Below are 121,896 nucleotides of genomic sequence, written 5' to 3' on the forward strand. Positions count from 1 at the left end.
TTTAAGTGCAATTGGTGCTTTAATGTATTTTACAAATTGTACAAGATCTGATATTGTGTTTTCAGTCAACTTACTAGCAAAATATAGTTTTGCACCAATTCAAAGGAATTGGAATGAGATCAAACATGTTATACGTTACTTTCGTGGTTCGATTGATATGTGATTATTTTATCCAAAAAAATAAAGGTCACAATTAATTGGATATGCAGATACAGGTTATCTATCTGATCCTCATAAATGAAAGTTCTCAAATAGGATATCTATTTACATATGAAGGTACAACTATTGCATAGAAGTCTGTCAAGCAAACAATAGTTGTTACTTTTTCCAATCACCTAGAAATTATTGTAATTCATGAAGCAAGCCGTGAATGCATTTGGTTAAGATCAGTAATTCAACATGTTCAAGAAAAGTGTAGTTTACCTACAATTAAAGGTAACCCAACAATATTATACGAAGATAATGTGGCATGTATTATGCAAATTAGAGGACGCTACATTAAAGGTGATAGAACCAACTATATTTCACCAAAATTGTTTTATACACATGAGTTTCAAAAGGGCGGAAACATTGATTTCAAGAAAATACAAATAAGTGATAATTTGACAAATTTATTCACTAAAATTTTACCAACTGCAATATTCAAAAAACTGGTACACAATATTGGAATGCGATGGCTCAAGGATCTTTCATCATGAACAATTGAACCTTTTCATACCCATGAAGGAGAATCAATTATTATCCAGATTGTACTCTTTTTCCTTCGTCAAGATTTTTTTCATAGAATTTTCCTTTGCAAGGATTTAATGAGGCAATCCTAAGGCATTCAAAAACACATTAGAATGTTATACTATTTTTCCTTTGCCACAAATTTTTTCCACTGGATTTTCCTTAGCAATGTTTTAACGAAACATATTCTTTGTGTATGGTCATCCAATGTGGAGAGTTGTAAATAAATGAATGTAGTAAAATACATTCAATGTATTTGATGGATGACCATTAGAATTTTTACACATTCATGTATACCTATTTCTTATGTTCATGTATCATTTTTATTCATGTATTGTTATTCCTTAAGTTCATATATTCATTTAATACTATGTATCCTCTCAAACTTATAAAATGATGTCTTAAGGAGCATTTGTTGTAGACACACAACGAGGAAGTTGAGAGAAATAATATTTAGTTCCCGAAAAACTAGTTTCAGATATTGTGATCTTTCAATTCTCTTATTACTTTCTTCTTTAATTTTACAACAATAAGTGAAATTAGAATAAGTTCCCAAATCTGCTATTTTACATTTAAGTCCCAAGATTATAAAGCTAAAGGAAAAAGAACGTCCACCGCCATATGGCGTGCAACATCGCTCTCTCCTCTTTCCCTCACAGAGGATAGGATTCCTTAGCACTTGGTAGATTAAGCAAACGGGTAAGTTTTGACCTTTAGATCTAATTCGTTGCCGACCCAATCGTGTTCTTATCTAACATCCAATTGGGCCACTGTCGGGTTTAATTGAAGCAAGAAAAAATATACCCAAATAGATTAAACATCATGTGTTGTGGAAGGTACCTATTACTATACATTTGAGAATTATTTTTCTTTTTTTTTTTAAGTCCTTGTTAACTTTCACAAAACTTTTTATCTCATCTCATCTAATTATTATAACTTTTCTTAATTCTGACACAAAATAAAAATAAATTCAACTTTTTCAAATTTTAAAATAAAAATAATATTAAAAAAATATATTTTAACAATATTTTATTCAATTTTCAACTTTTATCTCATCTCATCTCATCTCATCTGTGAAAACAAACGAGGTTTAATATTGTCATTATGTTCTCTTATTTTTCAATTTTCTAACTTTGAACACATCAATTTCGTGTTCTCTATTTTTGTTAATTTTCCTCTAAATGTTTTTTTTTCAAGTTTTTTCTTCAGAAACTACCAAACTTGTTATAATGTTGGAGAAAACGGGTAATCAAGAAAAATAAATGAGCTTTCGAACTCAACTCTTGTTAGTTGTCACTGCTGAGTTCAAATGCAACACTCATTATTGCCTTTACGAAGATTTCCCTTCTAGAGTCCAGACGTTTGTGATCTTGTAAATACCATGTTTCATGATAGTGAACTTCGATAGGAGCTCCACTTAAAACAACAACACAATTATCTAGTTGTCACCTTATTTACTAAGAAGTTTGGAATGAAAAGTCTTTGTATATAGGTCGTCATATTCCTCATTCTCAAGAAATTGAAGAAGCTACACAAAGGTTTTGTCGGACCTACTCATTGCAAATTTCTAAATTTGAATTTATTAGTATTCATTTTTTTTAGTTTCACATGCATTTTAAGTTAGGTTTGAATAGTGAGTTAAGATGAGATGAATTGAGATAAAAACTTGAAAGTTGAATAAAATATTGTTAGAATATTATTTTTGTAATATTATTATTATTTTGAGATTTGAAAAAGTTGAATTATTTGTTATATTTTGTGTGAAAATTTGTAAAAGTTGTAATGATAAAATGAGATGAGATGAGATAGGTTGAGCGCCCCTATCAATCCAAACTAAGCCGTTTTCTGTTCTTGTTCTCGAGTTTTGTTAAATTATTTTCAGAAAAAGAGCGGTGAAATTTGTTTTAAGTTTTGTTTCAACTCTCTCCCTCTCTTACTTATAAAAATAAAAAATAAAAAAATTCTCTCCCTCTCTTATTTCTTTTTTTTTTTCGTGATGAGGCTGTTTTAACAAGAGTATATAATGTGCGCGAGAACAAAGTCTTCTTTTTTTGAGAGAAATAATTTTGTTCTTATAAGTAAAGAAAAAAAAGTTTCGTTTCCCTCAAGCAAAGAAGATAGTAATGATTAAAAATGACTTATATGTCACCGATCCCATAGAAACAATAGATGTCATCAACCTAATTAGGATCCTAACCTCCTAATGAGGAAGGAATCGCCAAATGTCATAACATAATATAGGCCTCCGCAAAGAACAATATATTATACAAATTTTGAATGGACATCTTAATAATTGCAAGGACTTGTTCTGCATGGACCACATTCCATGCATTATGCGCATTGTTATGTACGACTCACTTGTTGCGTGATTTTAGAAGATCAGTGACGGTGAAGGAATCTCTGGCTATGTATTGCGTACTTGTGGGCCACGCACATACCCAACACATTGTTGGGGATAAGTTTCAACATTCGACAAAAATAATTAATAAAAATGTGAGAAGGGTGATAAATGCACAATGTGAGCATAAGATATATTTGATTCTGCCAACACACAGAGACGATGTACACCCCTATATCTCCAGCAACCACCAAAATTTTCCTTGGTTTTAGATAGGAAATCAAATTCAAACTTCCTTTCCGAAATAAATTTGGAGTTAACTTCATTTAGTAAGATCGATACCATAATAAACATATCTAAGGTAGTTGTTTATTAATGATTTTATTTTTGACTTGATAGGGATACATTGGTGCGATTGACGACACCATGATGGAGGCGATCATACCAACGAAGTTACGTGAGGCATATTGAAACTGGATGGGGCGAATTACCCAAAATTTACTGTGTATAGTTAATTTGAATATGAAATTTACATTTGTATACACTAGATGAGAGGGATCAGCACATGACACTCGTGTCTTCCACCATGCGTGCAGTGATTCATCTGCCCTTTTTCCATGGCCGCCCGAGGTTAAACATATGTTTTTCCCTCTCAAATATTTACCCTTGGAAGTGATTTCTTCCCTTTATAATATTGAATTGTGCGCTTTAGATTTAAATGGATCTCTTAAGTCAATATTATCTTGTCGATTCTACTTTCCCATCCTCTAAGGGATTTCTGCCCCTATCCAAGAGAAATGTACCACATGAGTAATCGTCACAACCAGCATCAATTTCGAGGGTATAAAAATTATTTTAAGTACTGTCATTCATCAATTCGTAATATCATGTAACACATATTTTGTGTGTTAAAAGAATGCTTTAAAAATTTGAAATTAATGCCTGCATATTTGGTTCGGAGGCAATGACTCATTATTATAGCATGTGTTGCGCTACATAACTTTATTAGAACGGTAACTCCCGATGACTAGATATTTCAGAACTGGAGCAGGGTGCAGCTCCCTATTATAGAGCGTGAGGTTGGTGACGGGGCATCCTCATCTCGTAATGTGGACATGACGACTGAAGCAAACCAAGCTATAGATGCAATAAGAGATGAGATTGTCATTCCGTTGTGGGCAACTAAGGGTGGCCATTGATGGTGTAATTAAAAACTCAGCATATATGTAATATAATATTTTTTTTATGATGTTGTACTCTGTTATTTTTTCTATAGGTATTTCATACATTTCAAAAATTAATATTGGTACGATTAGTGCTTTCAATATTAATATTTCATGACACTACTTGATTTTGAAATGACAAATATATAAAATTGCAGGTTATAACATAAATAAATTGTGTAATATGAATTTATTATATAGAATATTGAAGTGTCAAACAATGATGAATTCTCGAATTATCAAATCAGGAAGTAGACATGAGTTTTCCAAATTTTCACATGTGAAAAAGTAGTGTTCTACCCAACACAACTGTTTATCAACTTTGAATGCGGAATGGAGTTTCTCTCAAGTGCTCTTGGAAAGGGCTCTCTTTTAGCTCAGTTTCTCCACACATAGAACTGGGCATAAGTTTCCTTTTATAGCCACAAATGAAAAAGGTGCTCAAACCCTAGTCAAAGTCATATTTCTGAACATTTGCTTGAGTGGCTTATCAAGCGAGTGTCGAGCACACATTATACTCCAGAAGTCGCTTGAGCAATGAGTCAAATGGGTGTTAAGCGAATTCTCTGTCAGGGCGCCACTCGAGCTCCATGTCGAGTGCCTGTGGAATGAACTCTCCGCATGAGTTCTGCTCGAGCACAATGTCGTGCGCCTGTCGATCGAACTCTCTGTATGAGTTGCATTCGAGCGCCATGTCGAGCACCTGTCGAGCGAACTCTCTGTATGAGTTACGCTTGAGCACAATGTCGTGTGCCTGTCAACCGAACTCTTTGTATGAGTTAAGCTCGAGCGCCATGTCAAGCACCTGTTGAGTGAACTCTCTGTATGAGTAACGTTCGAGCACCATGTCGAGCATCTGTCGAGTGAACAGGAGTATATAAATTTTTTTTCAAGTAACAGTATTGTATAATATTTAATAATAAGAAAAAAACGTTGCTTTTTGGTGCATTTGCACATTTTTCCTGAATGCCTATATAAAAATAAATTTTCTTTAACCCCATAGATAAAGTTATATTTCTAGAAACTTTACCTATTTCTTGATTGGATCATAGTAGACGTTTGTCAGCTTTTTTTTATTAATTTTTTTATAGGATGTTGGGATGTTTTTGTAGTGACATCTCCACGCCGAATTGATGTATATTACAAAAATATATATAAAATAATTTGAAATATAATTTATTGATAGTGATTTAATACAAAATGATTATTAAATTATCAGTTACTCTTTGCAACGGAAATTCTTAAGTTGTGGGTTTAACAGCATCCAATAACAATTAAATATTCTAAATAAATTCTAAAAGTACTAGTTTGGAACATTACAAAATCTAATTACAAACGGCCATCAATAATAACCATAGCCGACATCATGATTCTTTTTCGGATACAACATAATTACAACACAAACCATTACAAAACAGAATCATGTCAATAGTAAAACTTTTAAGGTTCCCTTGTACTTCATTTCCATAGCTTTAAATGTTGCTTCTTGGGCCATTACACGTTGTTGATTGATCCTGTCGTTCATTCTTTGAGCTAACTCCAAAGTCATTTTACAACAACTGTTTTGTTCCATTTCAATATAAATCCATTGAAAAAAATCGCATTGTTTGTTGATCTTATAGTTTGATCAATTGTAAAATTATCTGCCAAAACTAGTATCTTTGTTAAAAATCCTTAGCTTGAATGGAATCTCACAGTAGCAAAGTAGTCTCTCCAAATAAGCTTAGTCTTTTGCAACAACTGTGCAAGAATTTGAACTTGCAACGCTATCAGTGTGTTTCATATTGCTTGAATCTGGATCACGTTAATGCAACTACATTAGCAAACTTGGAAGCTAATGTAACTGTATAAATTCAGCGTCCAATACAAAAAGTTGCACTTACCCGATGTGTATGTTTGTAGAAAGATATGCAGAGCAGAATACACATGTCCAGAATGGTTTACTAAAGACCAAAAGAAACTACTCTTCATAATACTTGATACAAATCCTGAAATGGTAAATAACCTTCAAACTTTCTAATATGATAACCATGTTTTGAAACTACTCCTTATTTTTTTTTTTTTTTTTTTTGTGTTTAGAGTAAATATAAGTAGACAAAAATATTTTCTAGCACATTTAATGACTACTCTACACCAAATCAAATAAAGATGCATCCAAATAAAACCCGATTGCATATTCTTTTATCCTCTTTAAAATCTCACAAGGCCAAAGATGGGCTTAATCATGCAAAACTTAGAGTAGTAACAAAATTTTGGCTTGGGTTTGTATTACAAATTTAAACATCCACATATTACATATTTAATGTGAAGTACATTTAAACGTGTAAGTAAAAAGAGCGACTTTTGATCAGTAGATGAAAAGAAGGATGGAATTCCAAACATATCATAAACGGAGATTGCGAACCACCATTATGGCCAAACCCACAAATCATTGAATGCTAAACAACCAGATTCCTCTGAGGCAGAAAAATATTTACTGGATCCTATAACGGTGATTGACCATGTCTTATTCTTGCAAAAAACTTGTAAGGAGCTCTTATTAGTATCAATAAAAAAATCAAAGAAGATTTGTTGTTGGAAACCTCCTCTAATTGGCTATCTTAAACTGAATGGACTGAGCAATATTTTTTTATATGGATAAAGCTAGTGTAGGTGTGATACTCAGAGACGACAAATGAGACTTGGTGATGGCTGCAAGCAAAGTGGAGAATGAAGTGAATGATCCTGAAACTATTGAACTATTGGCTATGTTTCAGGGTTTACAGTTGTGTGCTCATTTGGGGTTTTCAACAGTTATTCTAGAAAGTGATTGTTTGTTGATAGTTAAGGAACTACAAGATGATAAAGATTCTTATTAAGCTATTGGAAATCTAATTAAGGAAACAAAGAGTATGCTATAACATTTTTCGAAGTTTGAAATTTAGCATGTAGATCGTATGGGAAATGAGGTTGCTCATAGGCTTGCTCGTTATGCTTAGAAATGTTGAAAATCTTGACATGTGGTGGATTGATATTCCATTCTTTCTTTCCCAAGCTATTTGGGTTGACAAGAACAGCTTGTAATGTTGATTCTTTATGAATTAATGATTTTGTTATAAAAAAATAAAAAATAAAGATTCATCTCAGGCATACATTCAAGCACTTTCAATGCTTCCCGAACCAACCCACATTTTCTATACATTGCAATCAATGCATTTCACATTCGACACATCAAACATCAACCCCGTCTTCATTACAATCCCATGAATCACATTGCAATCAATGCATGGAACACAAACACATTAGGCTTACCCAATGAACTCTATAACCAAAATGCACTCAATGAACATGCTCATTGCACCATCATAAAACTCATTTCTAGCGTACCCACTACAATTGCATTCGACAAGAAAAGATTCTTCCTATGTAACCCTCCAATCAATCATAAACCATAGAGTAATTCACATATATAATTTGAAGCAAAGTGCAGCATCACAAATAAAATCAATTAAATGAACAAAGCAATATAACTTGCATCACAGCTCAACTACGCATCATAGATAAATCATAGATATAATTTGCACCACGGTTCAAATTTGCAGATGAAATTAATTTGAATTTTATCCTACTAGTCAGGAACGGAGGTGACCATTGCTTGTAATCCCGTCATTCGATTGAGAGGGTAATGGATGTTTCGTTAAAAAAGAGATTCAGTCAAGGGGGTTTCCTGAAGGAGGGAGGGAGGGATGATTTCAATGGAGGAGTCAAGGGCTTTTCCTAGCTGAGAAAGGAGACCAAGATAGGGAGGGAGGGAGGGAGGGAGGGTTTCAATCAAGGGGGTTTCATGGAGGATTTTGCTCCTTACGGTGGAGATTGTGTATATATTTTCTTGGCAGAGAGAGAGAGAGAGAGAGGGAGGATGGAAGTGAGAGACACAATAGTGAGATCAATTTTTTTTTTCTTCCTCTGCATCTCATCTTTTTTAATTTTTTTTTCATAAAATATTACCCAAAAATGCATACAATAATTGGTGGGACCCACTCAACTTTATCAAATCCTAAAAAAAATAAAAATTATCTCATCTCATCTTTATAAACAAACACACATTTTTAAAAACCATATAATCTCATCTCAACTAACATATCTCAATATTATTCACACATATATAAAAAAATTTCATTTCATCTCATCTCATTTGCAAAAACAAACGAGGCCTTAGAGTCAATAAAATAGTTGTGATAGACATATATCACTAAAATAAATAATGACACATTTATCTTTGATGGGAGCTTCCTCGATGATAAATCGGCTATGAGGAAATATTTGTTCCAACCCAGGAATGATGTAATTCGTCAAGAAAATATCGAGCTTGTTTGTATTGACCATCCAAGTAGTATTCATTATTTTTTATTATCAGAATTTGACCTGCATTGCTTTGGAGTGTTTTAGCTCCAATTTGAGTGATTTCATCCAAATTCTAAAAGATAGAGGAGCAATTAGCGATGCTAATGCTTGTATAGACTTGCTAGATCTTAATTTGTGGGTATATGATCATATTTGTTGGAGGAGCCATTTGAAGCTTACTATTATGTCTATTTATTTTAATTTGATTTATCTTATATTCTTATTTTCATGATCTTGTTCTTAGGTTAGCGAATTTGTACTGAACAATACGAAATACGCAACACAGGCTCAAAGGTTTTCTTGGAGCTCTTTTGCTGTAAAATTGTAACGCACCTGATAGTTGGTGTTTGGGTGAATAGAAAATGCGAGAGAAAGTGCAAGAAAATTGGTCAGATTCGAGGTTGACTTAGCCTCCAAGTGAAGAAGAGAGAAGAATAGAAAATATTTGTATTAAGCTTCTGGATGTTTTTCAAGTGAGTCCAACACAACTACAAATATTGACCGCTCCTATTAACTAATGGGCCCGAAGCCAACTTAACCAAATAGGAAAATAAAAAAAGCTCATATAATCCTAACAACTATAAATGAGCCATGGCCCAAATCAACACAAACATCAACACTAACATGTAAATAAAATAAATGGCCACAAGCCAACACGCCCCACAGAACTGAGCCCACCAAGCCCTAATGACTTCAGTCTATCACTGTGCATGTACAAAATTGTGAAAAACTCTCCCACTTCAAAGCACCTTGCCCACAAGGTGCAGTTATGCTTTAACCCTTCCTTTGTAGCAGAGGTCGGCTTCTTGCTTTCATTTTTTTTGAGTTGTTCAGCAGTATATTCATTGTTGGTGTCTACCACATCGAGAATCTCATAACCCTTTTTCTTCCACTTGAGCAAGGATAACTTCTCCTGAAACTCCAATTCTGCCGACCTGACAGAATCTCAAACATTGCTCTGATATTCCTCTTGTTCTTTGTCCAAGTGCTTTATAAAAGCCTTACTAGTTGTGCTCTTCTGCAACATGTACCTATTTATATTCCGATTTTTCCAAGCAATAAGCCACTCGGCAGCAATTGAAAAGATAAGAACAATGACAGATTTGTAGCCTAATGTTCCAATGATATGGGCTTGGCTTCCAAACACTGCAACAAGTATGCTTATTACTAGAACAAGCCATCTTAAATTCTTAGGTCTAGACACAAACTTGGAGAAATCACTAAGAAGAAAAAATTCACCAGGTTTGTTTAGTGCTTCTTTCAACGTCTTAAAGTTCAACACCTAGCGCTTCACCTGTGTGACAATACCACCTATTACATAGGTTCCATAATTTGTAATATCATCCTCAAGAGTGAATGAATAAGCCTTTTCATTTCTAATCTTCCTTCAGTTCCCATCATTTAGTTCTGTCATTCCATGAACTTTAGAGAACACAACACACGATACTAGGACAGGATTGTCATTGCCAATCAATGCAATTGTACCAGTATGCGGTTCCTCTCCATCAATGTCAATAATAGTAAACTTAGGTCCAAAGTCACAATACACAACCCAAAAGGCCTCTCACTTTGATTTTGATGAATGCAATAGAAGGCTGAAGATTATGACAGTAGTCGTTAAACTCGCTAGCTTTCTCAAACCTGATATCAGGAAAGACAACAACCTGTTAATTAGAAAGTGGTTCTTTTGTTAAGTTTTCTATTAAGGTATGAACAATCACAACATTGTTGAGCTCTTGCTTCTTTTGAACAGAAGCTAGTACCCTGTTCTGACCAATATCATTTTCTGTAAAAAAGAAATTACTGGACAATTCCCACAACTCCATTGCACATCCCCAATTCTTTTTTAGCACATCTTTCTTTTGCATCATCCAAAAAAGGTGTATGGCTTCCCCAAATATCCCAGTCCTATAGAAATTTGTAATATCTTGTATCTGGTTGTATGCATTGCTAGTATAATATTATGTTACAAACCCAACACTAAGTCCATCCCTAAATACAACATTCTCAATTAACTAATTCTTAGATAGAGATGATGTATGCCCTATATAAGCAAGAGTCAAAGTTAGGTAACCCATTGAAAGGAATTTGCAATATATACCAATGCCGCCAATACACGAAAGACAGGTCAAAGCTAGAGGAGCAAAGAAGCCTATCACTGTGATGTATGCAACAAGAGCTTCAACATATACATCATAAGCACTCACTCTACTAACTCGGACATGCCACATGAATTGATTCATCTACCACGATGTAATCTCTCCTAATGCAAGTAATACCCCACCCGGATTGGCATTTTCTTTGCTCATGACAACTGTTTCTAATACATCCACAAGCTCTCTAGCTTTCGCAAGCTTAAGCCATGTTTCCAGGTTACTTGTCATTGATACAGGGAATAATAGAGTTTGGTGAATTTTTTACAAACACTGAAAGACAACCCTAAACTCCTATTCGAACCTAACTTCCATGACTCTAACCGCTTTATCCAAAATTAGGAACCTTGTCTTGGAGAATACAAGAGGAATGTCAAGATTCTCTTCAAGCATTTCATCAAACAATTCTGGGGCGAAGTTTCCTCTAGCACCAAAAAGGTAATCAACACTTGCAACGAGTTAGAGGATTGACAAGGTTGGGTTGTAACTCTCTGACAAAGAGAAGAGAGGAAACACAGAGACCTTTGTGGATGAAAACATGTGGAAAATGAGCATCACGCTGCACATCTTGAGAGAGACAAAGAATCCCCCAGGGTTTTCGTTGTTGGGTCTTCATCCTTATGAGCCATGATTACAGAAGAGCAAGAGCAGAGCATGATGAGTGGTAAACGAGGAGGGAATCTTAGGGCCATTGTTTTTTCCCTTCCCATATCAAAGGGCCAAAAAGGTGGCAATGCATCGAGCAATTTAAGAGCAAAATTTTCATATACCAAAACTTACAAATCCATGAAACTTATACAATATTGTTCTACACCAGAGATTACATGAACCTTTCGAAGAGTGGCTTCAACAGCAAACTGAGCTGCCATGGAAGCTTTCTTCTCATTGTTGATTTTCCTTATTTCTTGATTTTCGCTTTCAAGAAGAGATTCAGTTAACTTCAACTTTTCCTCAACCTTTGACAGCTCTTCCATGAATGCTTCTTCAACTGCCTTTTCTCTAAGTCGTTCGGAGAACCTCAAGGCCATTACCGTCGCCTGGGCCTCTTCCAACTCACAGTTGTTATCTCTGATTTCGTTCTCGAGCCGATTGAGCTCAAGCTTGACCAGATCTGACCTGTGAAGCATGTTATGGAACTCATCAACATTGAGGTTGGGCCTTATCGACACTCACTGCGACGAGCTCCCCCCTTCCTTAAACGATCCTGACCCCTTCAGTGGCCTCAGTGATGCGTGAGTGTACGTCGACTCAATACTGTGATTCCTAGTGAACGACATCGTCTCCACCATCTCAGGAGCCAACACTCCTACTTCGGACACCTCCGCCATACTAGTCGATCTGACCAACTCTACGTTTCTGGCGGTTTCAACCATAGAGATTTCAATCATAGAAATTTTAACCATAAGTGCATGTTCTTCTTTTTCCTGTATTGCACATTTTTGGTGCTCCAGATAGTTCAAGTTTTCATTCAAACTGCTCCTAAATTTTCCTATTTTCTGCAAGATTCAATCTTGAGTTTGTAGTGACTGTTCTACCGTCTCCTTGATTTTGAGCAGAGACACAATAATTTCTTCCATATTGATAGCACAGAGATCGGTGTCTCTCTGATACTATTTTGTAACACACCTGATGGTTGGTATTTGAGTGAATAGAAAATGCGAAAGAAAGTGCAAAAAAATTGATTAGATTTGAGGTTGACCTAACCTCCAAGAAAAGAATAGAGAATAATAGAAAATATGTGTATTAAGCTTCTGGATGTTTTTCAAGTAAGTCCAACACAACTGCAAATACTGACTTGCTCCTACTAACTAATGGGCCCGAGGCCAACTTAACCAAATAGGAAGATAAAAAACAGTTCATATAATTCTAACAACTATAAATGAGCCATGGTCCAAATCAACACTAACATCATGTCATCAACACTCACATGTAAATAAATAAAATAAGCGACCACAAGCCAACAAGCCCAACAGAACGGAGCCCACAAGCCCACTTCGGTCTATCACTGTGCATGTTCAGAACTGTGATAAAAACCATCAGAAATTCGCAAATCAATTTGTAAATAGCTTCGAGCTTAGCCAGAAAAATGGGTATCAGAATTGGGGGTAACATAGAGAAGGTGAATGCGAAAGAACTGAGTTATAGTGAGTTTGTGCTGAAATACATGGAAAAGAACCAGCCAGTGGTGATGATGGGTCTTATGGATGATTGGAAAGCTTGTAAAGATTGGGTCTTCGATAATGGAAAGCCCAATCTCCAATTCTTCTCAACTCATTTTGGCAATTCCAGGGTTCAGGTACCACTTATTGTTCATAGCTGATTACTTGTACAAGTTTTTTTCCGCCCCCCGCCTGGCGGGGGTGGGGGGGTGGGGGGATTGGTACTCATTGGTATTTAATGTTATGCCACTGTAAGAATTCAGTGTCTGGTTCCTGCGTAATTGGGCTCCGCCTATTCATTTGATTCAATTAAATTTTAGTTCACCTATCCACAAAAAGGGAATGGAGTCAGCAGCATGATGGATGTATTTGTCACTTTTGATTTGCCTTAAGGGTCTGTTTGGAGTTCAATCTTCCACTTCTATTCCTTTTGTTTATACCATACATACTGTTAAGTTGGAAAATATCATGGGGGTTTGATTTTTTTTTTGGTCCTGCTAATGCGACATGAATACATTTGAACTTCTGGCATGACCATAATACATAAGAAACCTTCAATTGAGGAAGCGTAAGAGATGCTTGTCTGTGTGCTGGGACACCATTAATAAGAGACAATGCTAAACATATGTTATTTTGATTACAGCCATCTGTGAAAATATATACAATTTGAGCAATAAGAATATGGATAAGATGGAGGAAAGTAATCTCTGATTTGGTTCTTAGGAAGAATTAAGGAAAGGATTTAACTTTGTCCAATATTAGCTCTTTTTAAATTGTATAGGAAGTTTATGAAATTGTATCTTCAAGTCTGAAATGTGATCTGTCTAAAAATTTGCGCATTCATCGACAATTAATTCAGTGATTAAATATTATGCTACTAACTTGTTTGATATCACATATAAATAGAATATCTACCACATATTAAGTTTCTTCTTTGATGAATTAAATCATTCTGAATTAAACTTGTTTGGCACTTAAAGGTTGCAGACTGTGGTACAAAAGAATTCACAGATCAGAAGAGAGTGGAGATGTCTGTTTCCGAGTTTGTTGACCGCTGGCTGGAGAATTCTATGGAAGAGCAGAGTAGTGCTTCAACAAATCTCAGTTATGGTGATCATGTGCTTTATTTAAAGGATTGGCATTTTGTGAAGGTGTGAGAGAAGTTTGTTTCAGTCAAATTTTCTCCTACTTTACAATTATGTGAAAGATTTCTTTTTACAAGTTGTAAGAATCAGTCCATTGTGACTTGGTTTCATAAAACTTCAATTCACATGGTAAATTAGCTGCATTAGTATTTAATCAATACGTGACTTGGTTGCGAAGTGGCCCTGCATTAATTTCCTAGAGACAGCTATATAATTCTAGCTTGTGACACACTTCTTTCTTTTTTCACTATTATAAAGAAAGCATTCAATCATTTGTATGCCTAGAAAAGGTATTAAAGTATTAGTACAATTTTTTTTTATCGGCACTTGGTGTCCGAGAACAAAGTCCCGACTAATCCCGGCGGTGCATACGCCCTTGGCAAGGATTAAAGTATTAGTGCAAATAATATGAAAACTTTCTAAACCTCCTTTGCATAGACTTTATGCACTAGTTTTCTTTATTGTTGGGTCTTTTTAAACCCTTGTGACATACTTCTTACTTTTCACTATTATAAAGAAAGCGTGTGATCATTTGTTTGTATTCCTAGAAGCTCACAAAAATTTGCATTCCTAGAAAATGTCTTAAAGTATCGAATACATATAATAACAAGGAAAAACTTTATATGCCTCTTTTAGATAGGGTTTATGAACTAGTTTTCATAAATTACTGTCTTTTTATCCGATAATAGAAGTGGCTAGCATTATATGGCTACGCTCCTATGTATTAAATCTCCAGCAAATTTGCTGGAGATTAATGCTCTGAATCATATTTTTCTCTGATAACAGTCATCTGTGAAGTATAGAATTTAAACAATAGGATTATGTAAAAGATTCAAAGTATTCTTCATCTTGCTTCTCAGGGAGAGTTAAGGAAATGTTTTATCTTTCTCTTGTAATTTAGTTTCTATAAATTGTGTATTTATCGATGCTTAATGGAACTAGTGTTCATGATTTTCTGTTTTTGTTTTCAGGTTCCTAGAGTGCATTTAGGTGTTTCTTTTGTATACTCCCTGCGTACATGGGCTTCACCTATTTCATTCATAATAATAAATTTCTTTTCTTACTTATCAAATAAGAAAAGATTTAATACTCCTAACCTTTTTGGTATCATATATTAATAAAATAACTCATTTTTTTTTCTTTGTTGATAAATCAAATTATACTGAATCGAACTTGTTACTTTGGCACGTAACAAATTTCAGTAAGGACCATTCTGTGCTATATTTAAAGGATTGGCATTTTGTGAATGTGTGATAAAAATTTATTTCAGTCAATTCTTCTGCTTACTTTATACTCACATAGAAGATTTTCTCCCTAATAGTAATAAGATATCAGTGACTTATCTAAAAAAAGTAGTGAGATATCAGACCATCACAATTTTGTTTGATAAAACTTCTATTCACATGATAAATTAGTTGCATCAGTGTTTAATCACTACATGACTTGGTTGCCAAGTGGCCACTCATAAGCTAGCATTAAATTATTAGTCAAACCCTTTAGGCATGCTTTTGTTCCTTAGTAGTCATTTTTAATTTCACCAGTGTGGTTTGGCGGGGCAGTGTCAATTTGACTGTGGTAGTTTGTTGCATCTAAGGAATTATATTTCATTATTATTAGCTCAGTAGTCTGATTTGTTGTTACCTTTATCCTCTTTAATATGATGCTCAGGAGTACCCAGAATATTTAGCGTACACAACTCCATTGTTTTTCTGTGATGATTGGCTCAACCTGTATCTCGACAATTATCGTATGCATAAGGATCCTGACACTTATCAAGCGAATAATGAAATAGGTTGCTCTGACTATCGTTTTGTTTACATGGGAGCAAAAGGTTCGAGCACTAATGAAACAAATTTCTCATCCTTGATAGACACCCATATTATGTAATTTATATTTTACTATTTTTAAGGGGGAGGGAAGGAAGCTTTAGGTTCCTTTCAACAAAGAGATTTTTGTGTCCTCTCAATTGGTTAAAAGTGTATCCCAAGAGCAGTTGCGTTATTTTTAATTTTTCATGCAGGGTCTTGGACTCCTCTTCATGCTGATGTTTTCAGGTCATATAGTTGGTCAGCAAATGTATGTGGGAGGAAACAATGGCTTTTTCTCTCTCCTTCTCAGTGCAATCGTGTGTTTGACAGGTGTGAATACAATTTCTAGTGCTTTATGTAGATCAAATCAGATATACTCAAGATGAAAGGAGGCAACTGGAGATATTCATCTACACTATTTGGATTTTCAATCATACAGACGTTGGAAGTTATCCATTTTAATGTAGTAATTAACTGTGATAGCAAGCTTAGATGCTTATGCACTTTCTTGTGGTATCAGTCTCAATTGATAACCTCATTGTTAGCTTTGTCTATTCTTTTACAATAATGTGCCTTTACAACATTTTCTTTGGGCAACTGTCTGATTTTTGGACCTTGCATCTAGTCTGGTTGATAATTAAAGCACCGAAAACATAATACAGAGTGATAGAACTACTGAAGTTTCTTCATTCATGTCTCAGAATCTTTGGACTTCCTTTTATGGGTGGCTATTCCAAGCATACATTCTATTTTATTTAGTGTCCGCAATTGATCTGAGCATGCTTACTATCCCTAGGGAGAAAAATAAAGAACAAAAAGAAGCAATTGTTTCTCTTTTGCAATGCATAAGGTTGATAACCTTCTGTATTTTACTTATATAAAAAAAAAACTTCTGTATATCAAAACTTGGAATTTTGTTACTACGGTTTTCCTCCGCCATAAGTGAGGGCTTTTAATAAAATTGGGGTACCGTCCTCTTCTGAAAAAAAAAAAAAGAAATCAAAACTTGGAATCATATACGAGTCCTACCCAACAGTTTATGATGGGATATTGAGTAAGCCTTTTCAAAGTTTTATGTTTTCTTGAAGAATGTATCGAGTTATACTGGACTGCTCCTGTTGACAAATCACACTTACGATGGATTGTGTAAAATGATTTGGGAAGAGGAAAGAATCAGGTCATTTGAATGTGGGTCCATCTAATATTCTTGCTAATGTTATGTCAACTTCAATAGGATAGTTGATTTGCCATTTATTATGTGTAGTTATACATTATGATAACAAAAGCAGTATTTACTTGTTTGTGACAAACAGTTTCTACTGATACGTCTTTTGGCCTTGTTAACTTTAAATACCTTTTCAACTTCTATTCAGGAACATGAAAGGGTCTGTTTATAACATCTTTGATGATGTCAGCGAAAAAGAATTTCCTGGTTTTAAGGAGGTAACTTGCTAGTTCTTCTATTAACTTTAAGTTCTCTTAGGGCTAGTTTGGGTAACCAGATATTCTTAGATATTTCCTTCCCAAATATTACTCAAACACTGAACACTTTTCAATTTCAAATCTTCTACTTTTTCATCTAATCATTACCTAATCATTACAAATTTTCCAAACTTCCAAACAACACAAAAAAAATACAATTTTTTCAAATTTCAAAACAAAAATAATATTCAAACAATTTTTTAACTTTATAATATTTTTATTCAACTTTTTTCTCTCTTTTCCAAAACCCAATAAAACATCTTAACCCAAACCATTTAACTACTATTCACAGATAATCTAATTTATTCCATGTTTCCAAACGAGCCCTTAGTCTTTTGCTTGTGGTTATGGGTTGTATGTTCCTTGTGCAGGCTATCTGGTTGGAGTGCACTCAAGAACAAAATGAAATCATCTTTGTACCCAGTGGATGGTACCATCAAGTCCATAATCTGGTATCTTAGTCTTTTTTCCCTTTTCTTGGTCATAAAAATTTTCGATAATTTTCTTTGTGCTTTTCTAGTTTATCATCTCGATCTTTCGCGAACATGCAATTAGTTTTAAAGGGTTGTCCAAGTTAACTATTTTCCATATTCGTGGTATTTGTTTCCCCACTCCCAATGAAAGAACAAGTTGTTACCTTTCTTCCTTTCATATTTACGAGTTAAATAAGCTGTATTATTTAAGTCGCTAGTTCATGCTGATTCTCAAGAAACTTCATATCATAATTGATGAATGACTGCAATTTTCTGCAAGTTGTGTTTTCATTTTTTTTTATCTCAGTATCTGGATCCTGTTTTGGAAATTATGGTAAGACATTAAGTATGATATGAAGTTCTGAAGTTACCCGTAGTTCTGGTCATGGAAACTGAATGCATTCACTCCTATAGGCTATAATTCTAGAAATGGGACTTTTTTCTTTACTGATTGATGTGATGAGAGAGAGAAAAAGATATGGGGCTATACTTATAAAGAATCGTACGGGTTTGGGGTTGTTTTCAGGAAGATACAATATCAATAAACCACAACTGGTTCAACGCCTATAACCTGTCTTGGGTGGTAAGTATGTACTAAATTCATGTAATAAACTCTACATTAGGGCCTATTCTAATTGGATTCAAGTTTGTGTTGATAAATTAATCATCCTTTCAGTGGAATTTACTTTTGAGGGACTACGATGAGGCTAAGGAGTATATAGAAGACATCCGGGACATATGTGATGATTTTGAAGGTCTCTGCCAGCGCAATCTTGCGGCCAACACAGGTGCCATTTGAATACTGGATATTTTTTTTAATTCAGTACAGATAGATGGATTAACATTGGGTGCATTTGTTTAACTGTACACATACAATATGCTAGTCAACGCTATCAGATAATGTTTTGAAGGGAAGCCTGACTTGTACTCAAAATCAAAACTTCCTTGAACTAAAGTTGTAACATACAGGAAGATCTTGAACTAATGATGCAGCAATTGGTGCTTCTTTTATATTTTTTTTTATGGTACATAAGAAACCATGATAACTAAGTTATTATAATTTTTCTGGTTTCAAAAGGATCGGTAAGTTATGATCAAAATATTGTTGAGATATAGAGTTGTAACATACTCTATACAGTTTACCATGTTAAAACAAGATACCTTTGGTGGAAAATTCATGAGAAAGAAAATGTAGTCAAATCATGCCAAACCACCGGAAAGCCTTTACATATTATTCCATGGTCATCTGGTGTTGACTGCTGGAGAAAAACCTAAGGGCTTGAATCTGAATCTCCATATTGATTTTACAAACAGGGCAGTCCAGCAAGCTCCTTGAATCTGGTTATAGTTTTTTTTTTTTTTTTTTTAATTTTATTTGGTGTAATTTAAGATTTCTCTTGGTTTCCTGATAAGGTTCTTAAGGTGGTCTTCTTTACGAGTGTCCCTAGACCGGCTCCAATAGGACTGTTGACAATATGAGGTTGCATTGAGTAACTGAGGATGCTATATATGGGCTGGGTTAGAGCAACTTGGGCCCATTCTACCTGAAATAGTGAGCTCCATTCGAATTGAAATGCTAGTTAAATAAACTGAAGTAAGAACCAGAGTAGGTCATACTCAACCCAGCCCTATCTACCAATTAGAGTGGGTTTATTGATAAAGAGGCTATTAAATTTTCAACCACGATATACTTGCATCAAGCATGCCATTGAGCCCCTATTTATTTGCATCATTATTACAAGAAATGGCAGCATATAGAGAAGAGTGCTCAAGATATTATGTGGAGTGAGAATCAGATATCTCTTTCTAAACTTTTTCTCTCCGTACATTTGAGAAAAAATGTTGTTTCTTTTTGCCATTGGTAATTTTCTGTGTATGGTGGAATTACTCCGTGGTGTTTAGTTCTCTTTTCTCTGCGTTTTTTGAATTGTTGTGCCATGATGGGGTTGACTAGGAATGTTATCATTGATAAAAAATGCTTTGAGTTCAAGAAGGTTAATGATAGATGGTGGAAAATTACGGAGAGTAGTTGTCGCATTGTGAAATACATTATCATTGATCAAGAAGCATTGGGATGGCTGGCTGTCTGTCATGGTGAAGGAAGGTATAGCCTTTGGGGGCTCCTTTGTTTTTCTTAGAACGAGAAGAGTTGGGTCTCAGGTCTTGGTAGTGCAGAGATAGCGCAACGCGTATGAGAATTTTTTCTCCTTATTGGAGTTTAGTCAAGAGAAGAGGCGTGGTTTAGTAGTGATACCGGAAGGGAGAATGGGGGTGGGTTGGAGGAATTTTGGTGGTATGTTGAAGGAACTTGCTGGTACATCCTCTGTTTTGGGGGGAATAATAGAGGAAGTTGTCCATGGCCGTTTTCTTCTCCGTTGCTGGGGCAAGGACAGGGGCACCTTGTTTTCTCTTCGTACAGGGAGGCATTGTCACAAGAGCCAAATTGTGCAGAAAGGACAGTAGTGGTGAAGGCGCAGCAAGGCAATGGGATGGCACTGGTAGGTGCATGTCGGGGCTGGCTTTGGAAAATCTGCTGCATACAGTGTCTGATATGGAGAAACAAGTAGGTACTTTGCAACTTAATTTGGCTTGTGAAACGGTGCGTGGAGGAGGGGCTGAAGTGGGGTCTGGAGTTGGGTCAGGAAATAGGCCCTTGCAGTGGATTGAGTGTTGTGGGTTATAAGGGGAAGGATTTGGAGTTAGACGGGCCTCAATCAAGGCCATTTCATGTGGCCCAGTGGGTTGGTTCACAGGCCCATTCGCTTGGCTTTATGGGGCAACAGGCCCATTTGAATTCACTGGCCCAGGCTCAGCCTCTGGCTCAGATACAACCTCTGGCCCAGGCCCAGCCTTTGACCCAGGCCCAGCCTCTTGCCCAAGCCCAGAATCTGAATCTCGTTTGGAGACGTGGGGAGTCCAACAAGGTCACTCCATCGTCGTCCAGTGGGCCGCAACCTCCACTGCCGGTGGTGGCCCAGAGGTCGACGCCGTTGGTAGCGGACTCACCGGCGAGGTCTGTGATGCAGGTGATCATGCCGACAGAGTTCAGGGATTCTGTCTTTACTAATCCCGTGAGACCCATCTCCTCATCGGAAGGTGCACAGAAGCTGGCGTCTGAGCAAGGGTTGTCGCCGATGGTAGTAGCCTCGTCGGCGAGGTCTGGGGGTTTGGAGAGTGAATCGGTAGCTTCCAGAGCTTTAGTTTTGAGCTGTCAGTGCTCTGAGAAATGGTTGTGTAGTGCCGAGAAGGACCCGCTGTCGCCGGAATCTACACAGAAGCAGTCGAGTGTGGTGGTCGGAGGCCCCACTAACTTTTTGGTGCCGTCTGTCACGTCGGAATGTGTGCTTTCGAATCCTTTGAAGGATTTGGGCTCTCCGAGAAGGCTTTCTCCTCTGAAGATGGGTTTTTTTTATGGGAACAAGTTGGGGGATTGTGTGGGAGGTGATTTTGAAGCTGGGATGGGACTTTCTGAAACCTTTGTGGTAACTAGTGAATCTGTTGCAACTAGTGTCTCAAGTTCAGAGTCAAACTTGCAATTGGCTTTGTTTGACAATAATGGTGCTGGTGGAGAGGGGGCTGTTTTAACCCCTTTGCGTACACTTCCTCACAGTTCTAAACACGGGAGTAGTCCGTCAAATTGGGTGTTTAAGAAGGTAGAGAAGTTACAAGCTGTTATTGGGATCTCTTTTGGAGGTTACGAAGAACAATTCAAGGCCCTTCTGGTGGCACTTGAAGATAGCCACTCAAAGTCATCCTCAAAGCGGGATAGGGAACTTAAAAGGCTAACTTGTTCCATCAATTATGATGTAAAGGAAGGGAGTGGCGGAAGGGATAGATCGAAAGGGAGGGGCAATCTATGTCCAAAGGAAGCCTAAGATTTTATCTTGGAATGTACGGGGGCTCAATGATCGCAATAAACGCTTTCGTATCAAATCTTTATTGCGAATGTGGAAGGGTGATGTGGTGTGTTTTCAAGAAACAAAGTTGCGTTTTATTGATAGAAGAATTGTGCAGAGTTTATGGGGGTGCTCGTATGTGGGTTGGTCTTATTTAGCCTCTTGGGGAGCCTCAGGCGGAGTATTATTAATGTGGGATAAAAGAGTGGTTGAGGCGATTGAGGAGTGTATTGGAGATTTCTCGGTTGCGACTTTATTTAAAAATGTTGCTGATAGATGGGAATGGGCATTTGTAGGCTCTTATGGTCCTAATGTGGATAGGGAGAGGAGAAGGTTGTGGGAGGAGTTGGCGGGCTTATACTCACTATGGGATGTGCCGTGGTGCATAGGGGGTGATTTTAACATTACTCGCTTTCCAAGCGAGCGATCAGGGCATGATTGGAACACTATGGCTATGGAGGAGTTCTCTGAGTTCATTTTTTATCTGGATCTCATGGATCTCCCCCTGGTAGGGGAGAATACACTTGGTCAAATGGTCGAGTGTGGTCAAAATTGGACAGATTCCTCGTCTCTCCTTCGTGGGAAGCCTACAATCTGGAAGTCAGTCAGAAACGGTTAGCCCGAATAAACTCAGATCATTTTCCTATATTACTAGATTGTGGGGGCATTCACAGGAGTCGCCGGTACTTCAAGTTTGAAAACATGTGGTTAACATCGGATGGATTTGTAGAGAAGGTGTGTTCTTGGTGGTCATCATATCATTTTTTTGGTACTCCTAGTTTTATTCTTGCAGGCAAGTTGAAGGCATTGAAACAAGACCTAAAGAAGTGGAACTTGGAAGTTTTTGGCCACATCGATGATTAGAAGTCAACATTGTTGGAGGAATTGCAGGAGTTAGAGGGCAAAGAAATATTGTGAGATAATTCGGAGGATGTGTTATTGAGAAAGGGCACGGTTGTGGCAAATTTAGAGCAGGTTTTGTTGTCGAAAGAGATTTCATGGCGCCAAAAATCCAGAGCCCTTTGGTTGAAAGAAGGTGATAAGTGTACAAAATTTTTTCATAAAGTGGCCAATTCATATCGGCGCAAGAACGCTATTGAGTCGCTACTTTTTGGCTCTCAGGTGCTTTCTTCTCCCCCTGAGCTAGAAAACTATATTGTGCGATATTATGAGACCCTTCTCTCAGAAACGGTTTCTTGGAGGCCGAAGCTTGATGCCTTGTCTTTTGAAGCAATTGACTCTCTGAGTGTGAGTGTTTTGGAGAGACCTTTTGATGAAGAAGAGATCTTCAAGGTTATCTTTGGGATGGCTAAAGATAAAGCACCAGGTCTGGATGGGTTTTCTATGGGTTTCTTTCAAACTTGTTGGAACATAGTAAAAGGTGATGTTTTGCAGGTCTTTAGTGAATTTCACTCTTTTCAAAAGTTTGAAAAATTCCTTAATGCGACGTTCATTGCTCTCATTCCTAAGAAACATGGGTTTCCGATTATTGAGGATTTCTGCCCTATAAGCCTGGTTAGTGGTGTTTATAAGATTATTTCAAATGTTCTAGCCAACAGATTAAGCCCTGTGCTGGAACATATTATCTCCAAGCCTCAGAACGCTTTTATCCGTGAGAGACAAATTCTTGATTCAGTGCTTATTGCAAATGAATGCTTGGACCATATAAACTGGGAATTTCTCTTATACCTGCTTGAGAGGTGTGGCTTTGGGGTTAGGTGGATTTCCTGGATGCGTCACTGTATTTCAACTGCCAGGTTCTCAGTTCTAGTTAATGGTACACCGGCTGGTTTTTTTTATAGTTCCCAGGGTTTAAGGCAGGGAGATCCTCTTTCTCCTCTTTTGTTTGTCATAGTTATGGAGGCTTTAAGTCGGATGGTGCAGGCCGCTGTTGGTGGAGGTTTCTTATCTGGTTTTCAGGTGGGCAGTGGGTTTGATGGCCCTATCACCATTTCACACCTTCTTTTTGCAGATGACACCTTAATCTTTTGTGAAGCGGATAATAGCCAGATCCAAACCTTACGAGCATTGCTACTTTGCTTTGAAGCAGTGTCAGGGCTTAAAGTGAATCTTGGTAAGTCCGAGATGGTTCCGGTGGGTGCGGTCTCAAATATCCTTAGTTTAGCAAGATTATTGGATTGTAAGGTGTCTTCTTTACCAATGAAATATTTGGGTCTTCCGTTGGGTGCAACTTTCAAGGCTAGAGCTATATGGGAAGGTGTGGTGGAAAAGATAGAGAAAAGATTGGCTGGCTGGAAGCGGGTGTATTTATCGAAAGGGGGTTGTCTCACTCTTATCAAGAGTACCCTTACTAACCTCCCCACATATTTCTTATCTCTGTTTCCTATGCCTGCAGGGGTGGTGAAAAGAATCGAGAAACTTTTTAGGGCATTCTTATGGGGGGTTTGGGGGTGGAGAAGAAGTTTCATTTGGTTAGTTGGAAGACAGTATGTGCCCCAGTTGTATATGGGGGGTTGGAAGTGTGTAATTTGAAAACTTTTAACAAAGCTTTATTGGGAAAATGGCTATGGAGATATCACTCAGAGGGAGGATCATTGTGGAAGGAGATTATAGACGCTAGATATGGTGCTGCTTGGGGTGGCTGGTGTTCCAATGAAATGAGAGGGGGGTATGGTGTGGATTTATGGAAGTTTATAAGGAAGGATTGGCCTTGTTTTGAAAAACAGATTCGTTTTGTAGCCGGTGAGGGCAATCGTATCAGTTTTTGGCGAGACGTGTGGTGTGGTGATCATGCATTAGAAAGGGCTTTTCCGGCCCTCTATCGTATTGCAGCTTATAGGGAGGCTTCAGTGGCGGATATGCGGTTATTTGTTCATGGTTCTCATCAGTAGAATATTCTCTTTATTAGGGATTTTCATGATTGGGAACTATCTATTGTCCCAGATTTTTTCAGTCTATTATATTCCATAGGGACTTCTCTGGCACAGTGTGATAGTTTGAAGTGGAGGTCTAATAACCACAAAAAATGTACTGTTAAGGCGTATTATAATATTTTGGTTACACAGGACCATAATCCGTTCCCCTGGAAGAATATTTGGAGGTCTCGTGTGCCCTCTAAAGTAGCCTTTTTGTATGGAACACCGCTCTTGGGAAGATCTTGACCACGGACAATCTGCGGAAGAGATGATGTGTGGAAAGGAATGCATGCTGTTTTCAAGATAAGGAACGCTCAATAATTGAGCTGAAGAATTTCTTTCTCGACACCTTAATGCTTTGGTTTTCAGCTATTGTATTAAACTGGGACAATGTTCATGATTTCTTGTCTTTAAATTTATCGTACTTAAAATGTTTTTAGGTGTTCTTCTGTATACTTCCTGTGTATATGGCCTATGCCTATTTCATTCATATCAATAATATTATTTCTTACTTATAAAAAAAAAAAAAGATATTCTGTGGAGTGTACACATTAAGTTTAGAACTAGTACCATGCCCATTATGCATGCATTGTTGGATCCGGAGGAATCCATAGAAAAAATTGCATCTGGAGAAGGTTGCTCTATTGGGGTTATGTCAATCTTGTATTTTGTACTGATCACTTCTTTTTCAACAGGCATGAACTTCAATGATTTCTATTTTGTCTTAGCACACTTCTGCTTGGCGAATGTGGTTGAACTCTGCTGTTTACGAAGAAACTGCGAAAACTCCATTCATAGTTCATCCCTAGTAGCTCAGCATTTAGCTATGAACCTTAGATCTGTGCGGAAGACCGTATTGGAGATCGAATCTGTGGGTGGTCTGGATGGAAATTGTGGTATCTTCTTGGATATAAGGGAAACACTAGATGATCCCAGTTTTCTTAATCTGTGCACGGGCTTGGAAAGAGTATATGGGATGATACACAAGCTAAAGAGTGGCGATATTGATACAAGGAAAGATTTGGTGGATGATTTGATGGACTTGGATAGTATAAGAACTAATGGTTCTCAGGTCTTTAAAGCTGAAGAACTGGTTATATTTATTGACAAAGCTATTGCAAAACTTGGTGGGACTAATGGTGATGAAATTGATTTGCTTTCTGAACGGGATGGTGCCTAGATGTTCAATGAGAAATGATTTTTGGCCGCAATGTTTCCCCTTCAAGGTGGCCCTGTGCCCATACAGTTTCTCAAAACTTTATTAATGTGCACTTTTCAGTGTGGTGCTCATTCATCCTGATTATGAACTGCAGGAAAAGTTGATTATGAGGTTAATGAAGTATTGAAATACTAAGATGACATTCTTACAGCAAGAATACTGACTGCAGAGCTCTGGGCGTGGACCTATACATTTATTCCTTTGTTTTTATCTCATGATTATATGTAACTGTGAAACTATTATTTTATTCTCAAATAACAGCGAGGCTAAAAGCTTGTACACTTCTTTCCATTATTTTCTGCATAATCTTTGTTCTTAATAATATAGGAAATGTTGTGGTATTGCATTAATGAATATTCTAACAATATTAGTTGAGAAATGCTAGACTTACACAAAAAAAAAAAAAAAAAAAATGTTTAGGTTTTTGCAATTCTGTTGGTAGATCCATCACTCAGATCTCCAAAAATAAATAAAAAGAAAACACAATCTTAAACGAAAAATTGTTCTCATCAGTTACTATTCACCATCCCACACTTTCACACCTTATGAGAAACACCTATACACCCTATGAAAAGTTATAGGTGTGGGGTGTGTAATGTGAACAGTTGCTAATTTGTAGTAAAACTTATTTTTAATAGTCAGCAAAAATTGGAACCTTCCAAGACTTGTGGATGATAAAATAAAAATAAATTATTATAGAGAGACACTTTTCAACCAATAACATCGTCCTGACGAACCATTCGGTAGCAAAAGCTTGGAATGAAATGCTGAAGAATATGTCCAGGAAGAATCATTACAGAATATATGACGAGAAGAAGTGTGGGCTTCACAATAATACAACCGCCTTAAAAGGCAATGTTTCCCAAGACTTTTCAAACCAATAATCGTCGACCTTATAACTCAATTCGACCTAATAAGATCTTTTAACGCCTCTGTTTTGTTTGCTTAGTCACCAATATTGTCGTCCTACAAAACCTGTTGCCGTAATAAATATTATTGGTGGTGATTTTGGTTGTCCGCTTAAATCACAGTCTCTCAAAAACTCCAGTTGGCCTTACCACATAGGTGAAGCAAAGACAAGAAAAAGACACGGTTTTTTGTCTGGTGTTTCAAATTGGAACCTACCTCCCCCTTCCCCACCCACACCACACAAAAGAAAACAGCCTTCTTTTTTATACCTTTTGCTTTTTCCTGGTTGCCCTACAATGTCTGGGTGCAGGTGTCAGTATTGGTATCTTTAAAGCTGACTGCCAACTTAAATAGCCTTTACCAAACATTCCCTGCGTCAGCATAATGGACTCTTCTGCAATAACCCTTCTGGACTAGGTTACTGCTCCCTTAAGTCTTCATCTTCTGGGTCTTGGCTCTCATCATGGTGGTGCAGTGGTGGTTGGGAATTGGAGTCGAGGTCGCTTTTGCCTTCATTTTATACTTCCTAGAATTTTAAGTATAGAGATCAGGACCACTGGTCTTCCATCAATGACCATGGTGAAAATGCCCCATGATTCTTCTTTATTATATTATGCTACTCTTATGCTAAATCTGCATTTGTTTTTTTAAAGAACTTTTGTCAGCTGGAGATGATGATCCAAGGATAAGCTGAGATGGGTTTAAGTGGTTTAGAACATGAGCTGGCTCAAAGGGGGATGGCCTAGGTTTTTTTTTCTTTTATTTTTTTGAGAAGATGTAAAGGACAAATAATATTGTAAATTATGTTTCCCATTAGTATTCAATGAATTCTCATCTCCAAGTCAATGCTGGAAAGCACAAGCTTGGTCCCGGGGAAAACACTTGATTAGTTAATTAGGACTGGTTTGATTGTATTTCAGTATCCAAGTTCCTTTTTTAATGCTTTTGTTTGGTCACTCAGATACATACATTACTGTTCTTGATTACTATTTTTTGAAAGCTGGGGTGCAAGTTGGGATACTCTTAAGGAATAAATATTAAATATATATATATCAGTCAGACACGTTCAGAATTGGCTTCATCTTTGAAGGGCGTGTTACCAATAAGAATACAGATTTGTGAAGCTGTATGAGTTATTTTTCTTTTGAATGGAAAGATCCAGTGTAGTTTAACATAATAGTGGAGTGCGTAAATTTCGCATATTTTCTTTGAAAAGAAGTGAAAAATGCCATTAAAAAGTGAGGTTTTTTATATGAATCTCTAATTTACTTAGTTTTTTCAAAGATAGTGCGTAATACTTACACACCTAGACTCTATAAATCATTTCCCTTTTTTCAAGACCGATGCACATTTCAGGAGTTCGCAACCCAACAGTTTTAAACCATGATTTTCTACTTTTAATATTGATTTCTTTTTCCCTTTACTAATGTAAAGAGTTGGAAGAAAAGGATCAAATGAACACAGAACACAACTCAATGTTGTTGACAGTACAGTTTGTATTTCCACAAATTTACATAATCCCAAACGTGGGACGAATAATCGGTGATCCGTCAGTAAAAATGAAATTTTGTGAGAATTTTTATCACTCCCAAACCATGTTAATTAAGGCCTAAAACGCAAATTGAAACCCCAAACCAACACGAAAAAAATAAAACAGAAATGCAGAAAAATATAAGGCTACTCTCTCTATCCTGTGCCAATTTCTTCATGGGCATCTTACATTTCTTCCAGGACCCCCATAATAAAAGTGCGTTCCCCATGCAATATTTCTCCCTTTCCTTATATTATAACAGCTTGGATGATCAGCCAAGAGATGAAGGTTTGATAGAGGAAGCAAGTTATTATCCCAGTCAACCACTTGCAAGTTTCTGAAATATGATGCTTTTCCAAATCCTTCTTCTGCAAAATGGCCGCTACCCATTTGAGTAGATGTGTGAAAACCTGATGATCGAGAATTTACAATCTCTCCTCCAAATTGTACCATGCTGGCATGATTTCTCAAGTGACTGAACAGGAATGCTGGCCAATATCCTACAAGTAGACCGGATCCAAATTCCAGCCACCAATGCCCATGCTTGGGATCCTAGAAGAAATCAAACAACTTTGTTTTAGCAACTTTTTGATAGATTGTAGGTCATATGCATTGATTGCACTGGTATTCTTAGGTCATTTAATGTCTTTGACTTCTAGTGGAAAACATGATGAGTTCTTCCCTGTAGATCTAATTAACTTATTATCTAGTACTAATTACATAGGAAGGAAAAGGAACCACAATCATTAATGCGAGTAAAAGTTAGAGAAAAATGCAAAATGAAAACTGTGCTTTTGACTTGTCAATCCCAAAAGCTGGAGGAATTGTAACCTACATAATATATCTATAGATAGATAGATAGATAGGACCTCACTAAAGAGAAAGAAGAAAAGTTCAAGCAACAGGAAGCATTTTTTAAAGGAAAAAGAAGAGAATCTTAGGTTTCTAATAATAAAAATAGTGGCAAAAATCAGACAGAATGATGTCAATAAAGACACTTTGCTTCTCAGTTAATTAATCATAAGTGACTAGCAAGATGTGTCGGTTATGAAATATTGGATCAAAATATTCTTCCCCAGGGTTTTATCAAAAAAAAAAAAAAAACCATGAGGTTTACCAAGTAGAAATAACAGAGCCAAAAATAAGCAATAGATTTTTCATTATTTTGAATTAATTCTATTCTTTATTAACTAATTTAGTGTGAACTAAGAACTTTACCTTCCAAACCATTAGGCCAATATCGAATTGTCTACCCTTGTAGGAGGACCTTGGAGAGATTGCTGCTCCTATAGCAACCCTGTTGTTGGTTTGGATGAAGCCTGAGCACAGTAAGTTGTAACATCCAGTTGTTCTGTATGCATCGGTCTGTGGTTTGATTTAAATGTCAATTAGCACAAATATTCTTTGTTCTTAAAAGAAAAAGTAGCACTAGTATTCTGTTGTTGGAGTACTTACTGTCCAATAAGTGAAGAACCTTGGATTGTTGTCTCCATATAGCTCAGGGCTAACCTGAAGAGTATAGGGTTGCAATATCCTATTAGATGTAGGAAAGTTTAGGGACTTGTTGACCTTAGATGGGTACGTGTATTGGGTCCAATCTCATCAGTTTAATGTTTGAACACACCACTTACTATTAAACCCATTACGGTTATAATTCAAAACATTAATAATTTCTTATGTTAATTGACGTGGCAGGTTTTCTCATCAAAACATTAACATCATGTGCATATAATGTATGCAAGAGCTTGGCAGTTAGTAAATACATTCATACACAGAGAGAGAGAGAGACTTGCCTGCCAACCAGCTTCAATGGTATTTAGATCATGGCCAAACGAACCAGAAATGACCCAAATTTGTGACAAGCTGAATTCATATTGATCAGTCACCCGGGGCGCCCACACGTTCATGCTGGCCTTTGCTCCATAAAAGCGATCTCCATTTGCAAATAGAACTGCATGCTGCAATAACATACGTATCAGTCGAATACTGAAGCATACAGACATGCAACATAGAGATATTTGTGCACAATATGGACTGCATGAGTGAATAAATTTATATTCATCTTGCTTTGAACGGAATGTCCTGTACTAGCACTGAGGAATCAGAAAGCCTGGATAGGATCTCAGTTGCATTCCTATAATATATGGATCTAATATTATATAATTCAGAGTACTCTGTAACTCAAAGTCGATTTTTAGAAATTAAGGTGCCTTTAATCCTTCTCCTTACTCTTATTTTCCATAATGAGATTTTGATTGGGACAAAAGTGTAGAAAAGAAAATTGGCCCTTTTGCTGGAAATTAGCTCTTTTGGTGCCGTGATTCTAGGAATCAGAGAGAGAACGGAAATGACAGAACAGATTTACCTTTCAAATGATGACAACGAAAAATGAAATTTAGAAGAATTTTGCTGAAGTGGTAATGAAAACTACTTCCCAGGACAGATTTTCGGAATCCAGTTTCCATTTTCATTCACCCTTTTGGTGTTCTTTTCTCTATGCTTGTGTGTAAACTAATTTTCTTTAGGATTCTAACCTCATGACCACTGCCTGTAGAGTCTCTTCTCACATGTCTTGCTGGTTTTCTTCCATATCTCCTAAGAGAACTTGCTCTCAAAATATCTTTTTCTGCGTTTCTTCTAATTGGAATAGTTCCCTCTGGGCATGATTCACCAGATTCTGTCCATAGCTGCAGGCTCTCTGCCACTGTATCTGTAGTGTCATTGCCCTTTGGCCTTTCAGGTGGATCCTGTAGAGCTGAAGCCTTTTATCATCTCAATTATCTTTAATAATCAAAAGAAGAAACCTCTCTGCTTAGTCGAAAATGTAAAAATGAAAGTTTACAATTTTAAAATAACAAAGCATGTTCTTTTTCTTTCTTGTCTAAGTTTAAAAAATCTTGATAAAAGAGGGAAAGAAAGAGTGAAATTACCAATGGTTTATGTCCTTTGAGCTTAGGATGGTCAAAAGCAGGCTGGAGATGAGATAGCACGCAGTCTATTATATCACCATCAGGGCTCTGCAGCAAAAGAACAAGAACCCAGATTAATAAGCCACGACCACAATAAATATATATATATATATATACACACACACACACACACATAATTCATGAAGAGAGCACTGAGAAACACAAAGGTATATGCCTGAATTGTCTTCACAGCAGGTTTGTTGATCTTCCTCAGATAAGCTCTGATCCTCTTCAGCTTGTTCAACTCTGAACCCGGGTGAAAAGTTTGGTTGGCCGGCAGCAAGTGGCCAGAATCTGATACAATGGGGAGTGACTGGACAGGACTAAGTAAGGAGGCTACAAGAAGGAAAGCAACAAGAAGCATGGGAATGATTGAGGGAGTGTTGTGGGAAACAGGTGAAGCTAGTCTTGAGGAATGAGCGGGTGCTGTTGTTTGTAATGGTGCAACAATTTGTGCTTGTATGCATTGTTGTTGTCCTGTTATGTGCTGAATTGTAGAACACGGTTCATTCCTCTGTTTTGTCCACAGAATCGAATCTCTCTTCCTCATGTCCATACAAAACAGATGAACCATTCAAAGAAAAACCCAACTTTGTGCTCACTTGCTCATTTACAAGATATAAATTATAAACAAGCAGTCTCTCTCTCTCTCTCAGAGAGAAAGACACTGGTGTCTTGGTTTTGTGTTCTGACACCCGAGAAATTTCAAGCACGACCATATTTAAAAAAAAAAAAAAAACCAACTTGGTGGGGTTGTACTTTTCGAAGTCTAACCCATAACAGAATGTGGTCAAGAGAGTTTTTTAACTTTCCAAACCTAGAGACAGAGAGAGAGAGAGAGAGAGAGCGAGAACGACCTGTGGTCAAAAGAGTTTTTTAACTTTCCAAACCTGAGAGAGAGAGAGAGACAGGGGGGGTGTCCTTGTCCTTCAGTCTTGGTGATACAAAGCCCGAGAGGAGAAAAAGGAAAGAATAGGAAGACTGGGGTATGAACTGTATTGCTAGAATTAATCAGGCCAATGAGTGCAATATCACACTTCATTCTGGGTTACCATTTTGTCCTTTTTCTTATATTTCCTTCACTGTTCTTTTTTATTTTTTATTTTTTATTTTTTATTTTTTAATTTCACATAAGTTATTAATAACAAATATTTCCTATTTTGCTATTAACTTCATTGCAGGTTTCCAGATACGTCTAGTTTACCAATTTGTTCTGTTACAGGATCCTTTCTGGTGTCACACTGAAGTACTTCCTTTTTTGGGGGGTGGGGGTAGAGGAGGGGTTGGGGGCACTTGGGTTAAGGTGCTTCTTTTTTTCTATGTTTGTTCTGTAAAATTGCACTCAAGATGAATGGTATCATGGTCCTGTGACAGCGTATTGAGTATGGAGTATGGAGTAAAAGTAGAGCATACTTTGAACAATTGGTGGGCCATTCTAATCATATCAGATAAACCTAAACCATGATGATGAATAAGTTCCTCTGTTTTTAAATTGGTGTAATTTCTTTTCATTATCAGTAAGAAATAGTTCAACTCCTCTTATTTCATATCATTTAATCATTATAATTTTTTTAAATTTTTATATAAAATAATATAAATAATTTAATTTTTTTAAATTTTAAAATAAAAATAATATTAAAAAAATATATTTTAATAATATTTTATTTAACTTTTAATTTTAATTTATCTCATAAAACAAACCGACCGGCGTCTTCCATTTCGGTAGCCTCAATAGTATGCAGAACATCAATGAACTGAAAATAACATGTTCTTTTTTACTTTCTTTCAGCAAGCACACAGAACGAATTTGTTTTTGGCAAAATGATGATATCCCTTCATTTACCATCATTTGAAAACCTGGCTGGCACAACTGATTTCTCCTCATTTTTCTCACCAGTTTAATCATAGTTTTACTCGAAACAAGTGACAAATAATTATAGGAGGTGTAGCAAATTTACACAGGAAATTAATAATGCTGTGGGGACCTAGTTCCACCAGTCGACTTAGTACTGGATGTTATTGTTGTCAGCATCATTAATACGATGTGAGTTTATTCATTTGTATTTCAAATATATATATATATAAAAGATAATCTAAAATATCATAAAAATAAATAAAAAGAAAAAGAAAGGAACAAATACAGAAAAAATGGTAGCATTTTCATTTTGATTGCTTATTTACCGCATTGTAACCAGATTTGATGAGAGCCTCATGTTTCCAAACTATCAGTATTGTCGTGCATTACTTTTTGAAAAGTGAGGGTTTTGAGAAGGCAAACCCACGTACTCAAGAGGTGACTGAACAAGGCATTTATTTCTAACAGGCAAACGGGGGACCCTTCTGACATCTCCACTAAGGAAATTCAACATCTGTAGTCCCTACTTCCTTAGAAGGTGGAAGTTACAATCTACCCAAATTATTCATCGCATGGAAGAAATAAATTACCAAAACCAAGGGAGAGAGCATGAAGAAAGTTGTAGCTAGATTACCAAATCTCCACCGACCATTTTATCTACCAACAGTTTTATGTTATTTTCAGAGAGACATGTCCTCTTTTGCTGGAAACTTCTGGTTTCGTTATCTCCATGATCTAGAGGACTGGTATTTAGATCTCTTTGGTGGCTGCCTCCAGCACAGTCAGTTTTAGTTCAGTCTTTTCTACTGTGCTCAAGCCACAGCAGGTGGATCATAACAATCCGTTTGCTGTATGAAATTCTTGAAAAAATACCCAGTTAGGGACAATCTCCTTTTTCTTTTTCCTTTTTTTCGTTTTTTTTTTCTTCTAATCAAGCTTGCATTAGAGAGAAATATAGTAATAAAACAAACAAGTCTAGGAATGGTCCTTCCCACTTTCAATTAACAGAAAATTAGAAGGAATAATAACTAGAGGAATGCTACCAAACATGAAGTTTGTAACGGCCTATTGCACCACCGAATGCGCAAATTAATTTTAGATTGATTATTTGCACTGTAATTACAGTTAGGATTGATTATTTTCTTTGTCATTAATGCAAACTAAAAATCCAGGTAAGATTGTTCCCAATGGTTTTTAAAGTCACAATATGTTCATATGTGGAAGACTATTAATTATTCTGCTGGGTATTAGTTGATGGTATAATAGAAAAGGTATGGGCCCAAAACCTGGTCAGCTTTCTGTGTTCTGGGCAATGGTGCTTGCCACTTCCAAATGCTCCTAATCTATGTCTACCATTCTTTAATTCTCCCTTCTTTTCACAAAGTCCCACTTACACTCTCAACCACCTCTGCTAGCTGCAAATGAAAGGAATACTGTTGGGAATATTGATTTGGGTCCACAGTCTGTCACTCTCTCCATTAACAACTGGCAATGAGAGTATTAATTAAGTTTCTTTCAGTACTGGAATCGTGCCCCTTTCTAAAGTGGTTCTGCAAGAACAAATATATTATCCATATAATTTGAATCTAACCTAGATCTATGTCAATATTTACTGTTGGAAGTAATGAAGTTTTGAAAAACATGTATAATATGTAGAGAAATAATGAAGTTTTAATATATAAAGGAGTCGCAGACCTTATAACAGCTGATTTGATAATTTATTGGTGGCACAGATCAATCATCCTAAATGAATGAAGAACAATAATCAAAGGCTCCGGATACTTTTCAGTTTTAGTTTATTAGACGTATTTGAAATGATAAATATTGTTTTTCTATCTTAAGTTTTACTTGTTAATCGCAAGTACAGCAGATGCGACTCTTCAGTATCTTAAGACAAATATAAATTATTAAATCTATCTTTTCTCATCGGCTAAAGTTTTTTGGATTAGTGATAATTTCACATAATATATATAGAAGTTTAGCCCACACGTGAAGAGAGTGTTAAAACAAATATAAATTATTAAAATCTACTTCTTCCCGTCATGAAGTGATAATTTCAAACAGTTTGAGAATTAAGAAGCTGTACTTGTTTAGGTTGCAAAGGAAAACAACCCAAACAGAAGCATGACATAAAGCTGGAAGTACTGCAATATGAATCCAGTTCCATTCGATGAGCAGGTTAGTCATCGTTTGGACTGGAAAAACAAAGAGAGAAAAGAAACATAAGTTGAAATACAAAAAGATTCTAAAACTGAGAGTGATCATGAGACAGCCCATGCCATTATAGTCCAACATGGCAATGACGTTAATTAGGTACAACTACAAGCTGCATGCAACACTAGATCAACCAATTAAGATGATATTGCTTGTTATTTTAGCCAATTAAGCATATATATTAAGTGCCCATTTTTAAACTTTAAAGATGGTGATGGATCATGATCTCATACATATGGATGTGGATTCCATGTGAAGCTATCTATCTTTCTTTCTGATTTAAAAATAATGTGACCCTTTTGAAGATGGTGATGGATCATGATCTCATACATATGAAAGAAAAGCTGAAAACCCTTTTGCCTTTGAAAAAACCATCTCTTCGACACCCTCCAAGACTCTCAAGCTAGCTAGCTAGAATCAACTTGCATTTGGTACACTTCCACATCACATGAGCACCAACATTAATTGCCACAAAAGTTTGATATCCTTCTATTTAGTTTGTTTAATTCCCACGAGATCAAGATTTTTTAGGATTTTTTTACTCAAATACTTTCTACAATTCGAAAAAATATCAATACAGCATTTAATATTGTTAGTTCCACAGCTTTGTGTTTATCTTTATTCAAATTGTAGACAATGTTTGGGTAATCCAAAGGCATCTGATGGCAATTAATAATGCTGGAGAAAATTCCTAAATTCTGGGTTCTGGGTCTGTTCGTATTTTTGTACTTTTATCTTTGAGGGAAGCTTCGAACATGGTCATACTCAGATGTGTGCCATTCTGCTCTAAAGAAATGGCAAAGAAACTTCCTCTACAGTCTGCCAAAAGGCCCAGTACTGTGCTTGCGGGTTGAAGGAATATAAACCAGGACTACTTTCCCTGCTCCACACACACGAAAAGTCGGAGTTGCATCCTCTGGCACTGCATGCCAAAACGGTAATTCGTTTAGTGATGACTCCATTATTTAAGTGGAATAGGAGTAAAGATGCAACTTGGCAAAAATTAATATTGGTAGGTCGTTTAGATTTCTTAGGCTGATTAATTCATAGTAATGATAATATTAATGAAAAAATATATTTGCACCTGTGAATTGTATAATCGTCGCGTAGTCGTTTTGAAATAATTAAATAAAACATGATACTAACATGAAAAAAATAATAATTTTTTAATAGTGCATTCTTTTTCAAAATAATTACACGACATTTACGTATTTTACGATCATATATAGAATTACTCAATATTAATTAATTAAATTTGTTATTTTCGAAATGCTTAAGATTTTGTCAGCTAAACAACTAAACAAGCACAATGTTATTGTCAAAGATATCACAACGGGAAAAAGATTTTCGGCCCACGATGAAACGGGACCGTTTCGCAGGTGGTACGGCACTTGTATGTACATCAATAACAGTTAATAAAAAATATATACAAAAAATAGAAATAAAGAAGAAGACAAGCAAATTTACGTGATTTTATGTCCACAAATTATTTAGTGGGCAAGTCTACTATAATCGAAATATTTTACAGTCTCTTGTATAATGAGGACGGTGAACCCTTTTGCCTAGAGAAGATCACAACGTAGGAGTTTTCCATCTCTCATGGAGTCTCTTCTCCCCAGGTTGAAGATGATTATCTCCCTCTTTTGATTCGATTATGTCCCTTTTCTTGATGACCTTTGGAGTAGTGAGAAATGACAGGTTTATGTCTCCTCAGTCCTCACCCCTTGCCTGGCCCTTCCTCAGCTTTCGCTTTCTTTCCTATCACTGTCTTGCTTTTTCGGTTTTCCCTGTTATTTGCTATGGAGTTTTGTTGTAGACTGGGCCTGGTACATCTTGGGTCTGTTACATTTGCCCCCCAGCGCACACCACCATTTTTCTACGAGCCACAAACAATATTTCCTACGAAATACAAAGATCATCCTATAAAAAAATTAGAATAAATATATATAAAAGAAAATCTATTTATAAGTTTAATTTTTTACATGTCCAACGCATTACTGATATAGAAGTTTTTCCTATCAACTATGTTAAAATATGATTGGCGTTTTGATTTTTCTTTTTTTAAGTTACTAGTTTGGTTAAACTATCTCATTTCATATAATTATCACAATTTTTTCAATCTCTTATACAAAATATAATAAACAATTCAATTTTTTCAAATAATAGAATAAAATATTATTATTTTATTCAATTTTTAATAAAACATCTCATCTCATCAACTGTGTAATCAGACGAGGCCATAATGTATAAATAATGTGTTAGCACATCAATTTGTATGTAGTTGAACTCTTATATGGACAATGCTAGAGCTCCCGCTAGGGCTCCTGCTAAAGCTCTTGTATGTATTTTCATGTATTTTTTTTTTTAACTTATTTCTTTAACACTTTTAAATATTTTTAAAAATAAAATAAATTTAGAACATCAATAAAAATACTTTCTTAATTAGAAAGTAAAAAAAAATGATTAAAAAATATTTCTTTAATCATAATTTTTTATTTTACTTCGTGATTAAGAAAATATTTTTTAATAATATTATATTTTTTTATTTTTTTTAAATATTTAAAATTATTAAAAAAATCTATATAAAAAATAATTAAAAATACACGTAATAAAACACATGTTAGAGCCCAACAGAGACCAGCTCAAGCATTATTCCTCTTATATAATAAAAAACAGAAACGTCTAATCACTGCGAGATAAAGGTGGCATGCATGCATGTCATGATTTGCGAAAACGGATCTTGATTAATTTATTGTGCTCATGGAGGCCACATATATTAACTAGTCATGTACGTACGTGCACCATTAGCCATGCCTTCAATCTAAGTAATAAATAAATTAGAAATATAGCTATTCGATGGCACGAATCTTTAAGATCATGATAAGTATATTAATGAATATCACACGTACGTATGTATAGTACTCATGATCATGCACATATCAATTACAATATTTATAATTTTGGAAGCATGTGTTTTTCCTCTTGTGAAACTACTACATGATCAGTCATGTCTTAATTGCCATGCATTCAGGTTTATATATTATTCTTCCACTTAAAAAATAATAATTTAATTTAACTTTAGTTTATACAATTTATAAAAAAAAAATTTAAAAAAAAAACCTTATAAAAATAATAGCTGATTCAAATTCTCTAAATAGAACATAATTTAAAACAATTTTGTATATTATTATTTCTCACTAATTAAATATATTTAACTATATATTCTGATCATCTAGAAATATCGTATTAATGCAGGTCTAGCTAGGATTAATCAGACTATATATCTAGTGCAAGAAGATCACCATTTTTGTTTTTGGAGAAATTAAGGACATATACTTTTCAGTCCACATGACTTGACTCTTGAGCTTATAAATTGTAACTGATGACTGATCCTCTTGCGCGCTTTTAATTGCATGTAGCTTAATTCTTTTTATTAATTTGAGATTGCAGTTTTATCATAATTTATATCTGAAAATAGGAATTTTCCCCAATCATTTACTCTTGATCATCTCAAGCCATTAGCTTGCCATATTGCATGCATGTTGTTAAACACATATATGCATAGAGGTATTCTATATATCAGCCTACAACCACAACACACTCACATGATATTTTTTTTTTTTTAAGCCGCAGCACACCGTGTGCCTGATGTTAATATTTTTACATATGCATATATGGTAGCTAAGCATAAAACCAAGAACACCATCACACTACTTGTAAACACATGGTAGCTAGCTAGCTAGCTAGGCTTCTACACTTTTCTTGCTAATTCCCATGATGTTTTTGAAGTTCTTTTGCACACACGGTTAGACTTGCAGCTTTAGTTTTCCTTGCAATTAGTATAGTTTTCTTTTTCTATACTTCTTGGTTTTTTAAGCTTGGTTTTAGGGCCAGTTTGGATTGAGAGTGATTCATTTCATTATTATTTATAAAATATTTTAATTTATCTTATTTTATCTCTAAATTCAAACAGGTAAGCTTTTTTTTTGTAGGGTAGTGATAGGGGGTAGTGATAGGATAGGGGTTACTACCCTATTACTACCCATCTACTATCCAAGTGTATTTTAAAGTTTTTTTTTTATCATTTTTTTAAGTATTTTTTTAATATTCTTAATCATTAAGAAAAAAAATTAAAAAAATATATAACTTTACTAATACTCACTTCTTTAATCATTAAGTAAAATTAAAAATTAAAAAAAAATCAAATACAAATTGAATAGTAAATGAGTAGTAGTAGGATAGTAATCCTATCATTATTCTTTTTCATAATCCCAAACTTTTTCTTAAAAGTATTTTTCAAAGTGAGGGTTGATAAATGTTAAAAAAACATCCAGAGACCGAGTTATGCTCTCACTTAACTTCTTTTCCAAGCTAGCTAGTTGATTAATGTACGTTGATACCTTTGAAATAAGTCGCTAAAGATGATTAGGGAAAAAAAAAAAAGTCGCTAAAGATGAAGATCAATACGTATAATGGGTCTCCCATCCTTCCTAGCCTGTGATTCCATCTTTTTCTTCACCTTACTGTATATATTAAGAACAGAATCTTCTTCTTTTTTGATGAGCAGAATCTTGTTTGTTTTGAAGGTTTCCCTAAATTCTTCATTTCACGATCCAACATCCATACAATCACAAGTCACAGCGCATTATGAAAGAATATCTCAGGCTTGATCATGACTGCTGCTAGCTAGCTAGGTACCTGTAGTATATAGGTCATAAAAGGGTAAGAGGTTGCAGTCCGGACCCCGAGATGTGCCGTTTTGAGAGATTTTCATGCCAGATATATATGTGATTGGCAGGAATCTTTCGAGCTGTTTGGAACTTGGATTCGATATTGAAAATGCATTCCCGTTTCTTGTACCAAACCTCTGTAATTAAAGCACTATAGTCTTGTTTAATTTGCTGAATAACTAATTATTTCTACATGGACAAGCCTCTAACTTGTTTAACAAAGAATGAGAATCTAAGGCAACAGTCCCATCTGTTGTCCATGTGTGATCGTCTGCCACGGTTCCTGGTATTATTGTCATCTTTCTTCGCTTGAGTCTGTTCTTATATTCATGAAATCTACTCCCAGCATTGAGCGTTAGCAAGTCAAAATGTCTTTGAACAATATTTTTAAGAAGCACAGAAATCTTTGGCTGTCATATCCTAGATAATCTAAACACGCATGCATTGATGGCCAACCACTACATGAGTCTCTTCCAGAATTAAGGGGTGGATTGCATCATAAGCAAAGCATCCTCTTTGAGCTCTGTAGAAGCCAAAAAGAAGAGGCATCTTCTCGCTCTTTTTTAATGCTCCTGTCCCTCTTTAACAACTAAAAGTAATAAAAAGAAAAAGAAAGTTATGAAGTTGATGGCCATGTCGAATCTTTTTCGATAACCCTATATTACTTGAAGATGCTGTACTGTGTCACAGCATCATCTCAGACCGCTCTTGAAAGCAAATAGCAAGAATAGGCATTCACTCTATAACTTATTTTGTTTTTCAGTTTTTGGCTGTCTTTGTGGGAGTGTGTAGGGAACAATGTCATCCTCTGTGAGGGAAAACAGGAGAGCAGCAGAGGCTTTTTGCAATGAGATTGTACGCTGGATGGTAAGCCTTCCCAGGAACATTATAGGGGGTCTTTCAAGAGCAATGGTAGGTAGAAGAAATCAACATCTACCATTGAACCATCCAGCACAACATCCAGAGGAGCCCATCGTCGGTGCAGAAGAGTGGGAATTCCTAGCCAGTTTCGAGCAGCAATATGGATCCTACCATCCCTTTTTCTACGCTTGTCGGTTAATGGCAGCTCTGAAGTTAGCAGAAGATGATCACAAGTTCATGTTTATGTATCTCCACTCACCAGAACATCCTTTCACGCCCCCTTTCTGTAGAGAAACTCTGTCTTCAGAATTGGTGGTACAGTTTCTCGATGCTAATTTTATTTGCTGGGGAGCATTGGCAAATAGAGGAGAGGGCCTGCAAATGGCTACAATGTTGATGCCTACCAGCTTCCCATTCTGTGCTGTAATAGCTCCTGCTCCTGGTGATAGCATAGCAGTGCTGCAACAGGTTAGTTGGAATTCTGGGTTACTTCCCTTTTTCATTTCTGTACAGAATCTAAGACTTTTGATTGTGCGTGCTCATTTTACCTTCCAGGAGAAGCAGTAGTAATGGAAATATATATAAAAATAGAATAGCTGGAATCCTTAATTAGTGATAACTGGTAGTAGTTATAGCAATAGATAAAAACTGAAAAGTTGCAGTCATCAATTATTGATCACTTTTTGGTTCTGTGCTCTAGTAGTAGCATATAGTGGGGATGAACTCTTATCTCTCAGCTTAGTCAACTATAGAATGTGTGCCATGGCTTCCGTAGCACACACATTTTACATTTTTATGTGCCTGTCTGCCGCTTCTAATTACAATATTTCCAATGATCGGTATGATACTTGAGCTTCCTGACTGTTCTGTACAAGTTTAGATGGAAGGGCCCATTTCACCAGCTGAACTGGTGGAGATTCTGCAGAGGACTGTGGAGGAGCAAGGTTTGGCTTTTGTCAGTGCAAGGGCCAAGCTGGAAGAAAAGATAATAGCAGATCGTCGCCTCAGAGAAGAACAGGACGCAGCGTATATGGCATCTCTACAGATAGACAAGGTGTGTATCTATTTAATATCCAGTTAGGTCCAACTCACAATTCAAAGGCAGCAAACTGACAGTGAACCAACCTTGTTGCCCATCTTAGGAAAAGGAAAAACTCAAGAACTTACCTCCAGGAGAAAGAGTTCAGAAACCAGCAGAAGCTCCGACTAGAGCAAGTTATGACAACCTCAGGAACAGTAAAAAACAGAATGGTAAAGTCAAGGAGGGTGCCATTACTAAAGAAACCCACCATAAAGAAGTTGCAAATAGGGGAAATGATCCTCAAGCTACCCAGGTATATACTTGTTCTGGAAAAATATTTATTCATTTGAATAGAGCGTTAATTAGGTATAACCATGCCTGTCATATTCAGATTTTGATAAGGTTTCCGAGTGGAGAAAGAAGAGAGCAGAGCTTTGCAAGCACAGACAAGGTCCAATCAATATACAGATACATAGACTCCTTAGGCCTTGCTGGTATTGGAAACTACAGATTGATATCAAGCTTCCCTAGAAAAGTTTATGGTGTTGATCAGATGGGCATGACTCTCAAAGACTGTGGCCTCCATCCTAGAGCAAGCCTGTTCTTGGAACCTCTGTAAACATCAGTCAAGCTCAGTGCATGTACTGACCAAGAACTTATCCAGTATATCTTTTCTAGACAATATGCTTTTCTTCACTTTTGTCACCTCATTGGTGCACTTTGTAATATGGGCATTGCACATCATATTCATGGTGAAACAAAGATTAGGAAAGTCGAATAAAGTCCCAAATTGCTGATCACAGCTACAATGAAAAAGTTCGCCTTTAAAACAAAGGTCCTAGCCGACAATGAGGTCTAGGTGACATCATATATGCAGTCTATGAGGGGATGATAATCCCCCCATGTGTTTAGTTTTATAAAAGAAGTACTTTCTTATATAGTTTTGAAGCTTCTAATGATTTGTGCAACATCCCACCTGCTCATTAGTAATCTGCAATTTCAAAGGCCTTTTTAACTGAGGAAAGGAACTGAAACATCACCACTAATAGAAGTTCTCTATGGTTTATTGAGGTTAGTCTTGACGTGAGATTTCTAATGATTCGTCCAACATGCCTTCTAATTGAGGAAAACAACCGAAACATCAGAACTAAAAGAAGTTTTTTATTGTTTAGAAAGAAAATGGTGTAGTTTTTCTTCTTCTTTTTTGTTTGTTTGTTTTAAAGGAGGACGGAACCTCCATAAACTTTATTACCCGGCAGAGGAAAACCCTCAAACGTAACAAACAAAACCAAACAAAAGAAGCTACCCCCCTAACAGTATAAGCTATACAATTCACCAACTACGTCGAACATACGCCGTGCCCATTTTATCCAATCTATACAGCCCTTTAATCGACTGAGGAAAATGAAAACAATCTGTGAACAACTTATTCTCCCCCAACGCACCACCTTTAGCCAAAGAATCCACTACTCGGTTCCCTTCTCAAAATAAATGCTTAATAGAGAAATCAAAGCCCGCCAACAATGACATCAACTCATCCCAATAGTCCCAAAAATACCACACTGTACATTCTCTAGCCAAAATCCGTGAAACAACCAGCAAAGAATCGCACTCTTATGTCAATGAACACATGCCCCAACTGTTAACATATTTTTATTCCTTCTATAACCGCCCGAAGCTCAGCTTTGTTATTAGAACAAGTACCAAAGAATTTTGAAAAACCAAAAACCAAATTACCTCCAGAATCTCGAAGCAAACCACCCGCCCAGCTGGACCTAGGTTACCAAAGCTACTCCCATCCAGGTTTAGTTTTCGACCGGTACACAGTCTTAACCTTCGCACCACTTTCACCTTCAACAAATTCTTTTCCACTATCGGCACATTTAAACTCCTCAGTATACGCTCATCAAAAACTAAGTTTTTTAACCAGGTGTAGTTTTTCTTCCTAATTTGGCCTCAAGGGAATGAAAGAGATTCAAACCAATTCTTCAGTATTATGAGATGAAGTCCCAAGCATTTTACTAATTGAGAAGATTTCTTTACTAGCTTAGAAATATTCAATCTAAGCTCAAGAAAATTTCTTCTTTTTTTCAAAAAGTTCTTGTTAGATACAATCAGCGTGACTTTTTCTCTAAAAGCACATGTTCTCTTTCATCAGCTCTCTCTCATCAGCTCTCCCTATCTCTTGCTCCTTGGGTTGTCTCTCTCTCATTAACTCTCTCTCATCAGCTCAAGCCTCGTTTATTTTTAGGAAACATCTCATCTCACTTCATCATTAAAATTTTTCTAAATTCCTACACAAAATAAAATAAACAATTCAACTTTTTCAAATTCCAAAAAAATATGTATAAATACATATATATATAAATTATAAATAGTCTAGTCTGAATTGAGGGTTAAAAAATAAGTTTGTAATTTGAAAAAACGAAAAAAAAAAAACACACAGGCCGAAATATCGACCAGTATTTTGACCAAAATATATACATACAAAAAAAAAAAGAGCCGTGTCTACTGCACAAATGTTTATTGACGCATACAGACAGATATTTCAAAACACAGTAAATTTATGTGTCATTAGCTCCAAGCACATGGTGGGGGAACTGGAGCAGCCATGCCTGCCAATGCCACAGTTCAGTATGTAGCTAATCCACTGGATTTACAGCCATCTAATCCAGATGCATCAATATCCACCCAAACCTCATTTACACGCCCGATAATGCGGAATGGGGAATTGTACTGTGCAATCGAGTAGGCATTACTTTTCTCAGAAGAAGTTGAATTTGCCCATGGAGATCTGTTCAAGCTAATGCCAAGTTTCTCTGCCTCTTTAACAATGTTATTATCCCTAGCAAATCCAGAGAACTTCCTAACAGCAATACAACGACTGTCCCATGAATATGGTTTCAGGTTCAGCTCTGGTAGTGGGAGTGGAGGGCTAGCTTGGAACTTTACGGGCAAGTAAAATCGTACTAAATAGGCTGATGAATGTAGGGGGCCAGCTTCTCGGACTATGCTTGTCAAAACTGGAGCTGTCATTGCAATCCGGGAAAAATTCAGATTGGCACCTTGGATGTACTGGAACAGCCTGTAAGATGAACAACAAGTAAATATCTAGTAAAATGAAAATATCCAAAACTAGTATAAACAATACACAAAGGATTTTAGAACATAATAATGAAATGGGGACCCAAAATGACCATCTACACTAAAACTGTAAACAGTGAAGTTCTTGCACTCTCATTATATCTGCAGGACATCTTTGATACTATGTTAGAAACAAACCACATGTTCCCTATTGATACAGTCTATGTTCATTCCGATGTGAAACAAAATCTGCACAAGAAAGGTATCAATTCGGCTGAAGTAGGTTGTATATCGTTGTTATGACTAGGGAAGAGGCTGCTCTATACAGCTCCAGTCCTGGTCATGGATAGACGCACCGTGAGAATTAAAATGCCCATAGTCACCATTTAAGTAGGACGTCGTCACCGTCATTTTGCATGTCCTTAGGACAACACTTAAAACCATCTCCAATTAGCTTACCATGTGTTTCAGATTTCTAAACCAAACAAGTACATATAGAATGCTTGTTCTTTCCCCAAGTTACTGCACCATAAACTTGGCTGTTTTTAGGGTTGACTTGGTTCTGGCCAAAAAACAAAAGGTTGGACTAGCAATTTGAATTTAGTTAAGTTTGAACACAGTGATAAAATGACAAACTAACCTAAATAACCTAATCAAGAAAGCTGAAACTCTATGGCTAACATAGTTCTCAGTAGTTACAACCTTCCACAATTTTTGATGTAGTTAAATAGTAATAATTTTTGAATTTGTTACCATCCCTTTTCAAGTTTCAAGAGCCAAGAGCACATCACTGGGAATACAAACAATTATAAAACATCACAGGCTAAAAGACTGAGATTCCCTAAATATAGACACACTATATGGCGCAATCAAATATACAAAATGAAATTGGCGAGAGGAACATACAAAATGATACATAAAAGATGAAACTGATATTAGTGCTGTGAGAGGCAAGCTTTAACAGTTTTCTTTTGCTAGTAAATAATTTACAACTACTTCTTTGGTTTCCGAGAAAACCGACTCAGAGCAAATGAAAGTAATTCTTGAATTACATGACTTATCATTGATTGGGTCCCTGAAAATTCAAACCTTATCTAGACGAGAATTAAGATTCAATTGAGAAACCAAAACTCAAGTCAACTGCTATCCCTTATCCTACAGAACGACAAGGAAAACTATAGAAACAGACGGAATTTCCTCCCAATAGTTCTATATTCCTTAATCTCCATCAGCAACCAAAGAAAGGGAATTAAAGTAATCACCTATGGAAACCCAGTTTGGTGGCCTTCTGGAAGGAGATGTCTTTAACGGGAGCAGACATCCAAGTGGAGTCTCTGTAGAGTCTGATCTCGAAGTCCGATTCCGTGTGAACCACCGTGTACTGCGGCGAATCGATTGCGTTGCACAGACCCAGAGACACTGAACAGAGCACCAGTACCATCCACCTCGGGATCTCCATCTGCCTTTGATTCTCCAACACAAGACAAAGTTGAACAGAAGCAGAAATACGTGTGTAAAGCTTAGTAAATCCGATATATTGATCAAAACGATCTAGAACAAGTAGAATAGATGATTAATCATTCTATTACACATATTGATACAAAATATTTTTAAATGTTTCAATCACAGAAAATAAATTAATAATTTATGTAAACAATATTACAGACCACAATCGTAACTGTTGACTTGTATCTTTATTATAAGTAATTGATATGAAAATTCATTTATCACTTTTAGGCATACGAATCTCGCGTAATTGTTTAAAAACTTAATTTTTTAATAGTAAATTTTATTATTTAAAAAAAACAAAATACACTGACTTACCCTCTAAATTTAAATCTAACAACTCTACTATGAATGATTAAAAAAACAAAAAAAAACTCTACTACGAATGATTAAAATTTCTCAATGATACGATAGTTTTGCGAGTAAAAATGACTCAGTACTTTGAAACCTTAAAAAAGAGTAATATTGTTCAAAATTTAAATAATAGTTTATTATACTCATGAATCAGGGGACACTGGATAAATCGTTGTTGGGTAATCACTAAGTACTTGCCTTTCCTTATTAGATGGGAAATGATATTTATAATCGTAAAAGTATAAGTGTTACGTAATTTTTTTTAAAAAGTGAGTAAATATAAAATTCACATAAAAAAATCTATTTTTTTAGCTCTATTTTTTTTTTAAAACGACTAAACAGTATTTGCACAAACTACAACTGTATCTAGTATTACTTCCCACAGGTAGCTATGAAAAGTCATCAGTTGTCCAATCTTAAAGCATTGGCAATGATCTAATCATTGTCAAGTCCAAATTTTGACTAAAACTTAAAGTTTTAGCTATATTTGAATAAATTAATCCACATTAAATTAGTCATTCTAAAGTTAAGATAATAATATAATATTATATATTTTAATAATTTTTTACATTTTATAAATACACTCTATATATTAATTAATAATTTAATTTTTACTGTCTAAACTAGGGGTGTAACCGATCCGGTCCAGTCCGGTTTTAGATAAAATCTAGGACCGAACCGGTATGTACCAGTTTTGCATTTTTCAAAACCGATTACGCACCGGTTACCTTCCTAAACCGGTATTTTCGGTTTTATCGGTTTCAAATCCGATCCGGTCCGATTTTTCGATTTTTTTTAAATGTAAGTTTGACAGTTTGTCATTAAAAGTTTGTTTATAAAAAAAATAAAAAATAAAAAATAAAAAAACTGATTTAAAAAATTTGTTTTATACTTTTATTAAAAAAATCTGCTTTAACTTTTACTAAAAAAACCTGCTTTACTATAAATTACTTAAATAAAAAAATTTGTTTTACTACAAAAAATCTGATTAATTAAAATCTGCTTTTGAAAAAACTATTTTACTAAAAAACATCTGCTACAAACTTATAAATATAACTAGTACAAAAACTGGAAAAAGCTCATAAATATAACTACTACAAGCTTATAAATATAACTACTACAAACTTATTAATTACACATCTTTTAAAGCAATCACAAGAAACTCAAGAATGGACATCAACAAGCCTATGAGCCTATGGAATAAAATAAGTTCAAAAATCTAAATTAAAAATCCAAAAGTCCAACAAATTACAAGTCCAAACACTTAAATCCTCAACCCCAATTGATAAACATTAAACAGGACACACTACACATATGTTATTCAAGTAGAAAAATTATAAAACCCTATCAATGTAATTTCAGTTACCCAATCACAAAATCCAATCAAAGTAAAATTCAGATTCAAAAAGCCCTAATATCACAAATATCATCTATCATAATTTCAAAATAATTTCACAAACCCAATTACAAAACCCTAATATCACAAACTAAATAATAAACACAATCACAAAAAATCCTAAATTTCGGATTCAAAAACCCTAATATTATAAAACTGAAAACCCAATCACAAAAACCCTATCAATGTAATTTCAATTACCCAATCAAAAAACACAATTTTACAAACCCAATCAAAGTAAAATTCGGATTCAAAAAATCCTAATATCACAAATATTATCTATCATAATTTCAAATTAATTTCACAAACTCAGTCACAAAACCCAAATATCACAAACACAATAATAAACACAATCACAAAAATCTTAAATTCCGAATTCAAAAACCCTAATATTACAAAACTAAAAACCCAATCACAAAAATCTCAATATCACAAAACTCAATCACAAAAATCCTAATATCACAAAACCCAATCATAAAAATCTTAGTATAGTAGTATGTAATTTCAAAAAAAAAAAAAAAAAAAACTTACCGTTCGGGGTAGACTCGGCAGACAGACAGGGCCCGAGAGAGTTGAGAGAAGAGAGAGTGAGATACAAGAGAGTGAGAGACGGGAGACGCCGAGGCAGAGTCAAATACGAGAGAGTTGAGAGACGAGAGACGCCGAGGCAGAGTCAGAAACGAGAGAGTGAGCGGACGAGAGAGTGAGAGGCGAGCCGTGAGACCAAATATTGAGAGTCTAAGACTGAGAGACGAGACTAAGTGAGAGACAAGAGAGCGAGCGAACGAGAGAGTGAGAGGCGCGAGACCAAATATTGAGTCTGAAATTGAGAGTTTGAGAAGTGAAAGGTAGAGGCTATCCACTTCGAGAAAGATGATTTTAGGCTTTAGTTGTGGGGAAAACAGCGCCGTTTGGTATATTTCTAAAATATTTGATTATTTTCATTTTTCAATGTGTTTTTTTTTAAATGATAATTAAAATTTATATATATTTGTAATACATTTAATATATTATAGTCTAATATATTATATATTAGACTATATAATATATATATATATATATATATATATTTGTGATACATTTAATACACTACAATCTAATAGTATTAATATTAGCCTATTACTATTAGTATAGTTATGTTAATATATTAGTATTAGTTATAGTGATTTAGTATAACTATATTAGTATAAGTATAACTATAGTCCATATTAGATTATTAGTATTAGTTAGACTATATAATAGTATTAATATTATACTATTACTATAGCTATATATTATTAGAGCTATATAATATAAGTATAACTATAGTCTATATTAGACTATAAGTATAACTATAGCTATAGTGAGTTTGTTAATTGTTATATTAGTATTTGTTAATTGTTATAGTGAGTTTAATTTATTATAACTACATTATTGATAGTATTATAGTGATAGTATTAATATAGTAATTTAGTATTAGTATTTAGCTATATATAATATATCAGTATAATTAATTATATATTAGTATAGCTATAAATAAAACGTTATTAATAATTTAAATATATATTTTATACTTAAAGCATATGATAAATTAAATTTTCATATTTAAGATTTACATTTTATGTTATAATTTATAAATTATAATATGAAATTATTTCATATATAATTATATATTATATATAAAATTATATATAAAAAATATTTTGTTTAATATTTTGTATAAAACTTATCTGTATATAAAATTTTTAATTTTTTATTTTTTTCCAACCGGTCTGGTCTGGTCTTGGAAATCATGGAACCGGAACCGGACCAGAACTGGCCGGTTTTACAGTTGCAAGAACCGGTCCCAAACCGGACCGGTTCAAAACCGATCCAACCGGTCCGGTCCGGTTTGCCGGTTCAAATTTACACCTCTAGTCTAAACAAATTATTTAACACAATAACTACCTCACTCTCTCATGTCCTGTTTTCTTTCTTTCGATGACAAAATTTTGTTTGTTCTATTCTACTGGTGACGGGCCATGGAAGAATTGAGATTTTTTGTATTCTTTTCAAACAGTTTTCATACTGCCATTATTACCAGAAGAAAGGATGAGAAATGAAACAAAGGGAAAGAGGAGATACAGGAATGAGTGAGAAAAGTCGGAATATTTTTTAACAAAATATTCTTTTAGTTGGTGAATGCTAACTCATTAAATATGATTTTAATTTTTCATTTACTGTAGTTCATAACTTGACTTGAAATGATTTAATTAGTCCAATATAATTAATTTTAAAAAAATTTAATTAAAATTTGGATTTAACAGTCATTTGACTAATCAATGGCCTGCCACACACGGGTGTCCCCAAAAATGAACGTACGTCCACCTTGGGCTGTATACATATCTCTTCCATGGCCCAAGTTGGCCATCCAGGGGACATTGTGCGGTGGCCCCTCTTGAATGGCTAGTACTATTTTAAAAAAATTAAAATGTTTTAATAAAATATTAAAAAAAACTTTCTCTAAAAGACATTTCTCGCAAAGCTTTTAGATATGCAAAATTCATTTTTAATAGTACTCACAACTTTCATAAAATTCAATAAAATATTATCTTCAAACACTTTTCCATCCAAATAAAAACTTCTGATATTCAACGCATGCCTATGTTTCGCTTAGCTAAGGCAATTAAATCATGAGTGCTCTACGCGTACTTAAAAGAAAACAGTGGAATACTTGAAAGAAAACAGTGGAATTGACAAAGTGAATAAAAAAGTAAACGGTAAAGTATGAAATTAGAATGCAAACGAAAATTTAAAGTTAACAAAAAATAAAAAAGTAAAAGAAACGAAAACAATGTCATAACCCATCATTGCACCAAGCAACACCTCTTTTGATAAAGAAAATGAAGAAAAAAATTTAGCAAAATAAAATTTCAGATTTTATTCGAAACGTGACGAAAATGAAAAAAAAAAATTCAGCAAATTTCAAATTTTCTTAATTTTTTTAAATGATGCTAAAATAGAATTGTTAAATTTGGTTCTATTCTTATTAGAAAAAATGATATGTAGGAAATTGAGACAATTTTAATAATCTATTATATTCAATAACAATAAAAATAAATTACAGTTGAACCAAATTTGAGTTTATACTCTAAAAAAAGTAGTCAACAGTATAATTGGAGCCCTTTAAAATCAATACATAATGCACTAATAATAGCAGCAAACTTAATTCTCAACACACAAAATCACTTAAAAAATTAGTTCAATTATTGAATACATGACACCCTAATAATAACAGAACCTGAATCCTCAACACACAAACTTACTAAAAAATATGTGCAATTGTTGAGTACATGACACACTAATAATTGCAGTAACCTCCACTCATAATACATGACATGGCAATTACATATCCAATATTTTTCACTGCATAACAGGGGCATCATTATGTATCCAAGTTTCCACCACCTTGACTTCTGAAATCATGAGGCCAACCTGCAAATATTACAAAACACATAAGATAAAATAAGTACCAAAATAAGTAGTCTAACTTGAAAATAAGGTATTTAACAATATTAATATCAATCTTGTGTTATGAACCAAAAAAATCAACGTCTTCACATTTGACTAAAGTGTTTACCAATATTAAGATTTACATCTTCACTACAGCTATGTTGCTCATCATCTTGTATGGCAAAAGGTGCACCAAGATGTGTACTTGCAGCTTGACTCCAAATATATCCTAAAATAAAAAAATAGTGATCTTAAAACATATTCTGAAAAAACTTAACTGATGTTGTGTTTGATACATTGTATGTTGCATTGAAGGTGTGTAAAGGTTTGCTTCCTTAGCAGGCTTCGGTTTAGACTATATAGGCACACAAAGTTATAGACAAAATCAGTGCTGAGATGTTGGAAAGACTGTAACAATTACAATTTGCATCATTTTATCTTGATCCGTAATTATTGCTTTCGGAGCTTGTCACCGGTACAATCCAACAATGATTGAAATAACCAAGTGAAAGTCCTTGCGTCTTCACTCGATATTAACCCACATCCAAGAAAAATGAATTGTCCATAATGATTGACTCCTACAAAAGGAGCAAAAGGCATTTTATAAAAATTTGTCAAATAAGTTGTGTTAAATGTAATTACGTCTCCAAAATATTCGTATATAACCCTACTTCGTGCATATGCTAAAAAACACATTTCTGATACGACAATCATCATCTACATCTATTACATAATAAAAAATAATCATTCTTCTTTTGCATTCTCACAAAGTACTTTTGAACTGCTTCGACACCTCCTTCACAAAGTCGAAACTGCCTTGCTTTATCAATGTAATTATGATAATTTTTTTCTCCAAATGTAAGGTTCTCATACCCACCAGTTTCAATTACCAAAAACTTAAAATTTTTACTAACGCCTGTACCAGCCTTGTCTAAATTTTTTAGCCTTCTTTTTGTAGTTGTATCGATTTTCTTGTTGCATCTAAATAAAAAATCTAGATTTTGTTGGACTCAATACATGTGCATGTTTAAGCACAACGGTAAAAAATACAAATTTTCTATCAAGACATAGAGTTGCAATAATCTTTGCCTTACATCTCACTCTCTCAATTGGTCTTGGCTTGAGGGGATTAGAACTTTTAGATTTTGTCTAACCTTGTCGAATGCAAGCTAGCGTGAAGTATTTTAATCTCCCATCATCTCCAGGTCTAAAGCTTCGTTTTGACACCTCAAAACCCATCGATCTAGCATATTTTATATAATATGATCTGACTTCACTTTCTAATGAAAAGTTCATTCCAACCATTGGTTCTTTCACATTTTCATTTTGTTCTGTGTTAGTATTTACATCACCACAATTACCATCTATGTTTATCATTTGGTCAATGTTCAAATTTTCTACATGATCAAAGATTCAATATAAATATACAATGTCAGACATCCCAAATAGAGCAACAAATTACAAATTTTCAAGTGATTACAAATAACCTTTCATACTATCAATAGCATAAAAAAAAAATGCAATAATCTACCCATAGGTAATTAGTGTTTGATAAAAGTAAAATGCACAAAGGTTCATAGCACTAATAATGTATAAAAATCCATAAAATACAATACTAAATACATCATATAAAAGTTGGGACAAAGGAAAAATCTCACACACAAAAACTCCTTTCAGATTTGTTCTTAAAAATTAACAATCACAACACCAACAAGAACAATAATAGCATTGTCTAAATCAATTCAGATAAACCCCACAAACAAAAATCATCTTCCAGACTTGCTCAATTTAACAAATTAATATAATAAATGTCTAAATCATGAGAGAAAAAAATTTATTACCATCGGTATATATGTTTATGAGTGGAGAGATTGAAACTCAAAATGAGAAAAATAGATTATTCGTGGATAATAGTTTGAAGAGGCACACTGGTGGTTGGAGGTGATTGAAATAGGGGTGCTACCGGGACCATGCGGGTGGGAGGGTTTCCTACCCCACCCCCCACTCTCTGGAGGAGGTGACAGGGCCCCCCGCTCAACCCAATGATAGATCGGGTCTAAAATTTTGTTGGGTCTAAAATGTTTTTAAGACCAAAATTATAATATAATTTAAATTTCAAATTGAAAATTATACATTAAAAAAAATCTAAACACATTAGAGTTGTATTTAGGATTGTCTTTGCCTCATTGGTCAACCATTATATAGGTTGCCAATGCAATACAATAGCCATACTTAAACAATATGAAACTTACGGTTAAATCTCACATTGTTTAAGTATGACTATTGTATTACCATGACCTCCTATATAATGGTTGACCTAGGAGGCCAAGGCAATCCATTAACTTGAATTCAATTTTAAGTTTTTAACAAATTGTATATATCTATATACAATATATTTATATAAATATTAAAAATATAATTTTTTATATTAAAATGAGGAGGGGTGTGGAGCGGGGGGTGGGCCCCCGCTGCCCACCCATAGATTGAAGAGGCACATTGGTTGGAGGCGATGGGTCCTCTTCGTTTCTTTTTAACTTTTTTCCATTTGCTTCATTTCTCACTTTTCCGTTTCTTTTAATAAAACATGTGAGGTTTTAAGGCAGCTATCACTTTTCCGTTTGCTATCACACGTGAGGTTTTAAGTTAATGTTTTTTGTACGTTTTCTTTAAGTACAAAAAACATTTCTCTTAAATCATTTAGCTCCCAAACAAAGAAACATTTTTTATTTGAGAAAAAAAATAAGAAAATGAGAGATGATAAAATGTTGTGCTTGAGTAGATAAAAGCCATACGAGAGAAGATAGGTGTTGTCCAACTACCATGGAAATGGTGATGTGATTACACTTGTATTTGGGTAGTGACGTATTTTTAGGTATTTTGTGAATAGTAGTAAAAAAATAATGATAGAATATTGAACAATAGTGAATAATAGTGAAAAGTAGGTAAAAGTTAATAATAAAATAATTAATAACAATAAGGTATTATGAGAATAAGATATTCTCAGTATCCAAACTAGACCTTAGCCGTACTAGCTCTTTCTAAGTATATCAAAGGCATGTGTAGACCGCATGGGAGTTATGCTACATTTCAATGGCCAAAAAATAATTGGGTAAACTAAGATTAATAGCAAACTCTTTTTCAGGCCAACCAATAAATAAAGTAAGAATTGTTGAATTGTTTCCGGTTATGGAAATGTTATCCACATATAAAATGAGACAAATGATGGCTATTGGTTTGTGGTTTAGAAAAAAATGGAGGAATTGTCACGGCTACTAGAGGACCAAACAAAGTAGAAATTGGTTGAAGGAATGAAACTAAGCTTGAGGAGCTTGTTTTGAGCTATACATGGCTTTGTGGAGTCTACATACATGGTCTCAACCATGCAGATCATTATAAAATTCATAGTGGAACAATCAAGTTAGAGAGGAGGCCAACCATTAATGGTGGCTGTTGACAATATCAGATGAATTGTGACTGTCTTTTCCATGGGACTGAATGAAACATCTTATTGTATCAAGTTCATCCATGGACCTTTCATCATCTGAAGATCATCCCTCAACAAGATTTTATGTAGTTTCTATTTATGCGAGGAGACGTTAGTGTGGCAAGGCATCATAGAATGAAGATAAATTTGAGAGAAAAGATATTTACAATCGTAAATTGTGTAACTGCCGCATAACCACTTTAATAAAAGTGAATAAAATATGAGACTTATATAAAAAAATGACTTACATGAAAAAATTAATTTTTTAATAATAGACTCCACTCTTTTTCAAAGCGATTACGCGACGTTTACGTACATTATGATTGTATATAAAATTACTCTAAATCTAATACTTCACTCATGGCTTCCAACCTTCCTCTAATAAGGGGAAAAAAGTTTGAGACCAACTTGGTCCATTTGATGCCACTAGATGTATCGATGATTTATAATTTCTTTTATAGGGAAAAATTGACATAGTCACAAAAGTCTTGACCAATATATAAAAAGAGGAAAGAGTTAGCTCAACCATTGCAGATGATTGATGGAATTGTGTTTGATAATGCTCATGTGCATCACCATTGTGTCGAATGTTAGATATGTAGTGGTACTGAAAGTTCTGGGACAAGTATTGTGGATATTAGTCTAGTATAGCTTTGATAATATATAATGATATAGTTTTAGAGTATGCAAGTTCTGTGTACTTTTTTTTAAAAAAAGTAAGGTCTACCATTAAAAAAATAATTTTTCATATTGGTCTAAGATTTATCTATTTTTTTTAAAGAGATTGTACAGGACTTGCACAACATAGAAATTTCTCTTGATAATATTGCTTCACAAAAAAAAAAAAAAATACTTTTTTATTTTATTTTATTTGAGTTTTAAATTTTACACAAATATCCTTCATTTAAAATAAGAACATTAAAAGAAGTGTATATATATAATTACTCATAGCAACAAAATTGTATATTTTTGGCATAAAGTTATAAATACACATACGCGGATTGTAAGGAGAAACAATACAAACTCATTCATAATTCTCAGAATAAAAATTACATTTTTTCATTAATTAACGAAAAATAATTTATTTATCAGCTTAGCTATTCATATACCTAATACCACAAAAGCGTTCAACATCAACTAATATAAAAAGTATTGATTTTATTTATTTATTATTTAATTATAACGCATCTCACAATAAAGCATTATTTTTATACCTTAGATCATAAATAATACAATTCTACTGACAGAATAATAGTAAATAAAAAATTTAAGATATGCAAACAATCTATTAAAAAAATGAGGTCGATCAATTAAAATAAAAAGTGGACTTTGGACTCGCATGCTTCCCAAGCCAAAGCTCGGCAGCAACAACACGGCTGCCGAATCGATTCGTAAAAATTAAAGAGATAATATTTATAATTGTAGAGTTGGTAAATATTACATAATTATTTAAAAAAAAAGAATAAATATGAAACTTACATAAAATAATAATAATTTTTTAATAATAGATCTCACTATTTTTCAAAATAATTGTGAGGTGTTTGCACATTTTACGTGTTAACATCGTGTTTCGTATGCCTTTTGACCAAGTTCCAGCAATTCAGATTTTCAGAATTGGGCCTGCAAAAATAGAAAAGAAGGCAACTCAGAGAGGGTGGCCTTGGGGCTTGAAAGTTTTCGATGTCGAAATCAGTAAAGTCTTTTGAAAGTTTATAAATAAGTAAGAAAATTTGGGGATCATAAATATTTTTCGTACTTGAGAGTTACTATTTATACTGAGAGTTTTAGGGGAATAAATTGTGCCTGCCCCCACGGGGTCTGTGTTCTTTGTACTGTTCATTTTGTCAAATTCTTTTAATGCGGTGTGGCTCTGCAACAACGTCATTAATGTGATATGTAGTTTGGGTAGTAGTGTCATTAATGTGATGTGATTCCTTGACTTATTTTATCTTTTGTTGTTTGTCGATGTCTCGTGTTAGAGGATCAAGAGCTCTCTGCCTTTTCTATTCTGTCTCATACAAGTCCTCATGAACAGAGTGTGGTTGGGCGATGTCAGGCCTATCCGTCCTATCAGCCGTTATCGTTTACTTTCCATTGTGGATACCTTGCTTCATGGATAAGCTTGGATTCTAGGATCGGGTAATGGGTCGAGGCTCAATGAGGTTGAGAAGTGGGAGAAAATCTTTTTACACTACGATTATATATTGTATTCTTTAAAATTAAATTATATCACATAAATGATGTGTGATATAATAATCTCTGTATGAAATTATTCGGATAAGATTTTTTGAATCTTTTCTTTATTTCATATTCCTTTAATTAAAAAAGAAATTAGGTTTGATCTAATTTAATTTCGTCAGAGTCCGATTTTAATGTCACGGGCAGAGCGTGATAAAATTAAAATCCTCGAACTCTTCCTCCTTCAGCTCTGTTCCTCCCCCTCTCCCCTTCCCCCTCTTTTTTTCTTCCATCTGAAGCTTCTGTCACTTTCAACTCTCTCAGATCTCTCTCTCTCTCTCTCTCTCTCTCTCTCTCTGTAAACCTCTCTTGCGATCTTCACCAACGAGCGAGGCTCCGATCGTGTTTTCGTTTCTTTCTCCTCGAAGAACTCAAAATCTTTTCTCGGATTTCCTTTCTGTCTAGGGTTTCTTCGAATCACCTGGAACCTATCTTCGTCTCAGGCTAGTCGAATTCTCTCCCAGTATCGTTTTTTTAGTTTCTCTTTATCGATGCTATTTTATGTCCGTGTTCTTTTTGATTCCCGACAAATCGTATGAGAGGAAAATTGCACGCTCTGGCATAGGAATGGAATAGAGAACTCACTGACTTTATAATACTATCATTCTGCGAAATGTGTTACGAGATATTCTCGTGTTCTTATTTGGGTTTTTCGTGTCTCATCTGTACCCTCTGCTTCCTCGGTAGCTGAACGGAGCATTCCGGGTTATGCTACATGTTACTTTGGGATTTTTTTTCTTTTCCAAATCAGGATTATCAATTAATTTTTGGTTTAAATTTGTATATTGTGTTAAACATGATATGTATTTGCGTGCGAAATGAAGGATTTTGTATGCATGGTCGGTAGGTTTTTCTTTTGGAGGATTGATTTCGTAGCTGAGTAAGAATCACGACTAGTTTAAACATGCTTTTTTTTTTTTGTATGTGAGTGGCGGTGTGTGGATCAATTTATATCATTTTATTAGTCTTTTTATAATTGGAAGGATTGGGATAGTGATCAATATTGTAAAGGCGTTTGAATAAATGTTTCTTTTAATTATCTTATGGAGCTTAGAAGCAATGCCTTTTCTCCTACGTTTATTTTGGCGCTTTCAAATTTCATGCAGTATGAATGTGAGTTTCAAACTGGGAGTCTATCAATCACACTTCTAGTAAGTATCTCTTGGCCATAAGAAGAAATAAAATTTAAAAAATGCTAGCATAAAGGATTACTTTTATATAGGTTCAAATTTTTTGAAGGTGTGGGGGAAGACCATTGTACGGGCAGTGAGCAAGGACTTGGGGCAGAGTTTAAAAGAAAGGTTAGTCCTGTATGAAGCGGAATTACTATACACAGGGTTTGAGATGAACCTTGTATGATGGAGACTATTGTTAAGTTGAGCTGAGTCTAGCTAAAAGGATGTTGGAATGAGATATTAAATAGGAGTCTGGAGCATAGTTGTTTATGCATGACTGGGGAGGCCGAGATTGTACTTGTGTGCCTGCCAAACTGGATTGAAAAGAAAGTTGTTGCTCCTTCAGTTGATCAGTTGAAGAGAATGTGGGGAATGATTTTGAAAGAAATTGGGAATTGAGCTGAACTTAGAACATCATATTCTTGAATCATGTTTAACATTTGAAATGGTATTGAATTCTACTGCAGCTGGTTAAATTGAATCCTATTGCGGCTGGTACTTTTGAATATTAGAATAGAATTTGCTGTTTCAATGATATGCAATATGATAAATAAAACTATGTATATCTTTTGGCACAATAGGGCATCTAAATGGTATGAAATCTTTTAGAAAGTGGGGCAGTTTCTGGAAGAACTGAATGCCAATGAAGAATTGAATGAATATTTAGCTCTTGGCTGACTTGGAGGAAGTCTAGCTTAACTAGTTTTCAAGACTATGGATATGTCCCGTATACTTGGGCTTTTTGCCTCCTTTTGATCAATAAAATTTTGTTTACGATAAAAAAAAAAAGTTTTCAAGACTATGGATACAAACTTTTCTCACCACAATGGTTTCTGCTTTAGTTGGAATTTGCTCATATAATAGGAACAGTCGTAATTTATGGATGATGATGTCTATAAATATCCATGTAGTTGCTTTAATGAGGTTTATATGTATCCCTGTAAATGCTTTGTATGTTCTTAACTTCATATTCATAATTGCACCATCTTATATTGATCAATCTGCTTTTCTCCTATCCTCAGGCTGAATCAAATTGTTTGAATGATTGTGCAACAGCAGTTTGACCATGACGTCAAGTATGTTGAGTGGAGAGAGAAGGTATCATTTCATCTCTGCATCCTGACCGCTTTTGCTATGGGACCAGTGGGATCTTTTCCTCTCAACTTCCTCTTAATAGCTTCAGCCTTCTGTTTTGAGGATCCATATTGCTCCAAGAATCCCAGACATTTTAGCACTTCTTTAATTTCATTAATGGGTGAAAGTGCAACATCAACTGTTTAGGGGTGAAATTTTAGCTATTAACTGTTGATAAGAAACAATATACAGTTAATGGATTATATATCTTTAATGCCTTCTTGTAAAAAAAAAAAAAAGAGAGAGCTCTTATGCTTTTATTTTACATATATACGATGGATGGGAAATAGGGGTTTTCAGTGTAAAAAGGATTGGGAATATCCACTAAATACTCATTAACCAGGGCTGTGCTTATAGGAGTGATAGATGGTAATAGGTTTTAAGGTCATAGCAAAAAAGCTTTTCCACTTGTTTGAGATTAATAGTCTCAAACCTCTGCTAAATTTGTATCATCAATTTAAGTTACTATTCGTTTATTCATTTTTGAGAGTTGTGTTTCTTTCTCCAAGACATGGATGTCAATGGGTTTCATATTTTGTTTTATTTTTTTAAATAAATCTCCACGCTAATTTTTTTTTTTGTGCATATATAATATCTTGTTAGACCTGTCAGGATGCAACTTAGTAGTCAAATAGTGGGCATGGGATGAGTTGTAGACCCTTACATCTTGGGTTTGGTTCTGCACAAGGAGTTTTATTGGATTACTTGATGCACAGTTTTGACAGGTGGAATTATGTATCTGGGGTTTTCTACCCGAGGATGGGTCTGAAAAGGCCCTACCTTGGTGATGTTCCACCTCATCAATAGGTCTTGTTAGAACAAGGCACTGGGTAATTTAGTTAAGTTTTTTAGGCATGATGTTTTCAAGGCCTCTTCATTTTAGCATTGCTTGCTTTAAAGATGAGCCCGTTTTCCTTTTTTTTCATGGATTTTGTTGTTTCCGTTGTTGTTTTGGTAATTTTTTTTTATTTGTGTGTTTAATCATCCTGGTTGGTTGTTGAAAAGAAGAAAGTGTGTTACAATTGTATCTATTGTATTTATTTTATTTGTATGGGATATTTATCTCTCTCTTTCTCTCCCACAATTTTGCTGCCCGATTTCAGTATAATGTGTCCTTTGTATCCCATTCAGTGTAATTGATTAGTCTGACTAATAGTTTGGTCTGCTTTTGTATTTAAAATCAAATTATGCAAATTGTATATGCCGTACATGCTTGAGAATACTTTAGACAAATTTGGTTCTCCATTTTTTTGACGCTGTAACTGACGTGTATCCTCAAGTTGTCATCTAAAGATCCCAATGCTCTTGCAGATGGGCTACTTCTACAAGAAGAGGTGGCAAGACAGTTTTGGGGAAAGTTGCAGTTCCAAAACCCATAAACTTACCGAGTCAAAAGTATTTGTTTGCCGCCGCCTTCTTTATCGCTCTCTTTATATGGATGCATGGTTTTTTGCCCTAAATTAATTGTTTTCTCTCTGTTGATTTAAGGTTAGAAAATCATGGTCTGGACCCAAGTGTGGAAATTGTTCCCAAGTAAGTTGTATATCCATCAGTCTGGACAACCTGACCCTATGTGTTTGAGTTATGATTTCTACCGCATAAAATTATGATGCTGTTACTTCAAGTCTTGATTATGAATTCCTGTGTTACTTGACTTCATTTTATGTTTAATAGGGGCACCCATAGCTGGGGAAGTAGACCATCTTCTTCGGCATCAAATGCCTGGGGGACAGTGTCTCCCAGAACTGAAGGTGGTACTGGTTCACCAAGCCATCTTAGTGGCCGTCCTTCATCTGGTGGAAGCAACACAAGGCCATCAACTTCCAGTAGTGATAGAGCTCATGAACCTAATGCTAATGCATGGGGCCCAAACTCTAGACCATCATCAGCTTCTGGTGCATTGACTTCTAATCAGACCGTGCTGACATCATTGCGCCCTCGCAGTGCAGAAACTAGACCGGGTAGCTCACAGTTATCCCGATTTGCTGAACCATTGCCTGAAAATACAGGGGCATGGGGTGCTGCTGGGACTCCAGAGAAATTGGTATATCTTTTCATAAGCTCATTGTTTGAATCTGTTTATTACAAATAATTAAAGATAAGTACGTTTACTTGTCAGTTCTCCTACTATAGGATATGCTGTAGCAGCAATATATCATTTCCTCATTAATTTATGTACTAAAGTTTGGACGTTAATTTATTGAGCATGTTATGTTGGCAGGTTGTGTATACAAATCCTTTTCAACACCCTTCACTGAGGTTGTAGATCCCCAAAAGAATTTCTAAAGCAACTCATATTTAGGAATTCAATGTGAAATTTGTTTGTTTTGGGTGGATTTTCAAATAGGTTTTGGATGAGAATTCTGTGATAGATGGCTAGTGCTTTTCACCTTCTTTTTTTTAATTCTTTTTATTTTCAAGTGTGATGTATTAATTTCTTTGTAGTGTATTGTAGGTATCATATCGAATAATTTGTTGTCTTAATTCTTAAGCCTGCCACAAAATAAACATGAAGGAAAGGAATACATATGAAAACATAGTGTATTTAGTCAACTCATCATCATTTGAAGCTTCATATAGTAAATTCCGAAAGGGGGAAAATGATAGAGGTCAAAAGATAGAAAAAATAGGTTCACATAGCTAATGGTCTTTGGGCCAAATTGCATCTCCTCCCTCAATAAATATGCCATGGTGGGTAAAGTCTTGGGTTTAGTCCCATACAGGTACACAAGTTGTATTTGAAAAAACAAAAGATCTAGAATGCCTTTTGTGCAATGCCTATATAGGGAATATTCTATAGGAATTTACATTCAACTGGATAGTGTCAAAATTATCATTGTGATTTTTTTTTTTTGATAAGTAAACAATTGTATTAATAAGAATAGGCATAGCCCAAATACACAAGATGGTATACAAGAGGTAACACCTATTGTAACATACGGGTCTAAATTTAGGGTTTAAAACTAGTATTTTACTTATTCAATTATCGGTATTTTAATTTCTTTATATTTATTTATTTATTTTAGATTTTATTTTCTTTGTGGTAACAGATAGATCGATTGGGTGTTTCCTTTCCTTTTAAAAAAAAAAAGAAAAAAAAAAAAAAAAAAATATGCTATCCACTTAGTCCCCATGCCAGTTTCGGTTTCCAGAGTTTGAGCAACTCCAATCAAACCTTTCAAAACTCAACCAATCTCTCCACGTCGCTTCCTCCCATCGCCTATAAAAAGACCCTCAAGCCTCTGTGATTCACACAGTGTGAAATCAAGAGAAACAACCCTCCCGCTAAAACCTTACCTCTGCCCAACCATCGTCGTCCACCCCGGGACGTCAGAGCCCTACCCACGGCGCCAGAAAACGCCGGCCAACTCAACCCCGTCGAACCCACCCCTCAGGTAAGCTCCTGCCGCCGCGCGCCACCTCCCTCCCTTTCGGTTGTTTGAGTTTCAAACCCATATCTCTCTAAACTCTCGCTGTTTCTCTCTCTCTCCCTCGCTCGGTGTCGCACCACCATAGGGACCCCCCAGTCTCGTCGCCGGTCGCTTTCAGCCACCTAGAGCCGCCGACGCCCTCTGCTCTCCCTCGTGAGCATCGCGCAGCCTCTTTCTCCCGTAAGCCTCTGTTTCACGTCTGCTCCTTTTGTTTTATTTTCCTTTCTTTCTCGTTCTTTTTTTCTTTTTTCTTTCTTTTCTTTCTTTTCTTTCTTTTCTTTCCTTCTTCTTGTTTTATCCCGTGTGCTTCAGTTCCCAAAAAGAGCCTCTTTAATTCGGTAATTCCATGCATGCCTTGTGACCGTGAGGATGTAATTCCCTGAGCCTCGATTTCTTGGAGCCTTAAGTCAGTCAGATAGTATAATTCTCAGAAATACATTACCTTTACATGGGCTTTATCTAATTGAATAAATTCAGCATTTAGACACAAGTTTTATTAAAGATTTTTTTTAAAGATTTCAAAGCATTTGTTGGAGTCTATTAGTAGTTAAATTCCTTATACGTATTTAATTACGTAGAGTATTACGACACGTTTTGCTAGGAAGTTATTAACGTCTAGAACCTCGTTTAGGTAACGCGCTACAAATTGGAAATCAGGAAGCAGCGCTAAGAGGTAAATAGTATGATCGTACAAATGCACGCGTACTGTGAATATGATTGTTCTTATTGTTAGGTATACATATTATTGTTATGTATAAATAAATGTGATGTGCTTATGATTGCTAACTACGCTACACTAAGAGGCAAGTCAAGGTTAGTTACTTTACAATCTTGATGAAATATGAGATTATACTTGAGTGAATGAATTTATTGTTGATTGATTTAATGTTACTAAATTCACATGAAAGACATGAAATGTTGAAGTTGTAGTTCAAAGTCAAGTATGCCATGTAATAGTCAGATTATGCAAGCCATGTTCATGAAATGCTTAGATTGTACCTATACCATGTTTGTGTAATACTTAAACCATGTATGCCATGTTCAAGTAATACTTGGATCATGTATGCCTTGGATCGTCTTAGAACCTTCATAGCATGTTATGTAATATCACGTTATACTATGCCATGCTAAAGTATACAAGAATATGCCATGCCATGTCATGTTACGCCATACCATGTACAAGATTATGCCATGTTAAAGATGTTCATGAAGCAAATCCCATGCATTAAGAAAGATAAGAAACGTAACGGTACCACGGACTCAAGCGTGGTTAACCACAAGTTTAGTGAAACACGGACTCAAGCGTGTTTCACTTCATGATATGCAAGTTTAGTGAAACACGGACTCAAGCGTGTTTCCCTTCATGATATGCAAGTTTAGTGAAACACGGACTCAAGCGTGTTTCACTTCATGATATGCAAGTTTAGTGAAACACGGACTCAAGCGTGTTTCCCTTCATGATATGCAAGTTTAGTGAAACACGGACTCAAGCGTGTTTCACTCCATGTTATGCAAGTTAAGTGAAACACGGACTCAAGCGTGTTTCACTCCATGTTATGCAAGTTAAGTGAAACACGGACTCAAGCGTGTTTCACTCCATGTTATGCAAGTTAAGTGAAACACGGACTCAAGCGTGTTTCACTCTATGTTATGCAAGTTAAGTGAAACACGGACTCAAGCGTGTTTCACTCCATGTTAATACAAGATAACTTGGACGTTATGCATTCACAATGACATGTTTGGATTATATATGCTCCCGCTTATATTAATAATGAAAATGGGTGCCATGTAAATCTGTGACGATATATGTATGTAAAGTCTTCCAGAAAATCATGTTACGTATTTGATTGAAATCCATGAAGTTGTGTGCACGTTCGTAAGGGTATCCTAGAGATGAATTGTATGTTAGGCAAGGACCATATTTTTACGATATGACGTACTACTTACTGAGTATTCAACTCATTATTTTTGTGTGTTTCTTGTTTCTTCCATGTCTGATTCTCGCAGATGATGCCTATGATGATGAAGAGCGGAATGGCCAGGAGTAGATCTAGTATCAAGACTTAGGGCTGAATAAGTGATTTTATCACCAGAATTAGATTTCTTTTATGTCATGCATAGGATTAGTTATGTTTCGTTATATTTCGTTCAGTTTCCAAAACAATCATGTTCAGTTCAGTTTTAATGTTTTGATGAATTTCAATAAATGAGGTAATTCAGGATATGAATCTCTCTACCGGGCATTATGTTTTAAATGTTGGTAATATCTCTATCCTAAGGGAATGGGGTGTTACAAATGGTATCAGAGACAGGTTTAGAGATTCTGTAGACTTTAGGAGATATGATTCTAGTATAGAAAATACCTAGGATGACTCTTGGCCAGCTCGAAGTTCAAAAGAAGTTATCTACTATCATGATTGATGTTGTTGGTTTGTTTTGCTTGATTGAATGATTGAATTATTACTTGCTTATTGAATGATTGAATTATTACTTGCTTATTGAATGATTGGTGTTGTTAGATAATGGCACCGGCTAGGCGTAACGTGCAACCTGAAGGTTCCTCGGAACCTCCACCTAATGAACCTGAGGTGATAGCTGCTGCTGCTACCAGACTTCTCCGGTATTTTGTTGACGAAGAAGGCTTGGTAGCCAAGAATCCTAGGGGCGGTTGTACCCTAAACCAGTTTACACAGCAGCATCCTCCGACCTTTGACGGTAGAGCAGAAGCACTTGATGCAGAAAGCTGGATCAAAAGAATTGAGAAGATTTTCAGGGCTCTGTTTTGTACGGATGAACAGAAAGTGGAGTTTGCCACTTATATGCTGGCAGATGAAGCTGATGAATGGTGGACCTCCACAAGGGAACTTCTACTGCTCGAACTTAATGATGGGGTATCCATTACTTGGGACCGTTTCAAACGGGCATTCCTAGATCGATATTTTTCCCCCGCACTCCGTGAAGCAAAAGCTAGGCAGTTTCTCGACCTAGTGCAGGGAACCATGACGGTGGAACGTTATACCGCGACTTTTGTGGCATTATCACGGTTTGCTAGTTATCTAGTTCCAGACGAGGAAAAGAAATGTGAAAAATTTGAAAGGGGCTTGCAACCGAGAATTCGTAGTCGCCTGATACCCTTGAGGATTCGTAATTTCACCGACTTAGTCACACGAGCTACCCTGGTTGAAGAAGACATGAGGGCAAATGCAGAACTTTTCAACCAGAGAAAGCGCCAACAATCCCTACCTGAGCCCAATAGAAACAAGAAGCCTACTCCCAGCTACCAGCCACGTTTACCTCAGAGCCTTGCGACGAATCCAGTCTGCCAGACCTGCGGGAAGAGGCATCAAGGAAATTGCCTAGTAGGCCAGAATGCCTGCTTCAAATGTGGGCAACCAAACCATATGGCCCGAGACTGCCCAAGGAACGCGCCGCCTCCAGCTGCAAAGAATGGTCAGCGGTCTACCGCACCAGCTAGAGTGTTTGCCCTTACCCCAGGGGACGCAGAGACGGCTAGTGATGTGGTTACAGGTACTATTCTATTATTCTCCCGTTATGCTACCATTCTTTTCGACTCGGGTGCCACACACTCTTTTATAGCACGTACCTTTGTTTGTTGGAATGAAAGAGTACCAGAGAGTCTTGAGTGTGCACTGTCTGTTGCAACACCTACTGGTGAACATATAGTCTGTGATACCATGCTTAGGAACTGTCCCATAAAAATTAATGGGAGACTTCTCCCAGCAGACTTAGTGATTTTTGAGATGCTGGGATTTGACATAATCTTGGGAATGGATTGGTTGTCTCGAAACCACGCTTGTGTTGATTGTTTTAAAAAGGAAGTGGTTTTCAAACCCCCGGGCGAGGAGGAATTCAGATTTTGTGCAGGGAGAGGAGTTGCCCCACCTCTATTAATATCAGCCTTGCAAGCAACGAAGTTACTAAGACAAGGAGGGTCAGGATTCCTGGTTAGTCTAGTAGCACCACCTGCTGAGGGACCGAAGCTTGAAGATATCCCTATAGTCAAGGAATTTCCGGATGTGTTCCCAGAGGACCTTCCAGGGATGCCTCCGGATCGAGAGGTTAACTTTTCAATCGATATCCTACCAGGAACGGCACCTATATCAAAGGCACCATATCGGATGGCTCCGGTCGAGTTGAAGGAGCTTAAAGGACAATTACAGGAGTTGTTGGAGAAGGGTTATATTCGCCCTAGCGTATCACCATGGGGCGCACCGGTCCTGTTTGTGAAAAAGAAAGATGGTTCTATGCGACTCTGTATTGACTACCGAGAATTAAACCGGGTGACTATTAAAAACAAGTACCCACTACCCAGGATTGACGATCTTTTTGACCAGTTGCAGGGGGCCCAAGTTTTCTCCAAGATTGATCTGCGATCGGGCTATCACCAACTTAAGATTAAACCGGAAGATATTTCGAAGACGGCGTTTAGAACGCGCTATGGGCACTATGAGTTTTTAGTCATGCCATTCGGTTTGACGAACGCTCCCGCCGCCTTCATGGGCATGATGAACAAAGTGTTCCGGGAGTATGTCGATCAGTTTGTTGTAGTCTTCATCGACGACATTCTTATATACTCCAAAAGCCAAGCAGACCATGAGTACCACTTAAAAGTTGTGTTACAGATCTTAAGAAAGGAGCAGTTGTTTGCGAAATTCAAGAAGTGTGATTTCTGGTTGCAAGAGATTACCTTCTTGGGTCATGTTGTGTCAAAAGAAGGAATTGCAGTAGATCCGTCGAAAGTTGAAGCGGTTGTGAAATGGGCCAAGCCAACCAATGTGAGTGAAGTCAGAAGCTTCTTAGGACTGGCAGGATATTATAGGAGGTTTGTTGAGGGGTTCTCCAGTATTGCAGCACCGATGACTAAGCTGACTAGGAAAAATGAGAAGTTTTTGTGGACAGAAGACTGTGAAAGAAGCTTTCAAGAGTTAAAGAAAAGATTAGTGACAGCTCCTGTACTCACGGTTCCCTCAGGCAATACAGGATTTGTTATTTACAGTGATGCCTCCCTCCAGGGATTGGGTTGTGTCTTGATGCAGCATGGGAAGGTTATCGCTTATGCCTCAAGACAACTCAAAAGTTACGAAGAGAATTATCCGACACATGATTTGGAACTTGCAGCAGTTGTGTTCGCCTTAAAGTTATGGAGACACTACCTCTATGGGGAGAAGTGCGAGATTTATACAGACCATAAGAGCCTAAAGTATTTCTTTACTCAAAGGGACTTGAATATGAGACAACGCAGATGGTTAGAACTTTTGAAAGATTACGACTGCAACATCAACTACCATCCAGGTAAAGCTAATGTAGTGGCAGATGCTCTAAGCCGGAAGTCCTCCTCCGGTACCCTTGCTACTATGTATACCCCACAGAAGCATATTTTATTAGATATGGAACGGGCAGGGATAGAGATGGTTATGGATTCACAAGCACGGTTGAGTAGTTTGACCTTGGGATCAACGCTGATGGACCAAATAAAGGCTGCCCAATCTACTGATTCAGACTTAGCGAAGATCAGAGGAGAAGTCCAAGAAGGAAGAAGGCCCGAATTTACTATATCCGGGGATGGCACCTTAAGGCTCAAGGGAAGAGTATGCGTTCCAAAAGTTAAGGAAATCAGAGATGTAATCTTGAGAGAGGCTCACCGCTCACTCTACACTGTTCACCCAGGTAGTACTAAGATGTATAGAGATTTGAAGCAACAGTTCTGGTGGAGCGGTATGAAGCGCGAGATAACCAGCTATGTGGCTCAGTGTTTAACTTGCCAGCAAGTCAAGGCAGAACATCAGAGGCCTTCCGGACTTTTACACCCGCTCCCTATACCGGTTTGGACATGGGACGAAATTGGTATGGATTTTGTGTCGGGTTTTCCTAAGGCACCAGGTGGACAGGATGCAGCTTGGGTAATTGTCGATAGGTTGTCAAAGACAGCTCACTTCATTCCGATTCAGATGACGTACTCTACAGACAGATTAGCGGAACTGTATGTACGCGAAATCGTTAGATTGCACGGAATTCCCTCTAAGATTGTGTCAGACAGGGACACTCGTTTCACTTCGACTTTTTGGAGGAGTGTACAGAAAGAGTTAGGGACAGAGTTGACTTATAGTACAGCCTTCCACCCTCAAACCGATGGACAATCAGAAAGGACAATACAGATATTGGAGGATATGCTTAGAGCCTGCATGTTAGACTTCAAGAGTAGCTGGATTAAATACTTACCCTTGATAGAATTTGCGTACAATAATAGTTACCAGGAGAGCATTCAGGCTGCACCATATGAAGTTCTTTACGGCCGCAAGTGCCGGTCACCTCTCTATTGGGACGAAGTGGGAGAACGTAGAACCTTGGGTCAGGAGATTATCCAAGATATGCATGAGAAAATAGCAGTTATCCGGAAGAAACTTGCCATTGCACAAGAGCGACAGAAAAAGTATGCGAATCAGAGACGGCGAGACTTGCAATTTGAGGAAGGAAGCAAAGTATTCTTGAAAGTGGCACCAATGAAGGGAATCATGCGATTCGGTAAGAAAGGCAAGCTAAGTCCAAGATATTTAGGTCCTTTCGAGATACTAGAAAGGATCGGAGCTGCGGCTTACAGGTTAGCCCTTCCACCTCAGTTATCGGCTATTCACGATGTTTTCCATGTCTCTTTGCTTCGAGAGTATGTTCCAGACCCCACACATGTACTTGAGTACGAGCCTCTTCAAGTTCGCGAGGATCTGACTTATGAGGAATTTCCAATCGGGGTTCTTGCACAAAAAGCTCAAGCACTCCGCAAGAAGACCATTCCGATGGTCAAAGTGCTTTGGAGCAACCATACGGAAAAAGAGGCCACCTGGGAGCTAGAAGAGGACATGAGGATCAAATATCCTTATTTATTCGACTAAGGTACGTTATCTCGAGGACGAGATTTCTTTTAAGGAGGGGAGATTGTAACATACGGGTCTAAATTTAGGGTTTAAAACTAGTATTTTACTTATTCAATTATCGGTATTTTAATTTCTTTATATTTATTTATTTATTTTAGATTTTATTTTCTTTGTGGTAACAGATAGATCGATTGGGTGTTTCCTTTCCTTTTAAAAAAAAAAAGAAAAAAAAAAAAAAAAATATGCTATCCACTTAGTCCCCATGCCAGTTTCGGTTTCCAGAGTTTGAGCAACTCCAATCAAACCTTTCAAAACTCAACCAATCTCTCCACGTCGCTTCCTCCCATCGCCTATAAAAAGACCCTCAAGCCTCTGTGATTCACACAGTGTGAAATCAAGAGAAACAACCCTCCCGCTAAAACCTTACCTCTGCCCAACCATCGTCGTCCACCCCGGGACGTCAGAGCCCTACCCACGGCGCCAGAAAACGCCGGCCAACTCAACCCCGTCGAACCCACCCCCTCAGGTAAGCTCCTGCCGCCGCGCGCCACCTCCCTCCCTTTCGGTTGTTTGAGTTTCAAACCCATATCTCTCTAAACTCTCGCTGTTTCTCTCTCTCTCCCTCGCTCGGTGTCGCACCACCATAGGGACCCCCAGTCTCGTCGCCGGTCGCTTTCAGCCACCTAGAGCCGCCGACGCCCTCTGCTCTCCCTCGTGAGCATCGCGCAGCCTCTTTCTCCCGTAAGCCTCTGTTTCACGTCTGCTCCTTTTGTTTTATTTTCCTTTCTTTCTCGTTCTTTTTTTCTTTTTTCTTTCTTTTCTTTCTTTTCTTTCTTTTCTTTCCTTCTTCTTGTTTTATCCCGTGTGCTTCAGTTCCCAAAAAGAGCCTCTTTAATTCGGTAATTCCATGCATGCCTTGTGACCGTGAGGATGTAATTCCCTGAGCCTCGATTTCTTGGAGCCTTAAGTCAGTCAGATAGTATAATTCTCAGAAATACATTACCTTTACATGGGCTTTATCTAATTGAATAAATTCAGCATTTAGACACAAGTTTTATTAAAGATTTTTTTTAAAGATTTCAAAGCATTTGTTGGAGTCTATTAGTAGTTAAATTCCTTATACGTATTTAATTACGTAGAGTATTACGACACGTTTTGCTAGGAAGTTATTAACGTCTAGAACCTCGTTTAGGTAACGCGCTACAAATTGGAAATCAGGAAGCAGCGCTAAGAGGTAAATAGTATGATCGTACAAATGCACGCGTACTGTGAATATGATTGTTCTTATTGTTAGGTATACATATTATTGTTATGTATAAATAAATGTGATGTGCTTATGATTGCTAACTACGCTACACTAAGAGGCAAGTCAAGGTTAGTTACTTTACAATCTTGATGAAATATGAGATTATACTTGAGTGAATGAATTTATTGTTGATTGATTTAATGTTACTAAATTCACATGAAAGACATGAAATGTTGAAGTTGTAGTTCAAAGTCAAGTATGCCATGTAATAGTCAGATTATGCAAGCCATGTTCATGAAATGCTTAGATTGTACCTATACCATGTTTGTGTAATACTTAAACCATGTATGCCATGTTCAAGTAATACTTGGATCATGTATGCCTTGGATCGTCTTAGAACCTTCATAGCATGTTATGTAATATCACGTTATACTATGCCATGCTAAAGTATACAAGAATATGCCATGCCATGTCATGTTACGCCATACCATGTACAAGATTATGCCATGTTAAAGATGTTCATGAAGCAAATCCCATGCATTAAGAAAGATAAGAAACGTAACGGTACCACGGACTCAAGCGTGGTTAACCACAAGTTTAGTGAAACACGGACTCAAGCGTGTTTCACTTCATGATATGCAAGTTTAGTGAAACACGGACTCAAGCGTGTTTCCCTTCATGATATGCAAGTTTAGTGAAACACGGACTCAAGCGTGTTTCACTTCATGATATGCAAGTTTAGTGAAACACGGACTCAAGCGTGTTTCCCTTCATGATATGCAAGTTTAGTGAAACACGGACTCAAGCGTGTTTCACTCCATGTTATGCAAGTTAAGTGAAACACGGACTCAAGCGTGTTTCACTCCATGTTATGCAAGTTAAGTGAAACACGGACTCAAGCGTGTTTCACTCCATGTTATGCAAGTTAAGTGAAACACGGACTCAAGCGTGTTTCACTCTATGTTATGCAAGTTAAGTGAAACACGGACTCAAGCGTGTTTCACTCCATGTTAATACAAGATAACTTGGACGTTATGCATTCACAATGACATGTTTGGATTATATATGCTCCCGCTTATATTAATAATGAAAATGGGTGCCATGTAAATCTGTGACGATATATGTATGTAAAGTCTTCCAGAAAATCATGTTACGTATTTGATTGAAATCCATGAAGTTGTGTGCACGTTCGTAAGGGTATCCTAGAGATGAATTGTATGTTAGGCAAGGACCATATTTTTACGATATGACGTACTACTTACTGAGTATTCAACTCATTATTTTTGTGTGTTTCTTGTTTCTTCCATGTCTGATTCTCGCAGATGATGCCTATGATGATGAAGAGCGGAATGGCCAGGAGTAGATCTAGTATCAAGACTTAGGGCTGAATAAGTGATTTTATCACCAGAATTAGATTTCTTTTATGTCATGCATAGGATTAGTTATGTTTCGTTATATTTCGTTCAGTTTCCAAAACAATCATGTTCAGTTCAGTTTTAATGTTTTGATGAATTTCAATAAATGAGGTAATTCAGGATATGAATCTCTCTACCGGGCATTATGTTTTAAATGTTGGTAATATCTCTATCCTAAGGGAATGGGGTGTTACACCTATCTAGGAAGAAGAAATGGAAACAAGAAAGTTATGAAAACCAAGACCATTAAAATCTACAGCTATGGCTCAAAGAAATAAAGTTCTAACAAGTGATCTAAGTTCCTCTAATGAGATCTCCTTGTCTTCGAACATCCGATCATTACTCTGTTGCCAAAGGCACCATAGAATGCAAATAAAAAACATCTTCCACATAGTTGTGATTTGTGGAATACCTCCTAGATTTGTCCAACTGGACAAAAGTGCAACCACGGTAGCTAGCATAACCTAGGCTAGCTCTAATCTACAAAAGACATCATCCCATAATACTCTAGCAATCTCACAACGCAGTAGAAAATGATCTACAATCTTGCCACTTTTCTTGTACATGCAGCACCAATCTACTATGATCACCCTACGTTTCCATAAATTATCCATCGTCAAAATCTTACCTAGAGAAGCTGTCCATAAAAAAAATGCCGTTTTGGGAGGCGCCTTAGTTCGCCAAATCCTTCTCCATGGAAATTGATTGTTCTGCGATTGTGTGAAAGATTTGTAGAAAGAGCAAATCGAGAATTTTTGCTTACTTACGGGTGCCAACCACAACGTGTCAACTCCTTGATCGGTCTGTCTCAAGGAGTACAGAAGGCTAAAAAATTCCTCAAAGTTGCCAACTTCCCAATCTTGGGCTGCCCTAGTGACGTTGATGTTCCGTTGGACTTGATCACCAGATATCACCATAAGATTAGCCACTGAAGCTTCTTTCTCGCAAGCAATCCTTAAAACTACGGGGAATAAATCCATAAGGGTGTTATTTCCACACCATAAGTCACTCCAAAGGAAATCTCGATGAAGTTTCTCAATCCTGGACGCTACACTTGTTGGAATTGGGAATAACGATAGGAAATACGTTGGTAAATTAGACAGTGCTTTTGATTAAGGTGATCCTACCACCTTTCAACAAGTATAATCTTTTCCAACCTGCCAATCTATGTTCAATCTTCTCAATCACTCTATCTCATATTGATTTAGCCCTTGAGATTGCCCCTAACGGAAGACCAAGGTAATTCATGGGAAGAGAGGAAACCTTATATCTAAGGGTATTAGCCAACCACTGGATGTTGTGAACATTGCCGACTGACACCAACTTTGATTTGTCAAAGTTCACATTCAAACCTGATGCCGCTTCAAAACAAAGTAAAAGCAAAGAGAATATGAAGACCAATTTAAAGCACTAGTCATTGCAATCAAGGTGAGCCACACGCTTGAAACCAAATCTAAGTTTAAAAAAAGTAGGGAGTTAAAGAATCTTTCTTGGGCAATCAACTACGATACTAAGGGAGCTAGCTCAAGTTGAGGGAGAGTTAAAGGGAGGGCTTTGTGAAGACGTTCTCGTAGTGGGATGTAGGGGATGGAGTCGGGGAGGTGTATCGATAGTTTTCCAATTCGGGCTTGGTGTATTTTGGGTAGGTTTTCATGGGCTTTTGGGTCATTAGGGGCTTTCTTGTATGGGCTAGGTGTTTTTCTTGTATATGTCTAGTGTACTTGGTTACTCCTATTGATATATATATATATAATATTATTACTTATAAAAAAAAAAAAAAGTGCCCTCAGAGCCCAAATATGGTGTTCTACTTTACAAAATATTAGTGTATCATCTGCAAACAACAAGTGAGAAATGTTAAGACACCCCTAGTGGGGTCACCAACCTGGAATCCATCCACAAAGCCACTGTTAACCAAGGTCAAAGTCATTTTTCTAAGTGCCTCCATAACAAGGACAAAAAGAAGTGGGGACAAAGGATCCCCTTGTCTTAGGCCTCGGGAGTTGTTGAAGAAGCCAACAAGACTGCCATTTACTAGAATTGAAAACTTCACCGTTGAGATGCACCATTTGATCCACGAGCATCATCTCTCCCCGAATCTACACCTCCCAAGCCAATAAAGTAGAAACTCCCAGTTGACATGATCATAGGCCTTCTCCATATCTAGCTTGCATAGGATCCCCGGTTGGCTAGATTTTAAACTACTATCTAGGCATTCATTGGCGGTGAGAACTGCGTCCAGAATTTGCCTACCCCTTACAAAAGCATTTTGGGATTTTGTAATGATCTTCTCCAAATCCTCCCCTAGGCGGTTTGCAAGTACCGTGGAGATGATCTTATACACACCATTCACAAGGCTAATGGGTCAATAATCCTTCACTTCCGATGCCCCAATTTTCTTCGGAATAAGTGCAATAAAAGTGGCATTGAAGATTTTTTCAAATTTTCCTACCTAAAAAATTCGTGGAACACCTTCATTAGATCCTCCTTCACCACATCCCAACAAGCTTGGAAGAATCCCATAGAGAATCTGTCAAGGCTAGGTGCTTTGTCCTTGACCATTCTCCTCACCACACCATGAACCTCCATCTTGTCAAATGGCCTCTCCAACCAAGAGACATTTTACTGCTTGATGGACTCAAAGACAAGTCCATCAAGCTTTGGCCGCCACCCCACTTGTTCGATAAGCAAGTGTTCGACAAATCAGCAACATGCTCTCGAATCACAGGGGCCTCCACATAAACCACACCATCGATATTTAGCATCTCAATAGTATTGGTTCTCCTATGAGAGTTGGCGACTGTGGAAGAATTTCGTGCTTCGATCCCTTTCTTTCAACCATAATGCCTTTGATTTTTGGTGCCAAGACCTCCAATAGGATAACCCTCTGTAATTCTCAAACTACCTCTGACTTTCAAGATAATTCTTCCAAGGAAAGAATTCGACCCTCTTGTATCCGCCCTAACTCCTATAGCTCCTCCAACATGGACTTTTTTGTAGTCACCTATAGTGCCTAAGGATTGAGCATTCTAAAGCTTTAAATTTCTTTTTAATGTTTTTAGTTTACCTGCAAGGACAAAACTAGGTTTGTCATGAATCTGATAAGAAGATCACCATTGTCTAACCTTATTTACAAAACCTTTGGTTTTCAGCCACATATTTTCAAACTTAAGTACCGACACCCTCCTTGAATACCACCACAATCCAAAAAAAAAAGGGAAATGATTCGAACATAGGCAAGGCAACCTCTTTTGACAAACATCCGGATAGTGAGTTTCCCATTCCGTTGAAACTAAAAATCTGTCCAATCTAAACCGCGTATGATTGTTGGACCATGTGAATGCTTCACCTATGAAGCGAATATCCACCAAACTCTGCTCGAAAAGAAACTTTGAGAATTACATCATTGCTGGTCACATCGTACTTTTTCCTGAACGTTTACTTGGGAATCTTATAGCATTAAAGTCACTACCTATATACCAAGATAGTTCCCACCAGCTATGAACTCCCACTATTTCTTCCCATAATAGTCCTCTGTTGTTGTCCAGGTTTGACCCATAAACACTAGCAAAAGCCTACACAAGTTGTCTTCCACATTCTTAAAGGAACATGACACTGTGTATTCCCCTATGAATTCTTCCATTTTCTCCACCACCCTTCTATCTCACTTAACTAGAACACCTTCTGAAGCCCCATTAGATGCAAGATAAGCCCAATCCACATATGTATAGCTCCATAAGGTTTGAACAATTCTTCTTGGAATAACTTTCAGCTTTGATTCTTGGAAGCACACAATATTTGCCTTCCACTCATGAAGTAAATTTTTTATCTAAAGACGTTTATTGGCCTCGTTGAGCCCTTGAATATTCCAAGAAAAAATTTTAGGCTTCATAAAGAAGGTGCTAGCTCATTCCCTCTTGACTTGAGCTGCCCTCATAGTTAAGAGACCAAGTTAGTCTCTTTAGTTCCCTCTGTTTTTTAGATCTTGATTTCTTGATTTGAGCAAGACCAACTACAATGGCAGTAAGCAAAAGCGATGAATTGTTCCTCAAAACTCACATTCCATCCTTATATATTGTTGAATTTCCTTCACCTTATGTATAATCTAATCAGAAGCTCTAAACTAACCTGGTAACATTTAGTTTAGAGGTATGGGCTCCTCGACCATGTCAATCCCATCCCTAGTTGCCTACTACGAATCCAATGGCGTCCCGATCTCCTTTTCGACAAATATATTACTACAATCTCATTCAAGGAAGGCCTACATCGAAATTAACATTTGTGAGGGCCCAACATCAGCACTGTAGGCAGATCTCACACTGGGCAACATCACCATTGTAGGCAGATCTCGCACTGGGCAGGTCTCTAACCACGTTCACCTGTTGTACAACCTTTGCTAGAATACCATCAGAGATTCTAGAGCAACCACATTCCTACTACTCATCGGGCCACGTCCAACTATTGGGTAGATTTTCGGCATTGTGGTGTGCTGAGAATTCGACCCTTGGTGGCTAGAAAGCGTTTGAAACTGTTAAAGAGGCAGTTGTTGTCGCCTCCCCCGAATCTCTGCTGCTAATTGATGTTGTCTGGCTGTGGTGTGATGGAGAAATGACCCTTGTGTTGATGAATTGTTGGGGACCCTTTTAGAGACATCTGCCGTTGTCTCCCCCACCATCGGCGTTGCCCTCTAGGCCATCGTCGAGGGTTCCTTGGTTGGTCACGTAACAAACGGAACCTTTGTTGACGAGGTTGCTAGGCTCCTGTCGGTGGAGGGGCTCGGAGCACCACCCTCTCTGATTCTCCACATTGGTTGGGTCTCGAGCCTTGCCTTGCCTGCGTTATGCCCCATGGGCTAAGGCCCCAAAGAGTGGTCCACTTGTCTCCTTTGCCCATTTGCAATACTGGGTCCAACTACCCCCGAGCCCAGGCCCACTTCTCCCACTTTGAGCTGACGAATTGTTTTGGACTTACTAGTCCATTTATCTCCAATCCTGGGTCTAAACTAAGCTCAGGTCGAAGCCCTGCCCTTACTCCAAGCCCAGGCAGAAGCCCTGCCCTTACTCAGCACACTGTAATTAGAAATCAGCCTTCTCCTGGAGTGCCTTTAATTGAAACTTCACATCCAACAGCGTATAGTGTACGCCTTCCTTTGCTAGACCGACAACAAGCTTGCCACTGCCACCTTGAGCGCTAAATGTATCTAATGTAAGAGGAGCTTTGTTGGTCCCATGCCCGTTACCTAGTCTTGCAGAGGCTCCTCTCCGAGCTGCAATGGCACCATTGTTGCCACCCCTATTCCACTCACGGGGTTGTAGCGGCTTCTTTAATGGTACTAGAGTCTCCTTGTATGAACGTATTTACGGCTGAAGCTCCGCTACCAATGGTATCATAAATGCCCCTTCATTTGCAAACTCCCGCAGTGCCTCTGCCATCCTCCTCCATCTCTTCTGGTATGAAACTAAAACTATGCCTGTTGCCACCTCCATATTCCTCTACCGCCAAGTAATGACCACGAGCATTTGAACATCGTTGTGCTATGAAACTGCGATTTCCTTCCCTTACCGTAGTGTATAAGTGTTTTTTTTCCCCCTTCAGGCAGCCCTCTAGTAATTTAGCAAACCACTGCACCATGGACAACCCCATCCTCAGCTCATTCACCACCTTCCAGCTTCTCTCGGTTATTATCAAGAGGCTTCCATCCTTTGATAATGAAAAAACTTTTGATTCTATCACTAAATGTTTTGAGAACCCCATTCTATCACACAATCACCCAAACAAACACAACACTCAACCATAACCTCGCCGTTACAAACCACCAAGCATCATCGGAGAAAAAATTTTCCTCATCTGAGTTATGGATGTACGGAGAGAATATAGCACACACACACACACACACACACACACACACACACACACTGCCTTTTTTCTTATTTTGAATATATTCTTTGACTTAATCCTTTTTTCCGTTGAAGAAGTCAATAACCATATCATCATTAGCTAGAGGTGTATTGGGAGATCTTCGAGGATCACTTGATTTATGGAATATTCTATATGAATTTACATTCTACCCGTTAGTGTCAAAATTATCATTGTGAATATATTCTCTGACTTAATCATATTTTTCTGCGACATCAACAAGTCAATAACCATATCATCATTAGCTAGAGGCTTATTGGGAGATCTTTGAGGATTACTTGAATTAACTCCAATTAGTATGGTGATCTTGATTTTTTGTTGGTTATATATTTTTCATTTGTTGTCTAGACTTATTGGAAGACCATTGAGGATATCTCAAATTAACTGCGATTAGTATGGCGGTCTTGATTATTCTTTGCTAATGTGTTTCCCTTTATTGGTTGCTTTCTCTCTCTGGCTGATGCCATTTGGAGTGGCAGTAGTTTGAGAGCATAAATTATGAGATATTCTCACACTGAATGGTAGGGATTCGGTATTGGGCCACATTTTTTACACTATATGCTCTATTCATAGCCAGTCTGCGGCTTAGTTTTTTTACATCTCTGTTTATTCTCTCTCTCTCTCTCTCTCCCTCTCTCCCTCTCTCTCGGATAGTTGGATATATAATTTTTATCTACTGTCATACATGCAGGGGGCAATGGCACCCAAGAACGATGGGTTTTCTCTGTCTTCTGGAGATTTTCCTACACTGGGTTCAGAGAAAGATAATTCTGGCAGGAACATTGACTCACAAGGTTATATTTAACTTCGAATGGCTTTTTAATTTTTATTTGGTTTCATGTTTATGATTTTTAGTGATTGTCATGACTCATGACAGGTAGGGAGAGTACTTTTCTCTTTTTTTGATTGTTTTGCATCATGTCTTTACCTACTGTTTTAAAGCTTTAAGAATAGAAGTATAGTTATTTCATCAAACTGAATTTCATGGAGAATTTTAGTCATGTTGGTTATACAAGGTTTATTTAAATCTTGCCTTGTTTGTGAGATGCATGGCAGATGACTTATTCTCAGTTTTATGTTATTAGTTGCTTTAGGCCCCGTTTGGATTCGGAAAATGTTTCATCTCATCTCATCATTACAACTTTCTCAAATTTCCATACAAAATATAATAAACAATTCAACTTTTTCAAATCTCAATTCAACTTTTTCAAATCTAAAAACAATAATAATATTCTAAAAATATTTTTTTTTCAACATTCACCTTTCATCTAAAACTATCTCACCTCATCTTTGAATCCAAACCAGTCCTTAGTAGAATATTCAAATGCAATGCTTTGATTGCTTGGTCAACTGTTGATTACAGACCACAGTTCTCATGGCCGACCTGTCTCATATTCTGGTGGAGTAGTATTGCCGAAAGAGGGGAACGGGGCTTCTATAGTTGGTTTGTGTGCATTCAGTCAATTCACATGCTGTTCATGAATATGTTGAGATCCTGTTCCTTATGCCAATTTCTGTTCTGATGTCTAGCTTTGTCTTATTTTATATCAGGTGATGTTTCTATGGATGCAAATGTGAAAAGTGGTACTGCAAATTCTTGGGGAAGAGATAAGCGTGAGGACGCCGTCCCGTCTAGTGTGGAGAAGTGGCAGACTGATCCACAATCATACCCTAATCCTAGTATTCCTCCTCATCATTTTGAAGCTTGGCATGGTCCTCCAGTAACTAGTCCTCCAGGTGGTGTTTGGTTCAGAGGACCTCCAGGAGGTCATCCATACGGACCTCCTGTTGGTCCTGGTGCCTTTCCCATGGAACCATTTCCTTATTATCATCCTCAAATGCCAGCTACTACTCTTGCCAATCCACAGCCAGGCCCCCCACCTGGTGGTGGACCAAGGGGACACCATCCTAATAATGGAGATTTGTACAGACCTCATATGACAGATGCCTATATTCGGCCAGGTATGCCAATCAGGCCTGGCTTTTACCCTGGTCCAGTTGCATATGAGGGTTATTACAGTGGTCCGATGGGATACTGCAATTCAAATGACCGGGATGTTCCATTTATGGGAATGGCAACTGGCCCCCCAGTTTATAATAGGTACTCGACCCAAAATGCTCCCAAGTCTAGCAGTTCACAGGGAAGATCTGGTGGATATGGTTCTGCTGGCAAAACAATGGTTCCAGAACACATGGAATCTGGTCATCCTCATGATACACGAGGACCATATAAAGTTCTTCTGAAGCAGCAGAATGGTTGGGATGGGAAGAATAAAGAGAGAAAATGGGAGGGTACAATCTCCACCGATGCTGCATATATTGAGAAGGCGGACCAACCAGGAATGTCTTCATGGGAGAATGACCGGAGGTCAGATTACAGAAATGATGTGGAAATCAGTTTAAGACAGATGACACCCAGTCAAGAAAATTCTAGTCAGACTTATGATGACCGACGCTCTTCTGTACCTGTCAAAGTCAAGTCTCCCAAAAGTGTGGGAAATATGAAGGCAAGTGATGACATTTCAGCAAGTAACTTGGAATGCGCATCCTCCAGTTCACCAGAAATTCCAGGTTCTGTTTCAGCTGTTCCAAAAGATTCCACTCTGATTAAGAAAATTGAGGGATTAAATGCAAAAGCTCGGGCTGCTGACGGACAACATGATATTACATCTGTTTCTAGTTGGGAGGGGCAAAAGAATAAGTTTTTGGTTCATAATGCCAAGGCTACCCATCCTGCAGATGAAGGTGGTAGGGGTTTTGTGCATACTGAGAGAATCCATGCCACTAGAATCACAAATCCTGCCTCTCGTGAAATTGGTGTTTCTGTTGGAGATAAAAGCCTTGAATCTATGGCTGCTGGTGGAACAACCATCTCCAGGTTTCTTATGCTTCTTTTATACGTCCACCAAAAATGTATTACTTATTTCTGATGTTCGTAAAAGACTAATTTGCAGATTTGCAGATCTATCCATGATATGCAAGGCAGAGGGGTAATCATGGTAAGGGAGGGCACAATAGCCTGGAGGTTGATGGGTGGCGGAAAAAGGCTGAAGTGATAGAGACTCCAAGTGTTGTATCAACTTCATGGTCCGAGACTAATTCTACTGTTCATGTTCATGACCACCATACATCTTTTGAGGCTTCTGAAATGTCTATGCTATTCCCTCAAGCAAGGGATGAGAGAGAATCTGCTCCTCCTGTGTTTGATCCAAGTGATTATCAGGCACAGGTGACATTTTTGTTTTATTTATGTTCCTGCTACTTTCTATGCTTTTGGAGATTTACGTTTTTGGTGTATTCTGTCAGCATACTAAGTTGAGAGAGCGTGAGCAACGCGCCAAACAACTAAGGGAGGAGGAGGAAGAACGGACAAGAAAGCAAATGGCCAAGGCTCGTGCAAAACTGGAAGAGTTGGATAGGCGTAAACAATCAATGAAAGGGCCAACTCAGAAGTCAGAAGCTTCAAGTGATGCCATGCAGATCAGCGAGGGCACCAGTAGAGTTGTGCAATCCCCGGATTTGTCCAGTGAGCTACCTCCAGAGAAACCTAAGAGTGCTAACAAGGAATCTGTAGTTCAGAATCAATCCGTGTCATTGCAGCATGATGCTGATAGTGCTGATGTTGCTCATCATAATGATGCTCCCCACATTCAGGATGGTGATGCCCCAAGGCAGAAGCGTATGGGCTACAAAGAAAAGCAGAGTCTGGAAAAGAACTCTAATGTAATGTCAATTTCCAGTAGTAATAACGAGGCACCAAAAAACCATACTGATGCAGCGGGTAAGATCACAGTGTCAGTTGGTGAAGTTGCCATTGAAATTGCCCCAAGCCGCCAGTCAAACTTGCCTCTGAACTCAAATGCAGTGCCTGGGTCCTCAAGCTTTCTTATGAATGCAAATGCAGTGACAGAGTCGTCCGTTTATCAGAGAAAGAAGAATAACAGGGGTGGCAAGAACAAGCACAAAGTGGAGGTAGCATCATCTGTGGCTACTTCACAATCATTAGAAGCAAAAGAACCAAATCTTGTGAATGCTTCTCTTGAACTTGGCAAGCCAATTGTTTTTCAGACCGAATTGGATTCTAACTCAGTTCAGTCAGTAACCATTTCGAAGGATGAAAATCAGTTATTGGAGCATCGATCATCTTTACCATTGGAAGATTCACATGGTAGAGTGAACAGCCAGTGGAAAGCTCAGCATTCTCGTAGGATGTCAAAAAACCCACAACTTAATAGATCAGCAGAGAAATTCCATGGTGATGCTATCTGGGCACCAGTAGGGTCACAAAACAAAGCTGACGCAGATGAAGCCAGTCACAGAAATGTAGTTGAAGCCATTACTCCAATCATGAAGATTGATCATCAAGCGCAGGGTAACCCCAAAAATAAGAGGGCAGAAATTGAGAGATATATACCAAAGCCTGTAGCGAAGGAAATGGCTCAGCAAGGAAGCGTTCAACAACTGGTGGCATCTTCAGGCAATCAGACTACATCAGATGAGACCATTGGGGGAGCAGATTCTTCTTCTGGCACCAAAAGTAGGCAACCTGCTGGCTCAGCTGTGGGAAAAGTGGGGCTTGCTTTGGAGTCCCGGAACGGGGATGGTAGGCAGAATAAGCAGGGAAGAGCGCATGGGTCGTGGCGGCAACGAGGTTCAACAGAGTTGGTTGGTGTGCAGAGTTTGCAAGATGGACCTTCATACCCTGGTCAAAATGTTCAAAACTCTGTCAAGGATTACCAAACTCAGAAGCTGGATGTAGGTTTGGTGAAAGAGCAACAAAAATATTCTGATGAATGGAATGCCCCTGATGGTTGTAACATTCCCGACAATTCTGATTCTGTTGCAGAGGTTGCTGTTACTGTCATAACAGATCAGGGAGTAACGGGCAGAGCAAGACGCCATCCATTCAAGGGGCAGAAAGGTATGGGGAATAATAATGATCTTGATCAGAAGGAAAATAGTATTGGCGACGCGGACAAAATTGATACCCAATTTTCCTCCTTTGAAATGACTCAAACACACTTGCCTACCACTTCGAAAGATAATCGAGGTACTGGGGAACGTTCAACAGCTCATTGGCAACCCAAATCTCAAACATTTCCTGCTAATAGTCAACAAGGAAGCAGAAACAATAGTGTTCGAAGTGGAGGTCCTGGAGTTGTTTGGACAAACAAAAAGGAGTCTACTCCCCAGGGTGCTGCTGTACCACTAACACCACTACATGACAAGAGAACTGGTGAAGGTGTGTCCCCACCTTGCCATGATCAATCTCCCTCTAAAAAATTCGATGCAGAAGAAGCATTAGGTGCTGTAGGGCATCGAGAGGCAAAAAGAGGGAAAAAAGTAGGTTCCCTCAAGGGACGTCCCCACTCCCCAAACCTAGTTCCTGTCGGCCCAGTTGAACAAGCTCCTGGAAGTATGGATGTTAGACATGAGCAACGGTCATCATCCGGATTCCGGAAGAGTGGAAACCAAAATAATAACCGTTTCGGCAGGGTGCACGAATCTCGTGGGGATTGGAACTCATCTGGGCATGATAGCAAACATAATAACCCACCCTCAAACTGGGACAGGCAGAGGCCCAATTCACATTACGAGTACCAGCCAGTTGGCCCAGACAACAATAACAGATCAAACATAGCCGAGGGATCGAAAGATGGAATCCATAATACAGGTCCAAGGTTCAGGGAGAGGGGTCAGAATCACTTGAGGCATGGTGGGGGGAACTTCTATGGAAGGCAAGGTGGCACTGATAGAGTAGGAGCCGACTACGAGTAGTGGGAACTGAAATTCTGCAGTGGTTTTTGTTTGGTGATAAACGACTCAACTCAGCAGTGTCTGGATCCATGATGTTTTCAGGTAATTGTTGTATTTTAGACAGTTGTATCTCTAACAGAATATTCAGTCGTAACACTTCTAAATGTTTTGATTAAGATTTCAATTATTTTGGGTTTCAGCTGTCCATTATCAATTCATTCCATGTGTACGTTGAGCAGGGCTTGGAGAAAAGATGATGATGATGATGGGGCAAAATATTATTGAGATGGTGGTACTACTCGCATTTGGTTAAATCCTTCTCTTATTTTTGAAAATATTTCTGATCTACCCATTGTAACTTGTTCACACGGTTGGTTTTCCATGGAACCATTGATACCTTTCTTTTAAGCCCTGTATTGTAGTGACCGTTATATCGTTGATATGGAACGTCAGAAAGGAATGAAGTGAGGTTTTCTGGTTCCTCGTGTATATATCTCAATTTCTGGTTTTGTATTGTGGCCTGTGGTGCCAAAAATTCATTTTTCAATTTGGCTTTTTTTTTAGGTGCAATCCCTTGTCAGTTACAATAATGATGAGGCTTCGGTTTGGAGATCTAACTTCCCTGATGATTAGTTTTCCGAGACTCCCTCATTTCGGCTTTTGACTTTTAAAAATTCCTGATGGGGTTTGTGGCAGCCGGACGGGGGCACCCGTCCTCCCATGCCCCACTGGCCACACCTTGCTTGGGCGGCAAGACACTTGGCCGTTAGCTGCTGGGATGTGGGCCCTTGCCTGCACCAAAATGACGACGTTTGGAGTTTAGCTAAATATTATATAATGAAAATGAAATTCTAAATCTTTGTCTTCCTCTCTTCTCTCTCTCCCTCCGTGGTTCTCTTTTCTTCTCCTCTTCTCCGCTTTTTTTTTTTTCTTGAAGGCTAAAGCTTGTGAAGTTGTGAGTCGTGACTATGAGACACAAACATGGTGTTTCAGACACCCACGAGTCATTGGCCACGACGTGGCTGTGGGTTTGAGGCCACAAATAGTCGTGAGATTTGCAAAGAGGCTCAGGACCATTCGGGGCTGTGGTTCTTTGCTTTAGACCCACGGTCACATTGTGGTCTTGATGGAGCAGTTGAGATTTTATTTTCAAGTTTCTTTTTTACGATGGTTGTTTGTAACTGTTGGATGATAGATCTGTGGATTTGTTGTTGTTTTTGGTTGATTTTGAATCTCTTTTGTTGTTTTCTCAAGGGGGCGGGGGCGGGTGATGTGGAGGTGAATCTGCCCCTATCAGCCATTAAGGGGGTCCTGCCCACGGGGTGCAGTGCCAGATTTCGGGGGGACAAAACCCCTCGTCCATGTTGGGGGCGGGTTGCGAGAAGGGTGTATTTCTAACCTGCACCCCTAACGAAAGTTTTCTGTATCTTGTGGAGATTAGCACGTTATATACAAGCCCAACATGCTAGATGTTTACCCTAATGTTTATCTCCCAAATTATTTATACAATAGAAATGATTATATTTGTTGATCACACATTAATTTTTTTTTATCGGGCATAAAATGGGTAGGAGATTGCAATTGGAGGTGACCTCCATACTTGTGTGATCACAATGGTATCATATCTGCTAGGAGCTTGACATAAGAGATTATAAAGTTATAGATACTCCTTCAATTTAAATGAGTCAGAGCACTAGTAGTGGAATCAAACTAGCTAAATTTAGCTAGGTTGCATAAAAATTAACTACACTAGACTCAATATATTTACAGTGTTTTTAAACAAATTTATTTTCTCTGGCCAACCCAAATTGCTGGCCATATCTTATTTTGGGCATAAAAAATTACTCTTCCTGCCTGCATTGGGTACAAGGGACTACTCCAGATTTGACAAAAACTTATCAGGTTCACATTGAACCTCATTGTCTACATTTTTTGCATTCACCAGATCATTTTGTCCAACCACCTTCTATTGAGCTAGATCATGTGGATTCACATTGAACCTCATTGTCTACAAAAACTTATCAGCAGTGCTTCTGGAAACAATATTTTTTTACTTTGGTTTATTATGGTTACCTCAGAAGTTCTCGGAATAATATGTTTTTGGTAACTAGATTTTACTTTGTGTTTGTACATTTAATAGTCATATAGTTCTCAGGTTTTCTTTGTGAGTACAATATACATTTGAATCTTATGGGGCTAACGACATTTGGCATGTGGAAAATTGGCATTCGGCTTTACTGTATGTGAATGTTTGCATAGACTAACTTAAATTGTTGAAGCAAATGAAATTGTTGAGGAAATGTTATGTTTTATAGTGGAATAATATAACTGTTGGAGAAATATAACTGTTAAAAAAATATATCAGTTGGAGAAATATAGCTGTTAAAAATATAGCCGTTGAAAAAAATAAGGCTAAAAAAAATATATCTGTTAGAAAGATATGACCGTTGGAAAAATATATTAATTAGAAGAATATGACCGTTGTAAAAAAAGATCATTAGAAAATTATATCTGTAGAAATAATATGAACGTTAGAAAATTAATGTGTACTTTTTAAATAATGAATAAATATTCAAATTTCAATTAGAATTAAAATAAATAAAAATGCCAAAATCAATATTTTAATAAAATAGGGATAGATTTTGAGAGTTTGTTCTATGGTGTTGTTGAAAAGCAGGTAGCTAAATTTATAAAAGTGAATTTCTAGTCAAATTTTGGCTAGACCACTACTAATACTCTCGTAAAATACTCTATTTCCATTAGAAAACTTAGTGAATCTTTAAGCAATTAATATTAATAGTTTAAGGTGAATTTATATTTAGATGTAATATATGTTAAAATAGCTATTAGCATTATGGTGATAGGAAATGGTTATTATCGGTAATATTTCTTAATATCATGTGTTGCTTGGGACAACCAACCAGTATCAGATAGATATGAGTATCATAACCAATGGCTAACAAATTAACTATAAATAATACCATTCCGAATAAATTTAAATTAAATTGAGCGCATTTAGCATGCTGTAGCAATGACTTTCAATTTCACCCTCTTTTGTTTACTTATAGGGAAATGATAATTGGCTCACCAAATGAAAATCTTCTGTTCGGTTTTTTTTTTTTTTTTTTAATTTTAGATTTTCTTAAATAAAATTAATTTCTGTAACTAATTTAAAAAACATTAAAAAAAATTATATCAAAGGGACGAATGGCGCGATCTTTTTCAAAATGACATTCTTTTTAGATTTTTCTCTTTCAATAAAAAAAAGAAAGGAAAATTATTATTATTATTATTCATTTAATTTTCTCCCTTAAATTTACATGCCTTTATTTTTTTTTTACCATTAAATTTAGGGGCAATTCACAAACGCCACCGATTCCTTTTTCACTTGATTTTTATGTATTTAAGTATCTAACTATGCCATTTTAACCTCTTTCCGAACCTTACCTTCTGGTCTGGTGATTTTTTGGTGCTTCATCATCATATCCGCTATAAAAACCCTAAATTCAATCACCCAAAAGCCTATCTTTCTTTCGTCTCTTCTCTTTCTCTTTCTCTTTCTGTTTATTCCATACGTAGAAACTCAATTGTGGATAAAGATAGAAGGGTTTGTTATTCATTCCCATGGTTATACCAAGTGAGGACTCCAAAATGAAGAAGATTTGGGTTTGAGGAGCTAATGAATTCACGTGCTCAGGTTAGTGAAAATTCGTACCTTTTCCGGTCATTATGATGCTCTCTTATGGAATTTAAGCGTATTTTGTTAGAACCTATGGTTTTTGCTTTATCTCAGAGGTTTGCTTCCTTTTTCTTTTTCTTTTTTCTGTATTTTGGCTGGGATTGCATTTTATCTGTTTGGTTGCCAAGAAAATTGAGGAAAAAGGGAAGGAAACAGATGAAGTGTTACGTATTTTGGGGTTTTAAGCCCATATTTCGTTTCTGCTTGTATAATGGACTTGGATAGATATTCGGTATTCCTGATGCCATGTTGCCAACAATCCTCTGTTGGGTCTTCGGGTGTCTTTTTCTTTTTCTTTTTTGCTTCCAAGTCAACGTTGGGCGTTCCATGTATTTTGCTGACTGCAAGTTTGTAATTTTGTTACAGATTTTAGAATATGTTACTTCGAATGATGTTTGCTTTATACTGTCGAGATGGGCTAGTGTTAATTATGCTTTATGTAAAGCCTACTACTAGTATAATGATTTTGAGATGGGTTGTTGTGGTGAACATGGTTAAGTTTTTGTTCTTTTATTATTTTAAAAAAGCTGTTTTATTCTATAAGTTGCTTGTAAACTTCGACCTATTATCTTACCTCTTGGGATTAATCCAATGTTTAGTTTTCTCTTGAACTAGGCCCTGCTGCATAAATGATATGGTGGCTAAGGGTGAGACAATGGCATTGGTAACCTATCAAATGCAGGTAATTGAGGAAAACCTTGACTACTACATTTATGTAATTGTATGAGTTTGAGAAAATTTAAAGTTATGTTAGGTTCGGTGCCACATTATTTCCACTCTTTCACCATGTAACCTTCTTTTAACTAAATGGATTTCATAAACCCGGCATGTGCAGTAGTTTTCTATTATTATATTCGAAATGTCTACTTTCACGAAGAGTGTAAGCAGCCCAAGAATACAATTGTATTGTTTCAAAGAAGGGTGGATTGCAGTGCCAAATGGAGATGGGACAAAGTTTTACGCTGGTTCTAATTTTGAAGTTGAAATCATTTATGTTGGGCATGTAGAAAAATTTGTGTTAGTAGTCAATTAATTTTGGTTTAACACATTTTGAATAAAATTTTACAATAATTAACATTTTCTAAGGCAATAGGTTTATTCACTTGGTAAACATTTCAAGCCATGATTTGTTTTCTTCCTAGTTCATGGTTTGATTAAGCTTCTGAATCCCTAGGCCAGTGGTGATGCTTGTGTTTTTATTGGTTATCAGTTCTACCACTGGTGTCTCCTTAACTTTCTGTCTTTAGCCAGATCCCATTTAAGTATGTGATATTGTTGTCTTGCATTAGTATCGTATGCACTATTGCTCGGGACTTTCGGATTCTTGTTTTGTTCCCACATGCTAGATCCATATTATAAATTTGAGGTATACTTTGTTGATGTTGCTTTTGTTTATACGTCTAAGGTTTCATATTCTACATTCCACTCAAGACCTCTATCATGGGACAAAGGGTTGAAGTTGAAGCAGAGTGTAAAAACATTACACATGGTTGGGAAAACAGATAGGTGTTTCTTATTAAAGCGCAATGCTCGTTTAAGGTGAGAGTTTTCCTTCATAAGTCTGCTGCTGCCAATCCAGAGTATAATTTGATACATCACTGTTCATACATGAGTTGATTTAAGTAGTCTGTCTATTTAAATTGCTAATTTGTCAGGTTTCGCACAATGGTTATGAGATTTAGAGAAACCTGTATATTTCCTGTTATTTTGATATGGGTTCACCCAAGCAACCATATCCTTGCACCGCTTAAGGTTAGAACAAGATATGTGATTCTGTCTCACCTGTTCAAAATTTCAAAGGTTAATAATATATGTTGCCATGGGGAACTTGGTTGAGCTAAGAAAAGCATTGGCGTTTTAAAGGATATAATTTTAGGACATGTATGGAGGGAATGGCACAATCTTGGCAACAACATGATTTTAATTTATTGTAATTTTAAAACATATGCATTTAGTTGAGTTAGAGATTCTCATTAGCAAGCAAATATAATATGTACTTTCAAGGGCTGAAGTTTTTTGGAAGAAGATCAAAACACATTATAGACGCTTGCACGCCAGACATATACTTCTTTAACATTTTGATATATAGTTGAATTTTAGACAAGTACTGTGGTTCATGAAGTGAATGTCATAGGAGATGCTTGAAAACATACTATTTGAAAGACCACGTTTACTAGATGGTGGTGATAAAAACTGCTTTGAAGTACTATCCAAGTACTAGATGGAGGTCTTGTGTGCCTGTTAAAGTAGCTTTCTTCTTATGGACTGCTGCTCTTGGGAAGATTTTGATCACAGACAACTTGAGGAAGAGGGGGCTCATTGTGATGGATTGGTGCTATTTGTGTAAAAAGCATGGAGAATCAGTGGATCACTTATTATTGTATTGTGAGGTGACAAGGGTGCTGTGGGATGAGATCTTTAGAAGAGTTGATGTCACTTGGGTAATGCCATTGAGGGTGGTTGATTTATTGGCTTGTTGGAAGGAGATTCAAGGCTGTCCTCAAGTAGCGGCGGTGTGGAAGATGATTCCGTTGTGCATTATGTTGTGTATTTGGTCGGAAATGAATGAGAGATGCTTTGAAGATAGGGAGCGCACAATGGCGGAGCTTCAGAATATTTTTGTACACACTTTACTGCTTTGGTTTTCAGCCATTGTGTTTGATGGAAACAATGCTCATGACTTCCTGTCCTTAATCTATGGATCCTAGAATGTATTTAGGTGTTCTTTTGTATACTTTCTGTGTACACAGGTTATGCCTATTTCATTTGTATCAATAAAATTTACCTCATACTTATATATATAAAAAAAAAAAAGAATCCTCTCCTTCTTGCATCATGTCTTGGTGCAGATAGTCACAATAGTTTCCTAGAAGGCTGGACCTGATTAAGTGAAACTTGTTTTCCGTAATTAGGAATATGCTTATTTTAGTAGTTCTTGCTGTACACTAGCATGCATGGCATCCGCCTTAATGTCTGTTGTACACAGTGTGCAATACATCAGTTTCACTTGCCATCCATTTTTCCCCTGTTCCATCTTATGTATCTTTGTATCGACAATAGATGTTTTGTATACTCCCACATGGTTGAGTGATACATGTTTGCATAAAAGAGATTTATTTCAAGTATTTTTTACATACGGATGTGTAGTGGGTGGTAGGCTTAACCATTTCTCCTCTCATCATCGCATGCAACTGCTTTTAACCAGTGTTTGGACAGTCTATGGAATTTGACCAATTCCTTTGTGTTTTGCATATTATGAAAATAAGATGCGATGTTCAGCATTATGCACAATCTTATTCCAATATACAACCCATGGTTGTTTTTAGATATCGAGCAATGAATATTTTTGTGTATATATATATATGTATGGCTAGGGAGATATAGATGCTCTTTTGAATTATTTTGGAGGAAGTAGTTTTTACCTTTTAAATTGTGGTTTTCTCGCAGTTAGATTTTGTTACTGCTACAACTTATCAAAAAAAGATTTTGTTACTGCTACTTGTTCGTGTCCTTGAAATTCTCTCACACAAATATAAAGTTGTGATCTCACCCACACATAAATTATTTATTTATCTTGGTCATTTAAATTCTGAAAACTTGTTTCCACAGTGTTGGGGCTCCTTGCAATCCTGGAAAGCTTAAGCCTTTGAGAATTTCTGCTTTCAAAGGCAGTGCCCAAAATGATGAATCGGCATGCAGAGCAAATGGCTCTAAGGTTCCAAAGAATTCTGTTAAACTAAAAGAGAGTGCAGACACAGCGGACTCTCCAAAGGCAAATGACATTCCACTTTCTTATACCTCTGAGACAGAAGAGAGCATTGCTTCTCCTGCAATTCATAATTTATTTATGAAATTTTTGACCATGCTCCGCACACAATCACCACGGCAAGTAGTGAATGGAGTTTTGGGAGAAGAACCACCTCTAAGGGAGATATCAGAAACTCAACATGGTACTGAAAACAAAGAAAGAGGTGAGATTCTAAGGGCAACTTGGTGCTACTTTCTGGGTCTGGATGCAACAGTAAAGATTCCCTTACTGATATTGTAAGTATATTGATTTTGCCTGCCACTCTATATTCAGTCTGCATGAGTTGTGAGATATTCTCACTTGAGTTTTGCTACACAACCTCTATCACACTCCACACTCCACATTTTTTTAAATTTTTAAATTTTTTAATATTTTTTTTAAAGTTTTTTTTTGAGTTTATTCTTTTTAAATTATTTCAAATTTTCTATTCATTATTCATATAATAAATATTTGATAAAAGAAAAAATAATAAAAATTAAAAAAAATGTGGAGTGTGGAGTGTGGAGTGTGGAGTGTGAGGAGGTTGTGAAGATTTATTCTTCTCACTTATCTAGAATATTATTCAGTCTTATATGGATTCACTTGTGTTATAGCAGATGTGTTTACTATCAGACGTGTGTTCTCCAAAGTTTTTCCACCCGTTTTCATTTTTTTCATTAGCCATATAGCACACACGATGTGTTATGATGGCACAGCTTTGCAGGTTGGAGCAAAGTGTTCTGCAAAATCACTCATTTCTATAAGACCATTTTATTATACCAAAGGATGAAAAAAGGGCATGAAACACCATTTGGGTTCTGTTTTCTTCCTACTTAACAATGAATGGACTTGTACAGTTTGATTAAACTTTCTTAAGTCCATCTGCCACTGTTTTCTTCCTACTTAACAATGAATGGATGTGTACGGTTTGATCAAACTTTCTTAAGTCCATCTGAGTTCTCAACTAGTCAAATCTTCAGTCCAAAGAATTTGGTACTCTTTACTCGGTGCTTGTCATTGTCTTGAGTCACCGTTAAGTATTACATGCATGAAGACACAATAAGGCTAATACATCTTTGTTGCTTCTAATTGCTCTATGTAATCTGCAGCGTCCCTTTATACTTGGCAGTTAATGTGATTTATGGGGCTGACGTTTCGAAAGAGTTGACTCCTCTGTGGGTTATTGGGCCCCTTATCATAGCTCTCTACATCAAGATGCTCCGGGGGTTGTGGGCACTCTATGTCTTCAGCTTCAAGATGACTGTTAAAATAATTAAGAATTTACCCACTTACTTTAGGGTGGCCTATAACTATGTTGCATGCGGGAAGCTTAAAGAAGATGTACTCGCTCTTTTCTGGCAACCTGTGGAGAACATAAAGAACCTAGACTACAAAGAGCTAGCAAGAAAAAAGCTGAAAGAATTGCAAGAACGGGTGGTGGAGTGGTACCTCGATTACGTGGAATCAATATGGCCATATTACTGTCGGACAATCAGGTTTCTAAAGAGGGCTAATCTCATTTAAATATTAGGATGTTACTTGCTTCTGATTATGTTTCAAAAGGCTGAGATTTTTTAGGAAGATCTGGTCGACCCCCATTTTACTCTGGGGGTGTACTGTGCAAGTGGAGGATCAGAACAGGTTGACCGATATCTGTCACTTGTATTAGGCTGTGCGCTTATTCTTGGATGTAATACGTCAAATTTGCTGTTTTTTGCACTAATTCGCTGCTGCTGATGTTTCTGAGGTAGATGAAAGCGATTTCAAACTCTGGTAATGATTCATTAAAGAGTTTTGGGTGTTTTCATTTGTTATTCTTTTTTCCTTCTGCTGTTTTAGTGTTTTGGGAATCATTCGTCACTTGCATAGGGTTGATCAAAATCTCCATAAATCCCATTTCTCTCAAGCTCTGTGAAAAATTAAGGGTGGTGACTCAATTATCCTTGAGTTATTCTCAACTGGTTTGGCATTCTATAATATATATATATATATATATATATATATATATATAATTCATGTAGAACTTATTCTATAACATTTCAAGAATGCTAACTTAGTTATAAAGAATATTCTTTTCATTTAATAAATTTAATATTATTCTCGAATATTGCCCGAATGTTTATGATTATTAAAATGGTAACAACATACGCCAGAAGAAAGCACAGGAGACCGAGACCCCCATCTTTCAGTAGAGATTAATGACTCGAGACTCTTTTTTTTTATGAAAAAGCTCATTCCATTAATCAATCCAACTGAATACAGGGAGGAAGATCCCCCAATATTACAATATGATCATAATTGGATAGAGCATCTTTTGCTAACAAGTGAGCTAAAGAGTTGCCATTTCTCCTAACATGAGAAACCTCCCACTTTGCAAAATTTCCTAAGATCTGTTTTGCTTCATGAACATACATACTAGAGCTGTTGTAGCCTTCTTTGTCCCTTTTAAGGTTGTTGATGACTTGAAGGGAATCTCCTTCAATAATAATCTGTGTAAACCCAAGCTCCAGACCAAATTGCACCGTTTTAAGAGCATCGAATGCCTCAGCTAGTAATGGATCAGGATAGAGGTGTTTCTTGGTTCTCAAGGTTGCTATGATTCTTCCTGAACTGTTCCTCACTACCACTCCCACACCAACTAAACCTCTAGCTTTGTCAATAGCACTATCCCAATTCAACTTAATCCAGTCTAATGGGGGAGCCTACCAAGTCTCTGCTGAAGTGCAGATCATGTTGGCTCGAGCACCATGGTTTGAATTTTCCTCATCCAGCACGTCCAAGGTGGTTCTTGCCTCATGCATAATTACTTTCGGGTGAGCAAAAATACCTTTAAAGACTAAAGTGTTCCTTCTCCACCAGATCTTGCTGGCCACCACAGCAAATTCTTGAATAGTCTTGCTTTCCATGATTTGAAATAAAGCTTCGATGAGTTGAATCATAGACATATGTGGGAAATGACATTTCTGTAGGCTCTTTGAACATAAACTCCACACATCCTTGGCTGACTCACATCCCCATGTAGCATGATAAACATCTTCCTTCTCCAAGTTGCAAATGGGACAAAGAGGGTGACTGACCACTTTCTTCTTGAAAAGGCTAGATTGGGTTGGAAGAGCCTCTTGACATGCCCTCCAAAGGAACATTTTTACCCTAGGCTGCACTTTAATCTACCAAAGTTGCTGCCAAAGGCCTTTGAGGGAGGAACTGCTAGATGCTTGATTAGAGGCTGGAAAACTTCTCTCTAATTCCCTATGGTATGCACTTCTAACTGTGAACTCGCCATCTTTTGTACCTTGCCAAACCAGTCTATCTCTGCTGTTGAGGAAGCTTATAGGGGTTTTGATAATGAGCTCTGCCTCTTTATGACTGAAAATCTGCTGCACCAGTGCATAATTCCACTGCTTAGTGGTAGTGTCGATGAGAGATGAGACTGTTGCATTATTGGTCAGAACATTCACAGAGCTTTGGGCCTTACTAGGATTAGAAGAGAGTATCCATTTGTCCTTCCATACCTGAGCTTGATGACCATTACCTATCCTCCAATAGGATCCTGCCTCTACTAGTGGTCTTGCAGCTAAGAAACTTCTCCAAACATAGGAGGGCTTGGAGCCTATTTTTGCCTCTTGAAAGTTGGTACTAGGAAAATACTTGGCTTTAAGCACCTGTGCAGCAAGGGAATCAGGGTGTTGTATCAACCTCCAGCATTGTTTGGCCAGCAAAGCCTTGTTAAACGCTTCAAAATCCCTGAAACCCATTCCCCCTTCAGTTTTTGCCTTACCCAACCTTTTCCATGAAATCCAATGAATTCTGTTTTCACTACTCTGCTGCCCCCACCAGAAGTTGTTAATGACCCTATTGATGTCATGAAGCAATGAATTAGGAAGTTTAAACACAGACATTGTGTAGGTTGGCAAAGCTTGGATGACAGCTTTGATATAGATCTCCTTTCCTGCTTGTGACAGCATTTTAACTTTGTGATTGCTGATTTTAGCTCTAATGTTATCCAAAATTCCTTTAAATGTCTTGGCCTTATTCTTTCCAACCACTGATGGCAGTCCCAAGTATTTCTCATAAGACAATCCACTCCTTACCCCAGCAATAGAGAGAATGTGTTGCTGTGTGGCCCTTGCAGTGTTCTTACTGAAAATAATAGAGGTTTTCTCCAAGTTAAGCCTTTGACCCGATGCTGATTCATAAACTCTTAACAATCCAAACAGTCTACTCCATTCAATGGCATTGGCTTTGCAAAAAAGGAGGCAATCATCAACAAAGAATAAGTGTGAAATTTTGAGTGCACTTCCACCCCATCTTCATTCACCAGCTTCTTTATCGAGTTATTTTTCCTTCTAAGAGAGGCACATTGGTGGAAAAACTTGGTGTTCCTATCACCCTCTCTCAACCATCTTTGCTTTGCTCTCTGCTGCCATCTGAGGTTGTCTTCTTTTAATAGTCTGCTAATTTTCTTTTGAATATGCTTAACATGATCAGAAAGGTGGCCTTTGTTGTCTTTTTGTAGTTCCTTTAATAGGGCCAGTAGCTCAGCCATTTGTTGTTTGGAATTACCTCCTACTCTTCCATTCCATTGCATGAGTTTCTGTTTACACAGGTTAAGGCCCATATTAATATTCTGCAGGTTGTTCTCATCTTCCTTGGTACCAGACCATGTTTCCTCCACCAGCTTCTGATAATCCTCCCTTTGAAACCAGCTTGCTTCCAGTCTAAAAGGTCTTTTCTTGCTGGTTCCATCAACCTGGCTCTCCTCCCAAGTGACAAATAAGGGGCAATGATCTGAGCTTAATGCAGGAAGGGTATAAACCTTTGAAATTGGAAAAGAGTCAGCCCATTTAGAGTTACAAAGGGCTCTGTCGAGTCTTTCTTTTGTAAAAACTCCTCCTTTTCTCCCATTAGTCCAGGTAAATTTATTGCCTATAGAACCCATATCACAAAGCTCACAATCTTCCAAAGCTGTTCTGAAGGCCTCAATCTGGGTGCTTGATCTCAAGGCCCCTCCCCATTTCTCTCTAAAATTAAGTACCTCATTAAAGTCCCCAACACACATCCATCCTTTTGACCTTTCTGGTTTAATAGCTTGTAGTAGTAACCAACTGTCCTTCCTCTTATTGGTGATGGGGTGTCCATAGAACTAGGGGTGGGCTCCGACTCCGACGGAGTCGGAGTTGGCATTTCCGACCTCCGACTCCGACAAAAGTCGGAGTCGAATTTTCCCTCCGACTCCGACTCCGAACGTAGTCGGAGTCCGATTCCGATCGGAGGTAGGAGCTCCGAACTCCGATCGGAACTCCGATCGGAGGTCGGAGCCCCGAACTCCGATCGGAACTCCGAACGGAGGTCGGAGCCCCGAACTTCGATCGGAACTCCGAACGGAGGTCGGAGCCCCGAACTCCGATCGGAGTTCGGAGCTCTGACTCCGAATAAAATTTCCGAACTCCGAACAAAATTTTGTTCTTTTTTTATTATTATTTAAATTTTATTGTTCAATTTCGTTTCAGATAGTGAGCAACATATATATTTTTTTTAAAAGTAAAACGATCTACAAATATTTGGTTTATTCAAGAGTTCTCAATAATTTAAATATTCGTTCTGATTTTGTTACTGAATTTTGATTATATCTTTAATTTGTTTTATGTCCGCCTGAAATTTAGCATTAAAAGTGCTCATGACTCATGAGTTGAAAATTACATAAATTTAAAATTTTATAAAAAAGAATGATGGTACGAATTTCTATAATTCGATTAATTTCAGTTGGATAATAAATTCTAAACGTTTGAGAGAGGATGAATAAGTACTAATAGAAATTATAGAATAAAGAGTACTTATCTCACGTCTTTGCTCGGGATATAACTACATAAATATAACTATATAAATAGTTTAAAAAGTAAATAACATGTATGATGTAGCCATAAGTTATAACAGTCTCATTTATAACGTAATAACAATATGAGAGAGAATTTGAAATATAACTACAATTCGATTAAACACGGATTTCAGTCAAATACTTTTTGTTCCATTGGTCATGCCTGAAATGAAGATAGAAAGTAGCAATCAATAGATGAAAAAAAATTGATAATAAAAAATTGAATACGGTAAAAGAATAATTTTATTCTTACCAAGAAAGGAGGTTCTCCCAACTCCATCCCAACTCTCAAGTAGCGTCCGTTCCAGACTCTCAATCATCGGTAATTATGTTAGGGTTCACATTTAGATCTATAAAATCATAAAAAATTAGAAGTTAGAAACATTAAAAATAATTAAATCATCATTTAAAAGCATATAAACTTACCCGATTCAAGCCTATAGCTCTCGGCATCAACGCCAACGGTATCTAGTCCAATAGGCGTTTCACTTATCCAATTCTGTGTGCAAACGAGGGTCTCCACGGTTGACGGTGACAATGAACTCCGATAAGCATCCAACACGCGACCTCCAGTGCTAAATGCCGACTCTGAGGCAACTGTAGTGACAGGAATGGCTAGCACATCTCGGGCCACACGGGAAAGGACTGGATACTTGGTGGAATTAACTTTCCACCAAGTTAATAACTGAAATACATCACTAGGTGTCTCGATAGCTTCCATAAAATATCGTTCAACCTCAGATATATAATGCATAATATTCCTTGTTGACATGAGTTGATGATACTGCTGTATAATACGATTGCCTCTAACCCCTACAGATGGGTCAGTATCACCTGAGGAAACTGTCAATCCTGTCGGCCTCGAATGTGAGGAGCTACCAACTGCGGATGAAGGCTGAGCACTAGTACTGCAGTGATGATATAAGTCATCAACATCACTTTTTAGCAATTTAATAAACTCTGCAGCCTTCACTGCCCCGAGGACGGAATTTACCCAAAATTCTAGAACGGCCAACTTAACTCGGGGGTCAAGGATCACAGCCACAAATAGCAATCTATTTATCTTCTCAATATTCTCCCAATATTTATCATATTTGATCTTCATCCTCGTAGCCATAGCAGATAACAATCCAGCAGAGTCAGTACAACTATTTTCCAACTGGAAGTGAAGCTCCGAGAGCTCGTTGAAAAATGAGTTCGCAGTCGTATATTTGGATCCAGATAGCCGCATGGTTATCTCATAAAAAGTTCTTAAAAATTCAACAAAATAACTCACACTGGTCCAATCATGTGCGTCCGGCGCACCGAGCCCCTGTCCTGCTGGCTCCAACAAAGCATACCTCAGACCCCCATCCTCGACCTCCATCCGCTCGAATGCTTTTTGGTACTTCTGTGCCACATCCAACATCATGTATGTAGAATTCCATCGAGTCGGAACGTCCAAGCACAACATACTAGAACATTCAATCTTCAGATCTTCTGCTATTGCCTTAAACTTGGCAAGCCTTTGAGGGGAACCCCTCACATATCGTATAATGTTGCGGACTCGGGTTATGGAATCATGAACCTCTTTTAATCCCTCAACAACTATGAGGTTAATGATATGAGCACAACATCGAACGTGAATAAACTCGTGGGCCCGAATGACATCATCTATCACCGTCGTGTTCCGCTTAAACCAATCAATTGTTGTTTCATTCGCACTGGCATTGTCAACTGTAATACACATCACTTTTCGAATTCCCCAGTCCTTTAAACAATCATCCATCTTCGCCCCAATGGATGCACCTTTATGATCCACAATTTCTTTAAAACCAATAATTTTTTTATGCAAAATCCACTCACTGTCAATGTAGTGTGCTGTGATACACATGTAGCAGACGTTCTGTGGAAGTCCATGTGTCAGTCGTAAAAGACACTCTCTGGCCAGTGGTAATAAACATCTTCCTCATCTCCTCCTTGTCCTTCGCATGCCTCTTCATACAATCTCGCATCACTGTATACCGTGATGGAATGGGAAATCGTGGCTCAACAAAATTTAGAAACTTTCGAAAGCCTCTTTTCTCGACTGTGGTAAATGGCATCTCATCAGTAATTATCATCTCTGCAAGCATGTCCCTCAACATCTTCTCACTGTATTGAGGGATGACCAATTTCTTAGTCTGTGTACCATCAGTGGCTGTAGAAGTTTGGTAACTGAGGTTGGTCTGATCAGTGGCTTGCAATCCCTTCGCTATCTTATATCGTTGACAACCATTTAGATGTGCTATTAACACACTGGTACCTTGCTTCTTCGAATGGCATCCACAAAGTGATCCACAGTAATGGCATCTTGCTACTGGGTTCGCAATTTCACCAGGAATTTTGGTGAAATGCTCCCATGTCCACGACCTCTTTTTAGAAGGTCGTGGTGGTTGATCTTGCTCAATGGGCATCTCCTCCTCTTCGTTGAACATATCCTCATCCTCTATATCAACTGGGAGTGGGAGTCGACTACTCGCACAAGATGTAGCTGCTCTAGATGTAGCTGCTCTAGATGTAGCTGCCCTAGATGTAGTTGCCCTAGATGTGGCTCTAGGGGTGGAAGTACCCACCGGTGTAGGAGTTGAAGCATTGGCATCCGCCACATTCCTTTGTGGACGATCATCTCCACTATGTCTAGGATCCATATCACAATCAATGAAGCTGAAAAAATTAAATTAGAAGCAAAAAATTAGTTTAAAAATAAACTAGGCTATTGTATTATACAATAGGACATGTATTATTGTATCATAATATATTATTGTATCGATGTATTATTACATCGAGGTTCGGTTGACTTGCGCTCGACTCAGCGGAACCCATCCAGAGATATTCGCTCGACGTGCGCTCGACGTGCGCTCGAGCGGAAACCATCCAGAGAGGTTCGCTCGACGTGCGCTCGACGTGCGCTCGAGCAGAACCCATCCAGAGAGGTTCGCTCGAAATGCGCTCGACATGGCGCTCGAGCAGAATCCATCCAGAGAGGTTCGCTCGACGTGCGCTCGACGTGACACTCGAGCAAAACCCATCCAGAGAGGTTCGCTCGACGTGCGCTCGACATGGCGCTCGAGCAGAATCCATCCAGAGAGGTTCGATCGACGTGCGCTCGATATGGCGCTCGAGCAGAATCCATCCAGAGTCTGGATTCCAGACTCCAGAGAGGTTCGCTCGACGTGCGCTCGACATGGCGCTCGAGCAGAATCCATCCAGAGAGGTTCGCTCGACGTGCGCTCGACGTAACGCTCGAGCAAAACCCATCCAGAGAGGTTCGCTCGACGAGCGCTCGACATGGCGCTCGAGCCAATGTTCAATACAACGTGCGCTCGACTTGCGCTCGACACCTCGCTCGAGCGCAAGTCTGCAATACAATGTAAAATTCAGGGTTTTGAGCGCCGTGTTGGGACTATATTGAATATTCAATACAACCAATTCACAAGAATCACAACTGCAGGCTCCAATTCATAAGAGACGTGCTTGAATTAAATTTAGGGCTCACCGTAGGTGGAACTTGGAAGCTGAGTAGAGGAGCAACGAGAAACGGCGGCACGGAGGAGCAACGACGAACGGCGGCACGCTGGCACTAGGACGGAAGACGCGAGAGAGAATGGATGGTTCAGTCACTGGGAGTTTGGGACGGGAGACGCGAGAGAGAAGGGAGAAGGAAGAAGAAGAAGAACTGGAGAAGGAAGAAGAAGGGGAGAAGGCTTCCTTAGGAAGCCATATGAAACGACGCCGTTCCATATTAAGTGGAACGGTGTCGTTCAAAATTTTTTTTTTAAACCCAGCTGTAAAACGACGTCGTTTTACAGCTGGGTTTAAAAAAAAAATTTCGGAGTCGGAGTCGGAGTCGGAGCGGAGGTCGGACGGAGTCGGAATTCTCGGAATTTTGCACACCCCTACATAGAACCCAGTCAACAACCATTCCTTCCCATCCTCCACCCCTTTCACCAAAAGAGAAATATGATGTTTGGTGAAGGTGTGCACCACTGCTTCAATCTCCTCTTTCCACAGAAAAACAAGTCCACCACTCATACCTATACAGTCAATGACAAAACTCTTTCAAATCCCAAACGTTTTTTTATGGCTTCAATCCTTTCTCTTCTACTCTTTGTTTCCATCAAGAAAACAAAATATGGGAGCTTTTTAGTCACCATTTGGTGCAGATCATGAACTGTCTGGGGGTTCCCAAGCTCCCGACAGTTCCAACTTAGACAACTCATTTGGTTTGGTGGGGCTGTTCAACAGCCTCCACCATGACAACTTGAGATGATTCATTGGTGCCATCCTCCTCAATTTTAATTTTCTTGCTAGGGATCAATCTCTCAATGGCCAAGTTATGGGATCTTTCTCTTTTGTTACTAGTAGGTCTGCTTGAATTTCCTCCCAGCCCCAAAGAGAAATTCTTAAAGCATATGTCTCGGGCCCTCCTCTTCCAACTTGCAGTTCTCTTGGCTTGTTCAAGGAAATTAACTTGGTTTGAAATGAACTGGTCAAGAGAGTGGATCTGGTTGACCAGATCAGTCGAGTTCTCATTTCCTTTTGGGATCTTGTTGTTTGGTCCAGGGTCAAGTCTGTTCTCTGTATCATTTGTATTCCCAACACTAAAGACTGTGCCCAGAACTCCAGCCATGTCACTTGCCTCCTCAACAGGAAACAAAGGTACATTTGCTGTCTCATTCAGACTACCCTTGCCTACCCCTTCTAACTTTGGTTTTGACTCTGACCTCTCCCCTTGCTCAGACCCCTTCCCAATGCCATCTACTTTTGTCTTGGGAAAGTCAGTGTCCTTTTTTGTCTTCTGATCCTTCTTCCTGTCATCTTCTTTGTCAGCAACAGTATCCTCCCTGTCTTCACCTTTCTTCCTCCATAGACGAGAATCAGACTGGTCTTCCTGAGCAATGCCTTCCCCATACCTTTTCTGCTGCAACTCACTCTCCCTAACATTGGGAGCTCTTAGCCAGGAACCATATTGGTCCTGCCCCTCCCCATTCCTTCCATTAGTACACAAGGAGAAAGAGTGTTTGATGATCCCACACTTGAAGCAAAGGGAGGGCAGCCTCTCATACTTAAAATACACCCATGATTTCTTCCCCTCCACCGTGATGAACATGCCTCTCAGCAGTGCTTTAGAGATATCAATCTCAACTCTTATTCTCAGAAACTTTCCCCATCCAATGCCTCTTTCATCTACATGTACTTTAATGAATTTTCCAAGGCTGCTTCCAATCTGATAACCCTATTCTTGATTCATACAATTAAAAGGCAAATTATAGACTTGTATCTAGAAGTCCTCTTTCGTGAACTGCACTTCATTTATGGACATAGTGCCACTAAAAGTTTGGAAACAAAGTAGCCATCTGTCAAAGGACCATGGCCTACCTAAGATCACCCTCTCCATATCCTTCTTGCTATGGAACTCAATGAGGAACTTATTAGCTCCAACTTCTGTGAATTGTAACCAACTCTCACATTTCCAGATTTTTGACATGGTGCTCTTAAATGCTTCCCTGTTGACTGTTTTTTCCGCCACAATCATAACCAATAAGCAAAGGTGTTTTGATTCCACTGGTGTTCCTATTGTTTTTTGTTGAAGGTCCACACCCTCCTTCTCCCTTTCTGTAAGACTTAGTCTTTTCCATTGCTTAGACAGTTCTTCTTCCATGATCACTTTTCTCTTAGACCAGAACAAGCTAACCCAAGAGACTCGCTCTTCTTACGAGAGAAAAACTCACTTGCTAGCAAGCGAGACTCCAACGAGTGCTCTCTAGATAGAGAGAGATTCTTTCCAATGACTCGAGACTCAAAATAATTAAAAAGGCATACAGACTTTAATTAGGCCTATGATTTGAAGCAATCAGAAGTCCATGACTTGACTTTATTTTTCTTGCATTAGAATTCTAGATTCTAAACCAGTATCAGATTTGGGGAGAGATCAGATTGAAAAATGCTAATTATATTTAAAAAAAAACTATAAAAAAAAAAATTACTTCTGCATGTGTCAGTTATTGATAGGTTGAAAATTATAACATCTGAAAGTCAAAGTTTAATGTTGCATTTGGATGTTGAACTGAGTTGAGTTGAGATGATAAAATAGTGTTAAAATATTATTTTTTAATATTATTATTATTTTAAGATTTGAAAAAAGTTGAATTGTTTATTATATTTTGTGTTGGAATTTAAAAAAGTTGTAATGATGAGTTAACACTACTTAATCAGATTTGTTCATTTATAACCATATGATACCATGGGTTTCTCAGCCGACCAAAATGTTGGTAAGAACATAATTTAATTTGGAAGTGAAATATGACGAAGTAATTTTGTGTAAAACAAAATGTGGCTTATACATTAGCGTGTAAAACTACTTTTATAGGATTCTTGTCTAGACCAAGTAATTTCGCTTATGGAAATGGTATGAGACACTACAATTGACTGGTGAAATGCAGTAACCTATTGGAAAAGAGACAGAAGGTTGCATGGTCTGTACGTACATTCCCACTAAGGGAATACGTACGCTGGTTCTCTACCACTTGAGTAGATGCAATGAAAAAGTAGACGTTGGTTAGCAATATTCAAATCGATACTCAAGCATCATGACACTTTAGAACCTCATGAATGTGATGAGGTTCCTTAAAGGGAATGCAAGAATGATTGATATTCCATGAATTTTCTGCAGTTGTGATTAATTGCCCTCAAGAAAAAAAAAAAAAAAAAAAAAAAGGAGAAAGAATATGCTATTTTTCGTCTTAGATTTAGTCATCTCTACTCACAATTTGATGTGACATATTTTAAGTTGTTTACTATATAATGGATAATCTTTTGTATCAACAAATGTGATTGTAGATGACAACATTATTGAGGACGAAGAACAGTATTTCTCATAGAAAGAAAAAACTATAATCCCTAATTGAACTTGTTTATCAAAAGTTTGCGGCTCGCAATTCAGACCAACAAAGGGATATTGCGACCATTTCGAACATATTTATACGAGTAATACTAAATACAGTTCTAAGACGTGTAAGTCTCATGCACTTCATTTGAAAAAATGTGATGTCCATTGAGAAGAAAAAAAAAAAAAAATTGATGTGGGTCTTATATTTATCTAATTTTTTAAAGGAAATGCATTGGACTTGCACACTTTAAGACTGCATATATCATCTCTCCTTGGGGATAACTCACAAATGGTAGGACAGTCTCTTGTCTCATCTCAGTTTCGTCAATATATATGAATTTGGCCCGAGGGGAGGGACTCTATGGGTGCGTCTCTTTGACCTTAATTTAATCATCAAAATGCATTGTACTTATCTTCACTTCTCAAATTCACACATGGAAGGGAAGAAAAAAAGGGGCTGACAGCTGGGGGCTGCCCTTTTTTTCCAGTCATCCATTCTCATGATCTCTAATTACTCACATATTGCAGTGAGCTAATTTTCAATCTAATACTGACCAAGTTTCACATTCCGTTTTTCATAGACACGCTTGGTGTCCTTTTTTAATCCTCAAATAAAGTATATTGATGGATCAAGTTTAAGATCTATCAAAAAGAAATCTTAAATAATTCATATATTCTGATCTTTTTTCGTACGTCTACTTTCAAAGCCTGATTTAGAGAGGCACTGAAAATAATAGGTTCCAGTACTAAACAGCAACTGGGTCCAAAATCTTGTATAAACAAAACAATGGTAATGTCTTGCATATCCTATCCAGGCAGATTAAGATAATGAAGTCAACAACAACTGCTGCAAACAGCTAGCGAATCTCAAGGAATTTTTAACATAATTGACAAATAGTGGTTGGGATTTGGCACAAAATAATACTGATCAGGCCATCTGGCTGGCTAGGCTAGAGTTTTAGTCCCTTTTTAATTAAGAAATGCTGGAGGACTCGTCCCTTTTCAATGAATTTAGAATGGATTTACTGAAATATAAGCAGAAGTTCATTAAAAAGCTTACTGATCAGATTTTAGAGGCAGTCCATAAAGCTAAGTTATATATGTGCAGCATAGTTAGAACTGGGATGAAGTTTTGCAATCAGACCATTGTGACATGATTTATCAATATGCATGCTTCAAAGATTGTAGGGTCGTCTGATTCATAAACAGCGGTCCATGCATATAAGATTTTGGCATCAGCATGCATAGGGTTGCTAGAGTGGTAGAGGTAGAGGTCTAGTACAGAAACATCAAAGTTTTTGTTCCAGTAGCCAGGTGGGGAAGGGGTCCTAGACTGAGATTGAGCTGTTGAATGCAGAAGTGGAGGTCCATGCTTGCCAGTAGTGTTCCTGACTGCTTTTTTGGTTGTTAGAGTAGCCAAGTTGATGACTTTTGACATTGCAGCGAATTGAAGGAAGTTTGTAGAGAAAATAATATCTACTTCTTTATAATCAAGAAGTTTGTACTTATTTACCAGAAAATGTAGCTTTATGGCATCCTTACGGTTTTAATTGAAAAATGAGAGAAAAAACACAGAATATGAGATAAAATGTAGCTTCTGTTTTGGCTGTATGTATTTGTAATGTTATTGCCCTTCAACACTTTAACCATTCAAATGGTTGAAACCGACCTTCTCAATTACTTTTAAATTCGAGAGTAGGTAATGTTTCAGCATAACTCTCCTCTGAAGATGGGGAGAAACTTCCATACAATGATCCTTTTTCTTTTGGAGTTTGTAGTATAAGATGATCTTTCTTGCTAGATGATGACCTCTCTTCTTTGAAAGAGACGAAGACAGAGTTAAAAGAGAATGTCATGTGTCTATATAACACGTCGAATTCGATGGCATGCGAGAGAAAAAGGAAAGTGGACATATCGTGATCAGCATGTAGATTTGCACACATGAATACGTTTGAAAAGAAAACAATATTGCTTGTGGAAAGTAAGTAGTGAGCACTGGGGTAACAAAATGGTCCAGGGTAGTAAGTACTTTGTTTTCCTTGTTTGGATGTTGATGGGACAAACCTAGTTGGGTTTTTCATCCATGTTGGTTGCCTTTGATTAAATCCTGAAAAACTAAGCAAAGGTGAAAGAGATAAAGCTGTAGGTGAAAGCTAAGTGGATACAATTCTCTATCATATCCAGTTGAGGTGAAACTCTTTGTCCTCTTTTGTTTGTTCTGTTTCCTATAGGAATCCTCTCATTCCTTTTTATTTTCTCAAGAGGAATTCTCTCTCTCTCTCTCTCTCTACCCCCCAAAAACTACTTGGCGTATTGGGCCAATGAAGCATCTTTGGAATGTGTTACACCAAATCTCACATGCTCATGGATCTGTCTGTACATGAACATGATTGATACAGCTGGTAATTAATTGTGAGTCTTGTGGGTGGTTTTGCTCTTTATGTTTTCTTCTTGTATTTAATTTGGAATTAGGTGGTTTAAGACTAGAGAGTAGATTTATCATTTATATACATAATGCGCTGACTATATGTATATATAGCCTCTCGTGCCTTTGGTGAGAAAGAAACATCAAATTTTGTGAGAAAACTCTATCTAAAGTTGTCTCTCTCTTGAGTATCTCGGCTTTATTTTCTTAGGCTGTGGATATTGTGAGTGTTGTTTCTGTAGTGAGTTCCATCGTCAAGAAGAAATCTCCGAAACTGAACACATGGAACAACCATTATGATGATCCTATATAGTTTGGTGCAACCAAGGTACGCATTAACGTTTTATGTTTGAACAGTTTATCATTTGATTGAGAATTAGAGCAAAAGCTCTCATAGAAGGAATGAAGATTATAGGAAGTGAATAAATCCATAAAAGACAATTTTAAATCAGGTTCGTTGCTCGTATGCCATTTGTTTGTGATCCAATGGTTCAAAACCTGCCTCTGGCTGGCCCATTAAGGGCCGACCTAGCAGTATATAGTGCTCAATTGTCATCGTTGATGCAACATTTCAGTAAGATAATGGGTTTATACCTATTTGGCTGACAATCGATTAGGTTAAGCTGACCACATGTCTTACAAAGTCAAACAAACAAACTATTTTTTTTTTTAATAATTCTACTTGATCCTCAAACAAAATCTTATCAGTGACATAATAGTTAATATTTTTCTTTGACATTTTCTTTTTAATTGAACCACATCAAAACACGTCAGTATTTGAAAAATTATTTTTATATTATTCCTTTTGGCTAAGAATTTCTCATTATTTATTAAGCCTCGTTTGGATATTGAGTTAAATTTAGATGAATTAAGTTCTTTATAAATAATGGTGGAGTGAGTTTTGTAGGGCCTACCTAAGATGAGTTTAGATGTGTTTGAATATTAAGATAAATTTAAATACATTTATGAAAACTTGAAAAAAGGTTGTGGGTCCTACATGTAAATATGTTTTGAGTTGAGATGAATTTAGTAATTTGAGAGTCGAGTGTTTAGATATTAAACTCAGTTTAAAATTATACTGAACTCAATTCAATTCAAATTCCAAACTGGACTTAGTCACATTCTGGCATTATGTGCAAGAATAACCAACTTTATTAAATTAAAAATACTAAATGATGAATTATTGTACAATAAATAGAACATTAAGAGAGCATTGATATTTTCCCTCCCTTGCTGCTATTTTTTTCCCTACTTTTGTGATGGAAGAATCTCACAAATTTTGCTTGAATAGAGAAAGGGAGTAACAACTTTTTAATTTTTATATAGTAAATAGTGTGTCAAAATAATTCTACCATCATCAGTCAAAATAATTTTAAGTTCTTTAAAATTAAATAACATTTATGAATCCATTGGTTAAAAAAATAAAGAAAAAAAAATACATAATTAAGAGAGCCAGAAAGACATGCAAAAGCTAAAAGCTTTACTAACTTTAATGGAAATTTAATAGTTTGATTGTAATTTTATTTTTCAATTAATAACTTTCACCTAATTATATGCTATATTTGATAACATAATCTAATATTGGATGATGTGGCTAAAAGAATCAGAAAACACACTTACTCGGAGATATATATATATATATACACACACACACACGCTTGAAGATATACTTCAGCATAAGTGTGGTCACTTTCTTAACTTTTTTGTCCTTTAAGCATGCCTATGAAACTGTCCAAACTCCCCGCACTTCCCCATCACACAAGCGACTATTAGGGATGTTTGCAAATTATTTTTATCACATTCTATCTCATTTCTGATTCTACTCATCATCTCCATACCACACACCACACACCACATATAACACATAATTTTTTAATTTTTTTTCTTTATCAAATACGTGGTGTGTGGGATGATGAGTAGCACAGCTCCCCATCCCGTCATATCTCATCTCATCCTATTTCATCTTATTTCTAAACATGACTCAAACACAAACACTTTCAAATTAATCATTATAACTTTTTCAAACTCTTAAACAAAAAATAAAAAATAATTTAATTTTTTCAAATTCTAAAACAAACATAATATTATAACAATATTTTAACTTTATAATATTTTTTATTCAACTATTTCTCTCTTTTTTTTTCAAAATTCAAAAAAATTATCTTATTATTATTTATAAATTTTTTTTTTTATCTCGTCTCATTTCCGAGCATTATTGCTGAATGCTACAATAAGCCATCATTGGCTTGAGATAAAAATGAGAAAAAAATGTCATAGCTTTTAGCAAAATTCTAAGCAGAGGAAGAAAAAGAATACAGGCAATCAGAGAAATCTTTGAGGTAATTAAAAGCCGTATTACTTTATGATTGTTGGCTCCCTTCACAAATTGATTAGGTAGGCCCTACCTCAAATTTTTTTTCTGATTGGCACCCATTTTCCAGAAATAATATCTCCGCTAATTTCGGAAACAAAATTCTGCCTATTTCGATTAAGAATATGATTAATTATTACGAAAATAATCCTTCAATTTTACATGATTATATTTTTGTTCTTTGATTCATCAATTCTATCAATTTACTCCCCATTTTCTCAGATTTTTTTTTTTTCATTTAGATTTCGAATTTTTAAAATCTTCAAAACTTTAATAACTAACACTTCAGCAGGTATGGTTGCGTGTGTAAAATTATAAATATAGAAGAAATGATAATTGCAGTCGTGAGTGTGCAAGTATCGTACAATCACTTTAAAAAAATAAATAAATATGAGAACTACATGAAAAAAATTAAATTTTTAATAGTGGATCTCACTTTTTTCCAAAGCGACTGCACGGCACTTGCATACTCTACGACTACATGTAGCATAGACTCTAAATATAAATGCCATGTTCCAATTCATGCGAGTTTACCACTAATTTTTCTTTTCTAATTTTTAAACATTTTGGCATTTCACGTGTTCAAGTGGCATGCCACAATAGCAATGTTTTATTAGGTTTATAAATAGAAACTTGAAGAATGGCTCTAATTTCTTTTTCTTTTTTTTAAAAAAAAAGTCAAACCTAAAATGTAAAATGATAAAATTAAATTTTCAAAGAGAATAAAATTCAGGAACCGTATTAGTTTTTGAAGTGTAATATATTTATTTAAACCCCTGCCTTCCTTCCTAACAATTAAACTCTCTTGTCATCTCTGATTCAAATTTTCTTCTTATGAATTTCCATTGTATGAATCTCTGTGTACTCTCTGAAACTTAGCTTCTTCATGTATTTCTTGTGTTTCCTTTCTTAATGGAACTTGAGCTCCCTGACTCTCGACATTGAATCTTTCGAATCAGGTATCTGATACTTGGAACTTGAAATCAATACTGGCCATACATATTCAGTTTCCAGATGGGCAGTATTCAAATGTCTCGTTTGATGCTGTTGTTGGCGGTATTTAGCGCCGGTTTTGCTGTTACTCATGCAGACAATGCATCTGATTCTTTTTGGCTTCTGAGAGTTAAGTCAGAGATAATTGATCCTGCAAGAGTTCTTGAGAACTGGACTCCCAGAGCTCACATATGCAGCTGGAATGGATTAACGTGTTCAGATGATCAAAGCCATATTCTGGGCTTGAATCTGTCCGGTTCAGGACTTTCAGGCTCACTCTCACATGAGATTGGGCACCTTTCTTCTCTTGAAACACTTGATATGTCCTCCAATTTTCTCACTGGTTCAATCCCTTCAGAGCTCGGGAAACTTCAAAATCTAAGGATACTACTTCTCTATACAAATTCTCTCTCTGGTAAGATTCCTGCAGAGATAGGTCTACTGAAGAAGTTGCAAGTTCTTAGAATAGGAGATAACATGTTAACGGGTGAAATTACATCATCTATTGGAAATCTGAGTGAGTTGAGAGTATTGGGTCTTTCTTATTGCCAATTTAATGGAAGCATTCCAATTGAGATTGGTAACTTGAAGCATCTGAGCTCTCTTGATTTGCAGAATAACAGTGTCAGTGGCCTTATACCAGAAGAGATTCGTGGCTGTGAAGAACTTGAAAACTTTGCAGCATCTAACAACCAGCTCCAAGGAGACATCCCTTTATCAATAGGAATGCTTAAATCACTTCAAGTTCTTAATCTGGCTAACAACAGTCTTTCTGGATCAATTCCTATTGCATTAAGTCGTCTCTCTAATCTGAAATATTTGAATTTGCTTGGGAATAAACTAAGCGGTGAAATTCCTTCAGAGCTTAACCAGTTGATCCAACTTGAGGAGCTTGATTTATCAGAAAACAACATCTCAGGAACCATAAGCCTTCTCAATACCCGGTTGAGAAATCTAAAAGCCCTTGTTCTCTCTGACAATGCTTTGACAGGTAGCATCCCAAGCAACTTTTGCCTAAGAAATTCTACTCTGCAACAACTTCTTCTGGCTGGAAATAAGCTCTCAGGCGAATTCCCCTTGGAGCTACTGAATTGTTCCTCACTCCAAGAATTAGACCTTTCTAATAATAAGTTTGAAGGAGAACTGCCATTCCTCCTGGACAAACTTGAGAATCTGAAAGATCTCTTACTCAACAATAACAGCTTTATCGGTGCTTTACCTCCTGAAATAGGAAACCTGAGCAATTTGGAAAATCTTTTCCTGTTTGACAACATGATCACAGGTGGGATTCCAGTGGAGATTGGGAAGCTACAGAGGTTGAGTGCCATTTACCTCTATGATAATCAGATGTCAGGAAATATACCTAGAGGGCTAACAAACTGCACGAGCTTGACAGAAATTGATTTTTTTGGAAATCATTTTACTGGGTCTATTCCTGCAACAATTGGGAAGCTTAAGAATCTAGTTCTGCTTCAGCTGAGGCAGAATTACCTGTCAGGCCCCATACCACCAAGCTTGGGTTACTGCAAAAGGCTTCAGATATTGGCCTTGGCTGATAACAGACTCTCTGGATCACTGCCACCCACATTCAGGTTCCTTTCAGAACTGAGTAAAATCACTCTCTATAACAACTCCTTCCAAGGCCCTCTTCCCAATTCTTTGTTCCTTCTCAAAAACCTCAAAATAATAAATTTTTCTCACAACAGGTTTAATGGAACCATCTTTCCTCTCTCTGGTTCAAATTCCCTGACTGCATTAGACTTAACAAACAACAGCTTCTCAGGTCCCCTTCCTTCTAGGCTAGCCATGTCAAGAAATCTAGAACGTGTCCGCCTAGCACACAATCATCTTACTGGCACTATTCCTTTTATATTTGGCCAGCTCATAGAGCTCAAATTCCTTGATCTATCTTTCAACAATCTCTCGGGAGGACTGCCATCTCAACTCTCAAGCTGTGAAAAACTTGAGCACCTTTTACTCAACAATAACCAGTTCAAAGGCACAATGCCTCCATGGTTAGGGAGCTTCCAAGAACTTGGGGAGCTAGACCTTTCATCCAACTATTTCTTTGGAACAGTGCCTGTAGAGCTTGGAAACTGTTCGAGGTTACTCAAGCTTTATCTCCATAGGAACACTCTCTCGGGAGAGATCCCACCGGAGATCGGAAATCTGACTTCTCTCAATGTCCTTACTCTTCAGAGAAACAATCTTTCAGGCTCCATTCCGTCAACAATCCAAAAGTGTAAGAAGCTCTACGAACTGAGGTTCTCAGAAAATTTCTTGACAGGTTCAATATCATCTGATCTAGGAAGACTTACTGAGCTACAAGTGATCTTGGACTTGAGTAAAAATCTCTTCTCTGGGGAAATCCCATCGTCTATTGGAAACCTGGTCAAGTTAGAGAGACTGAACCTCTCTTATAATCAACTCCAAGGAGAAATACCACCCACACTTGGAAAACTGACCAGCCTCCACGTGCTAAATTTATCAAACAATCGTCTCCAAGGCCATATTCCTTCATTTTTTTCAGGATTCCCACTAAGTTCTTTCCTGGGTAATGACAAGCTATGCGGCCCACCATTAGTAACTTGCTCGGGATCAATGGGGCAAGGAAAAAAGCATCTTTCCAACACTGAAGTGGCGGGTATTATAGTGGTCATTGTCTTTACTTCTACAGTGATATGCTTGATAATGCTTTATATCATGTTCAGAATCTGGTGCCACTGGAGAGAAGTTTCGATTTCGAGTGCAGATGGTACCGTTGGAACTGAAAAAAAGAGGGGGGAAGGGAAATGGGTCTATGGAGATGAGAAGAGGAGGAATGGTGACTACTGGAAAGTTAACTCCATGGTACTAGGTGCTTCACAAGATAAGCCGGCGAAGTCTACAACAGCATGCGTCTTCCACCTCAAAACGGATTCAGAAGACATGGCAGATACTTGTTCAAAAGTTACGTAGTAATTTAATTTTTTTTAATTTCTTTTTTTAAATTCTTGGTTGGGCATTAATTTACTCTTATGATTTTCTTCCTTTCTTGTTCGTATAAAGTGATGTGTTACACGGCTCTATACTGCGATCTCAATTATCGAACGGTCAAGCAGTCGTCGAGTTCTGATGATTTTTGGGTAGAGATCTTTGTTGAAGGAAAGATGCATTGTCAGTGTCAAAGAATATAATAAAAATAACTAAATATACATCTTTCTATCGGTTTAAGTTTAACTTTTTGAAACAAATAATGATTTTATATGACATTAAAATAAAAATTATAAGTTTAAATCCTGACTCTAACCTATATATATATATATAAGAAATGAGAAAAGATTTGACAAAATAAAGGAATTTGTGAATTTGCTTGTTGCTGTATTGATTTCCAGACTTTACACTTGTACCACTTACAATACTGCGTGTAAGAAGAGGACAAAGGGCCAGCTATCACTAGAAAACAAAATTTACAGGGAGAATATTCTATCCTATAACAGAAAATATGTGCTGTATAAAATAAATTGTCATCTTCTAGAGCCTTCTGGTATATTCTCATTCTTCCTTATTTTCACCACATTTCTTTCCTCCGCTTCTTGAACAATCATCATTGCATGTTGATGTGGCTTGAGCTGATGATTGTACTGACAAATCACTTGCCAACTGATGAGCTTGAATCCCATTATTTAACATCCCCGCAAGGTGGCTACTCCCATCTTGGCCATATAAAAATAAAAAATTGAAAAATTTAAAGTCATAATGTTTGCAACTTGAGATCCAGTATACACATACTGAGTGACAATACTTCCACTTTATATCTTATTTCGGATAAGATGACAATCAATTTCTATATGCTTAGTCCTTTCATGAAAAACATGATTAGTGGCAATATAGATGGCAGATTTGTTATCATGGTACAAGTAGCTGCCTAATTATGTTCAATCTGTAAATCCTTGAACAAGTACTTGAGCCAAGTCAGCTCACAACAAACATTTGTCATTGCTCTATATTCTGCTTCAGAGGATGATCTTGAGATTACACTTTGTTTCTTTGACTTTCAGGATACTAAAGATGAACCTATGAACACACAATAACCTGTCACATATCTTTTAGTATCTGGACAAGCCCCCCCAATTTGAACCTGAATAGCCTTTTAGCTAGAGCTCAGACTTTGATGAGTAAAATAGGCCCTGCCTGGTGCTTTCTTAATGTATCTCAAAACTTTGTGTGCTGCATGGAGATGTGGTACTCAGTAATTGGACTAAGTAAGAGATATCAGGACTTGTTATAGTTAGATATAAGAGTCATCCAATCAACCTTTTGTAAGTAAAAGGGCCAGGAAGCAAGTTTCCCTCATCCTTGGCTAACTTGATATTTTGATCAAGAGGTATTTTAGCTGGTGTTGACCCTATGGTGCCTAAGTCTGCCAAGATGTCCAGAGCATATTTTCTTTGACATATGTGTATGCTCTATTGTGATCTGGCCACTTCAAGACCAAGGAAATATGTCAATTTTCCTAGGTCCTTAATCTTGAACTTGGCATCAAGAACAGTCTTGAGACTGTTAATAGTCTTCATGCAATTTCCAGCCATGATTATGTCATCGACATAAATCAAAATAGCTGTGAATGAGTCTTGAGTAGATCTGGTAAACAAATTGTAGTCAGCTTTAGATTGTGCGAAACCATGTTGACTAATGAAGCTAGACACCTTTGAATACCACTGTCGCGAGGCTTGTTTGAGTCTATACAAACTTTTGTGAAGCTTACACACCCTTGGACTGCCATCCTTAACATAACCAAGGGCAATTGCATGTATACCTCCTCATCTAAGTCACATGCAAAAATGCATTATTGACATCCAATTGATACAAAAATCACCCTTTTATAGTTGCAAGAGTAAGTAAAGTTCAAATAGTAACAAGTTTTGCCACTGGGGAGAAGGTCTCATGATAATCTAAATCTTTCTTGTTGTATGTAAATTTTTGTCACCAGCATAGCTTTGTATCTTTTAATACTACCATTAGCATTAAACTTTACTTTATATACCCATTTGCACCCTATTGCCTCTTTATCAGGTGGCAGATCAACAATGACCCATGTATCATTTAACGCAAGTGCCTTTATCTTGTTTCTCATGGCCTGACGACACCACTCAGGAGAGTTGACAACCTCTTGATAATTCATAGTTTCAGATTGTACAGTTATGGAAGTGACAAAGGCCTTATGAGAAATAGGCAACCTATCATAAGACACACTAACACTAAGAGGAAAGGGAGTACCTGAAGTGATGGAACCCTCTTTCTTGTCCAAGTTCTGTAATGGAGTAAGTGAAGTGGCCTACTAACATATGTAATCTTGTAGATGTGAAGGGGCTCTCCTGATTCTGGTGGATCTTCTAGGCAAATGGTGAATGTGTTGACTTGGCATGCAGGTCTGATTGTTGTGTGAGTTGGTTAGCTTGAGAATTACTTGTATAGCATGCTCAGAATTTTCTATAGGACTAGAAGTGAGTGCAAATTGGTCTTTGAGTTGTATGGATTCAATGGTTGAAGTGGGTGCAAATTGGTCTTCAAGTTGTGTGAAATTGTTTGGTATAGAAACAAGCGGATTTTGAGGAAGACATAAATTAGTGGGATTTGGTAGAGATGTTCTTTGCAAGGAAATATAGTTTCATAAAAAACTATATTCCTAGATATGAACACTTTCTTGGTTTCTAAATCAAGTAATTTGTATCCTTTAATCCTAAAATGATAACCTAGGAAAATGCACCTCCTAGCTCTCAAGTCAAATTTATATATGTCATTCATGATAGTAGTAGCAAAAGCAAGGCACCCAAACACCCTTAAGTGAGAATACATCAATTTATTTTGGAATAGAAGCTCGAAGGGACTTTTGTTATTTAGAGGGACTGAGGGAGTTTTGTTAATAAGGTAAACAGCAGTCAAAACACTCATTCCAGTATTTTATTGAAATCCCACTTTGAAACCTTAGAGCCCTTGCAACATTCAAAATGTGTTGATGTTATCTCTCAACAATGGCATTTTGTTGAGGGGTTTCAATATATGTTTTCTTATGTATAATCTCTTTTTCAAGATAAAATTATTTCATGTCAAATTCCCCCCATTGTCACTACGAATGATTATGATCTTAGTTTCAAATTGAGTTTCAATCATGACACAAAAGTTTTGTAATGCACTAGTAGCTTCATATTTTAATTTAAGCATGTATATCCATGTACATCTACTAAAATCATCAACTACAGTCAGAAAATAACGAGATCTATCATAACTAATTTCATTGCAAGGTCTTCAAAGATCACAATGTATTAAATCAAAACACTTTTCTGACTTGTGTTGACTAACAGGAAAATGAGATTTGTGTAACTTAGCTAAAGGGCAAATAGAACAAGGTTTGTGATTAACAAGCTTGGGAATGGCATCTTCTAAATGAAGAACAGAATGTGATGGATGTTCCATTCTGTAATGCTAGAGATCAAAGTCTTTGGTGGAATTGATAATAGAAGCTGAGATGGTGGGAGTAGTCATTTGAGTCAAGGTTTCTTGAAGAGTTGTAAGAGAAACCACTGATTGCAGCATATGATAGAGACCAAACTTCACTTCACCCATTCCATTCGTTTCCAAGTCAAAGGGTCTTGTATGAAGCAAAGATTAGGAAAGAAAACAACATAACAAGCTAGTTCTTGAGTAAGTTTTCTAACAGATATCAAATTAAAGGAAAATGAAGGGACACAGATGACATCTTGTAGGACCAAGGACTCTGTGAGATAGACTATGCCAATGTGAGTTACTGGTGCAATAACTCCATTTGGTAAAGCCACAGAACAAAAGACCTGAGGCTTAGCAGAAGAAAAATATGATGGTGAACAGATCATGTGATCTGTTGCACCCGTATCCAAGATCCAAGGAGCAGTGGAGATATTGATGTTTTTAGTTTTAAGAGTAGACAAACAGAAAGATATACTAGAAATTTTGGGAATATCAAAAGCTGTAGTGACAATGCTTTGGATGTGATTTGCTGAAGGAGTGAAGGGTTGATTGCTTGGTGGTTTAAGAATGGCCATGAGTTGAGAATACTATTGTTGAGTCAAAGATACTTGAACCTTGTCATTCTGTTGTTCCTAGTCAAGAGGCATAAGGGCAAAAACTTGGTTTGCAGCTGGTGTGTATTTGTTCTTGCCTTCGACCTTATGGCCAGAGGGATATCCATGCAATTGGAAGCATCTCTCTGTTGTGTGGCCAAGCATTTGATAGTGAGAGCACACAGGCTTGTTGGGGTTGGCCTTGAAGCACCTTTCAAGAGAGTGACCTGCAACTTTGCAATAGGTACAATAATACCTATATTTCTTATGTGAAAAATTATGCCTGCTATTTTCTTTCAAGTTTCCCCTAGCCATTAAGGCCATTGTTTCACTAAGAGAGGCATCAACTGTGTCTCATTTTCTCCTCTTGTTGAATAGTAGAATAAACCTCATTCAAAGTAGGAAAAGGTTTTATCAAAAGTATTTGAGCCTTAATAGCATTGTAAGATTCATTTAATCCCATTAAGAATCTCATCACCCAATCTCGTTGTTGGTTTTGGACCACTACTTTCAATCCTCCACAAGTACAATTAGGAATAGACTCATAGTTTAACAATTCATCAAGAAAAGTTTTTGTAATAACCCGATCCTAAGATTAGACCATAAAATAAGTATTATGTATTTTTCATATAAATATAAATATTTTCTTATTGTTGTTGTTATTATTATTATTATTATTATTATTATTTTATCAGATTTTACATTGTTAATTTTAATAGGATTATTATCATATTGTTATTAGTACTATTGGTAATTGTATGACCCTTAGATTGTGCAATAGCCACTAGAGTTCTTCTGCCTTGTTTCTTCCTATCTCCACTCATAAGCTTCAGTGTATATCTCTTAGTTGAATAAATTTCCTAAAGGGAAACCAACTCCCAACTCCAAACTCTATCCAATCTCTTGAAGGCTCACGTTACTCCCTCCCCTCACCTATAAAACTAACCTGAGACCCTCAGAATTAAACACAAGAAAATCCAATTCACGCGCATAAAGAAAACTCACTCTCACCCTCCCAGTAACTAGCAACCACCTCATCGGACTCATCATGGTGAGCATTTGTTTTCCACTTCCGAAACAGAGCAATCACGTCTCTTCCATCTCGAGCCACTTGCTTCACCAGAGTCCACCATAAAAGACTTCGGAGCGCCACCACCACTTTCAAATCATGCCGGTGCCAGCTCATGGACCACCACTGCCCAAGAACCCAGCTCAACCACGCGGCCTCTTGCACCCTTAGACGAGCACCTCGACGCAGCCAGTCCAAGTTGTTCCTCCACCACCACGTCGAAGTCTCCTCCCTCTCAGCCACCATGCAAGGTCAATAGCCTTCACAACACCACCCTTCACCATTGTCGCCCAGCCATTGAAAGAAACACCACCCACGAACTCCGCTATTTCTCCAGCCTAAAACAGAGCATCCTCTTCCAAATCGAGTGCCATGCCTCGCCACAGTTGGGCCACGTCGCCACTATCAACAGTAACAGATGACATCCACCGTCTAGTGATGTCCAGCGCCACCGTCCGAAGCCCTATGCATGCCACATGATATGATAACTCTCTATGTCGGCTTACTCTCCCCCCCCCCCCGGGTCTCTTCCTCTCTCTCTCTGTTACTCTCTCTCCCTCTCTCTCAGTGCCCCGCTGCCGTCCACCGCCCAGCCCATTACTTCGCCGCACGTCTCACTTTTCTCTCAGTGAGCCTCCATGTTAGGTTAAAATAAAAACAAGTGTTTTAATTACATTATTACCCTTCGAGTTACAAGCTGTTAGTTTTTTTTTAACTTTTAATATATATTAGTAGACTCGATTTTATTTATGTTTACAGAAAACTTTTAAGTAATTTAACATGTTATTAAGTAGAAATTTATTTTAAAAGTAAACGATAATGGTGTAATTTTATTGCTACACTTTAGATATGATCCAGTTCATTAAATAATAGTTGTTGTTTAAATTAAAACATCAGAATTTATTGATTATGGTGTTAAACAAAAGATTTATTTGACTATCTTCTAGATTATGAATTTAATTAATTAGGATATTTGTACATGTTGTTCTTAGATAAATTTAGTGATAGTTAATACTGCGTATAGGTGACGAGTTACGAAGTGAGATTCAAGAAGTACAACAAGGTAAGTAATTTGATCACAAATTAGGATCATCACAGTTAAGTTTATATATAAGTATTATTCAAGTCAGTTCATTGACAGCCATTATTTATACACCACTCATGTCATATGCAAATATATCATCCAACATAGCATACGATCATGTCATTCCGCATCTTGTTCAAATTCAGAAATTATAATTATGTATGTATTATGTCATGCATCTCATGTGTATAAGATACATAAGACATCTTAAGTTCAAGTGCAAGATAAAATCAGGTCAGTTAATCAGATGGACATTCAGATACATGGTACTAATGCAGTTCATTTTCAGGACGGATGTGCAAGCCACAGACTCAAGCGTGGTCCACCATAGTATGCCAGAATACTATCAGCGGCTCCCCTCGCTGCCGCGGGACATGGGGCCGGTGCACAACCTCGCACATAGGGTTAAGTATGTTGGCCAGTCAAATCAATCAGTTAATTCAGATAAATCAAGCCATGCATAGCATGAGCATCAGTATGAACAATCATGATTTTAAGCCCTTAGCATGAAAACCTTTTAGGAAAACCTTATGTTAATTATGTTTATGTTGTGATGGATTTCTTGTTGAATTTTTTACTCATTTTAGTTTATTTCATGTTTTTAACTACCTAGGTGAGGATGATGAACACGAGCAGGTAGACCAGAATTAGAAGGAGCAGTTGATTTAGTTTCAGATCTTCTAGAATAAAATTGCTTTTATGACATAAATTTTATTCAGTTTATTCATTTAATATTTTTGGAAGACATTTTATTAGACATTTTTTTTTCTACAAAATAAATTATAATTTCATTTATTAAATATGAGATCTCTTACCAAATTTATTTTATGAAAAACACATGATACTCATAGCCTACGGGAATGGGGTATTACAGTTTTGAGTTTAGAAAAATAAACACTTGCAGCATTCTAATTTTGAACCAAATTTGATATAGCTTGCTTTATTTCAAAAACTCTAGGTGCATTTTGCTGCGCAAATCGTTGCTCCAATTCCAACCATAATTGTTGTGTTGTCTCGGCATACACTACTGCATTTGATGTCCACAAGCATGGTGTTTTGAAGCCAAGTAATCACAATATCATTGCACCTAAGCCAATGCTCCATCAAGGGATCATTGGAGTTTGTTGGCTTGCAAAGACTTCCATCTATGAATCCCAATTTGTTTTTTATCCTAAGAGCTCTCTTCATTGATCTGGTCCAATGATAATTGTTTGCATCCAAATGTTGGATGCAAACAATTACAATTATCATTGGTTTTGTCCATCCATTGTATCTCTTATACCATGTACGAAATGAGAAAAGATTTGACAAAGTAAAGGAATTCGTGAATTTGCTTGTTGCCGTATTGATTTCCAGACTTTACACTTATACCATTTACAATATTGCATGTAAGAAAAGGACAAAGAGCCAACTATTACTAGAAAACAAAATTTACAAAAAGAATATTCTATCCTATAACAGAAAATGTGAGCTGTACAAAATAAATTGCAATCTTCTAGAGCTTTCTAGTATCATCTCATTTCTCCTTATTTTCACCACATTTTTTCCTCTACTTCTTGAACAATCACCATTGCATGTTGATGTGGCTTGAGCTGATAATTATACTGACAAATCACTTGTCAACTGATCAGCTTGAATCCCATTATTTAACAATATATGAAGGAAAAGATTAAGAATATAATACAAATAATTAAATCTACATCTTCAAAATCGTAAAAGATTATCTGAAATGGCAAATGCTAGTGTGAAAATCATTTATGGTCATGTTTAGCAAGCAACCTAAGATATTTGAAGCAGTGATAACAATTTCCAAAATCAAGATGTTCTCTAATTGTTTGACCAAATTGGATAGTCTATTACATAAGCAAGAGATAATAAATACAATAACTCATGTGGTGTATGTTCATGCTACTCAAAAATCCGACATATGAGCTGTACAAATTCCAGATAGACAAGTCTCATACAAGCTCTTATAAAAAAGTGGATCCCACCCAGGATCAGCTCAATACAATTTGAGACTTAAGGAAAAATTTAAGTAATTCGTAATTATAATACAATAAAATTTAAATTATTATATGGAATATTTTCAAAAT

At 37.0% G+C, this 121,896-nt stretch overlaps 8 protein-coding genes across 12 annotated transcripts; 5 read left to right on the top strand and 3 right to left on the bottom strand.

Annotated features, from left to right (window-relative positions):
• The first annotated feature begins 12,834 nt into the window (after positions 1-12,834).
• LOC121234963 (2-oxoglutarate and iron-dependent oxygenase JMJD4) lies at positions 12,835-26,178 on the top strand. Of its 4 annotated transcripts, none has more exons than XM_041131127.1 (10): positions 13,052-13,123; positions 13,484-13,553; positions 13,966-14,136; positions 15,799-15,961; positions 16,151-16,268; positions 17,312-17,381; positions 17,792-17,872; positions 18,420-18,476; positions 18,570-18,681; positions 25,361-26,178. In XM_041131127.1, the coding sequence occupies exons 3-10, from the start codon at positions 14,014-14,016 to the stop codon at positions 25,843-25,845; spliced, it is 1,209 nt and encodes a 402-aa protein (XP_040987061.1). In that variant the 5' UTR covers positions 13,052-13,123; positions 13,484-13,553; positions 13,966-14,013; the 3' UTR covers positions 25,846-26,178. The 4 variants fall into 4 exon arrangements, with proteins under 4 accessions (XP_040987059.1, XP_040987060.1, XP_040987061.1 ...); XM_041131128.1 differs by lacking the exon at positions 13,052-13,123 and adding an exon at positions 13,184-13,380; XM_041131125.1 differs by lacking the exon at positions 13,484-13,553 and having other exon boundaries at positions 12,835-13,122.
• A 2,070-nt stretch (positions 26,179-28,248) lies between these two features.
• On the bottom strand, positions 28,249-31,996 carry LOC121234603. Its single transcript, XM_041130601.1, has 7 exons — positions 31,469-31,996; positions 31,255-31,341; positions 30,859-31,071; positions 30,118-30,282; positions 29,780-29,833; positions 29,543-29,689; positions 28,249-28,876 (listed from the first exon to the last, which is right to left on the bottom strand). The coding sequence occupies exons 1-7, from the start codon at positions 31,865-31,867 to the stop codon at positions 28,499-28,501; spliced, it is 1,443 nt and encodes a 480-aa protein (XP_040986535.1). The 5' UTR covers positions 31,868-31,996; the 3' UTR covers positions 28,249-28,498.
• Positions 31,997-40,489: 8,493 nt separating this feature from the next.
• LOC121234604 (plant UBX domain-containing protein 10-like) lies at positions 40,490-42,914 on the top strand. The gene is made up of 4 exons (XM_041130602.1): positions 40,490-41,421; positions 41,834-42,007; positions 42,096-42,287; positions 42,366-42,914. Exons 1-4 carry the CDS (start codon positions 40,891-40,893, stop codon positions 42,591-42,593), a joined length of 1,125 nt encoding a protein of 374 aa, XP_040986536.1. The 5' UTR covers positions 40,490-40,890; the 3' UTR covers positions 42,594-42,914.
• Positions 42,915-44,456: 1,542 nt separating this feature from the next.
• LOC121234605 (heme-binding protein 2-like) lies at positions 44,457-46,611 on the bottom strand. The gene is made up of 2 exons (XM_041130603.1): positions 46,321-46,611; positions 44,457-45,059 (listed from the first exon to the last, which is right to left on the bottom strand). The coding sequence occupies exons 1-2, from the start codon at positions 46,515-46,517 to the stop codon at positions 44,606-44,608; spliced, it is 651 nt and encodes a 216-aa protein (XP_040986537.1). The 5' UTR covers positions 46,518-46,611; the 3' UTR covers positions 44,457-44,605.
• Positions 46,612-58,023: 11,412 nt separating this feature from the next.
• On the top strand, positions 58,024-84,951 carry LOC121234606 (protein MODIFIER OF SNC1 1-like). The gene is given in 12 exon segments (XM_041130605.1): positions 58,024-58,381; positions 59,703-59,780; positions 61,128-61,211; positions 61,305-61,349; positions 61,491-61,860; positions 79,406-79,508; positions 80,078-80,158; positions 80,266-81,592; positions 81,677-81,699; positions 81,702-81,943; positions 82,021-84,573; positions 84,711-84,951. Coding segments are annotated over 10 exon segments (4,779 nt in total). The 5' UTR covers positions 58,024-58,381; positions 59,703-59,748; the 3' UTR covers positions 84,493-84,573; positions 84,711-84,951.
• Positions 84,952-87,889: 2,938 nt separating this feature from the next.
• Positions 87,890-93,811, top strand: LOC121235215. Of its 2 annotated transcripts, none has more exons than XM_041131513.1 (5): positions 87,890-88,168; positions 88,826-88,892; positions 89,616-89,749; positions 91,820-92,254; positions 93,107-93,811. In XM_041131513.1, exons 2-5 carry the CDS (start codon positions 88,845-88,847, stop codon positions 93,519-93,521), a joined length of 1,032 nt encoding a protein of 343 aa, XP_040987447.1. In that variant the 5' UTR covers positions 87,890-88,168; positions 88,826-88,844; the 3' UTR covers positions 93,522-93,811. The 2 variants fall into 2 exon arrangements, with proteins under 2 accessions (XP_040987447.1, XP_040987448.1); XM_041131514.1 differs by having other exon boundaries at positions 87,900-88,168; positions 91,820-92,181.
• Positions 93,812-94,240: 429 nt separating this feature from the next.
• Positions 94,241-94,903, bottom strand: LOC121234574. Its single transcript, XM_041130542.1, has 2 exons — positions 94,704-94,903; positions 94,241-94,661 (listed from the first exon to the last, which is right to left on the bottom strand). The coding sequence occupies exons 1-2, from the start codon at positions 94,901-94,903 to the stop codon at positions 94,241-94,243; spliced, it is 621 nt and encodes a 206-aa protein (XP_040986476.1).
• A 12,082-nt stretch (positions 94,904-106,985) lies between these two features.
• Positions 106,986-113,637, top strand: LOC121235862 (LRR receptor-like serine/threonine-protein kinase GSO1). Its single transcript, XM_041132290.1, has 3 exons — positions 106,986-107,194; positions 107,450-107,535; positions 110,538-113,637. Exon 3 carries the CDS (start codon positions 110,593-110,595, stop codon positions 113,527-113,529), a length of 2,937 nt encoding a protein of 978 aa, XP_040988224.1. The 5' UTR covers positions 106,986-107,194; positions 107,450-107,535; positions 110,538-110,592; the 3' UTR covers positions 113,530-113,637.
• The last annotated feature ends 8,259 nt before the right edge of the window (positions 113,638-121,896 follow it).

Source organism: Juglans microcarpa x Juglans regia, chromosome 6D, assembly GCF_004785595.1.
Source record: "Juglans microcarpa x Juglans regia isolate MS1-56 chromosome 6D, Jm3101_v1.0, whole genome shotgun sequence".
NCBI classification, from domain to species: Eukaryota; Viridiplantae; Streptophyta; class Magnoliopsida; order Fagales; family Juglandaceae; genus Juglans; species Juglans microcarpa x Juglans regia.

Bases quoted from the DNA above. Each gene is read 5' to 3' on its own strand.
- LOC121234963 (XM_041131125.1), top strand. From the start codon at position 12,913: ATGGGTATCAGAATTGGGGGTAACATAGAGAAGGTGAATGCGAAAGAA. The intron at 13,123-13,965 runs GTACCACTTATT...TGGCACTTAAAG, and splicing joins TTGGCAATTCCAGGGTTCAG to GTTGCAGACTGTGGTACAAA. The intron at 16,269-17,311 runs GTGTGAATACAA...ACTTCTATTCAG, and splicing joins TGCAATCGTGTGTTTGACAG to GAACATGAAAGGGTCTGTTT.
- LOC121234603 (XM_041130601.1), bottom strand. From the start codon at position 31,867: ATGGTTCATCTGTTTTGTATGGACATGAGGAAGAGAGATTCGATTCTG. The intron at 31,342-31,468 runs GCATATACCTTT...CTTTTGCTGCAG, and splicing joins CTGCTGTGAAGACAATTCAG to AGCCCTGATGGTGATATAAT. The intron at 28,877-29,542 runs GTAAAGTTCTTA...GATTTCTTCTAG, and splicing joins TTGGCCTAATGGTTTGGAAG to GATCCCAAGCATGGGCATTG.
- LOC121234604 (XM_041130602.1), top strand. From the start codon at position 40,891: ATGTCATCCTCTGTGAGGGAAAACAGGAGAGCAGCAGAGGCTTTTTGC. The intron at 42,008-42,095 runs GTGTGTATCTAT...TGCCCATCTTAG, and splicing joins CATCTCTACAGATAGACAAG to GAAAAGGAAAAACTCAAGAA. The intron at 42,288-42,365 runs GTATATACTTGT...TGTCATATTCAG, and splicing joins ATGATCCTCAAGCTACCCAG to ATTTTGATAAGGTTTCCGAG.
- LOC121234605 (XM_041130603.1), bottom strand. From the start codon at position 46,517: ATGGAGATCCCGAGGTGGATGGTACTGGTGCTCTGTTCAGTGTCTCTG. The intron at 45,060-46,320 runs GTGATTACTTTA...TTCATCTTACAG, and splicing joins ACCAAACTGGGTTTCCATAG to GCTGTTCCAGTACATCCAAG.
- LOC121235215 (XM_041131513.1), top strand. From the start codon at position 88,845: ATGGTGGCTAAGGGTGAGACAATGGCATTGGTAACCTATCAAATGCAG. The intron at 88,893-89,615 runs GTAATTGAGGAA...TATACGTCTAAG, and splicing joins TGGTAACCTATCAAATGCAG to GTTTCATATTCTACATTCCA. The intron at 92,255-93,106 runs GTAAGTATATTG...TGTAATCTGCAG, and splicing joins AAGATTCCCTTACTGATATT to CGTCCCTTTATACTTGGCAG.
- LOC121234574 (XM_041130542.1), bottom strand. From the start codon at position 94,903: ATGGAAAGCAAGACTATTCAAGAATTTGCTGTGGTGGCCAGCAAGATC. The intron at 94,662-94,703 runs GTAGGCTCCCCC...GAATTGGGATAG, and splicing joins TGCACTTCAGCAGAGACTTG to TGCTATTGACAAAGCTAGAG.
- LOC121235862 (XM_041132290.1), top strand. From the start codon at position 110,593: ATGGGCAGTATTCAAATGTCTCGTTTGATGCTGTTGTTGGCGGTATTT.